The sequence below is a fragment of the Mytilus trossulus genome, chromosome 1 (genome assembly GCF_036588685.1).
Source record: "Mytilus trossulus isolate FHL-02 chromosome 1, PNRI_Mtr1.1.1.hap1, whole genome shotgun sequence".
Taxonomy (NCBI): Eukaryota; Metazoa; Mollusca; class Bivalvia; order Mytilida; family Mytilidae; genus Mytilus; species Mytilus trossulus.
The window spans coordinates 4,152,710-4,291,436 of NC_086373.1; the positions used below are offsets into that span (position 1 = coordinate 4,152,710).

The 138,727-nt window shown below is 32.9% G+C and overlaps 3 protein-coding genes across 4 annotated transcripts; 2 read left to right on the forward strand and 1 right to left on the reverse strand.

The window, feature by feature from the left end:
• Positions 1-254: 254 nt before the first annotated feature.
• LOC134712652 (uncharacterized) lies at positions 255-6,878 on the forward strand. Its single transcript, XM_063574401.1, has 3 exons — positions 255-378; positions 2,481-4,495; positions 5,272-6,878. Exons 1-3 carry the CDS (start codon positions 368-370, stop codon positions 5,406-5,408), a joined length of 2,163 nt encoding a protein of 720 aa, XP_063430471.1. The 5' UTR covers positions 255-367; the 3' UTR covers positions 5,409-6,878.
• Positions 6,879-13,447: 6,569 nt separating this feature from the next.
• Positions 13,448-37,863, reverse strand: LOC134706297 (uncharacterized). The gene is made up of 2 exons (XM_063565103.1): positions 37,821-37,863; positions 13,448-16,162 (listed from the first exon to the last, which is right to left on the reverse strand). The coding sequence occupies exon 2, from the start codon at positions 16,153-16,155 to the stop codon at positions 14,188-14,190; it is 1,968 nt and encodes a 655-aa protein (XP_063421173.1). The 5' UTR covers positions 16,156-16,162; positions 37,821-37,863; the 3' UTR covers positions 13,448-14,187.
• Positions 37,864-48,567: 10,704 nt separating this feature from the next.
• Positions 48,568-72,615, forward strand: LOC134712661 (baculoviral IAP repeat-containing protein 3-like). Of its 2 annotated transcripts, XM_063574413.1 has the most exons (8): positions 48,568-48,671; positions 51,839-51,943; positions 54,419-54,589; positions 61,956-62,009; positions 65,413-65,468; positions 68,337-68,708; positions 69,632-69,895; positions 70,769-72,615. In XM_063574413.1, the coding sequence occupies exons 6-8, from the start codon at positions 68,535-68,537 to the stop codon at positions 70,946-70,948; spliced, it is 618 nt and encodes a 205-aa protein (XP_063430483.1). In that variant the 5' UTR covers positions 48,568-48,671; positions 51,839-51,943; positions 54,419-54,589; positions 61,956-62,009; positions 65,413-65,468; positions 68,337-68,534; the 3' UTR covers positions 70,949-72,615. The 2 variants fall into 2 exon arrangements, with proteins under 2 accessions (XP_063430483.1, XP_063430493.1); XM_063574423.1 differs by lacking the exons at positions 48,568-48,671; positions 51,839-51,943; positions 54,419-54,589 and adding an exon at positions 59,135-59,263.
• Positions 72,616-138,727: the final 66,112 nt, after the last annotated feature.

Sequence of the window (138,727 nt, forward strand, 5' to 3'; positions counted from 1 at the left end):
CGTTCTTTATAGAAATACTCAGGTGTACATAATTGGCCAAAGTCAACTACTCCCTAACACGATTGGTTCTGGTTCCATTTTTTACTTGTTTACGACCTACCCAAGGTACGTTATTTAATTGTCAGTAGGTCATTTGAGTACGTCTAAACTCCAGTCATTGTGTAAGCAACATTCTTTAATCATGGGACTACCTTCCAGGCAACTTAAAAATTCAAGCTTTAAAATTAAATTCAAGGTTTCTTATAACTGTTCAAAACGGAGGTCATCAGATAAGGACTCTGCGCATTACGAAAGAAATTAAATTATATATAATAAACAAGATGTTGTTTGTAGGCCAGTAATACATAAGGAGCTTGGTGGTACGAGAATGCGGAAAAAGTAAGACCATTTTTAAACAAACGTTTGTGTATAAAGTAATTTCGTTAACGTTAGCTTGATTTAATAGCACAATTTCACGAGTATCGGCAATTAAAATTTGGTACTTGGTATCTGTTTTTTGTCGTTAGTTTCACGCACAAAAGTATCCTATGTATGGAGAATGATCGTTTTATTTCATTAAAACAGAAAGATGTAAATGAATAGGTTTGTGATATTTTTATTAATTTGACGTCCAAAACTAGGCGGACAAAAAAGAAAGAAAAATAATGCAACTCTTAGTAAGAGAAGGTTAGTCAATTTAATTTATTTACATCTGTTTTCATTTCTTTGAAAGTTCCATGGATGTGCTTAATTTAGGATTGTAAGCATCTTATGTATGTGTTTTACTTAAATTATTGAGTTGAGCTTCGATTGTGAACTTTTCAATTAATTAAAAACAAATTTTCAACAAATAGTCGATTGTTGTAAGTACTTAAACAGAAATTCTGCCGAAAAAAACAAAAACAGGTAATAGAATTATCTTCATAAAGCATTAATTTGAAGCTCTGCCCCCAGTGACAGTTTTGTGGGATTTTTTTTTTTATTTTTGGAGGGGAGGGATACCCACAATATGCAATCATTTCTTCGAAAAGAGAAAGTAGATTACACCTTTCTAGTTCAGGCGTGTTTCAGATGACTATTCTGTCTTAAAACATATTAAAGAAAAAATCTTTGATTCATCACCTGGCTTCAGGTTCTATTTTTTTATATATATTTAGGCTGTAGGTTGATACTAACACATAATAAAATTTACATACCTTAGGATGAAATAAGGGGACAGGGTGAAGTGAACGTCATAACTGCTGAGAGTATGCATTTTTCCGAATAACAATGTATTTACTTATATTTGTCTTTGTGGAAATTCCTTTCACTGTTCAGTCTGTTTTTGATGATATCCATTTGGCATGGCTCTTCGATATTTCAGTGTATTCTTGTCTTCATATTTTCTTATGTGCTTTGTCTATATGCCTATTTGTGTTTCATTGATACATATGTCGTGGCTCTGTACATTTACATCCCGTTATTGCGTTATTGTGCTATTGTAAATTTTGTTTTTTTGTCTTTCATATTGCTTATGTGCTTTGTCTATTGGTCTTTTTGTGCTTCTTTGTTACATATTTATTTGTTTTAATTTTGATTAATATTGTTACACAATGTTGACTGCTGCACACCTATTTGTGACATTTTAACCCATTTTTTTAATCACACATCGTTGTCAATATAATGGAACTTGATGCGACTTTCATAAAAGAGAGATATTTTTCTAGCTATAAAGCCAGGTTAAAACCACCATTTTCTTCATAAGAAAATGCCCGTACAAAGTCAGGAATATGACAGTTGTCATCCATTCGTTTGATGTGTTTTGGACTTTTGATTTTGACATTTGATTAGGGACTTTCCGTTTTGAATTTTCCTCGAAGTTCAGTATTTTTGTGATTTTCAATTTAATAAAAATACTTGACAACAAACTTTTTGGGTGGATTTTATAAATAAAGTCACTGTTAGTAATGATATAAGTTATGTGGATTACACTATTTTTTAACTAAATAAAAATACTTTATTCCGAAAGCAATACAGCTTATAGGATACATATACACAATTTTACACCAATATAAGAATTTCACAAGAGATAAATAATATATATAAATATAAGGTGTGCATGAAAGAACATATAATACATAATACATAATACAACTAAGAGATAGTGACTTCAGTCCTTGTCTTTATTGTAGCATCTTGATAAACTTACGTTGGATGGACATCATAAATTTGATAAAAACAAAACTGTGCCCAAAACATTAAGTATAACGCAAGAAATATGTTCATTCTAATTTAGTACAGTCTTCCTAGGAATATTAATTAAAGAATGATAGAACCCCTGTCATTTCCTAAAATTTCAACCCCATTCTAAATTCAAATATGTTTTATACTCCCAATCTATAAGTAATATATGTATAATCAATTCAAGAAGAGATTATTCAGTATCCTTTAGATTATTGGCAGATCGTCCATCTGTAATTTCCCATTCATAATTTATATCATTCGTAATTTTTATTTTTCAGACTCGACATTATGAAGCTATTGTTATTTCTCCTCTTTGTTACACCAACTACTGCATTTGAATGTGATCCTCGTGCAAAGATATGTGAAACATCCCTTGACATACATTATGAACTAGCAATGATGTCAGAAGACGGTCCAGTCTATGCGCACAACGGCAAACTGTTTCTGTATAATGTCACCGACACATCAAACGCCTCTCCTTACGATATGGATGAAATAATGACAGCGGATGGATGGGAGGGATCCTCTGGTAGACTGATAGTTTCTGCCAACAAAAGCCTCCCTGGTCCACCAATAATAGTATATGAAGGACAAACAGTCATCATCAATGTACATAACAACCAGTTGACTGAAGCGACGTCGATTCATTGGCACGGTGTAGACATGAAGGATACTCCTTGGATGGATGGTCCACCTTATATTACACAATGCCCGATAGGACCAGGACAAACCTTTAGATACAAATTCACAGCTAATCCACCAGGAACATTCTGGTACCATTCACACATGGGCCATCAAAGATTGAATGGTTTATTTGGTGCATTTATAATAAGGCCAAAACTATCAAATAAAATTCAGCTTGAAGAACATATAATGCAAGTTTTTGAATGGAACCACGAATATGGTTCAGATGCTGATGATTTGTTCGAAGAAGCAGGAGGTACGTACATCAACCGAACGAAATTACTTCCATCAATGCAACTGGGCATGTCTAGATATACACCCTATAGAACTCATGCTGGGCTTATCAATGGGCGTGGACGATTCTGGAGTGGTACGTCTAATAACGGTGCGCCACTTGAAACATTTAAAGTTACAAAAGGCAAACAATACTTATTTAGGGTTATCGGACCTGGTGCTCTCTATCCATGGAGAGTATCAGTTGATCATCATAATTTAACAATTGTTGGGGCTGATGGTTTTGAAACTGTACCTGTCGTAGCAGAGTCATTTGTCATAGCTCCTGGTGAAAGATTCAATTTTATCTTGAACGCGGATCAGCCAATCGGAACGTATATGGTACGCGCTGAAACTTTAGATAGGCGATATACGACCAAGGCTGAGGCTATATTACAGTATGAGGGAGCCATGTTATCAGAACCTACTTCCTCAAAGTCCAAATGTACGTCTGCAAACAAATGTATTGTTGTAAACTGTCCGTTTCCATTTTACCCTGAAAATGAAAATGTAAACTGTACTCGATTGACTGAGCTCCGTACTGTGCTTAATATTCCAACTCCCCTCCCGGTTCAAGGAAAATTTAAAGAGTATTTTCTCAATTTTGCCTTTCCTGGCTATAACGGAAAAGAAGGACCAGCTTCCGTAAATGGACGACAGTTCAAGCTACCAGATGTTTCTGCACTCACACAACCCGACGAACTACCACATCAATGTACAGACCAGGAATGTGGGGAAGGAAAACTATGCCAATGCATGAACTCTTTGACAATAAATTCGGGCGACACAATTCAGATGACATTCCTGAATATGGGTCAAGGACGAGTTGATGACCATCCGGTACATATGCACGGACATGCTTTTATGGTAATTAAGGTTGGATATGGAGTATTTAATAAAAGTACAGGCGCATTAATTGAAGATAATAATGATGTTGACTGTAGGGGAAATACCAAACCAGGCATGAGTATGTGTAACAGCGCCACTTGGAGCAATTCATCATGGTTGAATGGAAATGTCCCAGATATTGTACAACAAGGAGCAGTACTAAAAGACACAGTAATTGTACCCAGTGGAGGATACGTTGTTGTCAGGTTTCCAGCTACAATTCCTGGAATCTGGTTTCTACATTGCCACATTGATATGCATTCTAACGATGGGATGGCGATTGTCTTGAACGAGTCCTTCGCAAGTATCCCTAAACCACCACCTGGTTTACCAAAGTGTGGAAGTTACCTTGGTAACGACGTTGTATCGGACGTGAGTGATACAAACGACCCTGTAGAAGACTTCGATGATCATGTTGCCAAAGATAAACACAGTTTATCTGATAAAGGTAAATATGTATGTTTACGAAGTCTAACATGATTTTTTATTGTTCAATTATTTAAAACGATGTGAAATATTAGCCACTGGCACTTGTTTGGGAGGTCGATAATCCATACATCACAATGAACCAGTGATAAAGTTAAGCCTGGACTATATTTACTGATTCGTACATGCGCTTATAACAATAAAATGTCATTTCTTTCTGAATTCACACTACAAAACTATTTATTTCATTTCATAAATTTAATAAAAGCTACATTGCAATATACTTAATTGGGGTTTGAATCAAAATATTACACATTACAGGAAGTAAAATATCTAACGGTTACTGGTATAACATGCTTATATTATTGGGGCATTTCATTTAAATTAATGTAACCATTTATAAGGATCTATAAAGAGCATCTATTACTAGTATATCGTTTTTCTGGTTTTCTTGCATCAGCGCTACCAACGACCCACTCGTCCTAAATCAACGTAAAAATAACATGAAAAAAATTCACACAAAAACAAACTTATGACATATGTATTGTAATCGTTTATAAATATGAAACAAACATTGTTTTGGCTTATAGTCATTACTTTATACGAATTAAGTCCTGTTTGTTTATGGTTGTTGCAGATGACATCATTCAATTGTCTTGTTTCTCATTATGTTTATAAATACGAGAAGACGGCCGAACAACAACAAGTTTAATCATGTAACAAGCATGTAGATTTGGTGATGAATTACTGTACAATTTGAATTTTTAGAAAATATTTCTTTTTATTTTTTTTTTCTAGATGAAAATACAACGTTGCTGTTTGGTGGTATGTTCTCAGTTCTGTTCCTCCTGAATATTGTCCAGTTTATCGTATTACTGGTTACCTGTCGACGCCAAAACCAGGACAAACAACACGATAAAGCATTTGCATCTTGAGAGTTGGTTTATACATACTAAATCAAAGACAGTTCCAGTAGGGGCATAAAGAGATGCAATATTGTAATTTGTAACTAATTTTAAAAACGGGTGATAGCGTTTTCTCAAGTTTGAATAAATCCATGACCCCGAATTAGTTTATCTCAAAGTAATAAATTAAGAACTTATAAGTTATTTAAATATGATTATTGTACTGATCCTTACTTAAAATATGAATTGCCACTTAAATTTAGAAGTTATTTTGCTAAGTTTAGATATGGATTTGCTCCCCTTAGAATAGAAACGGGTAGATATGAAAGAAAAGAAATACACGAAAGAACATGTTTTTATTGTAATAATAGTATTGAAGATGAACAGGTTTTATTGAAATGTCCACTATTTGACGATCTTAAACATAATATTGTTTAATGAAGTAAAATGTGCATTTAAACATTTTATCAGATAATGAAAAGTTGTTTTTTTTTTATTCCATAATGATAAAGTTTTTGAAAGTGTCGCCTGAACCTGCTTTAGCATTTTAACCAGAAGGAATGTTTTTTTATATAATTGATTATGCTGTATTTTAATGATATTCATAAGCAAATATTATGATATGTACCATATCTTATTGTTTTTAGTAGTATTGATTATACAGTCTCTCATAAATCTTTTAAGATTGGCACATACAATGTGAATTTAAAGTTTGTTGTTATACATGTATGTTTTATGTACCTGTATGAATATTTTATTGTGTAGATATATGTAATTGTATTCGGTGAGACTTAAATAAAATATTGAATCTTGAATCTATGATAATAAATTTAATCCGTGGACACAAATTAGAATACTCTTTTAGAATGACGAACTTATTCCGTAATCACAATTTTCATTCCATTTGAAAAATACAAAATTATACTGTCATTCATAGATTTTGATACGAAATTGCATTTTTTTTGTTTTTAAGCTTTTCTTTTACCAATAGTAGTCGCTTAACAAAAAAATATTTAAGATACGTATCCTTCTGTTGATGGAATCGATAAAATGTTGCTCACAAGTGACAAATTCAGTGCATTTGTATATATAGTTTGCGTTTTTCTATGAAAAAAAATCATATCCTATTACAGCATTCGAAAAAACCAAGCACTTAAAATTATGGTTATATCTTTTGTTGAATAAAACATTTGTAGGCTAATATTATATTTTTTTTAATGTGCGTTATGAAAGTGATTTTTTTAATATTGTTTTATGTTGGGTTTTTTTTGTAATTGAAGAGATTCGAGCAATCATTTGATTTTTGAAGAATTTTGATGTTGATGTATATATGTATCTATTGTTTTATACAAATACTGACAAAAGTAAAGCACGCCTAAACTTAGATTTATTTAGAATACTGGTAACCAAATGGCCACCCTATTGATAGTGCATAATCACGGTATGTGTGGGTGTTCTTGGAATTGTGTTGAAACTAAGAATGTGGGAATGAACTGTTGTAACACTTATTGGATCAGTTAGACTGGACGATCGACCATACTATTCTATGTAAGAGCAAACCATAAGAACATACAGTGAAACCAGTTGAAAATGCTTGACATCGACAAATTAACAAAGTACCGATCTAGTAATCTGAAAGCTATTTGAAAGCTAATGACAAATATTTTCTCATGCTAAAATAACAATCAGTACACATCCAATTGTTTTTAAATCGTCATTTACAGATTTAGAAAAACATGACGTTATGCATTGCCAAAACCACTTTCTCATGTGAAATTTTGGTCTCCATTTCTATTGATGCAATATTGAAGTCCTCTTTTTTAATATTTATTTTAAAGGAGAGAAAAAAAGATGTTCGAATTTACTACGAAGTGAGTGATATATATGTGTTTCAATTCTATTTCACTCAGAAATGACTAGTGCGTCTTCTGTTTCCAGAGTGGTCTATTAGGTAACAGTCTTATTACAAAAAAGACCTTTTTTTGCCACTTAGACAACTTATCAATTGAGTTCAAAATGACGTTCGAGATCCAGAGGGTGTCTTGATTTACTTTCGTTTAAGAAATACAGGCCTGCTTTGAGAAAATGATATGTGGGAGCTATACAACTTATTTTTTTTTAACTTTTTTTGTTCTAAGTGGTATTGCTAAAATTGTGTTTTTCGTTCATTTTTTGTACTTAAGTTAGGCCCATAGTTTTCTCGTTTGAACTGTTAACATTTGCCATTTCGAGGCCTTTTATAGCTGACTATGCTGTGTGGGGTTTGTTCATTGTTGAAGGCCGTAACGTGACCTATAGTTGTTATTTCTGTGTCATTAGGTCTCATGTGGAGAGTTGTCTCATTGGCATTTATACTACATCTTTTTTTTTATTTGTTTTGGATAATCAACATCACATTTTTTTTCTGGCAAAATATACTGATTTCCTGTTGCTCAAATAAAAACAAATGGTTCAATGATATAGGATATTCTTTTCTTAAGTTTTCATGCTTGTTTTGTTTCTCTAATGTCTAGGTCACTTTAGTTTTCTTCTTGATAATGTTTCGCTGACATTTTATTGTCACAGCATTTGTGCCTACGGTAACTTTCATCGTTTGTCGATATTATTACCAACTAATTAGTTGATTTTTTATCTCTTTTTTTTTTTGCTTATAAAAATAATGATGGTTGTCCAAGTCCTGTGATGATTGGTATCCTACTTTTTGTAGTAGTCTACCCTCTTTTTGGCTGAAGGCTTCACCAAAGATATTGTAACAATAAAAATACTTCAAGTGTATTTGTTTGTGTCATCTTGAGATTATAATACCTTATGCTTTACAGTTTTTATACGATTTATTATAGATATACGAAGGTGTGATATGAGTGCCAATAATACAACTTTCCATCCAAGTAACAATTTGTAAAAGAAAACCATTATTGGTCAAAGTACGGTCTTCAGCACGGAGCCTTGGCACACACAGAAAGCAAGCTATCAAGGATCCCAAAAATGACCAGAGTTAACCCATTCAATCAAGAAAACCAACGGTCTAATCTATATAAAAAAACGAGAATCGAGAAACAGATGAGACTGTAAACAGTCGCTGTTGGATAACCACTAAAAAAACCAAATGTGACCAACCATCTTTCCATTGTTTAACAGTGTATTTGTTGAAATAAACTAAGGGGACATTTATTCTTTTTTTCCGTGTGTGGTAATATGTGAACCAGAATATATGTTACCCAAGTTAATGTCAATTTGTGGCATTGTCTTCTACGGCAATTTGGATCTCTAATGGAGAATTGTCTCATTGGCAATCATATCTTTTTTTATACGGTAACTTCCTAATAAATACATTGTTTTTTGTTTGTCTTTTGCACGTTGTTAGGGTTGTTGTCTCTTTGGCACATTCCCCCGTTTCCATTCTCAATTTTATTGATAAAAGTATCAGACAATAAAAGGTAAAGGAATACAAAAAAATAAGGAAAAAATACGTCGAATAATTTAATAAATATTTATCTCTATCTCTACACATATACAACACATAAAATTTATAACAAGCACAGACAATAAATTATTTATGATTTGAAAATATACATTCAGCACACTAGGTTTCATGAAAATATTTACATTCTTTTACCATTTCTTTATATCAAAAGGATAACAACTGAAAGGTTATAATTTACCTCACCGAAAAAAAATCACCTACTAGTTAGTCGATTTGCATGTGTATATTTTAAATCTGTTAATATCCACTTTATAAAAAAAAATAATTTATCAATTAAACACTTTGAATAGTTAACAATTGCTAATTTGCACCAAATGGTATTCTATAATCTTATTCTTCAATTAATCACAGAATCCATTTTTAGGCAAAAACATAACAAACAAATAACTATTGTGGAAATAACGGCCACAGTTCACTTAGAATGACGAGGTCTGACATGATTACAGAATGCCGACATGCTAGTTTTAACTGACAAATCTGTGCACCATTGGTAGCAATGGATGCTCAAGTTCCTCCAGGTTAAATTCTAAAGAGAACGAGGGTTATGATTCCCAAATACGTCGGGTCTTATTCGCATCACCCCCTGGTTTCAGGGGAGTAAAGATTAACATTTTTTATATTATAAAACACTGAATACATAGGCCATACTATGTATCATTAACAGTCAAGCTCGAACTGGTACCAATTCAGAACCGGCCACTCAGGGTAGACATGAGATGGTCTCAACAGAACTTCCTGCGGTACCGCAGGAAAGTAAAAACCTAATATGATCCGACGTACAATTACGGGAAACGATCATAACCCCTTAATCTTGCCAGATCCCGACATCCTTTTTGACTGTGACGAATGATTTTATTACAAAACAATGAACAATTAGAATCGAGTAATTAAAATAAATGCTGCATGATTTTTATCCAAATAAAGTCAAAAGTTAAATGCATCTAGGCGAAGAACTAATACCAGGTATTGGTAATTCCATTTTCGCACTGAATGTGTCTAAATGTTTAGATAAAGGTGGTAGCCATTCATGAAAATTAGCATTGACATAATAATTATAGTTCTCGAGCGTATGATTCAGCTAGCAAATCCATCGGCTTGATTGTCTCCTCTTTTTTGTCCAAAAAGTTATGGATCCGGCATGTTCTGGTCATTCTGAAAAGATAAATAAAACAGCAGCAGACACAAGAATTGTTATAAGATGGCAGATTGCAAGGGGAGGTGGGTGGGTTTTTGAAACTTTTACATATCTACAAGATTGGCTAGTGCAATGTAATGCTGACGAGTCATGTGACGTTGATTGGCGGGAAACAAGAACCGGATCCGAATGAGGCAATAATCATTTCTCTTTAATTAAATTGGTTTATCTTATAAAAGCGATAAACCGTATTAATCACAGAATCCATTTTTAGGCAAAAACATAACAAACAAATAACTATTGTGGAAATAACGGCCACAGTTCACTTAGAATGACGAGGTCTGACATGATTACAGAATGCCGACATGCTAGTTTTAACTGACAAATCTGTGCACCATTGGTAGCAATGGATGCTCAAGTTCCTCCAGGTTAAATTCTAAAGAGAACGAGGGTTATGATTCCCAAATACGTCGGGTCTTATTCGCATCACCCCCTGGTTTCAGGGGAGTAAAGATTAACATTTTTTATATTATAAAACACTGAATACATAGGCCATACTATGTATCATTAACAGTCAAGCTCGAACTGGTACCAATTCAGAACCGGCCACTCAGGGTAGACATGAGATGGTCTCAACAGAACTTCCTGCGGTACCGCAGGAAAGTAAAAACCTAATATGATCCGACGTACAATTACGGGAAACGATCATAACCCCTTAATCTTGCCACTTGAGTGTGTCTATACACACTCACAAGAACCCCCCCCCCCTTTTCCTACAACCTAAAGGTCCATTTAGGTGAACTAGCTAAGAAGGCATTATTCTTTGTTAATATGTTTGAATCTTAGACAATCATATTTTTCCTTTTGTAATAGCTTTGTTATAAAGGTGCTGTTTTTGAAGATATCACTTCTTTCGTTGTATTATCCATGTTATATATATATATATATATATATTTATCATCATAAAACGCATTAATTTATTTTATCAGTAATACATCCACTGATAAACCGATCATGAATAACAAATGGGTTTACTAAAAGAGTTATCTCGCCTTAACCGGCTTAGTTGAACAAAATGTATTCTGAAGCACATATATGTTTGGAACTTGTAAAATATTTCTAAGAGATATAATGCGATAAATCAGGAAGTTTCTTCATAAAAATAAACAGTATAATCAATAAAACTGAACATCTGTGTTAGTGTGTACACATTCGGAGATTTGGGTAATAACTAGACTGATTGGTCACTGCAAAAGTACAATGCAAGATGGTGGTATGCCATGAATCTACTCAATTGCTTTGTTAATCTGTAATATGCACTAATAATTTAGTTTTCCATTTTCAATTTTATTGTCCTCTACAAAGTTTACGAAAATACATTACCTGTATATATAATAAGTGCTATATCCTAGGCACTCCTTCAAAGTCGTGTACATTTGTATAGGCTAATCTATATATTAATTTAAACAAGTAACGTGACCAATATTTTAGAAACCAAGGGAGTAGAACGTACAAAAAAAAAAAAAAAAAAAAATCATATCAATCAATACATAGAAAGTACCACATATCATGTACTAACATGACTAAATTGGCAATCACATGCATTCCTAGTAGTACTTAAAATTCGGATACAACTAAGCAGTATGTGCCGCTTTTTTGGAAAGTTCAAACTTGAATAGTTTTACGTCGAATATATTTTGTGACCTAAAAGAACTAGGCGTTTCCTATACTAAATTGGCTACCCTATGCATTCCTAGTAGTACTTAAAAATTCGAATACATGTTTTCGGAAAGTTCTATCTTGAATAGTTTTGCGTCGAATATTTTTTGTGACCTAAAAGAACGAGGTGTTAAAGTAAAATTCCATGGTATTACTTTAAGTAATGGATAGTTGATTTATTCCGACTAGAATTAAAAAGATTGTGTCCATCAGCTTCTAGATAAGAATGCTAACTGTTCCTTTTGATAGAAGGGAATAGATCAAGAGTATTTGAAATAAATTTAAAACTTCATCGAGTTTCCCATCTGGATAATATGCGTGTTCGTTTGTAAAAGTCCTTAACAGTAACTTATATACCGCATATTTGTTTTGTTTCTAAAAATAGATGTGGGGAAGCCCATAGTTCGTGCCGGCATGTAAAATAAATATGATAGTAAAATACAAACGTATTAAAACATCAATGTTCACATATCTGAGTTAGATAAGACAATCAAAAATAATCTAAACAATACATGTACATGTATCATGTGGTATATATACAATAACATTATCGCACTTCAAAGTATAGAGGATGTTGTGTACCATGCTCTGTCTACTGCTTCGTGAGTTATAAAGTAATTTGATAATTGTGTGAATAGTGCACATAATTCTCTTATTTGCTCTAAGTTGACTTGTTGGTAAACTAATTGTCCTGTCCATGAGCATAAGTAAGCTATTTGAAACCTGTACAGACTATTGCTTGTATAACTATATTTGCTTGTATCACTATATGAATTATATTTACGCAAGTCAGAAAATTTAGGGTCGGGCTTGGTATGTAGGATTCAACAACGTAAACATGAGCTCTGCAAATCTCTCACAAGTTCAACTGACGTGATATTTCAAATCAAAATCATATATCAAATTTAATATAAGCATATTTACAACAGGAACACATGCATAAGGAAAATAGCTAGGCAAACATGCAAAAATTAAAACAAGCAAGCTAACAAGAAAATAACGCAAATTGAAAAGTATAAATATATACATAACAAGCTCACTCGTGTAAATAGAAGTGGTATGATTCAATTAGACAACTCTTCACAGTAGAACAAACGGCAAATAAAATAATAACAAAAAGTCATTTTACTGCCTTCAACACTGAGCAGAGCCCATGCCACATTAACTATAATTATTAGTAGTCACTTTTCTGCCTTCATTTTTTAGCAGAGCCCATGCCACATTAAATATAATTAGTCACTTATCTGCCTTCATTTATGAACAGGGCCCATACTGCATTAATATCAATAAGTCAGTGTACTGCCGTCAACAATGAGCAGAGCCCAAGTCGCATTAATAACATTTAGTCACTTTTCTGCCTACAACAATGAGCAGTGTCCATACTGCATTAAACGAAGTCATTGTCCTGCATTCAACAATGAGCAGAGCCCATGATACTGCATTAAAGAGTAATTAAAAACCAAAAAGAAAGAATGTTAAACAAGTCAAACGAGAAAACAGTAGGCATAATGTATGTACATTTTTTTTTTTTATATAGTAATGCCGATTTAAGTGTATCAAACAGTTTAGGAAATATTTAACTTAAGACTGTACATGTTCAAAGGATTTCCACTTGTAAATATTTTAATCTCTTTGGCACATTCCCCCGTTTCCATTCTCAATTTTATTGATAAAAGTATCAGACAATAAAAGGTAAAGGAATACAAAAAAATAAGGAAAAAATACGTCGAATAATTTAATAAATATTTATCTCTATCTCTACACATATACAACACATAAAATTTATAACAAGCACAGACAATAAATTATTTATGATTTGAAAATATACATTCAGCACACTAGGTTTCATGAAAATATTTACATTCTTTTACCATTTCTTTATATCAAAAGGATAACAACTGAAAGGTTATAATTTACCTCACCGAAAAAAAATCACCTACTAGTTAGTCGATTTGCATGTGTATATTTTAAATCTGTTAATATCCACTTTATAAAAAAAAATAATTTATCAATTAAACACTTTGAATAGTTAACAATTGCTAATTTGCACCAAATGGTATTCTATAATCTTATTCTTCAATTAAAGCTACATTCAACGTATATCACAGCAAGCAAGAAATACCTTAATGTGTTGACAAGTAAAAAAACATAACTTTTTAACAAGTATAAAAACATACAACATAATTTGTTTTCACTCAAGAAAAGCATTTATCACATAATACAGCTCATGGTTTACAAAAGTTCTTTTGTAACTTAAATGACGACGTCATGACAAAAATAATAAGCACTCGATACAATGTTATAATAAGATTATCAAAATAAGACATTCAAATGTTCTTCCGAAGGTATTTCTACAAAAATACTAAGTACTTGGTACAATGTTTTGACTTTTTTAAATGGACGTTCAAACGCACTGCCGAACGATTAAACCTTTCGGCAGCTGTTGTTCTGACGGTGTTGTCCTGACTAAGTTAGGCGTCAGGAAGATTCCCGCGTAAAAACATCTGAAACACTTTAGAACGAAGTTTGTTCTTGAAGAAGTAGTTGTTGGAATTGTTAATGAAATCAATGCAAGAAGTATCCCAGAAATCGCCGGTTATATTGAACTTATCAATTGTAGCTCTTTTAACAGCTGACATTACTTCTCTGAAACTATATTGTCTATGGTGAAGCTGGTAAACATCTCTTAAAGTAAGAACACGCCAAACTAAATCACGTGCGAAAAATGTAGGTGAGCTGTTATTTTGTGAAACTTCTGACAAAACTTCTTGCCAAACCTTTTTTGAAGTAACATCGTATGCTGGTTTCTCTGTGCCGCAGTAGAGGGAATACATATGCAACGTGTACAGGTTCAGTCTTCTCTTTAGATAAAATGGTTTGATGTTCCACAGGTTTACCATATTCTGACGACTTTTGTTACTTGGCCAATCGTCTGTCACCTTGAACGAGCTGTGTCCTACTATCATACCAGCTAGTAAGGACGGGTAATCAGTAAGACTGTGAACTGGTTCTTCGGTTGATGACTGTGTACGCTTTGTAACCTTGATTTGTTCTATATCGTCACTATCGACTTCTTTAAATAGACGTTTTCTGCTGATAACTGGTGACATTGATGCTGCAGCAAGTTGAAATTGTGTAGAATCTTGTAGGATGCTGTAGGCGTTGGAAATTTCATTTTTTGGGATGCGATCCATGTGCTCTTCAAGAGTAGACTTGAGTGACTTAGAGTAGTTACAAGTTGGTGGTGTGGCATCTCGAAGATCACTAGACTTTGTAAAAACTTGTGGAGTGAGCACTGGAGGTGATCCTGAGATAGATACAGGAGTATCTGGAGTAAACAGAATAGGTAGCTGTGGAGATAGAACTGGAGGTGACAGTGAGGTTGATGCTGGAGTATCTATAGTAATCTGAACAGGAAGTTGTAGTGACAGTTTTGGCGGCTTATCTGGTGTGTATCTATTTGAAGGTATTATTGTGGTCTTTTCTCTACTGAATGCCGGTTGAGCGTTTGTGCAATTCCTTTGTATTGGTAATTTGTTGGACGAATCCCTTGTTTTCGTCAAGTCATGGTGTGGGTTAATGGATGAAGTAAATGAAGGCAAATTGAATGCAGGTATCAATGGTGTCGACGTCCTATTGGTTGGTGGCGGTTGGGTATGTTGTTGAGTGGAATGAACGGAAGAGCAAGCATAAATACCATCTAACCCGGATGTCATCAGTTGAGAAACCTGTCTTTCGATACTGATCTGGTTGTCACATTGGTAACCTAGATGTTGAATCAGTTTGCTCTTCTGTACAATAGATGTATTCAGCATGTTAAGTATTGTAGTACAAATCTCATTCAGTTTGGCAAGTTTGTTGTTAATTAACATATTGGTTAATTTAAGAGCATCTATACAGTCTTGACAGCAGGAACAACTTGTGGTAACGTCTGATGAATAGGGACAATTGATAGGCCCTGACATCACAGGTGTACTAGAGGAAACATAAATTCCGGTCACGTGAGAGGTGCTCGAGGGCGTAGCAGATTGTGAAATAGTTGTTGGTACGGTAAATGATGAGCTGCTGGTTGATATACAGTGAGATAAAGATGTTGCTATTGTCAGCTGGCTTTGGATAGTTGAAACTGACCAGTTCTGCATGCGGACCTTCCACCCAATGTTCTGGAGTGAAGTTACAAGTGAGGGAATACATGTTTCATGATTATGTCGACCAAGTTTAAGCAGAGAGGCAGCTACTTGTTGTTGTAATGGTTCCTTTAGATCAAATCCAAATGGATTAGACATTATGGTTTCAGCTGATGGCTTTGCTGAAGGGAAATAGGCTTTCACTTGGTTTTGTAGGTATAGGACTTGCTCAGATGTGTTGTTGACAGTTCGTTGTAAGGTATTGAGTATGTTGCCATGGAGGTGACAATTGACTTGGTCTGGTGGATCCATCTTTTATCTGCAAGAAAATATGAATAAAATATTAAAACTGTTTATATCAAAACTTGTTTTAAGTTCCGTTAAGTTAAGTTAATTTGTAGAGGCGCAAATTTGTCACATGCGGTGTAATTACAATACTAGTATACTTAATTTAAAGATTTTAACGTTCAACTTACTAGTTTAATATTTACCAATGAATATATAGCAACAACCAATCAAGATCTTTTAACATTCACACAAAGTGCACAATACTACCATGATGGTAAAAGTAAAAGTTTGCACTGTACAAAGTCGTCCTGACCTTCACATGAAATACTTTTCACTGAACATTGCACAAAAATCTCAATCAATCAATGATATTGGAATATTTTGAAACCCTACGACTTAATTTCTCAGTCTTACTTCCAGGATTACAACAATTTTACACCTTAATAAATTACTCAAGAGTTATATTATGAAACCTTTCTTCTAATTCTTATATTATCAAAGTGTGAATTTAAATAGTGTTTTTTTCAATCTTTTTTTTAATTTTAATTATAAAACTTGGTGCAAATTTTATGGTAAAAGTGGAATTGACTTATTTACTGGATGGTATACGTTTGAAGGTTAGAAGATATGTTGTTAGCTCACCTGGCTTAAAAGGCCATGTGAGCTTTTCTCATCACTTGGCGTCCGTCGTCGTCGTCGTCGTCGTCGTCTGTCGTCGTTAACAATTTTTCAAACATCTTCTCCTCTGAAACTACTGAATGGATTTGAATGAAACTTAGCATGATTGTTCCTTAGTATATCCTGCACAAAGTGTGTGCTTCGATTTTTGATCCGTAAAAAAACATGGCCGCCGTTACTTAAAATAGAACATAGGGGTCAAATGCAGTTTTTGGCTTTTATCTCAAAAACGAAAGCATTTAGAGCAAATCTGACATGGGGTAAAAATGTTCATTAGGTCAAGATCTATCAGCCCTGAAATTTGCAGATGAATCAAACGAACCATTGTTGGGTTGCTGCCACTTAATTGGTAATTTTAAGGAAATTTTGCAGTTTTTGGTCATTATCTTGAATATTATTATAGATAAAGATAAACTGTAAACAGCAAAAATGATCAGCAAAGTAAGATCTACAAATAAGTAAATTTGACCAAAATTGTACATTGACCCCTTAAGGGGTTATTGTCCTTTAATGACATTTTTTCACAATTTATTCATCATATTTGCCAACTTTAAAAAATCTTCTCCTCTGAAACTACTGAATGGATTTGGATGAAACTTAGCATGATTGTTCCTTAGATTATCCTGCACAAAGTGTGTGCTTGGATTTTTGATCCGTCAAAAAACATGGCCGCCGTTACTTAAAATAGAACATTGGGGTCAAATGCAGTTTTTGGCTTATATCTTAAAAATGAAAGCATTTAGAGCAAATCTGACATGGGTTAAAAATGTTCATTAGGTCAATATCTATCTGCCCTGAAATTTTCAGATGAATCAAACAACCCATTGTTGGGTTGCTGCCACTTAATTGGTAATTTTTAGGAAATTTTGCAGTTTTTGGTCATTATCTTGAATATTATTATAGATAAAGATAAACTGTAAACAGCAAAAATTATCAGCAAAGTAAGATCTACAAAAAAGTCAACATGACCAAAATTGTCAATTGACCCCTTAAGGGGTTATTGTCCTTCAATGACAATTTTTCACAATTTATTCATCATATTTGCTAACTTTAAAAAATCTTCTCCTCTAAAACTACTCAACCAAATTCAACCAAACTTCAACTGAATGATCAGTAGGGTGTATAAAATAAAATGTGTGCTTTATTTTATTTCGTCAAAAAACATGGCCGTCATGGCTAAAAAAGAACATAGGAGAAATTGATTTTGTTTTTGCTTTGAAGAAAATAGGACGATTCAAAGAACGTTTAAATAAATTGAAAAGCCAAAATAATCATTGATGAGAGATTTAACCAAAAAAATTCAGGTGAGCGATTCAGGCTCTTGAGAGCCTCTTGTTTTCTACTCTGTACATTACACTACTTCATAATATTGTTTTTATATATATGTTCCGGACCATATGAGTATCTGGACCATACGCGTATGATCATGACCATATGCACAGTGTAGATACTATTCTGTACGCTATCCGGAAGTCGCGATTTTCGAAGCGAGAACTTTTTGGATAGTATGTGAAATTTGATGGATATACTGAATTAAACGGTAAGTGGATCATCTGTACATTGCTGAATGATTAATTCAGCTGACATCGATATTCTCAAATGGTTTAGAATTAAATTTAGCACATTCATTATTCGTATCTCTGTCTTAATCAATAGATTTTCAAGTGCATCACTAAGGACAATCAGTCTGTGAACCTAAAAACAATCTGTTTACCCTCTTAGTGTACAAATTAACGTAAATTCCAGACTTAATTAACTAAATGAAATATATTTCAAGTGGTGGTAAAAGTTTCAACCAGATCTTTGAAGCCAGAAATAAGAAAATAACACTTGTTTGAATTTCTCACTGTACGATCAGTCTCGCTTGTATATTTTGAAACTGTATGATCAGTCGTTATTTCACTGTATTCTAGTAGTGATTTCAAAGTTATTTACGATACATTTAGAAGGTGTCATTTTTCTAAATAACACAAATATATTTCAATAAATTCACATCCTGAAAACTTATATGAAACATGTTTAGCTTAATAGGGTGTACTCGACTTACTACATTCAGTATAAGGATGTTAAATGTTGTTAAAATCTTTATTTCACTGTATTCTAGTAGTGATTTCAAAGTTATTTACGATACATTTAGAAGGTGTCATTTTTCGAAATAACACAAATATATTTCAATAAATTAACATCCTGAAAAAACTTATATGAAACATGTTTAGCTTAATAGGGTGTACTTGACTTACTACATTCAGTATAAAGATGTTTAAATGTTGTTAAAACAAGAGGAAGGTTTGTTGTATGTATAAGTTTCAGAATTGTCCTCCGTTATACTTAAAAATGTACAAACGCACAGATTTAATTGTAATACAAAAATGCATGTATTTACACACATTCGAGGCCGTACTGTAGCCTATAATTGATCACAGTTACTTCACTTTGTTTTGGGAGTAGAGCTATTTCTGTGACACCCAATTGTACAACACTGCGGGGGTTTATAATGATAATGAAGTCCGTCTTTTCGTTCGTTCGTTGGACAGTTATACTATGTTTGACCGGTTTTGTAAGTGCATCTCCTCATTTACCACTTAATATACAATGGGGTTTCCAGCCATTTTTAAATGGAGAGAGGGTCCAATCCAGGAGAAAAGGGGATTCCAAATATATGTTCCCATACAAATGAATTGATAGTTAAAAAGGGTTTCAATCCGCCGGATCGCCTTTTTTTATCCGTCACTGATATGACTTAGTTAATCTTTCCCGGATTCCTTATCATAAATTATGATGACTGTATTGTGCACCGTCTATTTTCGAATTTAAGTAAACATCTTTTATGGGGGTTCTTTGTATAAGATACGGACTATGCATTATATGGGGCACCTATCAGGTTTTTCCAACACCACCTCCTAAACCAATTATTAAAGTTCTGAAATTGCTCCATTTTTAATCAATTAATGCAAATATGCACCTTCTATTTCTATTTTTTGGTGAAAATATTTTTCATGTTTTTATATCTCAAATACGGACTTTGCCATAGCTTTATATTGGGCGTATCTATTTTATATCCACAAATCCCTTCAGACACTTAACTTAATGAATCTTTTTAAGATTCTTTATCATTTAATTCAATTCTGCACCTCTTATTTTCATTTTTTAGAAAACTCACTGTTTTCTCCTTCCGTGATAAGGGCTTTTCCACTACCTTATTGGGTGGTACCCATTCACTATACGCAACTTTCCTAAACTTACCGTATATTAATAAAACTTTCTCAGATTCTTCATCAAATGATGCCACTCTGCACCTATATTTTATTTTTATTTATTTTAATTTTTTTTTTGGGGGGGGGGGTATTTTTTCCAAAACATGGACTTCAGAAGAAGCGGGAGAATACTTTCGGTAATTCTTTTCTCAATACCTCAAGTTTTTGAACAAATCACTGCATGTTGTATTGAGTTGTAAATACTTAAATTTACATATGTTACTTCAAAAAGAAGATGAAATATGATTGCCAATTGATTGCCAATTTAATTATACAACTTTCCCTCCGCGTCTCAAATGTTCCCTGAATAAAATAATTCACATGAGACAAACCAACGACCATAAATTATATACAGCGAGGTTATACGTATTTGTTAGATCTAACCCCCACACACACACACCAACACAAACACCGATACACACCAACAACCCTTTTAACCCTGTACAATTGAAATATGAAAAAAAAACTAAACTTTTAAATCCCTTTTAAATAAGCTGTACTCGCCAGACCGATAAAATGCCAAACTTAAAGCAAACAACATCGAACAAATATGAGGACAAAATCACAAATATTCAAAACGACAACGCAGTGAAGCAGTGATATAACGTAGGAAGCAACCATTTGATTTTTAGGGGGGGGGGGGGGGGGGGGGGGCTAGGATGAAAAATTGCGTCCTGCTTTTTTTTTATATTTGTAATCTCTATCCAGCCTTTTTATTTTTCAGTCTATTCAGTCCTGCCTTTTTTTCTTAGCTTATCCTGACTTTTTTACAACAGATGGCATCCTGCCTTTTTTTGCCAAGTTACTCATCCTGCCTTTTTTTTGACGACCATTGATTGATGACCTAAATTATCCCATTGACTGGGACAGATTAGGTGAACGTTTGTGGGTAACAATCACTGCTCACTATGTACTTGTTAAAGACACTGAATCTGTGGGGTCACATAAGGTTCTCAACACCTAAATAAAGTAATTCGAAAAACTAATCCGGAATAATACGATGTGTTGATTTATATCAATAATATAAATCAAAACATAAAGGTTATTCCTGAATAATTTTTCGAATTATTTTATTATTAAAGGCGTTAAGAACCTATGGTGACCCCACAGTTTAAATTCTATAATAAGTAAGAAGTGAGCAATGGTCGTTACCGACAAACGTTTACTTGATCTGTCCCAGTCAATGGGATAATTTAGGTCGTCAATCAATGGCCAGGACCACACTGTTTTGAATATGATTCTATATTGACTTGAATTTAACATGTTCATTTCATTAACAATTTTCAAATAACAAAGTCAGTAGATATTAACAATGTGCCTCCTTTTCACCCCATCCCAAAGTTTTTCTCAGGGTCGACTAATATCAACTTTTAACCTGAATGTTTCGGCGGACGGTGTAAATAGTCTTTTAAAATGTTATAGCTAAAAAGATAACTGCAACTATACACTATTACAGAGTCCACAAGCAAATCAAGTATTGCTTTTTAGGCGTTTGATTTTAAACAAGACTGACGGAACAAAAATACAATTATTTTGCAGTCTACAAAAATCATCATATCTCTATATTTATATTGTCTGATGAACGATATTACACTTTAAAGTTCCCTGGACAGTTCATAATATCATATAAATACGTAGATACCTTCAAATTTCCTTTGTTTTTTCTTCAAAATCACGACTGGTCATACAGTAAAAAATTTTGAAATCGCTACTAGAATACAGTCAGTTATGGACTGATCGTACAGTAATTTATTTTGGGATCCTCAAGGAAAACATATTTTTTATGGGAAATACGAATGTTCTACTTAAATACGAAACGAATATTGAAACAGTATATATTGAACTTTAAACTGATGCAAATATTTGCAATAAAAGGTTATTTGTTTTGTACTACGAGAGCAAAATTGTCCATCGATTTCACTTTTTTCTATGAAGTTGGTATGATGCACACGTATATTTTATATTCTACTGCATGTTTTTGTTAAAGTTACACATATTTATGATGCTTTACATACCTTGAAGATGTTCAAAGCACTTTATAGATATAGGTGTAAACAAATGATGAAAAAAGTCACCGTAGGCAAAACCGTCCTGTTAGCCAGTTGGTAGTCATCGCTTCGAAAATCGCGACTTCCGGATAGCGTACAGAATAGTATCTACACTGTGATATGGGTATATAATCATATGGTCCGACCATACGCGTATGGTCGGACCGTAGGCGTATGGTCGGGGTAATCAACACGTATACTTTTAAACTCTTTATTTGGTGTGACCCTTCTGGTTGTTACGTCACTAAAATCTTATTTTATTATATATTAAAACAACTTATTAAAAAAAAACAGTTTCACACAGTTAATAATACTTACTATTTGTAAGTACAATTATAAGAAGATGTCAATATTAAATGAACATGTTGTTAAAGGAATTTTATTGTTTAAAGTAGGTTACATCACCGGCAAGGATCATGATATTTATTTAAAGATCATGATATTTTTTAAGACATTTTTGATAAGTAAAATATTAAAAGTGTCTGTTTCTTTATTTTTCTATTCTTTATTTCTATATTTCTATTCTAATCTTAATTATAAGACCGGTAAAATAGCATTTAAGAGCTATGAAATAGCCACTGCCTTTATTTGATTTGATCTATAATATTCATTTTACGAAATTGGAGATTTAGAGTTGGACATTTTCGATATAAAACAAGCAATCGCAGAAAAGCTACATGTATGGTACCATGTGAAGGTAATTCGAAATATACAAACGTATACACGAATACAATTAGTCATGAAAACTAAGATCAACTGACTGTGGCATCAATATTTAATGTTTATGTAGCTTTTGATTTTTTTTGTAAACACATTTGTTTTTAAGATAAAATTATTGTTTTATTTCTATTGTACTTTTGAAAAAAATACGTATATGGTCCAAATACTCATATGGTCCGGCCCGTTAATAACCAAACGGGTATAATACTCAAATGGTCCGACCAAACGCGTACGGTCGGACCATATGAGTATACGCATATGGTCATGACCATACGCGTATGGTCCAAATACTCATATGGTCCGGAACATATATATCAGATTAAATATGTTTATTCCATAATTAGATATAAGAAATTGTTGTTTGTGTGCCAATGAGACCACTCTCCATCCAAGTCACAAAAAGTAAACCATATAGGTCAAAATTCGACCTTCTACCAGGAGTCTCGTCTCACACCGAAGAGTAATCCATAAAAAGCCCCAATAATTAATAGTGTAATTCAAACAATTCAAACAGGAAATAAAGAATCATCTTAAAAAAACAAGACAAGAAACACAGATAAACCACATCAACAAACGACAACAACTGAACAACAGGTTTAAGACTAAGGACAGGTACAAACGAATCGGTGGGTTTAAACGTATTACCAAGCGCCAACCTGCATCCTAACTGTTCATATTATTCAATATTTATTGAAGCTGAAACTGTATAAATTAAAAGAAGAAAGTAAATGAATGTCACATCACAACATAGAAAGACCTGTATCAATTGAAATTACTTAACTCAATTAAAAGAGGGACGAAAGATACCAAAGGGACAATCAAACTCGTAAATCTAAAACAAACTGACAACGCCATGGCTAAAAATGAAAAAGACAAACTGAAAAACAATAGTACACATGACACAACATAGAAAACTAAAGAATAAACAACACGAACCCACCAAAAACTAGGGGTGATCTCAGGTGCTCCGGAAGGGTAAGCAGATCCTGCTCCACATGCGGCACCCGTCGTGTTGCTTATGTGATTACAAATCCGGTAAATAGTCTAATTCGGTAGGTCAAATTCATGAAAGGGGAGGGGATTGTAGTTACGACGTAAGGAACATATCCGATATCATTTGTGAAACGGTTATTTCATAACGATCAACCAACTCGTTAAAAGTCATATTAACATAAACAATTAAATTTACACTGAATGCAAATTTGATCCATGACACAATGTAAAACAGTATCAGAAGACAACAGTCACAAATATGAGTTATTAACCTTGGACAAAATGGCGCTTTATAAAAACGTTCACAATATAAAAAAAGAAGATGTGGTATGATTGCCAATGAGAGAACTATCCACAAAAGACCAAAATGACACAGAAATTATCAACTAAAGGTCACCGTACGGCCTTCAACAATGAGAAAAGCCCATGCAAGTATAGATATGATAAGTTGTAGTAATGAGGAGTACATAGAGTACGGACACATTTTTTACAAAATAAGTAAATGTTTTATTCATCATTAGGAGAACAGAAGTGAAAATTCGTCATACTTAATATAAAACGGATGATATCTTTCGAAAATAGTAAAAAGAGTTAGTATAACACAAAACTAGCAACACATGGAGTAATAAGAATGTATTACAAACTGTATCAACGGGTCAATTTAACACGAAAACTCGATTTGAGAGTACTACCAGTTACTTAAAGCAAGTTTAAAATAAAAAACAGTTAATACTACTTAAATAAGGCATGCATCAAATAAAATCAACTAAAACACATCCCAGGAATTTGGTATTTTGAAATATTGTCATGAAACAGTCAAAGAAGACTCGCCTTGTGCAATGCCAAAAGTATCGACAGAAGTAGGGTCGTTCCCTTTGTACAATTTATAAACTAGATACCATAAGGAAAATCCCGTTACATGTTTGAGTGTTTGACGAAGAAGTTTCAGAGAAGAAGATCATACTAAAAATGAGCAGAATAATATAAGAAGATGTGGTATGAGTGCCAATAAGAAAACTCTCCATCCAAGTCACTATTCGAAAAGTAAACCATCATAGGCCGAAGTACGGTCTTCAACACGGAGCATTGGCTCACACTGAACAACAAACTATAAAGGTCCCTAAAAATGTATCCATGTTACTACTAGTATATATATTACAAAAATAATTGAGAAAATTGAGGTTAATTATAACTAACTATACTTCCAAATAAAATTGAGAATGGAAATGGGGAATGTGTCAAAGAGACAACAACCCGACCAAAATAAAAAACAACAGCAGAAGGTCACCAACAGGTCTTCAATGTAGCGAGAAATTCCCGCACCCGGAGGCGTCCTTCAGCTGGCCCCTAAACAAATATATACTAGTTCAATGATAATGAACGCCATACTAATTTCCAAATTGTACACAAGAAACTAATATAAAAATAATACAAGACTAACAAAGGCCAGAGGCTCCTGACTTGGGACAGGCGCAAAAATGCGGCGGGGTTAAACATGTTTGTGAGATCTCAACCCTCCCCCTATACCTCTAACCAATGTAGAAAAATAAACGCATAACAATACGCACATTAAAATTCAGTTCAAGAGAAGTCCGAGTCTGATGTCAGAAGATGTAACCAAAGAAAATAAACAAAAAGACAATAATACATAAATAACAACAGACTACTAGCAGTTAACTGACATGCCAGCTCCAGACTTCAATTAAACTGACTGAAAGATTATGATTTCATCATATGAACCTCAGGCACAATTCTTCCCGTTAGGGGTTTAGTATTATACCATCATAACATATATGAGAAGAACATATCCCGTGTCATGCCAACAACTGTTTTAGAATAAATGTCTTTAGTTCCGACGCAAAGACCTTATCAGTGACTCAATATTAACGCCAAAATATGCAATCTTTAATGACTTGACAACAGTATCGTAATTATATCCCTTCGTAATCAGTCTATTTAAAGGTTTTGTAAGTTTCTGAGGTGAATACTGACACCTTTGTGCTTTATAAAGAATATTTCCATAAAAAATTGGATGTGAAATACCTGAACGTATAAAAAGTCTGCATGTTGAGCTATATTTACGAATGATGTCTTTATACCGATGATAAAATTTAGTAAAAGTTTTGACTAGTTTGTGATATCGAAAACCCTGGTGTAATAATTTTTCAGTAATACATAAATTTCTCTCGTTAAAATCTAAAACATTGTTACAAACACGAGCGAATCGTACAAGTTGAGATATATAAACACCGTAAGATGGTGACAAGGGAACGTCACCATCTAAAAACGGATAATTAACGATAGGAAATGAAAAATCATCCCTTTTATCATAAATTTTAGTATTCAGCTTTCCGTTAGTGATATAGATATCAAGATCGAGGAAAGGGCAGTGGTCATTATTAGTATTAGCTTTATTTAAAGTAAGTTCAGCAGGATAAATTTCATTAATATACATACTGAAGTCGTCATTATTGAGAGCCAAAATATCATCCAAATATCTAAAGGTATTATTAAATTTGTTTATCAAATGTTGTTTTGATGGGTCTTTGCTTATTTTTGTCATAAATTGTAATTCGTAACAATACAAAAAGAGGTCCGCAATAAGTGGTGCACAGTTAGTTCCCATTGGAATACCGATAATCTGACGATATACGGAATCCCCAAAGCGAACAAAAATGTTATCTAGTAAAAATTCAAGGGCATATATAGTATCAAAGCATGTCCAATTAACATAGTTTTTTTGTTTATTGCTACTAAAAAATGACCTAAAAGAGTTTGAACATATATATTCACATTCTGATTTTTTGAACGCCCATTTAATTAGGTGTGTGATTTTTTTCTTAATGAGAATGTGAGGCAATGTGGTATACAGGGTAGATTCCACTATTTTCGAAGGCCTTATTTGAACAATTTATTATAAGGTTTTTAATTGTACCAAGTGTGCTGGTAAGAAGAATAGACAATTTAGTAGTTGAACAATGGCTTGAAGACGAAATAAATCTATATTTGTAAGGGGTTTTGTGTAGCTTTGGAAGCCAATACATAGTTGGGACTTTCATTGTATTTGGCTCTGCTTGTAAAGCGGTGGCTAAAAGTTTATGTTTGTTACAGATTTCGTTTTCTGAAAATGGAGTCAGTTGGAATGTTGGTGAATTGGTGATTTCCTTTTTCAGAACCTCAATGTAAAATTTACGTCAAAAAATAATAATATTATTAGCAGCTTTATCGGCCGGGACAAAAACAAATTCCTTGGCTAGTTCTTTTAGTTTATGTTTGATACGAGAAATAGGTTTATTGTGGTTATTGTTAATAGTAAAATGTTCTTTAAAATGTTGAATACGTATATCAACTATCTGCATTACTGAATTAAAAAAAGAGTCCAAAGATTTTTTGTCAGCTTTTTCCCGTTTTATCCATTTCATACAGTAAGTATGGAGTGAGTCGTGGATGATATTACGACACTCATTCCAATTAATAATTGACGGGGGACGATATTTAGGTCCTTTACTGAGGAATGATTTTAACTCTCGGTCTGGAACGATGTTAAGATCTCCTGTTATAACATGGGAAATGGGTCCATAAATATATGCGGAATTACTGCAATTACATGAAGTAGGTGTATTTTCACTGATATTAACATCTTTACACAATTGACTATAATTAAACACAAATTTCCGGGTAGATTTCTTGTAAATATAACAAATAAGAGGTAGCTCAGTATTGTCAAAATAACCAGGAATTTGTTCTTTAACAGAATGGTCTTTAAATATACCGGCAATATTTACAAAATCAAAGCCTTTATTGACATACTTAATTTTAATTAAATGTTTTTTATGATCTTCAGGGCGATCAATTTTGGGAAATAATTTAGAATAACAATATGCCATAATAATTTGAACAATTTCATACTTAGGACTGCTATATGAAATTGTGTTGCAATCCTCCAAAATTTTATTTAACTGATTAATCGGTAACGAACAGAGTTTTGTTAACAGATAATGTCTGCCGTTGTTTTTTGAAATAGAAATTAGGTCCGAAATATTGGTATGATTGGCCCGAAATTTTCTTTGATTGCGATTTGTTCTACGACCGTGAGAACGGTTTTTACGAACAGTTTTAGAAACTATATCCAAAATGTTAACGGAATTGGTTCTAGATATATTACCAATTCCCATGATATTATCATTTAGACCGAGAGGGTAAACTGTCTGTAATTTTTTAATCCAATTTAATTCAATTATTTTCCGTGGTCGTACAAACTTTGAATGCGATTCACCAGGCTGCTTATTTACTACTTCTAAAGGTTGAACTGCTAAATATTTAAACGGATGGTTGTGCTTCTTAAGGTGTTGGTAAATGATACTTTTGAATTTATTTGGTCTTTTAAAACGATACAGATGTACTTGAGTGCGTTTATATAAATATCGTCCAGTTTCTCCTACGTACTGAATACCACAACCCGGTTTGTTTCATGTGAGTAAATAAATAATACTGTTTGTTTTTCAAGTTATATCAGTTTCAAAATTCAAGTAAGCTCTCGTTTGAGAAATGTGTAAAGTAGGTTAGATTCCAACAAGCTACCCTTTGACAATAAATGTATAGAATGAAGATGTTTTGAATAGATCGATTCCCTTTGTACAATTTATAAACTAGATGCCATAAGGAACATACCGTTACATGTTTGAGTATTTGACGAAGTAGTTTCAGAGAAGAAGATTTTTGAAAAAGAAATTGGACTCTAGAAAATAATGTAAAAAGGGGCAATAACTCCTTCATGTTGACTTATTTGTAGATCATACTTTACTGAACAAGTAAGAGAACACGGTGTTATAGCAATTTAGTTCATGGCCAATAACAACTAACAAATAGATCATGTTATCGCATACTAAAGTATCAATCAATACGCATCCAATGGATTTAGTGTAAAGACAGTGACATTCTGAGAAATGCATTACATTGTGCAATGTTACAATATAGTTAAACAGTATTGACTGTACATATAAATAACAAAATATCGAGTTATTTTTCCAAAACAAAATCAATTTAAGTACCAATATCATCTCCCTTACAAAAAGGCTTATGTGCCAATTAACAATTAAACATCAGTAAATACACAATGATACATTGTGATAATCCAATACAGATAAGTTGAAAATAATGGACATATTTAGGAACTTGTACGTGTTCTTTAGTTTTATATATTTCATGTCTAGCTGACCTAAAATGTTTACTTGTATGTTCCATTTGTCAATTTCGTATTTAGCTCTAATGCGTAACTGACCAATAAGTCATCTTAAAACTTAAAAGCCTTTACTCTCTTAATGTGTATTTTTTCATAAATCAATGACCTATAATAAAAGTTTGTTTTTTCCGCTCTTGTGACGAAAGCTGAACCAATTTGAATTATATATTAACTCATTTCTACTTGTAAAAGCAACAACAGTAAAATTACACAATTTTTTTTTAAACTGAGCACCTGAATTAAATTTTGGTTTGAACGGTACTTCAAGAAACAGAAAAACTTAATATTTACCCGCTTAATTGTTAAAATTGTGCTTGTATATGACTGAGAAGACATCTACTACCTTAAAAAAAATATTTTATTTCATGAATGTTCCTTATCAGGTGCTGACCAAGTGTTGTTACTTTGAAGTCGATCCATCATCCAAGATGGCCGCCAGTGGAGAACTTAGTTTAACATAGGCCCCTTTGGGAAATGCATACAAATGACTTCTTTTAGAGAACAACTTATTGGAATCAAACCAAACATGACAAGAATGTTCCTTATGAGGTGCTGACCAAGTGTTGTTACTTTGTAGCCGATCCATCACCCAAGATGGTCGCCAGCGGAGACTTATTTTAACATAGGACCCTATGGGAAATGCGTACAAATGACTTCTTTTAGAAAACCACTGGATGGAATGAAACCAAACATAGCATGAATGTTCCTTATGAGGTGCTGACCAAGTGTTATTATTTTGTAGCCGATCCATCAGCCAAGATGGCCACCAGCGGGGGACTTAGTTTAACATAGAACCCTATGGGAAATGCATACAAATGACTTCTTGTAGATAATAACTGAATGGAATGAACCCAAACATAATATGAATGTTTCTTACGAGATGCTGACCGAGTGCCATTACATTGTCGCCGATCAATCATCAAAGATGGCCGCCAGCGGGGGACTTAGTTTAACATAGGACCCTATGGGAAATGCATTCAAATGACTTCTTTTGGAGAACCACTGAATGAAATGAAACAAAACGTAGCATGAATGTTCCTTATGAGTCGCTGTACTTTGTAGCCGATTCATTATACAAGATGAGCCTCTAGTTATGTATAATTTGTAACCTTTAAAAATCTCAGCATGGAGATTCATACATTTTTCATATATTTAACCGATTTACTTTATTTTCACAGGTTCAGTTGTTGCAGAGTCAAATACTATGGGAATCGAACGCAAATAAAGAGTCAATTGATCATACAATGCATCGTGTGTCTGAAAGTCGCTCTGGGATGATATCACTACTGGTGGACTCATCATCAATTCAATAGTCGGTACTGAAAATGACGGGAAACAGGGAATAAGTGAAAACAAAATCGACCAAAGAGCAGAAAACAGCTGAAGGTTCAGTTGTTTTAGATCACTGAAAACCCGGTCTAATGGTTTGGTTCAGACATTAAACAGCTGTTGAAATATCTCTTTTTTTTCATTATTAAAATCGTTTTATTTGGTATACTAAAGGACAAATGGACACACATTCAATGTAACTATCATATAATTTTTTTTAGACTTTACAGTTTTAACAGTAATAAAGACAAATAATACAATCTATACTTCAAGACCATTGTTTATTAATTGTGAAGTTGATAAGAAAATCAATATTTATCAACAAGGTCTTGGTATCTTTTTTAATTTCTAATTCCGAGGAATATTTTAATGGAACATAATCAGAAACGTTTTTATTAATAATGGAAAAAACATCATCGATATATCTAAATGTAATTTTATTTTCTGGTATATATGTTTCGCCGAACTCTTATCCTTGTCGTATGTTTTGGTTTGTTAGATTATATGAGTGCTGGGAACAGTATACCTAATATATATGTTCCTGATGAGTGTTAATTTTTCCTAATTCTTTAACAAGACAATCGTAGTAGTACGATTTGCACCATACAACGACAAATCACTTGTCTGTGTATGCAAATTGTTCTACTACGGGAAATCACGAAACGTACTAGTAATACTGTTTAATGTACACTTCCCCGATTTCACCCTCCAAACATGATTTTAAGGGCCTTTTTTCAATTAGTGGGTAAATACTTCGTTTAATTACAAGCGTTTTTAACAAACTATCAATATTAAACTGAAACACATACATTTATTTGAATTTAAACCTTGACAAATTTGATCAATACCATGACGAATTTCTAAGACACCTAACCGAACAATGACAACCGCTTAACCAAACCATAGCAATTTCGATAGTTTGTTTATGCAGCGCTTATTTCTTGTAAACAACAAATCCAAAGTAAATCGATTTACTTATAATACAGAAAAACACTTATTTACTTATTTACTTTTTATTTTCTCGTTTGAATAGATGTGAGACAATCGTTTGGTTACTACCAAAGTCGATTGAGTGTTGCAGACTTTGGGTTTTCTGGTAGAATTTGTATAATCGTTTATCTTTTGGAGCGTTTTTTTTTTTAATTGATTAAAAAATCGTTGCTAAATGACAACAAAGTTGTAATAAAATTGAGAAGGATTAGAATACATTAGTATTGTTACATAGATTTTGTATGACTAATTATTTCTACTGTCATCAACCGTTATAATAGCAAGGTTTGAATTGGTCAAAAATCGTATTTAATGACATAACTCTAACAATGAGTTAAATTGATAGTTTCGTTTATATGATTCGTTTAAGATATTTTTTTGGCTGATAATATATGCTGGTAACTTATTACCAATTTTCAAGATATTATGCAAAAAGTATAAGAATGGTTTAATATTTTCTTTGTTGCAATGGTGACTTATTTTTTCTAGTTTTTTTTGTTGAAATATCTTTATTGACTCTGTCTGTACTTAAGAATAGTGCGATGAACGGTAAACAAAAGATCAAATATACTCACTTTACCCAGATTGAAATTTTATATCTACGCCAGACGCACGTTTACAATAGACTCATCAGTGAATCTCGAATAAAAAAATAAATAAAAAGGCCAAATATACGAAGTTGAAGAGCATTGACGACCAAAAATTCCTTAAAGTTTTGAAAAATACAGCTAAGGTAATCTATTCCTGAGGAAGAAAAGCCTTAGTATTTCGAATATTCAAAGTTTTTTTAACAGTTAATTTACTATTATGAACATATCAATGATAACTTAAGTCAACACAGAAGTGCTGGCTATACTGATATGTCAGTGTACCTCCGTGATTTTATTTCTCCGTAAGAAATTCAATTTCTCTGTTTTAGACTATTGAAATATAAACTGCATACCGGGTGCATTACAATATATGTGTAGCAAATTAGCGTCCATGAGACAACAACATAACGAAAAAAATTACCAAAAGACATAAATATATATATAGGAGTCCAGGTCTCAACTGTTCATAGTCAATACAATTTTCGAATTACAGGAGCATACGAGAAATAGAAAAAAACTACTTTGGTTAAATTTTGTCAATATAAGCAAAGAAACACTCTTATGCACTTGAATGTGATTATTTCGATTTCATTAAATCCGTATTCTTGTGTACTTAAATTGAACCGCTTAAGCTTATAATGTGTTACGCATGAACAAGGCGTGATTAGCTAGTAACAGGAAAAGAATGTCAACATTGAAAGTGAAACAAGTTGAACTATTTGATATGCTTAATTCCAATCTACGAAAAAATATTATGTAGGTAACAACGATTATTTACATATTGTTTTGACCTTTAATATGAAATCAAACAGACCTAGAAAAAATCCCATTGCACGAGATCGTTATATTTATATCTATAATACTAAAATTACGAGGTCCAATTTGTCAGCCGTCATCACGTAAAAACGACGAATCAAAGAATTCAACTTTATATATAACTAATATAGTACAAAGGTATAGATTAAAAATTACACCACTCCAGGCCCTTTTGTTTTCCACGTAATTAATATTGCCAATAATTAAGAAGTTCCGGGTCGAGTCCGATACCGATACCAAAAGTATATTCATCTGTTACCTATTACCTTATCTGTACGTTCCGCATTTGGCAGGCGCACCACCAAACGGTGTATTCAAGATATGCTATATACACGGGTCATAATCACAGGCTTAACACTATACTAAATTGTCAAATTGTTACCTATTGTAGTATTTTAATCAGTAAGACTTTATAAGATAACAATACGAATACTAAAAATAAGGCGTATAGGTACAGTTTTTAATTTGTTACCGGGCATGACGTAAAACAGCGAATCAAAGAATTCAACTTTTATATTTATAACTAATATAGGAAAATGCTGTTGATTAAAAAAATACTCCATCCGAGGACCTTTTGTTTTCCAAATAATTAATATTACCAATAATTGATAAGTTCCAGTTAGACGGGTTCAAACAGAAAGATCTGAAAGCAGAGAAAACTGTGATAACTATCTTATAATCGGCATGACTTTATCAGATGACAATACTTATACAAAAATAAGTCTTGCGCATAGTTATATACTTTAATTCAGTCACGGACCCGCGATATCACGGGTGTGTTCTAGTATATATATATGTTTATGTTTACAACATGTTATATATATAACTATTATTCTGAAGGCCACATCGATGGGTAATTAGATTACTAAAATTCACACGAAATCGAACTGATACATAATTTCGAGTTGATGCATCGTTATCTTTTTTATTGTAGACGTTTTATGTTTGGATATACATTTTCAAAGTATCATCGGTTAATGCTTGTAAGCTGAATTTGAAAATTTGATTGAACATGCTAGTGTCACTTTAAGATCTGTCCTCATAACTAAAATAATTGAAACAACAAAACATAAAGAAAGGATAAATGTCAATCACTGATATATTTTTTTTTACTTTAGACAGGCAAGTGAATATCACGGTATCGGGATTTAGATAAGTCGTTTGAAACATCTCTTTTTAATCTCGACCAGTTGGACTTAAAAAAAAACAACCAGAAAATACAATTAAAATCAATACAGTTAATATAAAAAAGCAGATTGGTATGATTTCCAACTCTCAAAAAGAGAGAATGAGACATTTTAAAACAACTATAGGTCACAGTACGGCCTTCAATAATGAGCAAAGCCCATACCGCATAGTCAGATATAAAAGAATGTAAAACAATTCAAACGAGAAAACCAAATTTCTTTGAGACGGACAAAGCAAACTATGTGCTATATCCTATATATTAATAAGGCAGTGGCTATTCGTCCGGCTAGCCGGACAAATAGTCAAATATGTCTATTCATCCGGCAAGCCGGACGAATAGCATTTTTACGGTTTTTCGCTATTTGTCCGGCCAAAAACATAATGATGAAGATAAAGCTTTGTGTATTGAAGGTTTTAAATAAAGCATGAGTTGTTTTAATTTTTTTTGTCTAACATCGTTTTATGAAAAAGAACTCATTCTGATAAAAAAAAAAAAAAAAAAAAAAAAAACTATACATTTGATTCAAAAAATTTTATTCTAATATTCTGAAAGGAATTTCGGTATGAGGGGGGATGATTCTCTCTTTTGTAGTTCTGCCTATGAATTTCATGTAAGGTAAATAGTCGGGCCAATCATTATTGGCTTTATCTATGATTCCAAAGGATCCTGAATTTATTGTTTCTGTGAAGTTTGGTTAAAGGAATTATACACGATTCTTCTTTTAAATTGTTCGGCGATTTTTAATTCATAGGAAATTAGAGAAAAAAGCAGGCACGTGTAACCTGTCCCCAAAAGTAGGATTTTGTTTTCGATAAGATTGTTTTAGAAAAAAATGTGTATTAGATACAACAGGAAAAAAGGGGGGTACCCCAACCCTGGTGTCTTATTCGCAGTCAAGGCATATCAGTATGTTCATATATCTCCATCAAAATTCGTAGTCTACCACTGGGATGATGGTATAAAAATTACAGTTGGAAGAAGTTATTTTTTTCTAAAATATAAATACTATGAAACATTCTTTTTCTGCTTTTTGCTATTTTGAAATGAAAGGATAGAGGGATATTTTCAATTAAACAGACTCATGCATACTAGTATTTACAGTTAAATCATTATGTTTATCGGAGGACATTTTATGGCATTGATAGGACTATTAAGCGAAAAAAAATCGGACGTTTGAGCGCCAAGGTATAAGTCATTTTTAGCGCAAGAATTTTAACCAATTTTAGCGAAAATCAAAAGTGTCAATGCCTATTTTTGCTTAATATTTGTAAACCATTTTATAATGAATTATAAAAAAGAGTATGTCCATTAAAATACAGCTCTATAAAAGATTAACTCTAATATATAAAATCCATTCTAGCCTGGAACTTATATCCTAGAGAAAGTACGTAATGGACGCTGGATTTACCGATAAAATAAAAAAAAATCACGGACAAAAAGTCACAGACAAAAAGTCACAATTCAATTTTGAGATTGTTTTTCTATGAACAATAAAACACTTAATTTGAAAATGTTTTTTTTGTAATTTTCTTGAAGTTTAATATATGAAGCAAGTTTGTAGTTCAAATTTATTCAATAAATATCAATATTGATCAAATAATTGTCATGATTGTTAATAAAACAAAATGTCAAGTGGCTTAGTTAAATGGCTTCATTTTGCCCATAAATATATCATTTCCATGATTAAAATTTAATACATTTTCTGCCCTTATTACTTATATTCATGTTTAAATTAGGGAAATTGCTGATAAACCTTGTTAAATGGGGCAGAATCAATTTGCGCCAATTGCAGTTTTGAAAAGGTATGAAGTAAAAAAAATATTTTAACCAATTGTCAAAAAATTATTTGTGACTTTATGTCCTGTGACTTTCTGTCCGTTTACCGTCCCAGTTTTATTGCAGACCAAACGTAAAATATAACATTTCCATTACAATAAACAACCAGTTTACATTTGTTGCCATTGAAAACTAGACAAAACAAAGAAGTTACGGAGGCTTGATAAAACATTTAACATTTTTCACAAATTTTATTTTATATTGTGGGTTGAAAACCATGCATCAAGGGATACCTTGGAACCTTCAAATTGGATCCCGAATCCGAATATCAAAGAACCCCAACGATTCAATTTTTGTTAAAATCAAACTGTATTTAATTTTGGACCCTTTGGACCTTAATGTAGACCAATTTGAAAACGGGACCAAAAATTAATAATCTACATACACATTTTGATTCGGCATATCAAAGAACCCCAATTATTCAATTTTTGATGAAATCAAACAAAGTTTATCTTAATGTCTGAATCCACGCTAAGGTCCAAGGGGTATAAGTTGTAGAACTAATCCACAGCTGTTTTTAAGTTCCGAAAAAAAATGGTTTCTGATTTTCCATCAAGGAATTTTGAAAGCATTCTAAAAAAAAACGATCATCAAATGAGTCATGTCAAAATTTAAATGACTTCTTCGAAGACTCTTTGTTGAGATATGTAAAGAATTGAACCAACTGGAGAATTGGCGTCCTCTAAGTTTTGAGAAGTAAAAAAATAATAAAATTATGCACTATGACCAACCTTATGGGGGCGTAGGATTTTTCTAGGGACAATCCCCGGAATTTTTCAATAGTAATTTCTTTAGAGTTGGATTTAATTTGTTCTCTTTTTTTTCTCACAAATGAAATGAACAAATTACTAAAAAAACAAAACTGCCTTTTCGAGAAAGTATACACCGTTACAGTTATACACAACGCATTATTTGAGATGCAGGTACTTTTGCACGGATGCATTTGACTTTTCCTGCTAGAATTACGATTAAAATTTCAAAATACGTATCATTTCAATGTTGTACTTATTCATAAATGTTTTAAATAACATTATCAATTCATGGTAAGTAGCATCATGGACTTTATATACTAGAAATTCCCTGGTAGCAATTATTTGTATTTATCTCAAAAAATCTAGTATCTTTTATACTTGGCAGTTTGGTTAACCAAACGGACAGAAAGAAGGTAACCAAAATTGATAGGAGAAAAGTTACAACTAATCTATACATGGCGGTTTGGTTAATGTTTAACCAAACCGACAGAAAGTCACCAAAACTGAAAGTGAAAAAAGTCACAACTTGAATTAATTTGTTGACAATTGCTTGAAAATTAAAAGAAAAATCCTTTAAAAAAAACTAATACAAATATTCATTTTCAGTTTAGTAAAACATTAATAAGCTTTGAAAAATTAAAAAAATGAATGCTAATCATGCATTTAGGATGTATTTATTGGCACAATGTAGACATTTATATTTTAAGTACCAAGCCACTTTGACATTCTTTTTTTAACAATTGTTTTAAAAAATACAAAATCAGTTGGTTTTTTTTTTCAAAAATATGTTAAAATAATCCCAAACGGAATTGTGACTTTTTGTGCTGTAGCGTTTAGTCCTTAATTCTCGCAATACTGGAATATAACTTGGTTCCAGTAACCGATATTACAACACTAATAAGATATTATACTTGGCTGGACAATACACTAAGAAATCGGTTATACAAAACAATGTATATTAATTTAAAGCTTTTTACACAGAAGTTTTATAATAGTTTCATAGAATAAAAATTGCCTAATACATACATATCATTGAGTAATTTTTCGGCGGGGGACATTTTCTGAAATACTTCAATATGGAGTGAAAGTTACAGATTTTGGGATTTCCTAGCTTTACATAGAGTCAATCAATAGTTGTTTTTAAAAAAGCACTCTATTTTAGTTGGGACTAAAACATCGGTAATAACATTTTCTAGTTTAAATTGAATATATATTTCATGTTAATAATTCGTGACGAAAAAAAATAACTCACCAATTAGCTTTTCCTTCTGAACTTGTGGATTTCAATAATGAATCTGATGAAGAAATTAATTTTGAAGGTTTTAAATACTTATTTTGTTCTTTCAAAATTGTATTATGGCATTACACTTCCTATGTGCATTCGACACCTTTTGTTTTTGTTTATTTCAATAACAATAGGTGTCAATTATGATTGTTTATTGAAACCTTTTACCTACCTCTATCCATGGTACCAGTATAGGACTACAATTAATTAATTGAAGCCATAGATGTGCCGGTGTGTTTCCATTTCGCTTTAGCTGTGAATTACAGGTAAAAAGGGTATAAAATATACTAGGGCCAGATGACAATTGAACTAAGGCGAAATGTGAATTTAGATAAAAATATTAAATAAACAAATTAAACAATTTGAACAACATGAAATTAGTGATTTGTTTATCTTTAATTATTATTTTTTTAATAAAACCAAGGATTTGTATAAAAACTGACCATTTTTATGATTTCAAAAGTTGTTAAATCAGGAAAAATCTACTATAAAAAAAATAAAGATGGGAAGTTGCTTCTCTTGAAATATTGTTTGTTGATATTTAATAAAAGTTGCATTTTTTGTTAATTCATGCAGTAAGTTAGAAAAATCAAAATAAATATCCCTTACATTATGCAACACAAAAAGTTTTACAGAAAAAAAGAAACCAAATCCCACAGGTTTAATAACATAACAATAATTTTATTGTTTACAGACGCTTCCATTTCGCCTTAGTTCATTCTTGTGTACCTGAAAATGTGTACTAAGGCAAACTGGGATTAATTCTATATATAAATTTTCAGGGCAGCTAAGGCGAAATGAGAATAAGCCGATGTGCCCTATCGGTTATGATTTCACTTTGTGTCAAATCAAAATGCAAGTAGCCCGTAAGCCCCAGCCTTGTTTACACACAAATAAATCAGATTTAGTCAGGTTCTAAAAAAAATTATTGAAAAATCTATATGATTCCCTTTCCGAAAATGAATTTTGAATTGTACAATAAGTTTCAAAACTGTTCTTAGATAAAACAGAGACATATATACACATATATATGTCTCTGGATAAAAGAATAAATAAAAATAAAATTTAAAAAAAATGTTCGATGTTTGTTACCACCTAGTTTACCAGAAAAAATTCTCTTTGACTGAAATTGGATTGTCATTATTCAAATGTAGGACAGAAAGTCACAGACAAAAAGTCACGGACCAAAAAAAAAATCACAGGACAAAAAGTCACAATTCAGTTTTTAGATTTTTGACTTTTAATAAGGAAAACACTAATTTTAGAAATATATCATGATTGATAAAGAAACTTTGTAATTAAAATAAATTCAAGAAATATCAATAATGATCAAATAATTGTAATAGACAATAGACAATACTTTATTAATAAACCTCAGACACATAGGTGTACAAGAGGACATCATATATACACGTATACACATGTTTATACTCAATACATTCACACTAAACATAATAATGCTACATACATGAGAGAATATAGCAAATGTCAATTTACAAACTACCATAACTTTCAACTAAAAACCAACATAAATCACAAGTATCGTGTAAGAATTTTTAAAAATATTGCTAAGTTTTTGTAAAGTTCTACATGACAAAATGTTAAAAGCTGTTTCAATTTGTACTCCGTTGGATTTGCAGTATAATATTGTGGAATATATTTATTTCTAAGCAGTTTTATTTCCTGTTTTTGACATTTAAAAAGATAATGAAATTCATCCCCTATTCCATTTCCACAAAGATGACAAATTCGTGCATTTTTTGGATGAACACACAATGTCAAAAGGGGGCGGTACTGAAATGTCTTCATGGTGCCAAGAAATATATTATTAGAATTAAAAATATATGTATATTTATCATGGCTTATGAACAATTTCAAAAATAAAAAAATAATATATGTATTAAAAAGAATACATTTCTAGATATTTTTCTTATATATTTAAATAATTGTCATCAAATTATTTGTGGCTTTTTGTCCTATCAAATTTGTGACTTTATGCCCTGTGACTTTTTGTCCGCTTACCTCACTACTCAACATATTTACTATACATTTTAGACATAATAGTATTGACAACTGAGGTACTCCCAACACATTCTGTAATGATACACTAATCTTCTTCATTATATGTTTCCTTTACATAAAAATTCCAAATTTTTATATATATATATACACTTATGTTTTTTTACCCATAATGTCTGCCCATACTTTTCTATTAAACCGATTGAAACTCATATTGTTCAAACGGCACCATAGTCGAATTAAGCATGGCCATTGTTTTTTATCAATAGGTATCCACCTCATATTCCCTGCAACTGCAGCATTTGGACATACATTATAAAAAGTATGCATGCTCTATTATGTATAGCATTTATAAAAGCTCAGTACAACTTACTTATATAAAGCTTAGTTCAGCTTACCGATACAAAGCTCAGTACAGATTACCAATATAGCGCTCAGTACAGCTTATTAATATAAAGTCCAGTTAAGCTTACCAATATAAAATCCAGTACAGCTTACCAATATAAAATCCAGTACAGCTTACCAATATAAAGCTCAGAACAGATTACCAATATAAAGCTCAGTACATCTTACCAATATTAAGCTCAGTATATCTTACCAATATTAAGCTCAGTATATCTTACCAGTATAAAGCTCAGTTCAGCTAACCAATATGAAGCTAAGTACAGCTTTCCAATATGAAGCTTAGTACAGCTTTCCAATATGAAGCTTAGTACAGCTTTCCAATATGAAGCTTAGTACAGCTTTCCAATATGAATACATATATGAAGATGTGGTGTGAGTGCCAATGGGACATTTCTCCATTCAAATTTCAAATAACAATCTAAAAAAGTAAACCATTATAGGTCACTGTACGGCCTTGAACACGGAGCCTTGGTTCATACCGAACAACAAGCTATAAAGGGACATAAACAAACGACAACTACTGTATGTCAGATTCCTGACTAAGGACATGTGCAAACATTTGCAGCGGTATTAAACATTTTCATGGTACCAAACCTTCTCCCTTTTTCTGAAACAATAGCATATAATCACAACATAGAAAAACACACGATAAATATCAATTGGCAGGCTTAACCCAATCAAAGACCGTTTATTAAAATAACCTATGAACGAATAAAGAGGTAGGGTCAATTTGCCATGGATTTTTTTTCACAGAAGGGTCGATTTCAAAAAGTGCCGACAGAGTTAAATTTACTATAAAGACAACAAATAAAAATGCTTTTTGATCAATTCCTCGATTTACATATATTATGATATGTCTGATCAATAGTTAATTTAACCCTAAAAAAGGATGCAAGTCCACTATGCGGATTTTCGGGTGTTTTTAGGTGCGAACAGGGAATCCCCCCAGAAGGACATTTCAAACCAAAAAAAAGTAATACTTTTTATAACTGTTGTTATTCATACTACTTTTTCCTTCAAAATTGAAATTGGTTTAGTGTGTGCTTATTACATAAAAAACAACTTTTTAAAGAAAACATTGTAACATCGATAAATTGTACCAATATAGCTTCTTAATACGAGGGTTGTGTATAAGCATCGCCGTAGCTTCATCAGTAGAGCACACAACTACTAATAAATGATGGTTTTGAAGAAAGGGTTCGAATCTCGTTCAGATTACTTGCATTTTTTGTGTTGTTATATTAAATTTTAATGTTTCTATCATATTTTTTCGGATGTTAGCTTAATTCATAGAGTCATTCTGGTTCATTTTGACTATTTAGTTTACTACATGTAGTATATCATTTTACATGTATCAAGGAAAAAAATGATTTATTGTGTGCATTCCTATGACTGTCCATTCTCTTTACTTACTTTCTATGCATGTGTTTACATTTATTGCATTTATTCAAGAAACTATTGCCGTCAAACTGATGAAGGTGCCTGTACATAACCAATAAAACGAGAAATAACTCTTTAGCAATGAAGCCTACATGTCGCGCGTGTAATATACACATAAATTTAAAAAAAAAGCCATAGTATACAAGTTTCAAAACAACACAATCAATTTTTCGTAACCTTTTTTGAACATAATATTATATGTAACAAAAGCAGTCAACAGCAATTTTGTCGTAAATTCATAAACTGTATAGGTACTAGTACTGAAATTGTTACCACCATCCCTACACTGGTACCCAAGTCATCAGAAAATAAAACAGCACAGCAGAACAAATCAATTACACTACAAATCGTGATTGTAGGTAAAACATCAAGAAGCTGTTGCATCTGTAACACTACGAAGGGCCGATTTGTTAAAATGACCAAAAAAAAAAGGCAATACAACATGTGTTAGTAAGACAGGGTGATCTATGACTAACTGATGTAAAATGTTATCCGGTTAAAATATATACATGTATTATCTTGTCTTATCTTATTGACGATAAAACCATAAAAGACCAGGACAAATACAGATATACATATATTCAGAATTAGAAAATCACGATTTGAATTTGTTTCATATTATTTGGCTCCTTGACAAGTTACGTGGTATGGCACCTTGCGTGAAGAATGTTAATACTAAAATAAAATCAATATTAAAAAATTAATAGTCTTGGCCTTGTTTTTGTAGGAATGCCTGTTCAAGGTATGAAAATAGATGATGTAACGTATGTTCATGTACTATAATTAGCATCTAGCGTGCTATTTAACACATGATTTACCTATTTTATCGAATGAAACAAATCTCCGACAAATCGGCTCTACCTCTTTGATCTGCGATATCTGAATGCAAATGCACAGTTAATAAAAATATTAGGGACAAACATTCAAGGCCAAAAAGCAAACAAACAAGTCCAAACATAGTCATGACAAGACACTATACTGCGAAATATTTAACCTTTCGAAAATAATCACTTTTGAAAATAATCCGGCTTGAATAGTTCAGGTAAATCTTGAGGTTTATACAAATGTAGTAAGAAGAAGTGAAGTGAAAATTAGAAGATATTCCAAATAATCAAAGCTGGTATATAGACAATATTAATATGAAATAAAACAAAAAGCAGCATTATAAACAGTACATTCAGCAGGTCGAATTAACAAGATAATACGATATGAGAGTATTAAGCTCAGTTCAGCTAAACGGCTTACCAATATGAAGCTCAGTACAGCTTACCAATATGAAGCTCAGTACAGCTTACCAATATGGAGCTCAGTATAACTTACCAATATGAAGCTCAGTACAACTTACCAATATGAAGCTCAGTACAGTTTACCAATATGAAGCTCAGTACACTAACTGATATAAAGCGCAGTATAGCTAACGATATGAAACTCAAATTAACATAATGGAGCTCAGTACAGCTTGGGATCGCATCTATCCCATCGAATTGGAGATAAAGGATACTACAGATACAGTTAAGTCGGCTTCATATCTTGACTTACATCTAGAAATTGACAATGAGGGTCGGTTGAAGACAAAACTTTACGACAAAAGAGATGATTTCAGCTTTCCAATTGTGAACTTTCCATTTCTAAGTAGCAACATTCCAGCAGCACCTGCATACGGGGTATACATCTCCCAATTGGTACGATATTCCCGTGCTTGCATTTCCTATCATGATTTTCTTGATAGAGGGTTACTGCTCACAAGGAAGCTATTAAACCAAGAGTTCCAAATGGTGAAGTTGAAATCATCCCTTCGTAAATTTTACGGACGCCATCACGAGTTGGTTGACCGTTATGGAATAACCGTTTCACAAATGATATCGGATATGTTCCTAACGTCGTAATTACAATCCCCGTCCCCTTCATGAATTTGACCTACCGAATTAGACTATTTACCGGATTTGTAATCACATAAGCAACACGACGGGTGCCGCATGTGGAGCAGGATCTGCTTACCCTTCCGGAGCACCTGAGATCACCCCTAGTTTTTGGTGGGGTTCGTGTTGTTTATTCTTTAGTTTTCTATGTTGTATCATGTGTACTATTGTTTTTCTGTTTGTCTTTTCCATTTTAGCCATGGCGTTGTCAGTTTGTTTTAGATTTATGAGTTTGACTGTCCCTTTGGTATCTTTCGTCCCTCTTTTACTAATATGTAGCTCAGTACAGCTTACCAATATAAAATCCAGTACAGCTTATTAATATGAAGCTCAGTATAGATTACCAATATAAAGTTCATTACAAATTCCCAATATAAAGCTCAGTACCGATTATCAATATAAATTCAATACCGATTACCAATATAAAGCACAGTGCCGTTAACCAGGCGAGGTTCACTCACTGGTCATTTTGGACAGATGTTATAAAATGTGGTATCCATCCATTTTGCATGGAGAATTTTATCTCTCTCATTGACGTATATAAATTTCCATTTAAACTCCTATTTATAAAAGTTATTGGTATATAGCCGTCTCATTGCATATTACCCATCATTTCCATGTATATATAGTCATAATGGTTGAAGATTTTTTGGTGAGTTACTTTCTTGTAACATGTTGTTTAGTTTAAAGAGTTGATCGCGTATCATATTTTGTCCGATATTTGAAATCCTCCTGTTTAACCCTTGTAATGAAATTAAAATAAATGACTGAAAATAAATAAAAGAAAGACCTTTCTTTAATATTTTTATAAAATTTTTCTTCCGTACATTTAGAAAATCAGTTTGACAAATTATACAAATTCATATTAACAATATACACATAAGTTTACACATTACATTGTCCTGTACATGCTTATTTCACCAAAGGAGTAGGTCCGGTAAGGACTCAATTTGGCCTCAAATTTCAGTTTTATCTGATGAAATATTTTGACCACTTTTTGAACACTTAAGTACCTATTTCACTTGATTCAATAAGTTTATGTGAAAGATTTTAACTGATTTTGTCATTAAAAACGATCCGTTTCAAGCTCAAATATGAAAAATCTCTCAAATATGCCAAAAAACGTCACTTTTCAGATGGTTTTTGTCAAAAATGAAAGTGGCCGCATCCGTGTTCATCCACAACCTTTATATATGTTATGTATTATCATAAAATACAACTTACATTTCAATATTAAGGATGAACACGAATGCGGCCACTTTCGTTTTACACGGAAACCGTCTTAAATTTAACTAAAATGATATACTTTAGAAGATTTCAGTAATTTAGCATGACTTAATGGTGCTACAATCAGATATATGTGCATTGTATTGTCAAAAAACAGCCCATATTTATGTAGCAGAATCATTCAACTGTCAAAAAAATAGCTAAAAGTTTACATTTTAACAATTTTGTAAAACTGTTATATTTTGGGGTCAAACAGAGCTCTTACCGGACCTACTCCTTTACAGTAGGTGTTCACTTCATACAATTAATGATCTTTTATTGGCTGAAAACAATTTTATTACGCCCCTTATATATAATTTGTACGAAGGCAACTCAGTTGTTTGTACTTTGCAATCATGACTATATTTTCTAGCATTTGTTGTTGTCATTTGTGCAAAATTAAAAAAAATAAAAGCTATTTAAGGATGTTCTCTCATCAAGAAGTGTTTTCTAATTTTTTCCAAATTTTCGGAATCATATGTTAAATTGAAGGTATACCAATAACAAAAATTGTCTACTAACCCTTATTTTTTTATAACTTTATTACATCTAGTTTAAAATATAAAAAAAAGAAGATGTGGTATGATTGCCAATGAGACAACTATCCACAAAAGACCAAAATGACATAAACATTAACCACTATAGGTCACCGTACGGCCTTCAACAATGAGCAAAGCATATACCGTATAGTCAGCTATAGATGGCCACGATAAGACAATGTATTTAACAATTCAAACGAGAAAACTAACGGCCTTATTTAAGTAAAAAAATGAAAGAAAAAGCCATATTTGAAAATCCTGAAAAAAAAAATTTGTGATTTTTTTCATAATTTTTTAAAGTGAAATGATTTGATGTAAATGTATGAATAGTCTAGAGAGAATGATTTCCCATCAATTTCAATGGCTTATATCTCGAAAACAAGCCCACGGACTCTTTCCTTTTTTTCTGCGCTTTTTCTTCCTTTATTCATATCAATTTATAACAGGCTAGATATCATGAAATAGAGTAGCAAAAAATGTCATCAATTGATAGATATATGTTATATAGATACAATGAGTAAGTATGGCAAGCCGTTTTTACTATCTATTCGAATTTCAAGATATCTCCTATTATATATAAGATATCTTATATAATATATAAGATATCTCCTTTAGTATATAAGATATCTTATATAATTTGTTTTTATAAGATATCTTATATAGTTTATGAGATATCTTATACAGACAATTATATAAGATATCAGATAAACTATATAAGATATCTTATAAACTTTAGGAGATATCTTATAGACTAAATAAGATATCTCCTATAATATATAAGATATCTTATATGATTTCATTTTTATAAGATATCTTATATATGATATAAGATATCTTCTAAAGTTTATAAGATATCTTATAAAGTATATGAGATATCTTATAAACAATTTTTATATAAGATATCTTATATAGTTTATACGATATCTTATATAGTTTATAAGATATCTTATATAGTTTATTAGATATCTTATATAGTTTATAAGATATCTTATATAGTTTATGAGATATCTTATAAAGACAATTATATAAGATATCTACGGAAGCCTGGAGCTGCCTTGTATTATTGTTTATAACTAAACCATATATGATAATTATCGCGATAATATTTTGTATATTGCAATACGACGCCTTATTTATCGCAATATTTCGCTATATTTAACAACAAGGCACTTTATTTAGCACAATGATTTTTTATATTTAACAGTAAGAAGAGTTAATTATCGCAAGAATTTGCTTTATGTAATAAGACGACTTATTTATCGCAATAGTTTCGCTATATCTAACAACAAGGCACCATATTTAGAGCAATGTATTGCTATAATTAAAACGAAGAAGCCTTATTTGTCGTTATTATTTGCTATAAATAACAAGACGCCTTATTTATCGCAATATTTCGCTATATCTAACAACAAGACGTCTTAGTTATCGCAATGATTTGCTCTAGACGCCTTAGTTATCGCAAGATTTTGATTTTAATATATATTCCCACACTTCAGACTGAAAGATGGCAGACGTAAGTTTTAAACACAGGCACTTCAGAGTCGATGATGAGACAACGCCAAATCCCCAAGACAGCTACAATGTATCAGTGGCCAAGTACAGCTTGTCCAAGGACATAATATGTAGCCAATATAAAAACAATATATATGCGCACCCTTTTATTAACAATGCAGCTGTTTATAATGAAGATTTAAGAGTGAGACTGTACTTAAAAAAATATTGCAGACAATTTGATTGACGGGAGCAAAAATCAACAGAATTAAAAACTTTCTTTTTGTGATTTTATTCAGCAACAAATTAAACTATTTATTTTTTGATAACTAAGAAGATATATGTTTTTTAAACGGAATGTCATATTTCATTCCCCTCTTATTTTCAAGGGAAATCAACAATTTGTTTACTTCCCCTCCCCTTTCCCCTAATGCTTTCCCCCTGTCCAGGAAAAATGAATTGACATTTCCTATTAAATAATCATTTTGTTTATATAGATTAGACCGTTGGTTTTCCCGTTTGAATGGTTTTACACTAGTAATTTGGGGCCCTTTATAGCTTGTTGTTCGGTGTGAGCCAAGGCTCCGTGTTGAAGGCCGTACTTTAACCTATAATGGTTTAATTTTTAAATTGTTGTCTCATTGGCACTCACACCACATCTTCCTATATCTATTAATAAAATGCTATTTGATTTTCGTTAAAATTTAGTTTGTAACAGAATCTAGGACTTATACATTTCTCTAAAAGACGAAGCATGCGGTTATATTTGTTTTTATTGTTCTTTTTTCAATTACCGCGTACACGTATGAGGCTATAAGGTCACCATTCATGAAGATATGAAGGTGTTTTGCAGATATTAGAATAATGTGAAAAAAGTGAGTCTTGAAGCGAGGCCAAAAAATATAGTTGAAATAATATAGTGGTGATGAAATATAAAGAAAATATTGTTTTATTGTTGCATGGTTGTTAAACGTCCAGTGGCAAATAGTTGATGCATGTTTAGGTCGAATATAATAAAGATCAATAGGCAGTAAAGTGAAAAAGTAAAAAACGTAAAACATATCGAAATATAGAAACGATGATATCTGAACCCCCCCCCCCCCCCCCCCCCCAACAAAAAAAAAACAAACAAAAAAAACAAAAAAACACCCAAACAAACAAAACAAACCTAGCACCCACTCACACTCGCATATATATATATACATATACATAAAAAAAAAAATGGTTCATGGTGCCCCCCCCCCCCCCCCCCGACATCTAGGTCCTGGATCCGCCCCTGAAGTTCGTGTCATGACGTCGCTGATATACAAAATCTTTTAGGGTTATGGATTTTATTCACCTTCTATGGGCCCCCTTTCTAGGGTCGCCTCGATAGTTAACCGTATTTATAACCAGGGCCTTCCCAGTTTCTATACTAACTTAGAATAGAAGGTCCCTGCATGGTATATCGAATAATTTATCGCACGCAGGACTTTTCTGTGGCGTTTTGTTGAAAATGGACCGATCATCATTAACAGTAGACGTGACGCCATGATCCGTCATGGACCCTCGCACCCCCCCATGAAATCCACCTGATCCATAGGAGCTAGGTTACCACGTGATGGCTTTGACCCAATCAAATCGTATTTACTTTTCGATCCATTTCGGTGATTTCTACACGTTCTTCTCTCTATTGACGTCATCCCCTAGAATTATTTCTGTTGATCGATCATCAGATCATGTCTAATTTGTTCGGGCAGGTAAGTACAGGCAAACCGGCGCTAATTCAGGGGAATACGACCCTAAGGGACCAGCCATTTAGCCTAAATTAAATAAAGGGGGTATAATTGACTTTTTTTCGTGCATAGCGCGGGAAAATATAATATTTATTTTTCAACGCGGCATTCCGGTAATACTTTTTTTAAACGCACCAGCTCTTTCTCGAAAAGATTTTTTACAGTATAGTGTACTGCCAGTGAGACAAATAATATAAAATTATAAAAACTTCTACCAGGTCTAACTCAAAATATTGACAATTACGTGTTAAGGTGCCTGTGTTAAGGGGGTTTAAAATTCAGTTTGACAGCTTCAGACATGATAAATTTTGACCTTTTAGAACTGGACCAATTCACTACTTCACATAAAGATTCATTTAAAATCAAGAAATAAATTGGGAAAGTGTATTAAATAAAACATGCAAGTTATACACTGTCTACACTAGGGAATATTATATATTCGTAACCAAAGGACGATAACTGTGTCCTTGGCCCTATAAATAGGACAGAAAGACTTGACCAATCTTTATAGATTTATAAAGCTTTTCATAACCTAAGCTTAGGCAATAATGAGATAGTTTGACAAGTTTCATGGCCATTTGTCATACAAGAGAAACTGGTGTCATTTTAGTATTGACATTTGGGTGTTTATTTTTGACCTATAATTATTTAAATAAATTCTTCAATTGTCAAGATTTTGGCCTAAAAATTTTAAATTTAGCAAAAAATTCCTGTTTAAATGCTCTTGAATATTATATATATATTAAGTATAAATAACATCTGCACACTCATTTTATTTATCAGAATAGATGTACTGTAATTATACCAAAGTCAAATTTATATAAGCATATATTTGAAAATAGAGATTTTCCAATTCAGGGAAGCCTTATATAAATATGCATTTTTCTCAGCCAATTTGAAGTTTTTAAAGCCTAAATTATTCTTTCATATATATTAAATGTACTTTAAATGTAAAGAAAAGTTACAAAAAGTATACCACATTGGTATAAATGGTCTTGGGCCATGTAGTACTGATAATTATTTAGAGTTGTACTGCAGAAAAGGGTGTCCCCTGGTCCCCTATCTAATTCTGTAAAGCAAAATTATATCCGGGTGAAATTTGATCCGGAGGAAAAAATGTCACAGTAGTTGTTGTTATTTTTTTATCTGGAGGAAAACATTTCCCTGAGATATTTTTTCCTTTGCCGTGAAATTCTATCTGGGAAGTTAACTTATTGAATAGTTATTAGAAAAAACTTATACTTTACAAATACTATGAAATAAAAATTGTGTATTTGAATTAAGCCTGTTTTTTTTTAAATGTATTGTAATGGGAATTATTTCACAAATTATCATTGAAAAAAGTTCCTGAAATAAATCAAGTAAATATCATTCTTTTAAAAAGAAAATTATCATTAAACATAAGAAAGAAAACCAGAAATAATATCATGATTAAATAAGGTAAGTGAAATACATGTAAAAGTGAGTTGTTTTCAGATCTTAGTACAAATATAATTAAAATGTAAAGGTAAAAATATAGTTGCATTACTACTGTTAACAGTAATGGAAGAATTTGATTATGATAATATTTTTAACTATATAAATAGTCTGGGGACAAAGATGTTGTTGTTGATTATATGAAAATCAGATCATAAATTATAGCATAGCAATATATTGGAACAAAAGCAACTTTAACAGCTGGATAGTATTTACCTGTGAAATGTTATCTGTCTTATTAAAAATTCATGTTGTAAGTCATCTTGTTATATAAACTATAATATATAAAAAATAAGATTCAAGGAAATATTTCACTATGAAATAGATTCAGGAATATATTATATTAATATCTTTAAAATATAAATTGCTCATAATTACCTCCCTTTGATAAATTATACAAATTTGTTCTACCTTTGTGAAACCTTTTATAATTAAAGTCAGGTATATATTGATTGCGGGTAACTTAATTACTAGTTAATGGGACTATATTTCACAAGGTTCTGTGAAATATGATACGGCAAATATATACCGGTACATTCTACCCGCATAACACAGATAGATTTTCACTCCTATGGAAAAATTCTACCTGTGAAATACCATGCCTGGAAAAAAATTACCGTGACAAATCATCCTCAGGATAAAACATCACAGAGGAAGAAATAAACCGTTACAATTCCACCTCTGCCCCGCTTCAGTTTTAAATTTTTTGTCATGGTAATTTTTGATCAAGTTGAATTTCAATCGACTTGAAACTTAGTCATGTTAGTAGACAAGTTCCCTAAGGTATTATTTTTCTAGTTTTAATTCCAAATTATTAGCTTTTACCCCATTTTCACGGTTCCCTGAACATGGAAAATGATAGTGCGATTGAGTGGGGCATCCACTTTCTATATGCATGGACACTTTCTTTTCTTTTCACTTAAAATTGACATTCTTTTTTTCTGGAAAATGTCCTCTTTCAAACTTTTTGTTCTCTAATTCCTTGCTTTATTGCTTGGCAGATTATTTTTTTCATACAAATGCGATTCAAATCGCTTATTTTTGACAAACATGACAAATTATGTTTTTCTAATCTAACAGGTTGAGCTCAATTAAGTCATGAAAAGTTGGGTACTAACTGTCATAAGGGAACCCCCAGATTTGCTTGTGTTCAACCCCAGGAAACAGGGACTTACATGTACTTTTTCTTTTTCACTTGGTCAAGTTTTGGTGGCATGAAATCGACAAAAGGCAGGCCAGGCACCTTTTAAATGTATCACTATCAGAAGTACAGGTTAAATATACAAGGTTTACTGTGGATATATTATGCTCACAAGATTTAATTACATAAAGATCATAAAATATGATATGTCTGATGAGCTTGGTAAAAAAACGTGTTACCTCTATCATTAAAGTAAATAGTTTGTAATTATCACTCCAAATTTTTCCAACCCCACTTAATATGCATAAATTTTTCTGCAGCCTTGTGTATAACTACATGTATATATCTGTAAAAGATAAACAGGGAGAAACCTTTAATATTTATTATCCCTCTTTCTAATTCTAATTGTAAATGACTTATTATGTCAAAAGGTATTTTTAACAAATTTTGTGTAGTCATTTTGTTGGTTTTGTGTCAAGTTGTAGTACTTAGTGGAGTTTGTTATTTATTTTAGGATGGTAGACTTAAAAGAGTCAGATTCCACTGAAAGTTTATTCTTCTAATAGAAGAACTCGAAAGCTATTAGGAGCAGATTCATACAACCAACTTATCATCAAATGTAAGTATATATATTTATACCGTGGTCTATTAAGTGTTTTTCAATTGTCAACTTTTTCCTATCTAAATTAAGAAAACAAAAAAAAGAGATATTATAACATATTTGTAGATGCATACATACAGCATATCAATGGTAGCCCTTGAAGATCCTTGAAATTCAATACACATTGTAAGAACCATTATTTACTCTCTAACTTTTGTTCAAAAAAGTTACTAGGAAAAGATGAAAATGACCTTGTGACCTTTCAAAAGGTCAACACATCCTGATAGAGTTGAATTGTGGTAGTCCAATGTATCTGTGACTTCCATTTCTCAAGCATGTCAAATTGAGAATTGCATTTTATTTTCAAATATATCCATTGGCATTGTGCACATAATTGCCTGATTCTATGTTGGTGAATTGAAAACAAAACATCTTACAATTTACAGATAGCTGTTACCATTTTGGAGATATTTAGTTTTGATAAATTGAGAGTAATAAAGGCATCTTACAGTATACATATACATTCTTTAAAAACTGTCAGGTTTAGTAGTTAGAGTCATGTTAGATGTTAACTTATCATGGTATTTTGTCTGATCAATATTGTTTTAACTTTGACAAGGCAAATTTTACACAATAAATATTACAAGAATTAGTGTTTGATGGTTTAAAAGCAACTTTTCAAATGAACCTAAATATCAGGACACTATATTTTTGCGCATTTTACTTGTGGTTAATTTGATTTGTGTGTAATTATTTTTGAATACAAATTTCAAATCTGTGTAGTTTTTTTTTAAGACCGCAAAACAAATTTTCGTTCATAAAATGGTATGATGTTGTTGTCTGCGTTGTTGTTACTGGAGACTTATTTTGTTTCCAGACAATAACTTTAGTTAAAGTGAATGGATCTCTATGAAATTGTATAAAAAGGTCCAATACCCTAAATGGAAGGTTGGGATTGAAATTTGGGCTGATGGTCCTTACTGTTTTGAAATTGCAGGCTCTAAAGGGGCAAAAAACAAGCATTTTTTTACTTTCAGGATATCAACTTATGTATAAGCATTTCAATTGCTCTGAAATTGTACCACAATGTTTAATTCCACAGGTAGAAGGTTAAATTGATTATGGGGGTTATGGTCTCAAATGTGTAGGAATTTAGGGCAAAAAAAGGGCCAAAATAAGCATTTTTTTGTCTCGCCTTGACGATGTCACAAATCGAGACATATATGGTATGCTGTTTCCAGCGTCAGCGGTGTCGATGGCGGTGATGGCGTCAACAATCAATGTGTTAGCTTGTGATTAAGTCTAGTTTATGGTGAACCACAAGTGGTAGGTCTATCATATTTGGTATGCAGTTGAATAAGTATTGGCACATCTCATTTTCGTGGAGATTTGTTGGGACAGCCTCTTCAATTATGGTCTATTGACTTTAAAACTTTTGCTTTTTAGCTCACCTGGCCCAAAGGGCCAATGAGCTTTTTTCACCACTTGGCATCCTTCGTCCATCGTTTTTACATTTTAAACTTCTTCTAAAGAACCACTGAATGGAATGACACCAAACATGGCATGAATGTTCCTTATGTCAGAGGTGCTGACCAAGTGTTGTTACTTTGTAGCCCATCCAACATCCAAGATGGCTGCCAGCATTGGGGACTTAGTTTAACATAGGACCCTATGGGAAATGCATTCAAATGACTTCTTTTAGAGAACCATTGAATGGAAAAAGACAAAACATAGCATGAACATTCCTCATGAGGTGCTGACCAAGTGCTGTTAATTTGTAGCAAATCCATCATCCAAGATGGCTGCCAGTGGGGGACTTTTGAATGATATCAAACATAGCCTGAATGTTCCAATCCTTATGAGGTTGTGTTGTTACTTTTAGCCATATACAGTGTATATATTTTTTTATATATATATGCTATCAAAAACCTAAGTAGAATCAGGTGAGTGATACAGGCTCTTGAGAGCCTCTAGTTTTATATGAATTGAAAAACCCAGGTTGTTTCAGGTGAGCGATACAGGCTCTTGAGAGCCTCTAGTTTTACATGTATTAGTTGTAGGTCAATGATATTTGGTATGTAGTTTTATATGAGCATTGGCACATCTCATTTCCATGGAGATTATTTGGCTTTGGTCCTTCAGTCATGGTCTATTGGCTTCTTAACTTTTGTTTATTTTTCATGTATTAGTTCAACAGCATAGTTTATAGCTCAGTAGCAAAAAAATAAATAATTTAAGATCATTAGAACACACATGCATTCATTCTGTGTCAGGAACCTATGACGTGTCAACTACTTAATCACAATCCAAATTCAGAGATGTATCAAACATTCAAGCTTAAATGTTGTGTTCATACTTGGCCCAACTGTTTAGGGTTCGACCACTGTGGTTGTATAAAGCTGTGTCCTGTGGAGCATCTGTGTTTTTCTTGAATTGAAATCTCATTTACATAATATATGCTCTTCTGTAATACAATTTTCTGATTTCTAACAGGCAGGGAAAAGTTCAACCTTCATGACTATGAAGAAGATAATATAAAGGTCGTTCTATATGATGATGGTATGGAAGTGGATTCAGATAGCTTTCTTTTCTTAGATCCAAATACCAGCATCATGATATTACAAGGAAATGAGATATGGTCACCACCACTACCTCCATTAAATGGTAAGTTTACATATATATCGTCCACATGTTTTATTTGGCTACACATATTTGTTGAAGTAAATTGGTATAGCACTTGTCAGCTTCTGTCAACAATTACCATCATGATCCATATATTATACTGACCCCATATGTATGGTATTAAGTCACCAGCACACCATATAACAAATTTATCTAACTGACTATCTTCATGAGTAGTATTTAGACTAGCATGTCTTCAAAACTTAGTATCATCATCCTACTTTCATTAATGCCTATACAAAATCAAATGCCAAGATGAACACTTTGTTAGATTTAAATGTGTTTTATTAAATTATTTCTAACGTTCAACAATAATTTGTAAATAAAATGGCTGTGTAGGAACATGCATATAATGGGTATCTATACGTGCAAATAAATATGCATCAAAAACTATTGTGTGAACTGTTACATAATGTAAGTCTCATGTTACTGAGGAATGACAAATCAGAAATATTCAAAATCAATTGATACTGTTACAGATGACCATATTTATATAAGCGATGTAAACATAAATTATATATCAATATACTAAATAAATAAATGATTGGGAATATGTTAAAGTAATAAAAAGTCAAGAGAATTTCAGAACGCAATTTGGTTCCGAACAATATCTTTCACGCTTTGTGCATGCAGACTCCACGCGGCCTTCACGTGATTTTACTATTTTTAGAATAATTGCATAGTAACCAAATGCACTTGATTCAACCTTTACTAATTATGCAACATTTTTGACCTGGTCGTGATTAATGTCCTATAATAAGAACCCATGCAGCTTTCACCTGATTCTCTATTTATAGAAAAATGTCCGAGTAACCTGTCCATATGAACTTGATTGATTCTTATCATGTTATTTATATGGAGCGCCTAAATAAATATCTTATTAACAGAATTTATAGTGTCAGAAATTATATTAATTTATTTATGGCATCTTAAACTGTAAATGCATACTATACGCTTTTATACCCCAATATAAAAAATAAAGGCTAATAGGGTGGTAAAGTATAAAGAAATTTTAACAAAATAATTAAACAAAAATAAAGAATACAGACCAATGACATCATAATGGGAAGAATACAGAAATTCGCGACTTTCATTGAAACACTCTTTAGGCAACAGTTGCTATTAGCTCATTGGTGAAGGTCGAAAATGCTTCATGTTACATATTTTTTAAAGCAACTTCTAAATATAATGCATTTGGTTTCGCTCATTGTTGAAGCCCGTAAATGCTTCACTTTTCATATTTTTTCAACAGATTCTAACTAAATATAATGCATTTGATTTTCTCATTGTTGAAGGCCGTAAATGGTTCACTTTTCAAATTTTGCTGTGTCCATATCAACGGCAGCCATTTTGACCTTTTTCAAAAGAGATGTCAAAAACATTTCACTTAAGTCTAATATTCTGTCAGAACATGCTACTTTTACGTTGTTCCCCCAAAGGTTTCACTTTTTTTGCTGCATGCAAACTCCAAGCAGCCTTCACTTGATTTTCAGAATTTAGAGATTGAAAAATCACGATGTATCCGAGTATTTAAGAACAATCCCGAAACAACAGAATGAACTTTCGTCAGGCTTTATTATATATCAATATACTAAATAAATAAATGATTGGGAATATGTTAAAGTAATAAAAAGTCAAGAGAATTTCAGAACGCAATTTGGTTCCGAACAATATCTATCACGCTTTGTGCATGCAGACTCCACGCGGCCTTCACGTGATTTTACTATTTTTAGAATAATTGCATAGTAACCAAATGCACTTGATTCAACCTTTACTAATTATGCAACTTTTTCGAATAATTCACTAGAAAATATTTCAATAGATTCTAAAATTTATATTGTAAATAGACACACTGCAGTTATTAATAGATAAATAAAAAAAAATAACTTGTACCCTTTAATACATCCAATCACAGCGTTCTTAAGTTGACTTCCTTCGCCCTGTCTTGGGTACACAAAAGGCCAACCTAATGCTGGGAAAATGTAATACTTCCGTTTTCCCTATACATCAAGCATCTTGAAATTGAATATTATGTCCAGAACTATACGAATGAAAATTATAATAGATCCAAATCTTATTCAGATTGTACTATAAAGAAACCGAAGTTTTTTTTCGATTTATTTACATAAACTTATTAAATCAGCTGCAGCATTACTATTATATGTAAACCTTCATTGCATAAAACAATGGAAATAACATTGTATATTGATATAAACGATCAAACTTGTAACAATATGAATAAATTAAACCAACACGTGCAATTGGATTTTTATAGGTCTGTTTGATTTTATCTTATAGATTAAAAATTTATGTTTATCATTGTTGTTAATCGTATAAGAATGATTTTATATAGATCGAATCAGTAATCAAACGATTTACCGTAGTTTCACTTTCATTGTTGACAATGATTCTTTTTCTTTAAATAACCTGTACATGTATAATGCATGCGTTGTCAATCTCTAGCTAGGTGTTAAATTGAATTTCACATGAATACGGATTTTCTGAGGTCGGCTAATTCACTTGCAAGTGAATGAGTAATTAAGTCTCCCAAACAAAGTTTGGAGACTTATTGTTTTTGCTCAGTTATTATTGTTATTATTATTTTTCTTCTTCTTCTTCTTCTTCTTCTTCTTCTTCTGCCACTTTAAAAAATGAACTTGTCGGCAGCGTTTCTCCAAAACCGCTTGTCAGATTGACTTTGGATTTCATAAAATGGTAGACTAATTTGTCTAGGTGAGCCATCAATCTTTCGTTTGTGCATTGGGGTCTCTTAAGGGGTATTTTGGGGGGTTGAAAGGAGGGAGGGGTTGACTATAGAACCCTATGGGATTTTATTTTCAAAAAATTTCAAATGAATATAACTTAAAAACTGTAAGTGATAGATACATGCAGTCTTCAGAAATGATTATAGGATAATAAAACAAAACACATGAAATATAGGGGGAGTCCCTGGGGGGTTATTTCCACCCCCTTCAATTTGAGAATATGCTTTTATCTTGTAAAGGGTCCAGATCCCCACCCCTAAACCATATATATTTTAAAATGGGACCATAAAACAAATCAAATGAATTCAAGGGAGGTCCCCGGGGGTCATCCCCACCCTGTTCAATTTGAGAATGTGCCATTATCTTCTAAACAGTCCAGATCCCCACCCCTAAACCATATATATTCTTGTAGGGGACAATAAAACAAATCAAATGAAATAAAAGGGAAGTCCCTAGAGGGTCACCCCACCCCCTCTTGTTTGAAAACTTGTAAACGGTCCAGATCCCCACCCCTAAACCATATATATTCTTGCATGTGACAATAAAACAAATCACATGAAATTTGATGGAAGTTTCTGGGGGTCATCCCCACCCCGTTCAATTTGATAATGTGCTATTATCTTGTAAACGGTCCAGATCCCCACCCCTAAACCATATATATTCTTGCATGTGACAATAAAACAAATCACATGAAATTTGATGGAAGTTTCTGGGGGTCATTCCCTCTCCGTTCAATTTGAGAATGTACTATTATCTTGTAAACGGTCCAGATCCCCACCTCCAAACCATATATTTTCTTGTAGGGGACAATAAAACAAATCAAATGAAATGTAGGTTAAGTCCCTGGGGTCACCACCACCCCCTCCTGTTTGAAAACTTGTAAATGGTGGAGATCCCTACTCGTGAGCCATATATTGTCTTGTATGGGACAAAATCAAATCAAATGAACATGGGACAGCTATGAATTGGGAGTTATGGGAGCTTTGTTTGGGAGACTTCGTAACAGCATCCCGTTACAATTACTTCTTGTTATCAATGTTTCTTCACTTAATTTGACAAAATTGAACCATTTTGGCTGCTAAAAGCGAATTATTATTTCACTTTTTCACCTTCATTATTGATTGAACAAAAAATATTACTGAAGATTTTAGTGAGATTTTTTTATATATCTCGTAGCTAGTGCCCCTCTAAAACCTGTTATAAATTTTATCATCTTTCCTATAAACCATTTGCAAACCAAATGAATAGAGATTTGTTATCAAGTTTTGAAATATTAGTATTTCTAACAAATATTTTGATAAGAAGGAGATTTCTAAAATTGACCAGAAGAGTCCAGACTCGATTATTTTCACATTGTATGTGTTATTAACCGAAGCTTTGTAGATTAAAAGAATTCAAAGTTTTGTAAACAGGAAATTTATAAAAATGACCACATGATTGATATTCATGTCAACGCCGAAATGTTTACTACTGAGCTGGTGATACCCTCAGGGACGAAACGTCCACCGGCACTGGCATCGACCCAGTAGTTTAAATACTATTTTATCAAAAGTATTAGGATTATCATTTAGTACGCCAGACGTATTTCAATAAAAAGTGATTAAAGTATGATGACTGTTTAAAAATTCTTATGGTATGTTGGTATCTCCTCCGAAAACCGATATATTTATTACAAAAAATAACCAAGGGTTAAAATTCTGTTGTTCAACATGATTTTAACCCTGGTGATTTGAAAGCATATATATTATTACTGTGGTCTCCCTTCCACACTTGATACACGCAGATGTCCGTTGTTGTGTTGCGATTCGTATTCTACAGAAGAAATAGCTTACTTTGACCTAAAATTATATACTGGCTTCTTTAAATCTATATATCAAATTTATTTATATGTGTAATTGTTCATTTTGTATGTGTTTTTATTTAGTTCCAGTATAACGCGCCAAATGTAACATTACATGTTCTTGTTTATGAATAACTTGTGTATTACGTCACACGTAGTATAAAATATGGAACACATTGTTCTTACGTTGAGCTTCTCTCCAACAACCTCCATGCAGCTAGCAGTCTCTTTTAAATGCAGTTCACCAAGTAGATTTGTATTGGTGATAGTTTTTAGATGCAGTGCACCAAGTAGATTTGCTTTGGTGATAGTTTTTAGATGCCGTGCACCAAGTAGATTTGCTTTGGTGATAGTTTTTAGATGCCATGCACCAAGTAGATTTGCTTTGGTGATAGTTTTTAGATGCCGTGCACCAAGTAGATTTGCTTTGGTGATAGTTTTTAGATGCCGTGCACCAAGTAGATTTGCTTTGGTGATAGTTATTGATGCCATGCACCAAGTAGATTTGCTTTGGTGATAGTTTTTAGATTCTGTGCACCAAGTAGATTTGCATGCACCCAGTACGCTGAGAATTCAAGTTGAATGCAGTGCACTAAGTAGATTTGCTGCACCCAGTACGCTGAGTATTTGAATGCCGTGCACCAAGTTGATCTTCTTGCACCGAGCAATTGTTTTATTAAACTTTGTGCAAGTAATGCACCTTGCCGTATTGCTAATTATATTATTAAAGTATTTTGCATCATGAACCTGACTGTATTAATTTGATGTATTGTTTAAATAGAAATAATACAATAAAAGAACTTTCATTATGATTTTTATTATAACTTCCTTCACCAGAGGCCCACAAAAGTACTTACGGGTGTATATCCTGACAAGAAAACCCCAGAACATTACAATACCATAGATTACCTTAGCTGTATTTGGCATAACTTTTAGTATGATGAGTTTATTTGGTATCTCTAAATGACGCCACCATATAATTTGAAAATCAGAAGGAAATTTTCTTCTATCAATCCTATTGTTTTGTTAAGATGTTGAGGCAATTTTGAGTTTTTAACCGGATTTTTTTGACAAAAATGTCGGTTATTGATATGGGGATGCTCCACGGGTGGATGGGCGGACGGCAATCAAATGTTGTCTGTGCATTAACTCATGAACCGTTCAACCAAAGCTTTAAAATTTTAATATGTTGTTACTGACAACTAAATGAAGGTCAAGTTCAATAATGGCGATTTTGACTTTTACCGTTCAGGAGTTGTGGTTCTTGAAAGATTGAAAAATGGCGTTTCCAGTCGTGTCCGTGCATTTACGCATGAACTGTTCTACCAAAGCTTCTTAAATTTTAATATGTTGTTACTGGTGTCAAAATGGAGGTCAAGTTCAATAATGACAATTTTGACTGTTACCGTTCAGGAGTTATGATTCTTGAAAGATTGAAAAATGGTGTTTCCAGTTGTGTCCGTGCATTTTCTCATGAACCATTCAACCAAAGCATTTCGAATTTTAATATGTTGTTATTGATGACAAAATAGATGTTAAGTTCAATAATGACGATTTTGACTTTTACTGTTCAGGAGTTATGGTTCTTGAAAGATTGTAAAATGGTGTTTCCATACACGTTGTTGCATTTACTCAGGAACCATTCAATCTAAGCTTTTCAAATTTTAATATGTTGATACTAATGACAAAATAGAGGTCAAATTTGTATTTGACGATTTTCACTTTCATCAATCTCAGTAATGGTTCTTGTGATATTGCCAGGACACAAATAAATGCTAATAAATCCGGTTTGCTGTCGTTGTGACAGCCTCTTGTTGTAGGATGTGTTCATGGACAAACTTTAGTATACCATGATACATTTGTGTAATATGTCCCATTTAAGACAGGCTTATAATACTAGTGTTACGCTTATGACATGTATGAGTTAATGCAGCAAGACAAATAGTCCCCTTCTCATAAACATCAACATAAATTACATATTACTTAAAAGAAAAGTATGAAACAATGAAGCGCTCCAACCCTTTTGGAAAGCTAAAAATTGTAAGTAATTTAAACTTGAAAACTTCGGACATTTGTTTGTGAGTGAAGTGGTCGCGTTTATACACCAATAAATTCCTTAAAGGAGGCTTGCTGGTACAAATGTATAAGATTTTCAGAAAAAAAATTGAAACATTTATTTTTCATTACAAATTTTATTGATTACCTTAAGAAGCTGTTACTTTATCATGTGGTACAAACATCATTCCAAAAAATCAATTCGTGTTGGCCCAGGTGAATTTTAAAATGTAGATTTCATTGTAAAAGCTCCAAATTATCTCCCTTTGGTGCAAAAAATGCCATTTTTTGGCATTAAAATTGAAATATCTTTATAACTCATAGGTGACCTATATTTTTTTAATGTTGTTTTCGAATAAGCTGTGCATAAACTAAATAATTGTGAAAGTTTCTGTAATTTTTTTTTTTTCCCCTATTAGTTCAACAGAAAAAAGGACATTAACAAAAACGTATGCTTCTTTCGAAGGCAGATTGTGAGCGTAAATGAACGGTGACCCCTTTTTTTTCACATAATTTTTCTACTAAGTATATGATAAAGTTCATTTATAGAAAAATATATGGCAAAATCCTATATTAAATAAAAAATTTGATTTAGACTTGTGAGCGCCCTTAAAAAGGTGTTTAATCCTATAGTAATTCCAATTTCAAATAAAAGTCTGTTTTATGTTGATGTTTCATGATTTTGCAGATGTTGCTAATTCATCAAACCAAGTTACAGCTAGTACAAGTAGTGAAAATCCAAGTGAGTATGAAGCTATTTACACATACAAATATTGCTCATGTAAAACAATTCATTAAAATGTGCGATTCATCTCAAATAAGCTTACTGGAGGAGTAAATATGGTCCCGTTGAGGAATTTGCCCGTTATACGTTTTCCCCTAGGGAATCAAGTCAATGTCTGTACTTTACTAGGAATATTAAAGGCCAAGGACAAGTTTACCAGGAAAGTAAGTCCACGGCTGGTGAAATAGATCTGGCCTTTATTATCCTGGGAGAATTGTCCAAAGACTTGTTTTTCTATTACTTTTTAGCTCACCTGGTCCGAAAGGCCAAGTGAGCTTTTCTCACCACTTGGCGTCTGTCCTCGTCTTCGTTAACTTTTTACATTTTGAACTTCTTCTAGAGAACCACTGAACAGAATGAAACCAAACATGGCATGAATGTTCCTTATGAGGAGCTGACCAAGTATTGTTACTTTGTAGCCGATCCATCATCGAAGACAACAACAAATGGAAGTTTTTAACTACCTTGACTGGCTATACAGCCCGTGCACGGTCGGATCATCGAAGATGGCCGCCAGCGGGGGACTTAGTTTAACATAGGACCCTATGGAAAATACATACAAATGACTTCTTTTAGAGAACCACTGAACAGAATGAAACTAAACATAGCATGAATGTTCCTTATGAGCTGCTGACCAAGTGTTGTTACTTTGTAGCCGATCCATCATCCAAGATGGCCACCAGCGGGGACTTAGTTTAACATTGGACCCTATGGGAAATACATACAAATGACTTCGTTTAGAGAACCACTGAATGGAATGAAGCCATACATGGCATGAATGTTCCTTATGATGTGCTGACCAAGTGTTGTTACTTTGTAGCAGATCCATCATCCAAGTTGGCCGCCAGCGGGGGACTTAGTTTAATATAGGACCCTATGGGAAATGCATACAAATGACTTCTTTTTAAGAAACACCAAACAGAATGAAACCAAACATGGCATGAATGTTCCTTATGAGGTGCTGACCAAGTATTGTTACTTTGTAGCCAATCCATCATCCAAGATGGCCGCCAGCGGGGCACTAAGTTTAACATAGGACCCTATGGGAAATACATACAAATGTCTGCTTTTAGAGAACCACTGAATTGAATGAAACCAAACATAGCATGAATGTTTCGTAATTTTCGTAAATCTTAGTAATCTTTTGCAAAAATCTTGGTTTCCATAACTACAGGGCCAAATTTAACTAGACTTGGCCACAATCATCATTGGGGTATCAAGTTTAAAAAGTGTGCCTGATGACCCGGCCAACCAACCAAGATGGCCACCATGCTAAGGGGTTTATTGACCATTTTCTCATGTTGACTTATTTTTAGGTCTTACTTTGCTGTAAATTATTGCTGTTTACAGTTTATCTCTATCTATAATAATATTCAAGATAATAACAAAAAACTGGAAAATCTTCCTAAATAACTAATTAATGGGGCAGCAACCTAACAATGGGTTGTCCGATTCATCTGAAAATTTCAGGGCAAGTAGATCTTGACATGATAAACATTTTTTCCTCAGTCAGATTTGCTCTAAATGCTTTGCTTTTTGAGATATAAGCCAAAAACTGCATTTTCCCCCTATGTTCTATTTTTAGCCATGGGCCCCATAAGAAGTCTTGCTCTTTATAGTAATTATTTAACAATTTTCATAAAATTTGTATATTTTTCCTAACATTTTCCACTGTAACTACTGGGCCAAGTTTATTATAGATAGAGATAATTGTAAGCTGCAAGATTGTTCAGTAAAGTAAGATCTACAAACACATCACCATCACCAAAACACAATTTCGTCATGAATCCATCTGTATCCTTTGTTTAATACTCATAGACCAAGGTGAGTGACACAGCCCTTACCAAAAAGTGCTAAAATGTTGCACATAAGTTCCACATTAGATGTTCACGTTAGAAACTTAAACATGATTGCACAATATATGAGGTTTTTAACATGCCAATTAGGTGAGCATTTGGTGAGCAAAGAATTGCACATATGAAACTAACATAATTTGCATGATAAAAACCTCATGTGCGACTGCTCATATGAGCTTTGCTTCACATGTGCATTTTATTAGATTGCTGATATGAGTACTGGGTAGTTGCTCACATGTTGCACACATGAATGTTATAGTTGACCAAAACAAAATGGCTGCTTCAAAATGGGAATATCTTTCAAATTTAAATGAAAAACTTAAATAATTCAGTTGAAAATAAAATAACTGATACATCATGTTAAAAGAGTTATTCTTTAATTATTGTCAGTTAATTATGATTCTCATATCATTTGGTCTTTTTTTTATTTAAACAATAGTCAGGGTAATGACTAAAACATAACATTACATAATAAAACTAATAGAGGGACTTGCAAGTTTAGTACAAAATGATTAATAAGTACTGTATTAAAAACTTTCAAAAGGAAAAATCTATATGCATGTAGTACTTATTTTGAAGCATTGTTACCTGCATATATATTTCCATAAAGGACTTAAAATTGTAATATATTTCAAAATCTGACACAAAAATGAACATAATGAAATAGAAATGATAACTTACAAATAAATAACAACAGCCACACTGGTTTTATCAGATTTCAACAATGCCATTTTCTTCAAATATATAGCACATAGGGCTTAACATTTTTCATATCCATCTCCCTCCAATTAATGCATGTATTGCATGCTTTGAATTTGAATTTACAGGAAGTACATGACTGGGCATGTCATTTTGAAAAAGCTCATATGAGCAATGATGTAGGTTATAGTTTTGAATGGTTAGAAGAATGGAAAAACTTTTCAAAGTATAAAACTTAAACCTAAAACTAACATGGAGGATAAAAGCTCACCTGAGGTTTGAATTGCACATGTGAGCATTATGTTAGATTTTTGTGGGCACATATGAACTACCAAACTGCACATATGAGCAACCTGATTTGCATACAATTCCTACTTGCATCTCATGTGCTTCACATGTGAAACTTATGTGCTTTTGTTAGCAATTTCTGTACTGGAGGCTCTTTCTAAGAGCCTCTAGTTAATTTATTCTTGACCTGATAATGCATGATATATTTTACCAGTGTTTGCATCTGCGTTAACATATACATATTTTCTTTTATTAAAAAAATATCCTGTAAAAAATTGTGACCAAGAGTGCTATTCTAAAATTTTCATTTAATGAGCTGTCAAGGGGGAAACCCCCCACAAGTTGTGACGGTCAGCAGGTATACTTCATTTTTTTTTCTTCTAAAAATTAATGTGATTTTTTTTATATGATGACTCAATGAATCCATTTCCTAATAATGTCAGTTATGTCAGATGCTTATACATAATGTTAGTTTTCACAAAATGATGAATTTAAAAACATGTATTTCTTTATTTTAGATCCACAACAGTTACTCAGTTTTATAGAAAACTTAAAAGTTGCAAAAAGAAAAGCTGTAAGTTATTGATAATACTAGTAAGGCTTGATTTTTTATGCCCCACCTACGATAGTAGAGGGGCATTATGTTTTCTGGTCTGTCCGTCCGTTCGTCCGTCCATTTATCTGTCCGTCTGTTCATTCGTCCGTCTGTCCTGCTTCAGGTTAAAGTTTTTGGTCAAGGTAGTTTTTGATGAAGTTGAAGTTCAATCAACTTGAAACTTAGTATACATGTTCCCTTTGATAAGATCTTTTTAATTTTAATGCCAAAGTAGATAATTTATTCGAATTTCAGTCCACTAAACATGGAAAATGATGCGAGTGGGGCATCTGTGTACTGTGGACACATTCTTGTTCCTGGTATTCTCTTATTGTTACTTCAAAAATTTATGATACATTGCAGACAAATTGATAGTGAAAGTGATTAATAATAAATGTTTAAAAATAGAGGCAGTGACCAAATGCAAGGATCTGGAAAATTGTTCACCTAATTTTGGTCATTTATTTGAGATAAATTAAAAGTTGGTGGCTTTTTAGCTCATATTTACAACTCCTCGTCAAATCAAATTGCTTGAATTTGCCTTGTAATTTTCAAAGTACATACTTTTTTCATGTACTAAGTAACTACGCATGAATGACCACACGGATAAGATTTCAGTGTATGGTATAATACTACTGCATGCTGTTTGGAGAAATATGTTGTGTGTTCCAAATTAAACTAATTACTTTGCAATTAGTTTTCAAATTAATTTTTAAACATCCTTCTATTAATTTTAAAGTCATAAGAAACGAGAGAGTGGTGAAAAATAATGTTTATCCAATTCTTGAACCAATGCATGTACAGTATATATCATAAACTTATTCCTCTGTTTTTCTCTTTTTTTACGCAAATATATCGTATAATCGTTATTTTTTTTTCTCTCTGTCTGTTATGATTTAGCAAATATGGCTGCTCATTAAATGCAGGTTTTTTAAGCCGAAGTTTACTGATTGTCACCTTATAGTAAACAAAAAACAAAAAGCATGGGTATTGAGCACATGTTTAATATGTACAATCAGACAATTGTTTATTTTAATGACAGATCCATGCGTATTGCAATCACTGGATTTTTACGAGGAGGGTAAAGCTCAGGTCACTATGCATACAGAAAATATGTCGGTGAATTGCCTTCCAGGAAGCAATTGAAAATAAGTAAACTTCTTCTAAATGTGGACAAATTAAAGAATTACTCAGAATAAAGTATATATATACATAACTTGTATAATGAAAACTATTCATTGAGTTATAAAAACAAATACTTTGTACACAAAATGAGAGTATACCATGGTCTTTGTGAATGGAAATTAAAGAAATTTGATCTATTTTGTCATCAATGGATTGATTATTGGCTGCTTAATGTCCAGTGACAGATATTTCATTCATGTAAACTATCCACTAGACACTGTACCTATGGGTACATACAAAGGGCAGATCCATCCATTTATAAAAGGGGTTCCAACCCATGATAAAGAGGGAGGGGTCCAACTGTATGTCCTCGTTCAAAATTATTGATCATCCCAAAAAGGACGTTTTCCACCACACCCTTTTTGATCTACCACCATGATTACTGCAAACTATCTATATGTTTTAAAATTTTTCATAGTTTTAGTTTTTATATAAAATTGAAAAATGTTAGCAAGAATGAAAAGCTTTCACTGCAATTTAATAATTGCCTACTTTAAGTCCGTTTATTTTGTCATCTTACCACCCTCGCTCTTAGTTTCATAGTATATACCTGTCTATACACTAACCAACACTCATTTCAAGAGATTATTAATCACTATCCAATATTTCCCTGAGGCATTAATATAGTTATTAGAAGTGCAGATAGATATCAGATGAGCTATCATATTCTGCTAGGAGCCTCTAGTTCCTGTGCATGATCATTATAGTAAATGATCATATTTGCAATAAGATAGAAACACCAGTTGATACGGTACATAGAGAAAGATTATTAAGTGCCAGTCTTTGTAAGAATCGGGCAATTTAGGTAAAAATTAAAACATGATTAGAAAAAACCCACTGAGCTAATCATGCTATTTAATACTAACCATCATCCTGAGTTAAAAAAGTATAAGTCTTTCGTTTGTGTGTGTTTGGTAATATCAAATAACTTGGTAAGAAAATTGGTTAGAATGATAACTAATTACAGAGTTATCTCCCCTTATTTAATAATTCCTAGTGTATTTCAACCAAATTGTATCTTCTATTACCAGAACAGAAAATGAAAATGAATGGGGTTTTTTTTTGTGCATAACTACATATTATGAACTGATATCAATGTCAAATTGGGTGGGGTTTTTTGGTCATGTTTTCACCACTGCCTGATTCTTAGGCAGTCTGGCACTATCCAATATTTCCCTGAGGCATTAATGTAGCTATTAGAAGTGCAGATAGATATCAGATGAGCTATTATATTCAGTCTGCTAGGAGCCTCTAGTTCCTGTGCATGATCATTATAGTAAATTATCATATTTGCAATAAGATAGAAACACCAATTGATACGATACATACAGAGTGAAATTTAAGTGTAGATAGCTTCTAATTTAAATAAAAATAAATAAATTTTGGATATTTACTGTCTTCTGATTGGTTAAAATTATTAGTTTTATTTTCAATGTTGTCAATTTTTATGGCGACACGCCCACTCTGACGTTGTGTATTCATATGCCAACATGTGTGCACGTTGTTATTGTCAAAATATTAATATTAAACGTTTCACATTTTACGTAATCCGCTTAGCGGATTATTCAATGTGAAGAGTCAACAATTAGTTTTATGGTTCAATAAATTCAAATTAAATAATAGCCATTCATTAAATATATGTGATGTCTTGTATCTTTACAGGTAACATCTGTTTCTGAATCAAGGAATAGTTCAAAAAAGTCTAAAATGCCCCAATTTGTAAGTGTATCTACAGGATGGATGCATTACGATTAAGCTGACAGAAAATTCAAACAAGTAAGAAGTAGTACAACTCAACAATTACCCAGATCGGACTTAACTATTCCATCAAGCTCGAATTATGGTGAAACACTGAAAATAATGGAAAATCTTTACTTCCACAATGGAAAAAACTTCAGGGGAAGAGTGTCATCCATGGTAACTCAGCTGGGTAACAGCCATGGGGAGGAAATACCAAACTTTACTAATATCTTTGAGTATGGAGTACGATGTTCCACCCAGAAGTCAAGGATTTATCTTTTAACCAGGAAGAAGGTAGGTCTGTAAGAAACAAGAATGATTATTTGTCTAAACCTACATCATCTTCACATGTATTTTCAGTTTATCAAAAGTTAATTAATTTATCCCAAGTAAAGTGGAAAGAAGTTGCTTGGAAGTTTCTTAGCCTTCCCATCTCACATATGTAGTAGTTTCAGTTGCCTAGCAGTTCTTAACCATTCAAAATTAACCAGTTACTTCATATACAAAAATTAGCAGTTTTTCTAATCCTTCACAGTTATTCTGGCAGTCTATTGGCAGTTATTTTTGCAAAATATTTGAATTAGGTACTAAAAACTGCTAAGGAAAATGTAAATATGGTCATGATATTGTGCATTATGCATACTAGTAGCTGTTTAAAAACTAACAATAACATAGAATAATTAACTAACAATAACATAGAATAATTATCAAAAACAAAAATATATGTTCTATGTCATCCAAGTTCATGGTTAATATGTTAAGCTTTTATGTATTACAATTAAATATAATGATGTCAGAGGTGCAACATGTTATCTAGTATCAATTTAGTCATCTGATATGTATTTAAGAAGGAAATGGAAATCATGATTCATGCAATTTTTTTATTATATACAAGGACATATATACTTAGAATTAATGACAAATGTACTTGTTATATTACCTGATTAGTAATCAAAATAGACAAAATATATTCTAGATGCAAATTTTTGCCAACAACATGTTGGTAAAGTCTGTGGTTGAAGTTTTTAAAAACAACATTGACTTCATTAAACCTTTCCTTTGTGGAAATTTAATGAAGCATTTAAGAAATGTTTTAAATTTTGAACAGGTGATTTAGAAGCAGATGTTTTAGAGAGCAGGACATCCGTTTTTGCACACATTGTCCAGTTTAAAGATACATGTACCATAATTCCAAAATTTGCATAATTTTATTGCAGATTGCTGATGTATTTTGTGTGACAGATTCTTCATCTGCAGATGAAGGAAATGATCCAGGTCTTGTAGCATCAACAAGTTCTAGTCCTTATACAGTTAATGCTGGTAGATGTTCACCAACAGCTATGACTCCACAAAATCAAATGCAGACTTCCTGGACAAACTTTAATAATTCTCCTCAATCCCAAATGGATACAAGAACTCCTCAGACACAAACAGCAACTTGGACAGACTCCATTATGCATGTGCCTGCTGGCACACCTACTGTAAGTATTTGTTTAGACATCTGCAACTCAACACATGATACATATCACTTATAATTCATTATAACAGAGCTCTTGTCTGTTCAATGGATGTCAAATACTAGTAGCAACAAACCTAAAAATCGCAAATGACAAAAAAGTAAATAGCTGAGACCTTACAAGCTTTAGTGAAAAATAGGAGTGTGAGGCTTGCTGAGAATTTTTTACCTGTTATGGGACAGTAAAAATGAATTAAAAATTTTCTGACAATATAGAGACACTATTGCTATGGAATGTAGGGTACAACTGTCAAGAAGATACTTCACTGCTAGTAGCAGAAATATGCAAAGCTATATAAATTAGCATGTATTTATTATGTCCCCCATCATAGTTGTGAGATTTATAGATATTTCTCATGAATGACTGGAGTCGGTTGACAATTTTTTTCTACTGTTTCTTTTGCATTATGTTGCACCCGACAAAGTGGGAACAACCTATTATTTATGTTTGTTTCTGTGATATTATTTTTATCAACGGTTTTCTAGACAACAACTTGGAAATGCTAATCTTTCTGAAACTTGCCACAGAAATAGGTGTGCAATCAACTTTTGTAATTATCAAAATTGCTACTATTGAATAATTTGAAAACCTCGAAACAAAATATTAGTTTCTGCATTCAATATTTCACAGTCTTAGGTGGAAACAGAGTAGACTGAGGTGGACAGCCCAACATGGACTGTGGAAATGACAAAATACATCAGAGCTGTAGTATGTTTGTTTCATGATACATGTTTATTTCTAAAGTTAAAACCATTTATATTTATGTACCAGTCATTGTTGCAAATCTAGAGGATTCAGAATATAAATACGAGTAATTTGACAATAATTATATTTCAGGTTTTGGTGCCTGTTGATAGAAGGTGTTCCATTTGCTGTGATAGAGAAAGGAATGCTGTGATTGTTCCTTGTATTCACACTTTTTGTTTAGAGTGTGCCCTGCAAATAGAGGGCATGGGCCAGGATTGCCCGCAGTGCAGGGGAACAATAGAGGATGTCAAAGAAATGTTTCTGGATTAAAACACTGCTATTTAAGATATGTTGCAACTAATATTTATTTTTAAAATCAGCATGGAACAGTGCAGTTCTCAAATATTTTTGTTATGAACCTATTTTTATCTACTAAAGTGTAACATTTTTTTCATTGTGAATGATTGTCAGAATGTAGTTAAAAGGACAGAACTACCAAAATGATGGTTTAAATCATGTTTTACTTGTTAGTTTTTGTTATGATATATATAGCAAAGTTGGATACAATATTCTAGTAGATTAACATAATGAAAATATTTTTATTTTGCTTATTAACTAAGTTTATAATTTTACCCAACTCTTTAAGAGTGGAGACTGTGCTGCATCTATTCCTTGTTTTATACTTTCAACTTTCTATACTACTGTGTAGAATGATATCACATTTAGTAATGTTACATTGACATGATGATTTATACCTTGTTTTATATTGCCTGACCCCTGCTTTTTTGTTAGCAGAAGGTCATAAGATTTGTAATGTGTGGTTTTTTTTATTCTATTTGTGAGCACTGAAGATTTGTGCAGCATATTATGATTTCTGAATGACCTTTAAAAGTTTGTTCTTTTTTATATATTTTGATTCTGTTTTATTTTTTACTGGAATCTATACATTGAATTTTTTTTTTAAAAATGATGATGTTTTATGTAGATTTTTTCTAAGATGCTAGTACCTAAAACATACTGCGAATATAACATATTATTAACCAATTTATCTCATCAATTTTAAACAAAAAAGTTATGTTTTGTCTACATTTATAAATTGAACTATTTTGAAATCCACCAATAACATTTGTTTTAATCAGTTGACTCATTTTAGAGTAATTGCTTCTGAATAATTTTTCCATTTTTGTAATTTTTTTGGCTACTATTTAGAACTAAATCAGAGATTGACCATGATATTTATGACAAAAATATCAAGCTTGACAAGGTTAATGTCCTTGTAAAACTAGAACAAAAAATAGTCAAATTTTATGAGGAATATTACCCTTGAAATGGCAAATTGCTGTTTCAGTAACTATTGTATTGAAACCTTTATTTGATTAGGACGATCAAAGTAAGTTGCCACATCTTATTAGGAAGACAGTGTTTACAACCATGCAGAATATAGATGGGAAAGGACAAATTATATAGTTTGCCCCTGAAATGATGATTTTAAGACATTATTGGGAGTACAAAAGATATATGATTAATAACTGTCAAACAGCAAAGATACTAAGCAATACAATATCTACTTGTACCTGAAAGCAACTTCAACTGCAGCTCTGACAAATTATCCTTGAATTTCAATTTTGCTGTTTTTGGTTAATATACTGAAAGATGTAGCATCTGCCATTTTTTTTTCTCACTCATCTGGGAACCTCGAATTGTGTTAACAGCATAATAGTATTTTTATACATATATTAATAAACTGCAGTCCATGGTTAAGAAAATAGTTTTTCATATTTGTAAAGTACATATTTGAAGCATTTATGTTTTGATACCAGTATATTATAAAAAAAATATTAGACTAATAAAATGTACATAGTATGCCATTACTGCATGTTTTGATTGATACTTGTCTTTTCCATGTTTTATATAGCCATAACAATACTTATCTAGTCTTTATGTTTTGTTTGTTTATAGCTGAAACAAATGATTTCATATAAAAGAAATTGTACAAATATTTATCTTTTTTATACCTGCATTATGCTTGTAACCTGGATAGCACCTTTGTTTTTTGACGGATTTCCTTTAAACTTGGATGAAATAGTATGACTGAACAGTTCAATGCATCATCGATGATCAAGTGTTAACATTCGCAAGGCTTTTGGACAGTTTGCTTTAGCAACAATTTCTTAAGGCGTCTGCCTAAAATCAGAAGTGGTAAACTATCTCAAATGTTCTGCTCCAAGATAATATAGCACTAGTGTTTGAATACTGAATCTAGGAAGATGCATTTGAAATTTTGAGTTACTACTCTTTTTAGGTGTCAGACCACCAATTACTCCCTCCAATTTAGAACGTATGTAAAAGTAGTCCTACTTTGACACAAAATAGTGCTTTTGATGTCATTGTTTACTTAAACTAACCAACAAATTTGCAAAAATGAAACTTTTGGTGAAAGGGAAATATATTTATACCATTTTGAGCCAAAATTCACTTGCCTATGAGTTTGCATTAAAAATTCAGGATTAATGCGCTACATAGTACACTAAATTCAGATTTCCAGAAAACCGGGAGTTATTTTGGTAGTACCTGTCTTGTCTGTCTACCTTGTTACAAGACTTTAAACATTAGTTGAAAATTGGCATGTAGAAAGGTGATACATGTACAATTCAGGATATACCTGGTTTCCTTGAAGTTAAACTTAAGGTAAAATATTTAGAAAGCTGTGAAAATTGCAAAATTTGGTTGAACAGATAAGGATTTTTAATTGGTGGTCTGACACCTTTTAACAAGGGTTCAGCTCCAATAAAAAAGAGAATGAATGTGCACCAACAATTCAGATGAATTTAACTTCATTTTGAAAATTAGTATCACAAACACTACTTTGAGGATCTGCCATGGGCTGAAGAGAAAAAAATTAAAAAAATCATGTCATCGCAAAAAAATAAAACTATCTCTTCAATACAACTATAGGTCAAATATTTAAGAGTCTGATAACAGTGCAAACAATAGTGGCGATTTCATAAAACGTAACAGCTGGTAACAGGACGTTAAGAAAATCAAGGTTTAAGTTACTCAAAGGATCAGAGACCATGTACACATACATAGTACTTGTATGATAGAGGATCATTACATACTAATAGGGTTGTATGTGTATAAGCAAGGACGTACAGCTAACAATATACGTCCTTGATATAAGTTTTTTTCAGTAATGTTAGGTGGAATGTGAACATGACATTTCAAGAATCAGCTAATTGTAGTTTTTGCAAACTGGCTTGAAGTGCAGGGTAACTTTCAATGAAGTGGCCATCTACCAAGACTGCCGCTGTTATTATGGATATAAAAAAGGAATCGTTCTAGAAGGTGTCTAGTGGATAAGGGGTAAATGAGTGCCAATTAAATTATGTTCATTGTGGATAGTGGTCTTGTCGTATGTCGTGGAATAGGGTCGCTTTTTATTGGCCTTTTATCATGCACATCTCCATAATGTCTTCTGGTGAAGAGTCCAAACAAATAAATCTGCACCTCTTCTGGAGATATTTTACAGAAGATCAGTTAACAGCTGGTTAAGGTGGGACCTAACACTACAGGGAGATAACTCTGTAAAGTCAGCTAAACGTTTTAATTACCTTGTGTTTTAAAGGGAATTATAAGCTTCTCAAAGATCAAAATTGGTGTTTGTCAAACTGATATATAACCAGTGTAATTTTTCTTACAAAACAGTTGGTTCAAAAATTTTTGAAATTTTTATATTTTAACAAAGGGTCAAAGTAAATACTTTGACAAAATTTTATTAAAATTAAACGACCCAAATTAATATTAGTGAAAGTGTTGGGTACCACCTTAAACAAACAATCAATTTGCCATCTGAAATGGCAGATTTGTGTTTTTAGGTGACGTATTAAAATGAAAATACGTCCGGTAGGCATGCCTGAAAGTGCGGTTTAAGACATTTTCTGTGTGCTTTCCCGTCACTCAATTTTGTTAAACAAATCAGACTACTTGATGTGTTAATAACTATAATCTAAAACTGCCCGAGAATTCGTCAAAGTTTTTTTCTTGACTAGGAAAAAAAGAGGACATCTTGTCTATCCAAATGTAATGGGGTCAAAGGTATATAAAGTAACTAAATTGGATTATCGATATTTTGTGGATTTTTCCTTTGGTCTTTTTTTGTGATAATTTTTCATATCGTGCTCCTCGCTGGAGATGGAAAATTATCGCTCGAAACTAAGGAGTCACGTGGTGTTGCCAAAGAAATTGACATGAAATTGACAACGTCATAGGTAAAATAGCGGTAAACAGATTATCATTGTCCATCTCAACGAAAATCTACAATTATATTTGTATACAGCAAAAATGTCGGAAATTTCTCCGATTCATTTTTCTCTAGTGGTCTCTGAAGATCATCTTTTCGTCCCAACTATTATTTCTATTACGAACTTTTCTCAAAAATAAACATATCTCTGTACATTAACCTCAATTTCAGGTATAGAGATATGGTCTGCAATGACATGTGCTTTTGACCATCCACAAGAATTTGCGATCATCTGAAGTTCAGTACTTCAATACTTTGATTAAAATCTTTCATTGTATATTATGGATCTATTTGCAAGTTTACAACGTATACGAGACGTTTCATGTATTGACTTTTTGTCTCGCTCTCTCTTTTTTTTTTTTATATAAATCCCTTGTATCTTGAATCTGTATGTATTGGCAAAAGCCAGGAACCTGTAGTTTAGTGGTTGTCGGTGGTTCATGTCTCGACCCACAGTTAATATTTTGTAAATGTTTTTTATGTTTAATTTGGCCAGTTTTTTGTGTGTCAATTGTTTCCCACTTTTCATGTCAAGCCTTTTATAGACGACTTTACTGTATCGGGTTTTACCATTGTGAAAGTTTCCTTTTATTGTTTGAATCCACTCTATATCTTAATTAGCAATATATCACAGCTATTTGTTTTTGAATTATAAATCTGACTTTTAAAGTCTTGTTTTCCAGAACAAGCATGACATATTTTTCACTAGGGGTTAAATTTTGCAACGAACAGTCAATCAAATTACACTTTTGTTAATAAAGAGGAAACCATTTTAAATTTATTCATTTGTTAGGTTGGGAGATAGGAGATTTCATATATGGTTGCCTTGTAAGAGCTGAAAAATAGACATAATTGGCGACATATTCGAATGAACAATAATGCCCTAGCTCTTCCCTTTCCCATGCTCCGAATTCATCTATAAATTTAAACCGACTATCACGAAATAGCACAATAGTGTTGAAAGTAGAGTTTAACACCATCAGTCATAATCTCTTCCATAAAATACCTCAACTGGTTGTGTACGTGTAGTTCTTATATTTATCCATCTTAACGTCGTACAGGGATGTCCTACTAAGGCTTTCATACCATAAAAAATATTTAAAAACACTGCTCACATTCTGGTATATCTGCATTCATAGATTTATTAATGTAATTTAGACTAAACGACACCATGTTTGTTATGAGCATCTGCCATCCAAACTAAATATAAACTAGAGGCTCCCAAGAGCCTGTGTCGCTCACCTTGGTCTTTTTGCATATTAAACAATGGACACAGATAAATGCATGACAAAATGTTGGTTTGGTGATGGTGATGTGTTTGTAGATCTTACTTAACTGAACATTTGTGTTGCTACAATTATCTCTATCTATAATGAACTAGGCCCAGTAATTACAGTGGAAGATATTTTGTAAAAATTTATAAAAAAAATATGAAAATTGATAAAAATTGACTATAAAGAGCAGAAAGATCTTTACCTGATAGACAATTCAACTCTGGTTTCAGAGATATAAGCCAAAATATACATTTTACCCCTATGTTCTATTTTTATCCATGGCGGCCATCTTGGTTGTTTGGCCGGGTCATCGGACACATTTTTTAAACAAGATACCCTAATGATGATTGTGACCTAGTTTGGTTAAATTTGGCCTAGTAGTTTCAGAGGAGAAGATTTTTGTAAACGTTTTCCGACGACAGACGACGCCAAATGATAAGAAAAGCTCACTTGGCCCTTTGGGCCAGGTGAGCTAAAAAGGAAGAGGCGGAAGACATTTGTCTCCCCAGAACTGCTTGCAGCGAAGAGAACTAAAGAACAAAAAAAACATCAAGAATTCAAGAATAAAAGTATGTGGTTCCGAATGAATGCACACGGGTTTTAAGGGGATTATGAGAGGTGACCTTTGGTGACACCCTTCGCTCACAATCAAGATAAAAGTCTATTGGGGACGCTAGAAGTACATGTTTGCTTATACCATCCGGATATTCTACTAACACATTTATGCAGTCTGTATGTATGGTGTCTCTGACTGTTAAATACAGTCTGTATATATGGTGTCTGTGGTTACAAGATGTTGTCTGTGGTTGTTAGATGTAGTCTATATATATGCGTGTTATTTGTGGTTGTAAGATGTAGTCTTCATATACATATATAATGCTATCTGTGATATTTAGTTAAAGTCTGTATATATATATATATGACATCTGTGGTTGTTAGATTAAGTCTTTACATATCTGTTGTTGTTAGATGTAGGGTATATATGGTGTCTGTGATTGTTAGATTGAGGTTTACTATGGGGTCTGTGGTATTTAGATAAAGTCTGTATAGATATGGTGTCTGTGGTTAGATTTAATTTTTATATGGTGTCTGTGGTAGAATCATATTCAAAACAGTGTGGTCCTGGCCATTGATTGACGACCTAAATTGTCCCATTGACTGTCACAGATTAGGTGAACGTTTGTCTGTAACGACAATTGCTCACTTCTTACTTATTATTGAATTTAAACTGTGGGGTCACCAAACTTAAGGTTCTTAACGCCTTTAATAATAAAATAATTCGAAAAATTATTCAGGAATAACCTTTATGTTTTAATTTATATTATTGATATAAATCAACACATCGTATTATTCCGGATTAGTTTTTCGAATTGCTTTATTTAGGTATTGAGAACCTTTGGTGACCCCACATATTCAGTGTCTTTAAAAAGTACATAGTGAGCAGTGATTGTTACCGACAAACGTTCACCTAATCTGTCCCAGTCAATGGGATAATTTAGGTCGCCAATCAATGGCCAGGACCACACTGTTTTGAATATGATTCTATGTAGATAAAGTCTGTATATACTAATATATGGTGTATGTGGTTGTTAAATGTAGTCTTTATATGTATCTGTTGTTGTTAGATGTATTCTATATATTGTATCTGTGGAAGTTAGATACAGTCTGTATATATATATATATATACAACTCGTCTAAACATCAACCCAACAATGTTAGATCTGTAAATTTGCTTTCGCAAATTTTTGGTTCTTCCCTCACCGGGATTCGAACCCATGCTATTGTGATATCGTGACACCAAATCGCCTGCACTGCAGCCGTCCCGCTAGACCACACGACCACCTGGGCTCTCAAAAAAAGAGCTTTCGGTGGCCATATGTTACCTTTCCACGTCAGTTTTAATCTAGCGGCGTACTACAGTACATGATATATAAGGCATGAAGATGTTATTGTTACAGATCAGCTAAATTATCTATAGTAAAGGATCCTACAAATTAATGTAAGATACAGTCACAGAAAATAATTATATTCATAAGTACGTCTGAGTCAGTGACAACCCTACAACAGATGTATCCATCGGATCGCCATCAATGATGGTGATACATGGCTGTGTACATAATGTATATACAACTCGTCTAAACATCAACCCAACAATGTTAGATCTGTAAATTTGCTTTCGCAAATTTTTGGTTCTTCCCTCACCGGGATTCGAACCCATGCTATTGTGATATCGTGACACCAAATCGCCTGCACTGCAGCCGTCCCGCTAGACCACACGACCACCTGGGCTCTCAAAAAAAGAGCTTTCGGTGGCCATATGTTACCTTTCCACGTCAGTTTTAATCTAGCGGCGTACTACAGTACATGATATATAAGGCATGAAGATGTTATTGTTACAGATCAGCTAAATTATCTATAGTAAAGGATCCTACAAATTAATGTAAGATACAGTCAGTTATATATATATTGTATCTGTGGTATGTAGATAAAGTTTTTATATGGTAAATGTGGTAGTTAGAAGTCTGTGTATATTTGGTGTCTGTGGTTGTTAAATGTAGTCTTTATATGGTATCTGTGGTAGGTAGATGTAGTCTTTATATGGTGTCTGTGGGATGTAGATAAAGTTTTTATTTGGTATCTGTGGTAGTTAGAAGTCTGTGTATATTTGATGTCTGTGGTTGTTAAATGTAGTCTTTATATGGTATCATCTGTGGTAGGTAGATGTAGTTTTTATATGGTATCTGTGGTAGGTAGATGTAGTTTTCATATGGTATCTGTGGTAGGTAGATGTAGTCTTTATATGGTGTCTTTGGTTATTATACGTAGTCTTTATATGGTATCTGTGGTAGGTAGATGTTGTCTTTATATGGTGTCTGTGGTAGGTAGATGTAGTCTTTATATGGTATCTGTGGTAGGTAGATGTAGTCTTTATATGGTGTCTTTGGTGATTATACGTAGTCTTTATATGGTATCTGTGGTAGGTAGATGTTGTCTTTATATGGTATATGTGGTAGGTAGATGTAGTCTTTATATGGTATCTGTGGTAGGTAGATGTAGTCTTTATATGGTGTCTTTGGTTATTATACGTAGTCTTTATATGGTATCTGTGGTAGGTAGATGTTGTCTTTATATGGTATCTGTGGTAGGTAGATGTAGTCTTTATATGGTATCTGTGGTAGGTAGATGTAGTCTTTATATGGTGTCTTTGGTTATTATACGTAGTCTTTATATGGTATCTGTGGTAGGTAGATGTTGTCTTTATATGGTATCTGTGGTAGCTAGATGTAGTCTTTATATGGTATCTGTGGTAGGTAGATGTAGTCTTTATATGGTGTCTTTGGTTATTATACGTAGTCTTTATATGGTATCTGTGGTAGGTAGATGTAGTCTTTATATGGTGTCTGTGGTAGGTAGATGTTGTCTTTATATGGTTTCTGTGGTAGGTAGATGTAGTCTTTATATGGTGTCTTTGGTTATTATATGCAGTCTTTATATGTTGTCTGTGGTAGGTGAGATACTGTCAACGTATAACAAAATAGAAGTTGTTTTATATGGTGTCTGTTTTTGTTAGATACAGTCTGTATATGGTGTCTTTGGTTATTAGATGAAGTCTGTATATGGTGAATGTGGTGTTAAATACGGTCTGTATAGGGTGTATATGGTTTTTAGGCACAGTCTCACTCTGTATTTGGTTTCTTGGGTTGCAAGATGCATTCCGTATATGATGTATGTGGTTATTTGATAATGTCTACATATAACAAAATAAAAGTAGAACATGTGGTGTGATTGCCAATGACACAAACTCTCAAAGGGGACCAAAACAACGAAGTGTTACAACTTTGAAATCGTATAAGGGTAAACGAGGAGGGTAAACGTAATAGTAAATGTATGTTTTCAATTATTTAGTGACAAGGATTGACTTTTAAAGGTATGCAAAGGAAAGTTATTGCTTTTCATATGTTTATCATTTGCTATCAAGTCTATACGATATGGCAGCGATCATGATCATGATGTGCTGTGATTTAAACCCACTAAAATTAAGCAACACTGATCTTTATTTTTAACTTGATACTCCGAAAGGTTTTCTTGCAGAAGGACCGTGGCACAGGTCAACATAACAAGTCCCATTAACTAGTACGGTTGGGCTGGCCAGTATTTTTCCTATTGAACAATTACTTGCTGTGAATCGAATGTTTATCCATAGTACGAACATATAATATGATAATTGCATGTCTTTTGCTGGACTTCTGATGCACGTAGTTTTACATTTATGTCAAGGTAGCGCTGTACAGTTAGAAAAACATTAATTAAAATTGAACCACAAAATGTTTCATCATCCTCTATTCCTATTTTTCAAATACATTAACCTAACTGTTTGTGTTATACACGTTCAAATGTATCTTTCATAGATTTTATTTTCGAAAGTTAAAAGAGTGAAATATAATTCCTGTTTTGTGTATCCATGGGAACATTTTGCATTAATTTACGTATTAAATTGCAAAAAGAAGGGTGAAAATATCACATATTCCCCCAAAATTTGAATCAAACTAGAAGTTTAATGCCTCTGAGTGATACCTTTTCAGAAACTATTTGACAATAATCTACCCAATGATCAAATAAAAAATGGGTGTCTCTCGCCCCATTTTTGTCGCAAAATTAATCACAAAGTTCGTGCAACAAAAAGTTGTAAAAAGATAACAATAATTGACAAACCATTGCCTGGTTTTGATATGCAAAGACAGACTTTCATACAGAAAACAGCCATATTTCATACATTAAATACTCTTGATGCTCACTATGAAGGCCTTTTTAATCATCTTATCATCAGCTATCCATAAAAGAATCTTATTGAACACTACCTCTTATATTTGAAAAAGTTACCAAAATGCGAATCTACACACCGAACGGTGGAGTGCTACCTAAATCATAGTTGTGGTTTAAATAGGAAGAACTAATGTACATGAATGTCGTGTATTTTCAGTACTTAGTATATCACTGTATTGATCATGAGTTCTTTCTGTAAATGTATTAGTAAAGTGCGTTGCTTTAAGCTTAGTCCATTACTATGTAAATGTATTTTTTTTTAGAACAAAATTTGACAAACTCAGTGGCAGATCCAGAATTTTTCATGAATGGGAGCCAATTGAATGCCTAAGTGGGGGCCCGCTCCGGTCATAATTCATTCATTTCCTGTATAAGCAAATAAAATTTCTCCTACGTGACAGTCTTTAACAGTATAACTTAGAAACAAAAACACACTAATACATTTTAGTGTTTGGTACAGGTAAAATTGAGAAAGGAATGGGGAATGTGTCAAAGCGTTAACAACCCGACCATAGAGCAGACACCAGCCGAAGGCCATCAATTGGTCTTCAATGTAGCGAGAAACTCCCACACCTGTAGGCGTCCTTCAGCTGTCCCCTTAAAAAATATGTATACAAGTAGTGATAATGGACGTCATACTAAACTCCAAATTATACACAAGAAACTAAATTAAAAATCATACAAAGGCCAAATGTAGAGTGTCGCTTTGCTACAGTTGAACATAGAACAGTTTAATGCTGAATAAAGGAGAGAACTCTTTTTCTCAGAAAACATAGGTAAACATTCAAACAATCTATCCACTCTGAACTGTGTCCACACTTGTTTCCCTAGTAAAACATGACATGTTTTCTTTGATAAGTCTATGGATGGCTGCTTGAAGACGTAATATGCAGGTTGAAAAAACATAAATAGTTAAAACGGCTTAAACAGACAAATCTATTTAACAATAAAGCAACATTAGGTAATATGACTCTAGGCATTTCATTTGCCAGGTTATTTCAATACCAGCTTATATCTACTGTGTATTAAACTACAATAACATGCCCTAGATACCTTGGAATCGAAAGTGGATAATGGCAAAATCTAAAGATTTGTTAGACTACATACAACCAAAGTATGTTTTATTGTGCAGTAATATAAAAGAATTGACACGAATATTCACCATTCCGATGATAAGGAAACATTTGAATAATTGGTCTTGCACTGATCTACCAACAGACATAAAACAACATAGATTCAAAGACGTTGAATTAAGGAGGGATAAATCGTACTTTAGAAAAATGAAAACCCACTCAAATCACAAATGAACATTATATATCTTAAATTGATGCTATGAAGGTTTCTTAATTTTTGTTACGTTCGAAAGATGTGTTTTTCAATACTGCAGTAACCAATCGGCATTGTAATAAGAAACAAACGTGTTTCTCTTCTTCTCGACTTGTTCATGCATTTACCTGTTTACATAAGCTTCTAAAGACGAATGAAAAGCAGCTATAAAGATATTTGTATCTCACTTAATAAGTCAAAGTTTGGTGACTATGTTACGTTGAACGCATTGATCCCATCGATCAGGAAATAAATGGACAAAACATATATACAATTAAGTCTGTCTTATATCCTAACTTACATCTTTAATTTACAATGAGGGTCGGTTAAAAACAAATCTGTTGATTTTTACTAGTTTTGTATATGTTCAGCAATGTTAAATGACGTGTATTGTATCAAATCATATAAATACCCCGAAAAATACCAAGGTTTTAGACTCAAATAAAACAAGTAAGATTTCCACAGTATTTTTGTTGAATACTAGTAGGTGCAATTTTGGTACTCGGTGCAATTTGGGTACTGTGACGTTATATACCTTCCAAATATCGTGGTTTATGTGAAACCATGCCCTCTTTTATACTCAGTGACGTTAGCGACAGACATACTATATCATACATTGTGTTTCTCTTTAATTTAGCTACACTCTGTCCAGTTCATTACGAATGAAACGGATTGGTTGAGTTGACAGCAATTGCCAAATAAGATTTGATTGTACTTAATATTTTGTTAATGTATGACACGTTAAACTCGATGGTCATTTTTATGGAAAAGTGTTTGGTTTTTGTAACAGATATGAAAAATGACTGAATGATACTCAGCTACATCATGACGGAATAGACCAATATGGCATATATTTAAATGTGTCGAACTGTTATCAATTTAATGATGACTCGGGGATAGGAAAGACTTGTTAACAGTCTAGGCATTTATTCTTTTTATATAATACTAAATACAACAGAACATTTTCATTCAATATTTACATCGATTCTGACAAAAAAAGAAGCACAATCAACGAAAAACAAGAAAATTAGTATGTACACATTATGCACTCTAATGTTCTTTGCATCAACAGATCAAACATCTTATGCGCGTATATATTCGGGTCCACATATTCGACAACATGGTGACATAACAGATAATTATCATGAATAATAAATGTTAAATCTGTAAATGTCTATCGATTTAACAAATGTTGTGATATTACGCCTGATAATAAGTTGAACAATTCTTTGGCCTGTGTTGGAGTTTCAATGACATCGAATTCTCCGATATCTAAAAACGTGAGAGTATTTATTAATTGTCTAAATTCTTCTTTAGTGCCTCTAGGTAGAACAGCATCCGTGTATATATCAGTTAAGTAATCCAATACAACTATGTCGCACGGCAGTTCATAAGAGCAGTCATATTTATCGTAAATAAAAGGTTGGTAGAACATAACGTCAGGTATACCATGTGGACATTCAACATTTCTTTGAGATCTTATTCTGTGTGAATTCCATGATTGTAGAAACATGTCTAAATGTCTTTGAATAAGTGGTAGGAAACAAAACCGTATGCATTCAAGATGCACAGGGTCGGCATTGTTAAGTATACCTTCATCTACCATATCTTTAAACAAATTCCTCCAAAATGTTGTGAAATTTCGCATCAGAAAATTCCATAGCATTTCGATCTTTTGGTTGGCCGTTGATCTTCCTATTGAAACACTTCTATGTCCTGCCATGCTATCAGTATGAAATGATCTCAAAGCTATTTGAATACGTTCAACTATAACATTTTCAGTTCCTGCATCCATGCGTACTACCCTTGGAACCCTCTTGCTTGTCTTCAAATACTCAAGAAAATGTCCTGCAACTATACGGGGATTTTTATTTGAACTTGTAGCTTTCAGCCAAAGTATCTTTCTTGAAAAACCGTCGATTCCACCATGGACAGATATTCCAAACGGCTTTAACTTATCATATCCATCGACGTGGATGCAAAAGCTCGGTCCGTTACTTAAGTATCGTCTTCTTGTAAGCCTATGTCTTTGTCTCATTAAAACGCCGTCTCCGTCAATAGCTTTCAAAACTAGTCTAACCGTGAGTTGTGAAGCTCTTACGCCTAGGCAGCGAAGTACATTCCATAAAGATCGATAACCTATATTGGTATATCCTGCATTTCTTAACTGTAGAATTTTTGTAACAATATCAGCAATAGCACTTTCAACTCCTCTTTTTTGCAATCTCAAACGTTTTTTAATTCTATAAAATGATCTTTCGCTCAGCATTATATGATGTATGTTTAGTAAAAACCCGAGTACTTCTTTTGTTGTAAATGAAAAACTTGTATAGTATACAACTAGTTCATCTAATGATGCATCTATGTCTGGATATGGAATAGCACTGGCCTTGCAGAACAGGAGAAGAGCAAGTACCATCTGAAACATAAAAGTGTACAACTTAGAATATTAGACTGTTATTTTATTGCATTTGATCCACTGAAATGGTCTTATCCGATGTATGATAAACTTGGGGAAGATGTTCAGATAGCTTTAAAGATTGGATCAAAATGAATGTATGCAAAGATATTTATCAGTAGATAACTGTATTATATTTAAAGCTGCGACGGCAGCAATTCGCGATTGGATGATCGCAAATTATCTTTACTGGCAACGCGTTGACAGAGCCAGTAAACGGGTATTTGCGATCTTCAAATCACCAATTGATGCCGTGGAGCTTAAAATAAATATTGTTATCTTCATTCTTATGAAACTGAGAGAAAACTCAAATCATAAATTTAAAATCTGCCATGCATCGTATGCACTTGTGTGTACATTATCATAACATCAATTGTCAATTGATGCCATAAAAATTGATGACGTTATCCTATCAAATGGAACTAAAATACTGAACTCCGATGAAAATTCAAGACGGAAAGTCCCTTATCAAATGGCAAAGTCAAATGACAAAACACATCAAACGGATGGACAACGACTGCCATATTCCTGACTTGGTACAGGCATTTTCAAATGAAGAAAATGTATGATTGAACCTGGTTTTATAGAGCTAAACCTCTCACTTGTATGACAGTCGTATCAAATTCCATTATATATAAAACGATGTACATGTATGAACAAAACAGACATAATAGGTCAAATAGTCACAATATTGGTATAGCAGTCATACTTGTGTCACAATCTCAAAACAAACAAATATTTAACAAAAAGTCACCTATCAAATTAAAAACCCGCAAAGGGTTGCTAGCGAACTCGTACGAGCTTTCTATAAACTTTTTTTTCTTCAATGCCAATTTTATAGGTCTTATTTTGAGGTTAATGTTGGATTATGTGTATGAATGTTGAAAAATTTAAATGACTTAAGGTCAATTTTGTTCTACCAAACAGATCATATTGAAATTCTATCACGATGTTAATGTTGATTAAAGAAAGGTTTGTGTGGAAAATTGGGATTGTACTTTCAACCGTTTCTTAATCACAGTTACCTTGTTGACCAGACTTATAATCCTGGTACTTTTGATAACTAATAACATCCGCCCCTTTTTGTTTTTGCTTATTTCTAACTTCCTCTGTGGTAGGTTTTTTGACATAAAAGTAATAATTTAAAACATTTTAAATTAAACAACGGAAAGTCATGAGCAATACAAATCTATTTCAAATAATTCATGCTCTTAGTAGTTCAAATGTAAAGAAACTGTATTTTTGCTCATTTTGATATGCATGCAAGGTGTAAAAACTAAAGTTGATTATTTTCCTTTCTTCCTTTCAGGCTGAATCGGAACCAAACAATTTATTTAATCTATTTCCCTTTGGATCAGAAAGCACTACTCAAAAAAAAAATTGATGACACATGTAAAATTGTATATGATTTGATATGGTTAACCATATATGCCTGTTATATACAGGTCGGGAACTCTAGATTTTCTGACGTGAAAATATTTTGCATAGTAAAATGTAGTAACTTCCAAAAACAGAAGGCTGATATGGCCTTAGAATACTGACCAATCGACTCAATGAACTACAATGCATTGTAGGCTACATCGAGTTTACTATGACTCAGAAACACGTGAAATAAGTAGGAAAACTGTCCACTATTATAGTTTCTCGGACTCTCATAATAGATGGCGTTGTTCTATGAATATGTCTAATGTAAAATACATAACATAATATTTAATGTGCATGTTCAGATTAAAATAAAAATTGTTTACTGCATGGCTTCACGATTCTATTTTCCTTTTCGCCTTGTAAAAGTAGTTGAACTGTTTTTTATACGCCTGTCAAAATTTTGACGGACCTATTATGGTATATAATTGTCGTCTGTCCGTCCGTTTGGTTCAGTGGTTTAGGTTGATCTTGCAGTTGCGAATAAGAAATGAATACCCGTTGATAAGGGATGGCAAAGTCCCTGTTTTGCTATGGCAAACCCCAAAAAATATAAATTTCAATCAATATATGAAATAAAAGGTGCACAGAGGCATTATATTATAAAGAATTTGTGAAAGTTTTATTAAGTTTTGTTCAATGGACAAGGATGATCTCGGAGTTGCAGATAAAAGATTGGTACCTCCTGCATGACTACCATAACGGACGAAAAGACGGACGGGGGTAACGATTACTATATCATGACCCCCACGTTTCAAGTGGGTGGTATAAAAAGAACAAACAGTAGCTATTATGTTGATACCATGAAATATTTACTTACCAAAAGCATTGTTCAGAATGAGGGGTAGCTTCCTTTGAATGTAGGTCCACTTAGTCTTCTCTAGTCAAATGAAGAAATTATTAAACAAATGATTCATACGGGAGAAAATGGTCTAGTTGATCGGGTGTTGATCATAACGAAAATGGCCGTTGAATGGCTGCTCACGCTACATATGTAAATCGAAATGTGCTATCGCCATAATTATGATGACTTAGCTTTAACTTCCGAAATTTAAAGCGAAAAAAATTGTAAATCGCGTTAAATAAGTGGTACTGTTTTTACACAATAAAATCATCGCAATAACAAAGACGTCTTGTTGTTAGATATAACGAAATATTGCCATAAATAAGGCGACTTGTGGTATATATATAGCAAATATTGCGATAATTAAGTCTTCTTAGTGTTAAATTTAACAAATCATTGCGCTAAATAAAGTGCCTTGTTGTTAGATACAGTGAATTATTGCGATAAATAAGTCGTCATTTTGCAATATACAAAACATTATCGCAATAATTATCAAATATGGTTTAGTTATAAACAATAACACAAGGCAGCTCCAGGCTTCCGTAGATATCTGATAAATTATATGAGATATGTTATAAACTATATAAGATATCTTATAAACTATATGAGATATCTTATAAACTATTTAAGATATCTTATAAACTATATGAGATATATTATAAACAATTTTTATATAAGATATCTTATATAGTTTATACGATATCTTATATAGTTTATAAGATATCTTATATAGTTTATTAGATATCTTATATAGTTTATAAGATATCTTATATAGTTTATAAGATATCTTATAAAGACAATTATATAAGATATCTGATAAATTATATGAGATATGTTATAAACTATATAAGATATGTTATACACTATATGAGATATCTTATAAACTATTTAAGATATCTTATAAACTATATAAGATATCTTATAAACTATATAAGATATCTAATAAACTATATCAGATATCTTATAAAGTTTATGAGATATCTTGAAGTAAGAATAAATAGCAAAACGGCTTGCCATAATAAGCGTTGATTCGCGAAAAAGGAACATGAGTCCGGAGAGCGAATTGTTTGTTTTTCAAATATCAACTTTTATTCAATTATCAATTTATCACAAAAGAAAGTTAATAGTTTAATATACAGTTAAAAATTCTTTACAAAAATTCGAATAAAAACTAACCTCACAAAACAAGTTTTATACTTTTAAAATTGTGTTATGCCACCCTTCTGAACTAGAATATTACTTAGGGGATAAATGAAATCAGCAAAACAGATGAATTGACAACGAAACAATATATATATATATATATAATTTCATAGGATGTGATGTCCCAATCTAAATTATATTCTATTCATATTTACACTGGTTGTGATCATGCTTTACTTATACATTGTACTTTGATGTACACGATACTAAAATCTGTTTTTGTTCTTTTCTTCTAAAAATATACAAGGTTGATTATTTTCCTATGGTCCCTCTATAATCTTAATAAAATTAAAATATGCCGGTTCCCAGTTACTGACCAGTGCGTAAATCGTAAGACAAGGATAAAGTTGTCGTTAAATTAAGGCAGTTGCTATTTGTCCGGCTAGCCGGACGAATAGTGCCAGGACTATGTGTCCGGCCAGTACAATGCGCATGTCACTATTTGTGTTTGCGTGTAATATTATCTTCAGCAGCCCCAGGGGGTAGCACATGTTTGTAATCTTTATTGTTAGTGCCTAATCTTGTTACTAGTAATTGAAATTGTTGTTTTCTTAATATCAGAATATAGTCCAATGTGGATAACGAACAATTATAAAAAATCATATATATTCCATATTTTTTTTAAAAAGGAGAGAGAATAAATTACTAGTTAAACAAACTTAAGTATTGTTTGACTCAGTAGTGCATTTCAAGTTGACGTAAAGGATTTTGTGTAGCTAAAAAAGGTACAAAATTATTATGTCTGAAGCTGTAAAATAAGACCCCTTGACATAAAGTTATCCATATTTTGAGTGAGAGATGGGAGATTCTTCTATAATGCCACTCTCCCTCCCTCCCAAAGAAAAAAGAGAAAAAAGTGAACAACACTGTTAAAAACTTGTTCAGAAGGTTGGATTTTATTTTATTTACGTGAGGGATCGGGGTGACACGGTGTGCTCCTTTTCCCAAATTACTCTTTTCTTTTTTTCTCCTAATCCCATCTTTGTTGTCCTGTGTATTTCATTACCGCACTTTTTATAATCCTATATCCAACATCCCCGCTTCAAGTTTGTAATCTCCCCCCACCCTACTCCCTTTTGAAGTTTCTTTAGTTCCTTTTCATAAGATTATATCATTTTCTGAAGTTCGTACTATATCGTTTTTCATTGCGAAATCCGAAAACTGCAAGATTTATCACAACTATTGATATCGCCGTTTTCAGCCATGATCTTAAAATTGAAAATCAGTGATCGGATTACACGCGCCCTCTCAGTGCTACTGGGAATAATATTACACACACTTCCGAAAGCACATTATATGACATGCGCATTGTAATGGCCGGACAAATAGCCCTGGCACTATTCGTCCGGCTAGCCGGACAAATAGCCACTCCGTTAAATTAAACTACTAGTACGTGATATCTTAATTTGCATGTCAGTGTGGTCAGTGTCAGATGACATTTGATAATCTCGATACTGCACCACTTAAATTTTAACGATCATGCTGAGCAATACAATGAAACATTTGTCTGGCTAAGTATGGTTTTCCCATTAATTGGTAAGCTATGCCACAAAATATTGGGAAACACATTAAGTCATATGATTCAAGTGTAATGCTTCTAGTTATTGATTCAAGCTGTTCTAAAGAATTTCTACATGATGATATGTCGTGCAGATGGTAGTTACATAAAAAGTTAAGGAAATGTCCAAATGCTAAAGGATAATATATGTGCATGACGTGTGCATCTTTCATTTGTAATTCTAGTGGAATTAAATACGAGGTCGGGTGAAAATTAACAGGATTAATAGATAAAGCTTTTAATATTGTGTACAGTTTTTCTTTTTTCATCAGATTCAGCTCATGTTTTTGAATACAAGTAAGTGTGACTTCAGATGTGAATGAACCAGTATAAATTTTATCATCTGCAAATTTTTGCAATGCATAATGTATTACACTTAATGAGGCAAAGTAATTTTTGTGAACATAGAAAAAAGAAGCCAGCTTCAGCCATCCTGATACTGCGTCAGAGTATAAACCAATCAATAAATGACTGAGATCATATTTGTACTTGGGGTATTGTTGTTTGTTTTTACAGGTACATAGATGTTCCGAATCATCTGGAGCAAACCGACATATCTTTGATAAATATGAAGCAAACAGGGCCTTAGATAAACCAGTTTTGGAACGATGTAGATGAGTATGTAGACGATGACAAAGAAGATATATATCTGTACCGTAGGGCATAAAAGGAGGCGATTGTTGTAGTACTAAATTGACATTCACGTTTAAAGATTCAGTGATTTTGTATGATTGTTTTTTACAATACTGCAGAGTGTCAGAAAATATGAAACAAGCAATCCCTTGCTCATATAAGTTTTGGAGTATGGTGGTTAATTTTTCTTTGTTCTTAACATTGAACCTAAATTTGAACAAGTTGTTATCAGGAATAAAATAATGTGATAAGATTGAATATCTCACACAGTACAACAGTCTTTGTAAACATGCCTTGAAACAAGATATAATATTGTCTGGTTGCCATAGATTTTGCTCTGTTTCTTCTGAAACCCAAAACATCAGAGATTTTATGAAGTATGAACATAATAGTCCTCTTAAATCTTCATGTTTGTCTACTGTTTCCTTCATTAAGATTTTTAAAAGAGCATAACATAATAATTGTGTATGGCTAAAGGAATAAACAAGAAACCTCTCTGGTACAGAAAATGAAATTCTCCATTCTAGATTTTCATTTCTCGATCCTTTGCAGCCAATTGGAACAATTAGCACCCCACAAGAAATTATTTTGGAAATGATCAAACATATTTTTTTCATCAGATAAACATGGACCATGAATATGCATGGTCTCTGCTGGAAGTATACCTTGAGGAGCAAGCGATAAAACGTTCAATTTATACTGTTCACTCGAAAACATATATCCGAGATGAGTTTTTATCCACATTTTTGCCTTTACTCTTTGATGATTTAGAATACATAATTGTGTATAACATGGTGGAGACTCCTCAGTATTCAAAATTAAGTGAGTTGTTCGAATATCATCAACAACTTCCCTATGTGATTGACTCACCTTGAAAAAAGAATCAATAAACATTATATCTAAATCACTGCTTTTGAAATTAAACCCTTCGCCTTTACTTCCGCTTGTTATCCACCTGCCATCTCCAATGTCCCCAATAGTTGATGCCAATCTTCTAATTTTCACGACTTCCTAAGATCCTATCTTATGGCATAGATAATTGTAAAAATTTAGCGATTCACTTTTCTCTCTTGAAATCCTCGCCATTTCTGGTATGCCAGGCTACAACAAATATTATCGTTAATCCTAGATAAAAGTAACAACAACTCAAACTTATTAAATTTGCAATATCAGTAAAACATAATAAAGAGCATTTTTTTTAAAAGTAGTACATATTTACTTACTGCTCAACACTAAGAAGAATTGAAAAATGTTATAAATATTTTATACGCAAACTGTGTCTGTGTAATTAATATGAATGTATAACATAATTGTTTTATGTATGCAAAACAATCAAAATAGATTTTTTTATAATAAAGTCCACCGTTTATCCCTGGACGATGGATCTGTTACAGGACGGGGGTGTCCGATAAATGAAAGTATTTATGCAAGGTTATAAAAAGTAAAATCACAAAAATACTGAACTCAGAGGAAAATCAATTTGGAAAGTCCATAATCACATGGCAAAATCAAAAAACAAAACGCATCAAAAACGAATGGACAAGAACTGTCATATTTCTGACTTGGTACAGGCATTTTCAAATGTAGAAAATGGTGGATTAAACCTGGTTCTATAGCGCTAACCCTCTCTCTTTAATAACAGTCTCATCAAATTCCGCTACATTTACATGATGCGTTAAATAAACAATCACAATTAATAAAATAGTCAAAATATGGGTACATCAGTCATCATCGTATAACAATTTTAAAAGGAACAATTTAACAGGACACAAAAACATCTACTATCTACGAACACATGGATTGATTTGAGTGTCTGACTTCAGAAAAATTATATAAGTCACATAAATTTGTCGTTCAATGTGCATACAAACAATTTCAAAATTTACATAGGCAATGTACGCATACAGGGTTAAAAAATCAAAAGTATGTAAGAATAAATTACAGAAATAGACCGAGATTCAAACTAGTCCAAAAGTTATACATAGAATATATGAGAATCCAAAACTTTTAAAAGGAACAATTTAACAGGACACAAAAACATCTACTATCTACGACCACATGGATTGATTGAGTGTCTATCATTGTTGGGCTGATGTTAGACAATATCCTAATTTTTTTTCGATCCCTGACATCAAAGAAAAGATATTTATCATCGAAATCCGGATAAGAAGTAAACAATTCAACTTGTAATCAAATAAATATAGAGATCCTTTTTGTTACACCTTGTGATCAATTTATTTAGCAATCGTCAATGGCAGTCAGCAGGGTTTAAGAGCATCAGTTGTTTGACCTGTTAGTCAAATGCGTTTTGTTAAAGTATATTTTTCCACTATTTTGGTCTTTTTCCAGTCATATCTGGACCGCACGCGTACGGTTCGGGCCGTGTCTATGTATTCACATTAGACTTATAATAATTCCTTGCAATAAATAGAATTGACCTGCTGCCTATAGTATCTAAAGATCACAAATTTAATCAGGAAAACTAATATTGAACAATGAACCATGAATATGAGGTCACGGTCATATAAAAGAGGGACGAAAGATACCAAAGGGACAGTCAAACTCGTAAATCTAAAACAAACTGACAACGTCATGGCCAAAAATGAAAAAGACAAACAGAAAAACAATAATAGTACATATGACACAACATAGAAAACCTGCAATACAGATATTTACACCTTACAACTATTCCATACACCACATATAATTGACCTATTACTTATGGTACCTGAGAGTTGCCAAACTACGGTAACTTAGCATCGACCAGTGAATCATGAAAGTTATGATAAGGACATAGATGATGACAGACGAAAACCCACAAAAAAACCAAGACAGACTAATGAACCCTAAATAATTCCATACATGCTTATAGTATTGCGAAACGGACCTTTTCATCCTTATCACCAACTCCATAAAATGAGGTTGAGGTTGAGGACATGTAGACCATGTAAGAAATTAGTATGACGGATATTATCACTGAACTAGTATATATTTGTTTAGGGGTGAAGGACGACTCCGGGTGCGAGATTTTCTCTCTACATTGAAGACCTGTTGGTGACTTTCTGTTGTTGTTTTTTTCTATGGTCGGGTTGTTGTCTCTTTGACACATTCCCCTTTTTCATTCTCAATTTTATTTTAGAAATATGGTAGATGTATGCAAGGTATAAAGCAACCAGGTATTCTACCCTCTGAATACAGCTTCATAGATAGTCTACGCTGATGCCTTTGAATTGTAATCTACAAGTTTCGCATTCTGCCAGGGCAATACAGTACAATAGTGAAAATACAGTCATGAAATTTTTTCAGAATTCTATTTTTCGAAAATCTATTCTATAAATCTAAATTTGATCGATAACTTAAGGATTTTGTGCAGGCAACCTCCAATATGGTGCTTAGGGGAAATAACCTTTCCATTTTTTTAGAAAGGAAATTTGTCTAAAGAACCCGTATGGCACATGTCACTGAATAGGTATATGTGAGTACCGGTAGATAGGTTGAGCAGGACATGGTGTCCTATTGACAAACTGCTAATATATGTCATGATATTGGAATGCATTAAACATTCTAATATCAAATATCTTTTGAAAGGTTCAACATAAGATTAGTTTTAAGTTCAAGATAAGATTAGTCCAAGTTCAACATAAGTTTAGTTTTAAGTTCAAGATAAGATTAGTCCAAGTTCAACATAAGTTTAGTTTTAAGTTCAAGATAAGATTAGTCCAAGTTCAACATAAGTTTAGTTTTAAGTTCTTAGCTTCTTACCTTTAAGTTTTTCTTTTCCATAATCTGAAATATTATTGTATTCTTTAATCTATATTTCCAGGCTCTACATTGCCATTGAAGGTTAAGTTAGTTTTTGTATTGTTTTCTCTGACCGTATTTTATTCCTTGTTTTAATTTTTTTAAGTAAGTGATTATTCTTCTTGTGTTTCCCTTTTTTAAAATTATGTACATGTAATATGAACAGATGAGTGTATTCTGTATGTAGATGAAGAATATATAAGTGCAGGTGTTTGAAACAAGAATTTGTTACAACAATAGTATGTGTCAGAACAGGAACTAAAACAAACCATTCAGAATTTTATTTTATTTTGTCTAGCAGTCAGAACAGGAACTAAAACAAACCATTCAGAATTTTATTTTATTTTGTCTAGCAGTCAGAACAGGAACTAAAACAAACCATTCAGAATTTTATTTTATTTTGTCTAGCAGTCAGAACAGGAACTAAAACAAACCATTCAGAATTTTATTCTATTTTGTCTAGCAGTCTAAGAGAAAGAGGAAAGTTGCAAACCTTTTCGTGGAAATAATTAATTGTTTTTATATTTAGTTTCTAATGGGTATTTCAATTTCCTTGAAATGTTATTGCTAATTTTATACTGTATTTTCAATAATCTTTGTTTGAAATCTTCATTATCAATTTACCAGTTAAGTGGGCCCTAAGTACATTACAATTTGAACTCTTAAAATAAGTTTTCAGTTTCAGTTTAATCATCTTCAAATGTTTTGGGTTAGGAATAACATACTAAAGGAGAAAAAAATATCCATGATACTTTTCTTTAAATACAGTTGTATAAGTTTTAAATATTTAACAGGAAAAATGTTCCAATTTTAAGGCGCAGTGAAATAAAAGAAAGAAATAGTTTGTCTAGCAATCAATAAATTTTGCTAGAGCCACCTAACATAACATACACTTGGGTTACTTTAAAAGTCATGAATGTACTTTTGATACCCAATATAATTCATCAGATTGATTAAAAAAAAGTGCAAAAAGAAATGATAGGGTCCAGCTAATTAGGGTAAACTGGCTTTTCTTTGTGCAAGTCATCACATAGAATGTAACGTTCTCAAAATTCGTCCAACCAAGCCACTGTATAATAAATACCGCAAATATTTTTTTTTTTTATGTTATATGTTGCTACTGTCAGCCAACACAATTATTATCTTTCATATAGAAAATATAGAGCATAGACAAGAAAGGTACCTATTTTTGATTATTTTTCTGCAATTAATGAGAAAAAAATACTGCAAAAACTGAATATGTCTTTTTTTCACTCTACCTCAAGATGACTGATTGACATAGTTTTATTCTAAATGATATTATTCTCAGGGATTTGTTTAGTGTTTTAGGCATTATGGTTCATTGACCACATTTTGTGATAAAATTACAGCTTTTGAAAAAAATGATTTACCTTGACCAATATAAGCTTCATTGTAAATCCCCTAAAAGTGTCATATAATCCAATATAACTCTGTCACCCACTCTTTTAAATATTTTTTTGTCAGCTGAATTATTATGTGTAGATATAATGCAATGAAATGAAAAAGGGAATATGTTTTAAGTTCTAACCTGCATTTTGTTTGTGTAAGACTGTCATATAATTAAGAGGTTCAATTGGTTACAAAATCATTCTAATCCGACATTTTCTTCATTAGAAAAGACCAAGTCAGGAATATTGTATTTCTCTGGTTTGAATTATCCTAGGAGTTCGACATTTTTTGTTATTTTACTTTCCACTATTGTGGAAACGATTTTCATACAGTAAATCAATCTAATTAAATGCAATGAAAATGACTAAACTCAGGGTTTAAATTTCTGGTTAAGAACATTCATAGTTTCTGTAAGAAAATCAAACAGGATAAAAAAAAATCGTCTTTTAAGAGCAGTAATTTCTATCAATTAATCTTTAAGGCCGTAATGAGGTACTAGTAAGACTTATATTGGATAACTATTTTGCTATTTACAATTTCTCTTTAAAATTCATTATATTTGGCTGTGGCAAAGTAAAGTTAAAGAATTAATTTAAAGATGTGGAAATAATTCTAGAATTGAGAATGTTTTTTAGTCACATTCCATTGCCCCTTATAAATTATGAAGGTTGTCTTTCTTACCATTTAAATGTCTGAAAATGCTGGAGCTTCTGGCATTTGTTAGTGTTGTCATTTTTTAAATTAAGTTTATTTATATGTTTTGGAGTTAAGTACGACATCCATTTTCACCGAACTAGTATATATAAAAAAGAAGATGGGGTATGATTGCCAATGAGACAACTATCCATAAAAGACCCAAATAACACAAACATTCACAAATATAGGTCACCGTACGGACTTCAACAATGAGCAAAGCCCATATCGTATCGTCAGCTTTAAAAGGCCCCGATAAGACAATGTAAAACAATTCAAACGAGAAAACTAACGGCCTTACTTAAAAAATTAACGAAAAACAAATATGTAACACATAAACATGACTTAGGACAGGCATATACATAAATAATGTGGCCGGGTTAAACATGTTAGCGGGATCCCAACCCTCCCCTAACCTGAGACAGTGGTATAACAGTACAGCACAAGAACGAACTATAAAAATCAGTTGAAAAGGCTTAACTCATCAAATAGACAAAAAATACACGTGGACGTGGTCGGGTACTTATACATCCCGACACAAAAAACACAATGGACAGATCTGAGAGTACTTGCAGTTATATGACAGCTAGTTTAAAGCCACTAACAACTAATGAAAATATCATGCCTCTAAGACTGAACAACCAATCCGTACACATCCAACATACATTGGATTTAGTGTAAAGACGTCATAAACACCCAGAGAAAAACATGACCTTGTGCAATGCCAAGTTACAGGTATCGACAGATCGTAGATCCATGAAAATGTATATGTATATAACATACTAGTAATATTTAGTTAGCTTTTAATCTACTAGTAACATACTTGAAAATCAATATTTATACAAATAAAAACAATATTCAATTATCTTATTACAGTGTTGAATAGGTCACCTTTTAGAATAAGTTTATTTAAAGGAGCAATAAGTTCACATGGATCATTTCTAAATTTCCGGGCACGGTTAATAACATTTTTGTAAAAATGAGGATGTGCTATCCCGTTTGAAATAAGTTCCCTGCAGATACAACCAAACTGCAAAACCAAATCTTTATATCTATGGAAAAAATTGGTAAAGGTTTTAAGTAATTTATGGAAACGATATCCCTGGTTTAATATATACCAGTAATACATAGGTTGTGTTCGTTAAAATCAAAAACGTCACAACAGACAGGGGCATGGTGAACAAGTTGTGAAATATAAACACCGTAAGATGGTGCAAAAGGAACATCATCATCTAAAAATGGAAAATTAACAAATTGGAACGAAAAATCGTCTCTTTTGTTGTAAATTTTAGTGTGTAGTTTTCCGTTTAAAACTGAAATATCTAAATCCAGAAAACGACAGTTATTACTGAATACATTTGATTTATTTAAAGTAAGTTCCTTGGGGTAGATTTCAGCAGTATATTGAGAAAATTCTTGATTATTTAACGAAAAAAGATCATCAAGATAACGGTAAGTGTTGTTGATTTATAAATTAAATGCAATTCCGACGGGTCTTTACTGAGTTTAGTCATAAACTGTGATTCGTAATAGTACAAAAACAAGTCTGCTATTAAAGGGGTACACTTAGTGCCCATGGGGATACCTTCAACCTGTCGATAAACTTTGTTGCCGAAACGTATTTGAATATTATCAAGGAGAAAATTAACAGCTTCAATCATCTCATCACACCTCAAGTAAGAAAATCTAGCATATTTACCTTTCTACACGTTTTTTTTAGAAGACAGCTAAAGCCTGTATTTCAGGTGCGGAATTTTCTCGTTCTGTTTGGGTTGGGATATAGTTTCTTTGACATATTCCACATTTCCATTCTCAATTTTAAAGTAGGCAAAGAAAGTTTAAAACATGATGTTCCTTATTTTTTTATTAGTTGGTTAATAGACAATATATACAGGGTACTTGTCACTGTATGACATGGTTGGGTGATTATATTTACTACAACTGAAATATTCTGGGATTTATGTGCTTTTAAACTATACCTTCAGATAAAACAAGAGTGCACACACTGAAATGTCTCGCCTTCTTTACTAATCCTTGATACTATCTTGATAGACCTAAATATAAAGCTTTATTACAACTGTCACATAAACTCAACATTAATCAAGAAAAGGAAACATTGATCAATCAAGCATGAAAATGAGGTCAAGGTCAGATGAACCATGCCAGGCAAACATGTACAGCTAACAATTCTTCAATACAACAAATATAGTTGACTTATTGCTTATAAATAAAGAAAAACAGACCAAAAAACACAAACACTTAAAACTTAACAATGCCCCGTGAAAATGAGGTCAAAGTCAAATAAAACCAGCGAAACCGACATAAAGATCATAAAATATGTCCATACACCAAATATAGTTGACCTAATGCATAAAGTTCTAGAAAAATAGACCAAAACTAAAAAACTTAACTTTGACCACTGAACCATTAAAAATGAGGTCAAGGTCAGATGACACCTGTCAGTTAGACATGTACACCTTACAATCATTCCATACACCAATTATAGTAGACCTATTGCATATAGTATAAAAAACCCAGACCAAAACACAAAAACTTAACTATAACCACTGAACCATGAAAATTAGGTCAAGGTCAGATGACACCTGTCAGCTAGACATGTACACCTTTCAATCATTCCATACACCAATTATAGTAGACCTATTGCATATAGTATAAGAAAAACAGACCAAAACACAAAAACTTAACTATAACCACTGAACCATGAAAATGAGGTCAAGGTCAGATGACACCTGCCAGTTGGACATGTACCCCTTACAGTCTTTCCATACACTGAATATACTAGACCTATTGCTTATAGTATTTGAGATATGGACTTGACCACGAAAACTTAACCTTGTTCACTGATCCATGAAATGAGGTCGAGGTTAAGTGAAAACTGTCTGACAGGCATAAGGACCTTGCAAGGTACGCACATACCAAATATAGTTATCCAATTACTTATAATAAGAGAGAATTTAACATTACAAAAAATCTTAACTTTTTTTCAAGTAGTCACTGAACCATGAAAATGAGGTCAAGGACATTGGACATGTGACTGACGGAAAGTTCGTAACATGAGGCATCTATATACAAAGTATGAAGCATCCAGGTCTTCTACCTTCTAAAATATAAAGCTTTTAAGAAGTGAGCTAACAACGCCGCCGCCGCCGGATCACTATCCCTATGTCGAGCTTTCTGCAACAAAAGTTGCAAGCTCGACAACAATCAATATATCTATAGTCCAGGTTTTGAACACTGACCGAAACAACATACTATGATAAAAAGATAAGGCAGTGGACATTGTCAGATATTAAACTGACTAAACTGTTTTCTTTTCATTTCTGGCAAATAAAAAGATTTCTTTTTATTTTCATTCTCACCCTTATTGAGTAAAAGTGATCTGTAAAATTAGGCGGAAATTAAAAAAAACCACTATCATCCTAAATAAAGATTAATTTTTCTCAAATATTAAAGGTATCTTCGTCCAGATAAGTGAGTTATTCGATTTTAAAACAGACTATCAACATAAAGCTTAGTACAGCTTAATCAGAGGAGGTTCAGTAGATATCAATTACCAACTGGTCTTTGAACAGGTGTTCTAAAATGTGGTATCCATTAATTTTTTTATGGTGAATTTTATCTCTCTCATTGACGTATAAATTTTCATTCAAATCTTAATTTACTAAGGTTTTGGTATATAGCTGTCTCATTGCCTTATACCCAATATTTCCATACATTCATAGTCATAATGGTTGACAGTTTTGGTGTGTTTCTGTCTTGTGAAATGTAGTTGAATTGGTAAATTGAAGGGATTTTCGCTTATCATGTATGTCCAATATTTGGAAACCTCTTGTTTTACCCTTGTAGTGAAATAAAAAAAATCCTGCTAACCCATTTCTTCATATCTTTTTTGCATAAAGTTTAAATTCTATTTTTGAAAATCTTAAAAAATAAATCCTTGTATATCCCTTATTAAGGTACCATCAATTTATAGCAGTCGTTAAAAAATCCTGATATTTTGAACCTGAACAGCCAACATCCTCAAAGAACATCTTGTTCAGTTAGATTTCCCTTTAATGCTTTCTTTCTGTAGACCCTCCCTAAAACAAATTAAATAGTATAATTCTACATCACTAGTAATATTAATCATTAAGTAATTCCTCTAAGTGTGTCAGTATTGTGAGAGGCATATGATACAATATTATTGTACTATATGTCCCTGGTATTGCATGAAAAAAGTTATTTTGAACACTTGGAACCTTTGCTTTATCTTGATTAACATCAGAAAACATTTCTTTATTTTTTTCTCCCGTACATTTAAAAAAACCTACAGTTTGACAAATTAAAATTTAAATATACAAATTCATATTTACAAAATATACATCAGTTTATGGAATACCCATTTCATCGTCCTGCATAGACTATTTCACCATAGTTACAGAAGGTGTTCAATTCATGCAACTAATGATCTTTTATTGACTGAAAACAATTATATTATCGCCTCTTACATTTTTATAAAGGCAACTCAGTTGCATGTACTATGCAACCATGACTATATTTCTAGCGTTTGTGTGAAATTGAAAAATAAAAACTATTTCAGGATGTTCGCTAATCTTGTTTTCTATTTTTTGTCATATTTCAAGAATCTTGTGCTTTATTAAGAATATACCATTAACAAAATCTGACTACTGAACCTTACTTCTCTTTTCATAATTTTAATAAATATAGTTCTTTAGCCATATTTGAAAATCCTATAAATTTTAATCTTTATTGTATACAAAGATGGTTTATATACTTATGGGCCTTCTGAAATAGGCAGTTTCCCATACAACTTCAGTGACTGTCCAGTGTGAAAATCATAAGTCAAGGGTTAAGTAATCGTTAATTTAACACTTTGTGATATCTTAATAGGCTTGTCATTGAGGTCAGTGTCAGATGACATTTGATAATCTCGAAACTGCACCAGTTATATCAAAACTATCATGCTCAACAAATTGTTAAAACATTAGTCTGGCATGGTCTGGTTTGCCTATTAATAGACCACTTTCGAGTTCATCCGTCACCGGTAAAACCTCGTCAATTATGCACGCCTTTATGACGTCATTTACCAGATAGAGGGGCTCGCCTGTATCCCTGCACTATTTACGTGCATCAAGCGTCTTACTGATCGTCTTTGTGCAGAATAAACTAGAAATGATGGTTGCTCTGTAGGTACTTACTGACAATTCCCTAATGACAGCAATGTTGATTGTCTATTTTCAGGATTCAATTTGCCGAATAATTCGTACAATATAGAATTATAATTTTCCAACCACTCGCTCAACATTGTAGGGAAGTGACGACGCCCCCAAACGCACAGATGACGGTGATAAAGGCGCGTATAATTGACGAGTTTTTTCCGGTGACGGATGAACTCTAAAGTGGTCTATTGGTACGCTATGCCACAAAATATTGGTAACCACATTAAGTCATTTGATGTAATTATAAAGCCTCTAGTTATTGATTCAAGCTGTTGTAAAGAATTTCTACATGATGCCATGTCTTGTAAATTGTAGTAACATACAAAGTTGAGGAAATGTCCAAATGCTAAAGGACAATATTTGTGTATGACGTGTGTAACTTTCATTTGTAATTCTTGTGGAATTATATACGATTTCGTGTAAAAATGAACAGGATTAATTGATAATGAGTTTAATACTGTGTAAAGTTTTTCTTTTTTCATAAGATTCAGCTCTTGTTTTTGGATAAAAGAGGGACGAAAGATACCAAAGGGACAGTCAAACTCGTCAATCTAAAACAAACTGACAACGCCATGGCTAAAAATGAAAAAGACAAACAGAAAAACAATAATTCCCATGACACAACATAGAAAACTAGAGAATAAACAACATGAACCCCACCAAAAACTAGGGGTGATCTCAGGTGCTCCGGAAGGGTAAACAGATCCTGCTCCACATGCGGCACCCGTCGTGTTGCTTATGTGAATTCATATCTGGTTAAAATAGTATTATTGTTCTCATCTGTATATTTTTGCAATGCATAATGTATTACACTTAATGAGGCAAAATAATGTTTGTGAACACAGAAGAAAGAAGCTAGCATCAGCCATCCTGATACTGCATCTGCTTGTAAACCTATCAATAAATGACTGAGATTATATTTGTACTTGAAATATTGTTGTTGTTTGTTTTCTGGGTTATAAAGATGATCTGAATCATCTGGAGCAAACCGACATGTCTTTGATAATTGTGAAGCAAACAGGGCCTTAGACAAACCACTTTTGGAATGATGTAGATAAACTTGCAGAAGATGACAAAGACGATGTATATCTGTATCAACAGGCATTAATTAACAAAGGGAGTGTATGTTGTAGTACTAAATTGACATTCACGTTTAAAGATTCAGTGATTTTGTATGATTGTTTTTTACAATACTGTAGGGTGTCAGAAAATATGAGACAAGCAATTTCTTGCTCATAAAAGTTTTGAAGTATGGTGGTTAATGTTTTTTGGTTTATAACATTGAACCTAAATTGGAACAAGTTGTTATCAGAAATAAAATAATGTAACAAGCTTGAATATCTTACACAGTACAACAGTTTTTATAAACATGCCTTCAAACAAGGTATAGTATTATCTGGTTGCCATAAATTTGGCTCTGTTTCTTCTATAATCCAAAACATCAGAGATTTTAAGAAGTATGAACACAATAGTCCTTTTAAATCTTCATGTTTATCTACTATTTCTTTTGTTAAGATTTTCAAATGAGCATAACATAAAAGTTGCGTATGGCTGAAGGAATAAACAAGATTTTTTTCTGGAATAGAAAATGGAATTCTCCATTCTAGATGTTCATTTCTTGATCCTTTGCAGCCAACTGGAACAATTAACACCCCACAAGATATTATTTTGGAAATAATTTTAGTTGAAGGCCATGCCTTAAGTGGTCTACTAACCCAAGGCTGTGCTTTTGACACCCATTGGTCACATTTAAGGCACCATGTTATATCCATCATATCTGTGTCATCAGATATACATGGACCATGAATTTGCATGTTCAATGGTGAAAATATACCTTGAGGAACAAGCGATAAAAGATGCAGTTTATACTGTTTATTCGAAAACATATACCCGAGATGAGTTTTTATCCACATGTTTTCCGGCACTCCGTGATGATTTAGAATACATGATTGTGTATAACAAGGTGGGGTCTCATCAGTATTCAAAATTTAGAGAAATATCAATTACTGTTGCTCTTAGTGAGACATTAATAAGTAATATGAGGGAAAAAATTGCAAACTAAAAATGTAAGTATGGTTCTTTATGAAAAATAAAAAAAAAGATCTGTCTTTATATTAAATTCATAAAAACAATTGTTATAACAGTTTAATACGTAACAGGTACTTGACAAAAGTTGAAGGCTAAGGCAATCCCTATCTGGTTTTACTAGAAACCTGAAAATGTTGCCTTTTCCCCAATAAAATTTGAGCCATTCCCTTTTCTCTTTATTTCTTACTTATTCTAAAGGTATTTAATATTTGCTTGACAGATTGAACACAGAATCAAAGGTATAATTTGACAGCACATATCAACACGAAGAATATAAATGTTATAACTTATTTCAACAACAATTCTACAAACAAAATTGTGTTCTATAAAGAACTGAAACTTCTTCACTAGACACAGTTTTCAACATAATAAAAACAATTTTTCATCCACATTGCAAACAATATGATTATAAAGAACTGCATATTGATTGAAAATTCAATGGAAATGAAATGTTTACATGCTTTTACATAGTTATTTGCCTTTTCTGCTTTACAATAAAACTAAAGACAACAGTTTGATGGTTGTTTTATGTTATATCACATTTCTTCACTATATCAAGGGAAAATAGGACTGAAAAGGTGATAAAAACAATCATTGAATCAGGAAGAATTTTTATTTAGATTAAATCCAAGGGAGATAATTCATTCCTCTCATAAACTGTTTTGAAAAGAAATATATACATAGAGCTAGTTTTGGTGGATTTTGAGGGTAAAAGTGATCTGTGGAATTAAATGTTTGAAAAATTGCGAAATTCCTGTAGATGTGGTAGCAGAATTTTTGATAAGAACCACTTTCATCTTAAATTAATAAGCATTTTCAAAAATATTAAAGGTGTATACGTCCAGATGAGTGATTTATTCGACTATCAATATAGATCTCAGTACAGCTTACCAATATAAAGTTTAGTACAGCTTACCCGCATAAAGCTCAGTACAACTGACTAGCTTACAAATATGAAGATCAGTTCTGCTTACTAATATGTACGGGGCGCCGAATGGGACTCTTGTGATTTTGTACAAAATTCAAATCTGTCATTACAAAATCATTTTTGTCTTACAAAACTATGTGATACAGACTTGTTTTATGAAAACTTCAATTTTGTTATGACAAAATTCATTTTTGTAAACAAAATTCGATTTTGTCATTACCAAATTCATTTTTCTAGACAAAATTCATTTTTGTCATGACAAAAGTAAATTTTGTCAAAAAGGTATGCAAATTTAAACTTAATTGCAAACAAAAGTTGAGGTTTGTTACCTAATATGGAAATTAAAACACAAAAGTCAATTGTTAGAGACAAAATTTAGTTTTTTTGATTCAAAATTTAGTTTTGTGACAACAAAATTTAGTTTTGTGACAACAAAATTTAGTTTTGTGACAACAAAATTCACTTTTGTGAGATAAAATTGACAAAATTGAATTTTGTCTTAATTTTGTGACACTTTTGTCTTACAAAATTCAATTTTGTGAGAACAAAATTCAATTTTGAAAGAACAAAATTCATTTTTGTGACGACAAAATTAATTGCTGTGACGACAAAATTCAATTGTGTCTCACAAAATTGACTTTTGTGAGACAAAATTGAATTTTGTCTCAATTTTGTGAGATAAAATTCAATTTTGTCAATTTTGTCTCACAAAAGTCAATTTTGTCTCACAAAAGTCAATTTTGTCTCACAAAAGTCAATTTTGTCTCACAAAAGTCAATTTTGTCTCACAAAAGTCAATTTTGTCTGCAAATTAGTTCACAAATTCCAAACTAAACTAATTTGCATACAAAATTGACTTTTGTCCCCTAATTTTCAAACTAGGTAACAAAATTTCAAGTCTGTGTTACAAAAATGAATTTTGTCATGACAACAGTGACGTTTGTCCACTGAAAGATAATTTTGTATGACACAATTTTAAATTTGTAGTACTAGTATGTTACAAATTTTGTCAAACTGAACTCATTTTTGTTGAACAAAAGTCACTTTTTGAGTATGCAGCTATATCGGCGGTGGGTCCGTTAATCGGGTTGGCTAAAGTCTGTCAATCAGGTGTTATCGTGAAAATCAGTGCAAGGTCAGCATGTTTCATGGTATAACTTTTTAATTATATTTATATCATAAAAACTATTCATGTCTGACAAAATGATTTGGAGTACTGAATCCAGTGGTGTAATTATATTTTTTCTAGCTTCAATAAACGATCTATAAAATGAAACGACGAGTTACTCATCAGTAAATTTATACACATTTTACACACACAAAATGTACACAAAAATGACAAGTTGGTTGAGTTTACCTTCATGCAATCTTTTGAACATCGAAAAAAGACTGGAATTATGTTTGTTTACCATATTAACACAATATGTGAAAAATCAAGACGAAAAACTGTATTTTGGTGACATAAATCAATTTTTGATAAAAATATGGTCTGTTAATGGGTCGGATGTATAACACTCGGTCTGTTAATTGGTATTTTAAGAGTTATGAATGACATTACAAGTATGATTTAATTGCTATATGGGGTGTTATCTGAATAAAGAGATAGGCACAAGATTAGTGGCTAGAATAAATGGAAACAACATTTTTCTCAAATGAACTGAAATATGTTTATAATGCAAACAAATATAGACAGACTTTTCAACATCAACCTTCCTCTACACCACCTTGAAGGTCACTCGATAGAAAAACAAGCATGTTTGAGGACTGCGAGTCGGCTAAATGACTTACGATATCATAGGAATACATCATTACTCGAAAAATAGAATTAATATTATGCATTTATTGTGATTTACAGGAATATAAAATTGTCTTGTTGTTACACATTAAATCAGCACCCCATACTAATAAAAAAAAAATAATGTCTATTTCTTGTTTAGAACCACGGTTTAGAACTTTGAACATACATTTCCTTAGGCGGCAGAAAATGAGAATGATGACTCGGTATAAAGGAAAAAAACATACCGGAAATAAACTCCTCATAGATACCAGGATTGAAATTTGATATTTGCGCCTTATATTTACGCCAGACACGTTTCGTCTACGAAAAATTCATCAGTGACGCTCGAAAAAAATGTTTAAAAGGCCAAAAACAAATTTGAAAAGCATTGAGGAAATACAACTAATACCGGCGTCACCCATCAGAGTATAGCTCCGACGTGTTAAAAATCATTTACGCTGCCAATATGCTTTAAGCGTGTATTGGGCGTACTAGAAGCGTACCTAAGGCTAAGCTGCATAAAAATTGTCTCGGGTTGTAGCGTTCATCAAGCGTATTTACCTTTCTTCAGTGGCTAAAGGTATAGGGGGAGGGTTGATATCTCATTAAACATGTTTATCCTCTCCGCAATTTTGCGCCTGTCCCAAATCAGGAGCCTCTGACGTTTGTTAGTCTTATCTGATTTTTAATTTTAGTTTCTTGTGTATAATTCGGAGTTTATTATGACGTCCATTATCACTGTACTAGTACTAGTATGCATATTTTTAAGGGCCAGCTGAAGGACGCCAGCCCTACGGGTGCGGGATTTTCTCTCTACATTGAAGACCCATTCGTGGCCTTTGTCTGTTGACTGTTCTATGGTCGGATTGTTGTCGCTTTGACACATTCCCCATTTACTTTCTCAATTTAAGTTTTGTATTTCGACGTACTTCAAACTTATGCAACGCGCTTTGAACGATTGCTAAGCGTTCCTATGGCTTGCAGCTAACGTATACCGACTTTGTCAGTTTTCTCTGTACGTTTGGTGCACGCTGGTCTATCCGCCAATGTGTGACGCCGGCATAAGGTAATATATTCCTGAGGTAGAAAAGCCTTAGTAATCCAAAGTAAACGCATGAAATTTAACCAGCTGAATTGCAACACGTGACAGATTCATAGATGTTAAAGACTTTGAACAGACAAAAAAATAAGGCTGATTGATAACTTGGCATAAATAATAAATTCATGCGAATTCGAGTGGCCAATCAGTCCATATAACGCTAATTTGAAGTTACACACCCTTTTAATGAAATGCAGAGGGAAAAAAAGTGCCCTTTCTATAAGGATACCGTATTTTAATTTTTTCGTCATAAGTACATTTCAATTTTTTCAATGTGAAAATATAAACTCAATATAGTAAGACTATTGTCGTGGCTAGATAACTCTTAACTGACACGATTTAAAATGTCCAACCCATTAACAGACTGTATTCCTCTATTATTCATTAAAATGTGGTATAACTCAACTTATATAACAATTATGACATATTTATCAATGACAATTCATTTTTTAGAACCAAAGTACTACGTTGTGTCCTTTAAATCATATCTAAAAATGGTTTTTGGCCTTTTATCTAAAATATTGCTATGCGTACAAGCATAAAAACCACATATGTGCGACGCCTTTTCGTTTTACTTAAAATTGCGCAGGCTATGCATTTTGTTTTTAATGGTGGAAAATGTTCTATGATAGATATCATTTTGTCAGACACTTTTCTTTTTTTTATGTGATTCTCATAATGTGCCAAAAATTCTGTATATTTAACAGAGTTTAATATTAAATTGTGAGTTTTACTCTTAACAGACGTATAACCAACCTGATTAACAGACCCACCGCCGATATAGCCGCATACTCAAAATAGATTAACCGACCTATCTCTCAGTAAGCCGAGTGTCGGCCGTGTTGTTATAGTAATCATTTAGGAATTCATCTTAGTGTGTTCGATATTTGCTTTACATTGATCAAAGAAAGACCTTCTTTTAATATTTTTTTAATATTTTCTCTTCCGTACATTTATGAAATCAGTTTGACTAAATACATACAAAATCATATTTACAATATACACATTAGTTTATGCAATACACAATACATTGTCCTGTACAGCTTATTTCACGATATTTACGGTAGTATAGGTGTTAATTCATACAAATAATCTTTTATTGGCTTACCCGTACTTTTCTATTCATAATTTTATTAAATATCATTCTAAAAGCCATATTTGAAAATCCTGTAAAAACTTACTCTTCATTGTACACGACAATAAAATCTTTTTTTTTTCTTCTAAAAATATACAAAGATGGTTTATATACTTATGGGCCTTCTGAAATAGGTAGGTTCCCATACAAATTAAGTGACTGTCCAGTGTGAAAATCATAAGACAAGGGTTAAGTAATCGTTAATCTAACAATCTCGATACTGCACCAGTTAAATTATTATAATCAAGACGAGCAGCTCGTTGAAACATTTGTCTGGCTAAGTCTGGTTTGCCCATTAATTGGTACGCTATGCCACAAAATATTGGTAAACACAGTAAGTCATATGATTCAAGTGTAATGCTTCTAATTTTTGATTCAAGCTGTTGTAAAGAATTTTTGCATGATGTTATATCTTGTAGATGGTAGTAACATAAAAAGTTGAGGAAATGTCCAAATGCTAAAGGATAATAGACATGTATGACATGTGACACTTTCATTTGTAATTCTAGTGGAATTATATACGAGTACGTGAAAAATTGAACAGGATTAATTGTTAATGTTTTTAATACTGTAAACAGTTTTTCCTTTTTCATCAGATTCAGCACATGTTTTTGGAGGGGTGTGATTTCGAAACTGGTTGTTTTACAGATATAATGGTAAATTTTCTCATCTGTAATTTTTGGCAATGCGTAATGTATTACACTTAATGAGGCAAAGTATTTTTTGTGAACATAAAAGAGACAAGCCAGCTTCAGCCATCCTGATACTGCATCTGAGTGTAAACCTATCAATAAATGCATGAGATCATATTTGTACTTGGAATATTGCTGTTTGTTGTTTTCGGAGTTATATGGATAATCTGAATCATCTAGAGCAAATTTCGGACATGTTTTTGATAATTGTGCAGCAAATAAAGCCTTAGATAAACTAGTTTTAGAATGATGTAGATAGGTATATAGAAGATGACAGAGCAAATGTATATTTGTAGTGAAAGGCAGAGGAAAAGATGATTGTTGTAGTACTAAATTGACATTCACGTTTAAAGATTCATTGATTTTGTATGATTGTTTTTGACAATACTGCAGGGTGTCAGAAAATATAAAACAAGCAATTCCTTGTTCATATGAATTCTTGAGTATGATGGTTAACTTGTCTTTGTTCATAACGTCGAACCTTGAGTTGAACAAGTTATTATCAGGAATAAAATAATGTGACAATATTGATTATCTTACACAGTACAACAGTCTTTGTAAACATGCCTTGAAACACGGTATAATATTATCTGGTTGCCATAAATTTGGCTCTGTTTCTTCTGAAATCCAAAACATCAGAGATTTTAAGAAATATGAACACAATAGTCCTTTTAAATCTTCATGTTTGTCTACTATTTCCTTCATTACAATTTTTAAAAGAGCATAACATAATAATTGCGTATGGCTGAAGGAAAAAACAAGAAACTTTTCTGGAATAGAAAATGAAATTCTCCATTCTAGATTTTCATTTCTTGATCCTTTGCAGCCAACTGGAACAATTAGCACCCCACAAGATGTTATTTTGGAAACGATTTCAGTTGAAGGCCATGCATTACGTGGTCTACTAACCCAAGGCTGTGCTTGTGACACCCATTGGTCACATTTAAGGCAATATGCTATATCGAGTCTATCTTGTGTATCAGATATACATGGACCATGAATTTTCAAGAGCTTGGCTGGAACTGTACGAGGAAGCCTCGAGCAACGGTACTGTTTATACTGTTCACTCGAAAGCATATATCCGAGATGAGTTTTGATCACCATTTGTTCTATCACTCTATGATGATTAAGGATACATAATTGTGTATAACATGATGGGGTCTCATCAGTATTCAAAATAAAGTGAGTTGTTCGTTTATCATGAACAACTTCCTCTTGTGATTGATACACTTTTGGGAAAGTCTCAATATACATTAAATCCAAATCACTGCTTTTAAAATTAAGCCCTTCGCCTTTACTTCCACTAGTTATCTTAAATTTTCTGCCATCTCCAATATCCCTTATAGTTGAATTCAATCTTCTCATTTTCACAACTTCCTCAGACCCTATCTTTTGGCAAAGATAATTGTAAAAATTCAGCGATTCATTTTTTTCGAAAGGCATTTTCGCCATTTTTGGTATGTCAGGCTACAAAAAAAATTTGCAATATCAGTAAAAATTAAAAGGGCAGTTTTTTAAGTGGTACATATTTACTTACTGAGGAACTGGACATATAATTCACACAAGCGTGTTGACTGCGAAGACAAACTGAACATAGAATTCCCACAAGAGCGTTGACTGCTTAGAGGAGTTGAACATAGAATTCCCACAAGAGTGTTGACTGCTAAGAGGAACTGAACATATATTTCTCACAGGAGTGTTGACTGTCTAGAGGAACTGAACATAGTATTCCCAAAAGAACGTTGACTGCTAAGAAATATTTAGATTTTTATTTATTACCTGTGGATATTCTGAATATCTCATTTCCAAGAAATCATTTGAAATGGCATTTGGACACCATAGAGAAAGCCTCAAGTTGATAGGGTTTCCATTAAGAGAAGAAGAGCGGTGACTGTTCGATACTTTGATTTGGTAAGATCACCTGGTAAAACATTAACTTTTTTCTTTTTTTTATGATAAAAAAGCGTGAAAATCCTTTTATTTCCGCTGTTTAGATTAAAATGTATCCCAATGACCAACACTTATTGAAACCCATGGCCAGAAGTCTCTTCTCTGTAGGAAGTTTTCCTTTGGTATAGTTTGAGTTGAAGTTGTTTCTCTCGAGCACCTTCCGTCTGAAGTCATGAAAGATAACAAACTGGTAGATTCATTCATGTGACCATGGCGGTAATATTACTTTCATGATTTGGTCATTTGGTATGCCGGTCTGATTTTTCATTTCATTTTTAAAATATCTCATTATGTTTTAAACATATCTGTTGAACTAAATCAGAAAATAAATGAGTTGAGATATTTACAAAAACTGATACGATAATTTATATATAAAGTAAAACTTCTAATATTAAACCGTTTATAAAAATATCTTATTTAGTTTGTAAGATATATTATTTAGTTTGTAAGATATATTATTTTAGTTTATAAGATGTCTTAGCTAAACTATGCAAACATATGCATATTTGTGTTGTAATTTGATTCCAAAGATCTGAAGGGTATCTTATAATCTTATAATTACATTAATTTTTTTACATAAATAAGGCCGAAAGTTTTCTCGTTTGAATTGTTTTACATTGTCTTATCGGGGCCTTTTATAGCTGACTATGCGGTATGGGCTTTGCTAATTGTTGAAGGCCGTACGGTGACCTATACTTGTTAATGTTTGTGTCATTTATGTCTTTTGTGGATAGTTGTCTCATTGGCAATTATACCACATCTTCTTTTTTATAGAACTTACAATTTGTCTTATGCTGAACCTTTCGAAATATATTTCATAGTAGAATATTTTATGCATTCCTTTAAGGCAAATTTTTTCAATAGGACACCATGTCCTGCTCAACCTTTCTACCGGTACTCACATATCCTTGTTCAGTGTCATGTCTAATCTGGGTTCTGTAGACAGATTTTCTTTAAAAAAACATAGAGGAATGGTTATTCCCCCTTACCACAATATTGGAGGATACCTGCTCAAATTTCCCTTTATGATAAAATTATTTTCTTGCTCAAGCTATCACAAATCCGTGTTCAGTGACTATGTATTCCCCCTTACCACCATATTGAAGGATACCTGCTAAAATCCCCCATTACCATATTTACTTTTTGTCTTGCTCAAACTATCACAATTCCGTGATTAGTGACTTTATGTAGTTCCACTCACCACCATATTAGGGTTACCTCCACAAATTCCATAACTTATCAAACAGATTTCATTTTATATAGATTTTAGAAAAAAGGGAAAATCTGAACAATTTTCATTTCTCTAGTTTCAGCATTGTATAGTTCATCAATCATGATGATCTATTACATATATTGTATGCAACCTTCTAGATGCAATTTATGGCATTTGTGATCAGAGTGAATAGGTCAGTTTCTAAATACTATAAGCATGTATGGAATTATTTTAAGGCGTTTATGTTTCATCTTACCATGACCTCATTTTAAGGGTTTATTGGTCTACTGTTTTTGTTTGTGTGTTTTCGCCTATATGTCTTTAACACGATTTTCATGATTCACTGGTCAATGCTAAGTAACCGTAGTTGGGTCACTCTCAGATGCTATAGGTAAAAGGTCAACTATATTTAATGTATGGAATGGTTGAAAGGTGTAAACATCTGTATGGCAGGTTTTATATGACCTTGAAAGTTCAGATGATATCCATATCAGTTTATAAGATGTTTTATATAAAAAAGAAGATGTGGTATGATTGCCAATGAGACAACTATCCACAAAAGACCAAAATGACACAAACATTAACAACTATAGGTCACCGTACGGCCTTCAACAATGAGCAAAGCCCATACCGCATAGTCAGCTATAAAAGGCCCTGATAAGACAATGTAAAACAATTCAAACGAGAAAACTAACGGCCTTATTTTAGTAAAAAAAAATTCTTAAGGGTTCCGCGGAACCCAGTGTCTCGCCTACTTTAGCTGTAACTCCTAGGCTCAACAAAAATTAAGTAAACAATCAATAAAAATATTCCTCTTGATACATGTACTATCTTTTGATAGTAAGAACCTTCTGTCCAAGTTTGGTAAAAATTTCAGGATAGTTTTTGAATCGAATAAATGTTTTCAAAACTTTAACTGCAGACTGTATGTAATGTTAACTGGAAGAAAAACTAAGTCCATTTATAAGTAAAATACAGATACACAGGTACCAAATATTAACAAAATTTCCTTTCTAGATACTAGCATTTGATCATAAACAAGCTTCTGTCCAAGTTAGGTACACATTTAAAATAGTATAAGAAAGTCATTAAATTTTTATAAACAAAAAATAAAGAGTGAATGTGTTGTTTCCTGGCAGAAAACCTAAGTCCATTTGAAAGTATAATACAGAAAAAATGAATTATTTTTTTTACAAAATTTACTTCTGAATACAATCTTATGATCATAAACAAGCTTCTGTCAAAGTTTGGTACATCCCAGGAAACTCAAAGTTTAAAGAAAGTTTTTAAAGTTTTAAAAACTTTAACCAAAGAGTCCATTTATAATTAAAAAACAGAAAAAATGGAATTTTATTTTTGCAAAATTTACTTCTGGATACTATCTTATGATCATAAACAAGCTTCTGTCCAAGTTTGGTAGAAATTCAGTATAGTTTAAGAAAAATATTCAAATTTTTAAAAAACTTAAACCACAGAGTGAATTTAATGTTTCCCTGCAGAAAAACTAAGTCCATTTATAAATAAAATACAGAAAAAATGGAATTTTATTTTTACAAAATTTACTTCTGGATACTATCTGATGATCATAAACAAGCTTCTGTCCAAGTTTTGTAGAAATCCAGTAAAGTTTAAGAAAGATATTCAAATTTTAAAAACTATAACCACAGAGTGAATGTTATGTTTCCCCGCAGAAAAATTAAGTCCATTTATAAATAAAATACAGAAAAAATGGAATTTTATTTTTACAAAATTTACTTCTGGATACTATCTAATGATCCTAAACAAGCTTCTGTCCAAGTTTGGTAGAAATCTAGTATAGTTTAAGAAAGTTATTAAATTTTCAAAAACTTTAACCACAGAGTGAATATTTGTTGACGCCGCCGACGACGACGACGACGGAATGTAGGATCGCTTAGTCTCGCTTTTTCGACTAAAGTCGAAGGCTCGACAAAAATGAACGAAAAACAAATATGTAACACATAAACAAACGACAACCACTGAATTACAGGCTGCTTACCTGTTATTTTTTTCTTTTTTGTATTCTTTCATTTTTATTTCCAGGCTCGACAGTATCATTGAATGTTAAGTCAGATTGTGTATTGTTTTCTCTGACTGTATTGTATTCATTGTTTCAATGTTTAAAAGTAAATGATTAATCTAACTTGTGTGAGACTTTATATAATTATGAAAATGCTAGATGCAGAGATAAGGCCAAAAAGGTAATATGTGTGTGTTTCCTATTACATCTGAAAAAATATAGTTATTAGTTAGGTATGGAAATTAAAAATTTTACCACTTTTTTTTTACATTGAGTCTATGGGAGGAACCTTCTGACTTAAACAGTGCTTAATCGAAAAGGACCTTTTATTTTATGTGTAAGCTATTTTTTAGCTTAACAAATAGTGAAAAAGGAAACACCAAATATTTTTTTATATTTTATATTCCCTCTAACGATGAAGGAGATACGTGTAAGTGCTTGAAACAAGAATTGTTTATGACAATGGAAAATTTGAAGTAAATGTCAGAACTGAAACTGAAACAAACAATTCAGGATTTTTAAAAAAATATATCCTGCAATCTTAAGAAAAGAGGAAAGACGAAAACCTTATTGAGGAAATAATTTTCTTTTCTTATGTTTGGTTTCTGATGGGTAAAATAAGTTTTCCGTTTCAGTTTAATCATCTTCAAGTGTTCTGGGTAAAGAATAAAATAAATAGAATAAAATTACCCATGATACTTTTTTTAAATACAGCTACATGTATATATTTTTAATTATTTTATCATAATTGGAAAAACTCTTCCAATCAAAAAAATCTGACAATCAAATAAAAGAAAAAAATAGGTTGTCCTGTCAGCAATGAATGTTTTGAGAGCAATTTAACATAGCACACATATAGGTTACTTAATGATACCCAGTATAACTCATTAGATTAAGTAAAAAGAAGTGATAGGGTTCATGTGATTAGGGTTAACTGGCTTGTTTGGTGCAAGGCTTGAAGGGTACAGCTGATTAGGGTAAACTTGCTTTTCTTTGTGCAAGGGTCCAGCTGATAAGGGTTAACTGGCTTTTGTTTTTGCAAGGGTCCAGCTGATTAGGGTTAACTGGCTTTTCTTTGTGTAAGGGTCCAGATGATTAGGGTTAACTGGCTTTTCTTTGTGTAAGGGTCCAGATGATTAGGGTTAACTGGCTTTTCTTTGTGTAAGGGTCCAGATGATTAGGGTTAACTGGCTTTTCTTTGTGTAAGGGTCCAGCTGATAAGGGTTAACTGGCCTTTGTTTTTGCAAGGGTCCAGCTGATTAGGGTTAACTGGCTTTTCTTTGTGTAAGGGTCAGGATTATTAGGGTTAACTGGCTTTTCTTTGTATAAGGGTCCAGTTGATTAGGGTTAACTGGCTTTTCTTTGTGTAAGGGTCTAGATGATTAGGGTTAACTGGCTTTTCTTTGTGCAAGTGTTAACCTAATGATAATTAACTGCTTTTCTTATGCAAGGGTCCAGCTAATTAGGGTTAAACTGGCTTTTTTTTGTGTAAGGGTCCAGATGATTAGGGTTAACTGGCTTTTCTTTGTGAAAGGGTTAACCTAATGATAATTAACTGGCTTTTCTTTTTGCAAGGGTCCAGCTGATTAGGGTTAACTGGTTTTTCTTTGTGTAAGGGTCCAGATGATTAGGGTTAACTGGCTTTTCTTTGTGTAAGGGTCCAGATGATTGGGGTTAACTGGCTTTTCTTTGTGCAAGGGTCGAGCTGATTATGATTAACTGGCTTTTCTTTGTGCAAGGGTCCAGCTCATTAGGATTAACTGGCTTTTCTTTGTACAAGGTCCAGCTGAAAAGGGTAAACTGGCTTTTCTATGTACAAGGGTCCAGCAGATAAGAGTTCAATGACATATCTTTGTGCAAAGGTCCAGCTAATTAGGGTTAACTGGCTTTTTTGTGCAATGGTCCCGCTGATTAGGGATAGCTGGCTTTTTCTTTTTGCAGGGGTCCAGCTGATTAAAATTAATTGGCTTTTTGTGCAAGGGTCCAGCTGATTAGGGTTAAATGGCTTTTCTTTGTGCAAGGGTCCAGCTGATTAGGGTTAACTTGCTTTTTTGTGCAAGGGTCCAGCTGTTACTTGGCTTTTCGTTGTGCAAGTCATCAAGTATAATGTGAAATTTAAATATCCTTTCAACCAATCCACTTTATAACAAATACCACAAATGTTTTATATATGCTGCTGCTGTCAGCCAACAAAACTGTTATCTTTCATATAGAGAATATAGAGTATAGACAAGAAAGGCACATACTTTTGATTATTTTTCTGCAATCCAAGAGAGAAAAAAATACTGTGTGTGTTGCTAAGATGAACTGAACTTAATATTCCCACAAGAGTTTTGACTGATAAGAGGAACTGAAAATAGAATCCCCTCAACAGTGTTGACTGCTTCAAGGAACTGAACAAAGATTTCCCACTAGAGCGTTGACTGTTAAAAGGATCTGAACATAGAATTCCCACAAGAGTGTTGACTGCTAAGAGGAACTGAACATAGAATTTCCACAAAAGTGTTGACTGCTAAGTTGAACTGAACTTAGAATTCCCACAAGAGTTTTGACTGATAAGAGGAACTGAAAACAGAATTTCATCAACAGTGTTGACTGATTCAAGGAACTGAACATAGAATTCCCACAAGAGTGTTGACTGCTAAGAGGAACTGAACATAAAATTCCCAAAAGAGTGTTGACTGCTAAGAGGAACTGAACATAAAATTCAAACAAGAGTGTTGACTGCTAAAAGGAAATGAACATTGAATTCCCACATGAGTGTTGATTCCTAAGAAGACTGCTAAGAATTATTTAGAATTTTTATTTGTTACCTGTGGATATTCGAATAATCTCATTTCCAAGAAATCATTTGAAATGGCATTTGTTTAGATTAAAATGTATCCCGGTGACCAACACTAATTGAAACCTATGGCCGTAAGTATCTTCCTTCTCTGAGGGAACTTTTCCTTTGGTGTAGTTTGAGTTGAAGTTGTTTCTCCCGAGAACCTTCCGTCTGAAGCCATGAAAGAGAACAAACTGGTAGATTTATTCATGTAACCATGGCGGTAATATTCCTTCCATGATTTGACCAACCAAGTGTTATTACCTCAAATTGTTTAGATTTTCTCTCTTTTATTAAATCTATCTAAATTGAAATCTGTTTGATAAGTTATGGAATTAGTGGAGGTAACCCTAATATGGTGGTGAGTGGAAATATATAAAGTCACTAATCACGGACTTGTGATAGTTTGAGCAAGACAAAAAGTAAATATGGTAATGGGGGATTTTAGCAGGTATCCTTCAATATGGTGGTAAGGGGGAATACATAGTCACTGAACACAGATTTGTGATAGCTTGAGCAAAACAAAAAGTAAATATGATAAAGGGAAATTTGAGCAGGTATCCTCCAATATGGTGGTGAGGGGAATAACCATTCCTCCATGTTTTTTTACAGAAAATCTGTCTTAAGAACTCAGATTGCACATGACACTGAATAAAGATATGTGAGTAACGGTAGAAAGGTTGAGCAGGACATGGTGTCCTATTGACAAAATTTTGCCATAAAGGAATGCATGAAACATTATACTATGAAGCATATTTCGAAAGGTTCGACATAAGATAAGTTGTAAGTTCTATGCTGCTTACCTGTTAGTTTTTCTTTTCCATTATCTAAGATATTATTGTATTATTTCATTTATATATCCAGGCTCTACAGTATCATTGAATGTTAAGTCAGATTGTGTTTGTTTTCTCTGACTGTATTGTATTCATTGTTTCAATGTTTAAAAGTAAATGATTAATTTTACTTGTGTGAGACGTTATATAATAATGAACATGCTAGATGCAGAGATAAGGCCAAAAAAAGTAATATGTGTGTTTCCTTTTACATCTGAAATAAATATAGTAATTAGGTAGGTAGGGAAAGTTAAAATTTTACCACTTTTTTTATACATTGATTCTATGGGACGTACTTTCCGACTTAAACAGTGATTGATGGAAAAGGACCTTTTATTTTATGTGTAAGCTATATTTAAAAAGTAGGGAGGATAGTGAAGTAGGAAACACACAATATTTTTTTTTATTTTGCCCTATTGTGTACATCTATTCCCTCTGACGATGAAGGAGGTAAGTGTAAGTGCTTGAAACAAGAATTGTTTATTACAATGGAAAATTTGAAGTAAATGTCAGAACTGAAACTGAAACAAACAATTCAGGATTTTCAATTTTTTTTATCTTGCAATCTTAAGAAAAGAGGAAAGTCGCAAACCTTATTGAGGAAATAATTTTATTTTCTTATGTTTAGTTTCTAATGGGTATTTCCTTTTCTTTAAGTGTTATTGCTATTTTTGTACTGGAATTTTTACTAATCTCTCTTTGAAATTGTCATAATCAATTTATTTGTTAATTGGGCCCCAAGTACAATAATATTTGAACTCTTCAAATAAGTTTTCCGTTTCAGTTTAATCATCTTCAAGTGTTCTGGGTAAAGAATAAAATAAAGAGAAAAAAAATACCCATGGTACTTTTTTTTTAATACAGCTACATGTATATATTTTTAAATATTTATTTTAACTGGAAAACTGTTCCAATTTTAAGGATCTGACAACCAAATAAAAGAAAGAAATAGGTTGTCCTGTCAGCAATGAATGTTGTGAGAGCCATCTAACATACCATACATATAGGTTACTTAATGATACCCAGTATAACTCATCAGATTAAGTAAAAAGAAGTGATAGGGTCCAGCTGATTAAGGTTAACTGGCTTTTTTTGTGCAAGGGTCCAGCTGATTAGGGTAAACTGGCTTTTTTTGGTGCAAGGGTCCAGCTGATTAGGGTTAACTGGCTTTTCTTTGTGAAAGGGTCCAGCTGATTAGGGTTAACTGGCTTTTCTTTGTGCAAGGGTCCACCTGATTAGGGTTAACTGGCTTTTCTTTGTGCAAGGGTCCAGCTGATTAGGGTTAACTGGCTTTTCTTTGTGCAAGGGTCCAGCTGATTAGGGTTAACTGGCTTTTCTTTGTGCAAGGGTCCAGCTAATTAGGGTTAACTGGCTTTTCTTTGTGCAAGGGTCCAGCTGATTAGGGTTAACTGGCTTTTCTTTGTGCAAGGGTCCAGCTGATTAGGGTTAACTGGCTTTTCTTTGTGCAAGGGTCCACCTGATTAGGGTTAACTGGCTTTTCTTTGTGCAAGGGTCCAGCTGATTAGGGTTAACTGGCTTTTCTTTGTGCAAGGGTCCACCTGATTAGGGTTAACTGGCTTTTCTTTGTGCAAGGGTCCAGCTGATTAGGGTTAACTGGCTTTTCTTTGTGCAAGGGTCCAGCTGATTAGGGTTAACTGGCTTTTCTTTGTGCAAGGGTCCAGCTGATTAGGGTTAACTGGCTTTTCTTTGTGCAAGGGTCCAGCTGATTAGGGTTAACTGGCTTTTCTTTGTGCAAGGGTCCACCTGATTAGGGTTAACTGGCTTTTCTTTGTGCAAGGGTCCAGCTGATTAGGGTTAACTGGCTTTTCTTTGTGCAAGGGTCCAGCTGATTAGGGTTAACTGGCTTTTCTTTGTGCAAGGGTCCAGCTAATTAGGGTTAACTGGCTTTTCTTTGTGCAAGGGTCCAGGTGATTAGGGTTAAATTGCTTTTCTTTGTGCAATGGTCCAGCTGATAAGGGTAAACTGGCTTTTCTTTGTGCAAGGGTCCAGCTAATTAGGGTTAACTGGCTTTTCTTTGTGCAAGGGTCCAGCTGATTAGGGTTAACTGGCTTTTCTTTGTGCAAGGGTCCAGCTGATTAGGGTTAACTGGCTTTTCTTTGTGCAAGGGTCCAGCTAATTAGGGTTAACTGGCTATTCGTTGTGCAGGGTCCAGCTGATTAGGGTTAACTGACTTTTCTTTGTGCAAGGGTCCACCTGATGAGAATTAACTGGCTTTTCATGGTGAAAGGGTCTAGCTGATTAGGGTTAAATAGCCTTTCTATTTACAAGGGTCCAGCTGATTAGGGTTAAATTGCTTTTCTTTGTGCAATGGTCCAGCTGATTAGATTAACTGGCTATTCTTTGTGCAAGGGTCCAGCTAATTAGGGTTAACTGGCTATTCGTTGTGCAGGGTCCAGCTGATTAGGGTTAAATTGCTTTTCTTTGTGCAATGGTCCAGCTGATTAGATTAACTGGCTTTTCTTTGTGGAAGGGTCCAGATAATTAGGGTTAACTGGCTTTTCGTTGTGCAGGGTCCAGCTGATTAGGGTTAACTGACTTTTCTTTGTGCAAGGGTCCACCTGATGAGAATTAACTGGCTTTTCTTGGTGCAAGGGTCTAGCTGATTAAGTTAAATGGCTTTTCTATGTACAAGGGTCCAGCTGATTAGGGTTAAATTGCTTTTCTTTGTGCAATGGTCCAGCTGATTAGATTAACTGGCTTTTCTTGGTGCAAGGGTCTAGCTGATTAAGTTAAATGGCTTTTCTATGTACAAGGGTCCAGCCGATTAGGGTTAAATGGCTTTTCTATGTACAAGGGTCCAGGTGATTAGGGTTAAATTGCTTTTCTTTGTGCAATGGTCCAGCTGATAAGGGTAAACTGGCTTTTCTTTGTGCAAGGGTCCAGCTAATTAGGGTTAACTGGCTTTTCTTTGTGCAAGGGTCCAGCTGATTAGGGTTAACTGGCTTTTCTTTGTGCAAGGGTCCAGCTAATTAGGGTTAACTGGCTATTCGTTGTGCAGGGTCAGGCTGATTAGGGTTAACTGACTTTTCTTTGTGCAAGGGTCCACCTGATGAGAATTAACTGGCTTTTCATGGTGAAAGGGTCTAGCTGATTAGGGTTAAATAGCTTTTCTATTTACAAGGGTCCAGCTGATTAGGGTTAAATTGCTTTTCTTTGTGCAATGGTCCAGCTGATTAGATTAACTGGCTATTCTTTGTGCAAGGGTCCAGCTAATTAGGGTTAACTGGCTATTCGTTGTGCAGGGTCCAGCTGATTAGGGTTAAATTGCTTTTCTTTGTGCAATGGTCCAGCTGATTAGATTAACTGGCTTTTCTTTGTGGAAGGGTCCAGATAATTAGGGTTAACTGGCTTTTCGTTGTGCAGGGTCCAGCTGATTAGGGTTAACTGACTTTTCTTTGTGCAAGGGTCCACCTGATGAGAATTAACTGGCTTTTCTTGGTGCAAGGGTCTAGCTGATTAAGTTAAATGGCTTTTCTATGTACAAGGGTCCAGCTGATTAGGGTTAAATTGCTTTTCTTTGTGCAATGGTCCAGCTGATTAGATTAACTGGCTGTTCTTTGTGCAAGGGTCCAGCTAATTAGGGTTAACTGGCTGATCTTTGTGCAAGGGTCCAGTTGATTAGGGTTAAATGGCTTTTCTTGATGCAAGGGTCCAGTTGATTAGGGTTAACTGGCTTTTCTTTGTGCAAGGGTCCAGCTAATTACGGTTAACTGACTTTTCTTTGTGCAAGGGTCCAGCTGATTAGGGTTCACTTGCTTTTTCTTTGTGCAAGGGTCCAGCTGATTAAGGTTAACTGGCTTTTCTTTGTGCAAGGGTCCAGCTAATTAGGGTTAACTGGCTATTCGTTGTGCAGGGTCCAGCTGATTAGGGTAAACTGACTTTTCTTTGTGCAAGGGTCCACCTGATGAGAATTAACTGGCTTTTCATGGTGAAAGGGTCTAGCTGATTAGGGTTAAATAGCTTTTCTATTTACAAGGGTCCAGCTGTTTAGGGTTAAATTGCTTTTCTTTGTGCAATGGGCCAGCTGATTAGATTAACTGGCTTTTCTTTGTGCAAGGGTCCAGCTAATTAGGGTTAACTGGCTTTTCGTTGTGCAGGGTCCAGCTGATTAGGGTTAAATTGCTTTTCTATGTGCAATGGTCCAGCTGATTAGGGTTAACTGGCTTTTCTTTGTGCAAGGGTCCAGCTAATTACGGTTAACTGACTTTTCTTTGTGCAAGGGTCCAGTTGATAAGGGTTAAATGGCTTTTCTTGATGCAAGGGTCCAGTTGATTAGGGTTAACTGGCTGTTATTTGTGCAAGGGTCCAGCTGATTAGGGTTAACTGGCTTTTCGTTGTGCAAGGGTCCAGCTGATTAGGGTTAACTGGCTTTTCTTTGTGCAAGGCTCCAGCTAATAAGGGTTAACTGGCTTTTCGTTGTGCAGGGCCCAGCTGATTAGGGTTAATAGGATTTTCGTTGTGCAAGGGTCCAGCTGATTAGGGTTAACTGGCTTTTCTTTGTACAAGGGTCCAGTTGATTAGGGATAACTGGCTTTTCTTTGTGCAAGGGTCCAGTTGATTAGGGTTAACTGGCTTTTCTTTGTACAAGGGTCCAGCTGATTAGGCTTAACTGGCTTTTCGTTGTGCAGGGTCCAGCTGATTAGGGTAAACTGACTTTTCTTTATGGAAGGGTGCACCTGATGAGAATTAACTGGCTTTTTTTGGTGCAAGGGTCTAGCTAATTAGGGTTAACTGGCTTTTCTTTGTGCAAGGGTCCAGTTGATAAGGGTTAAATGGCTTTGCTTTGTGCAAGGGTCCACCTGATGAGAATTAACTGGCTTTTCTTGGTGCAAGGGTCTAGCTGATTAGGGTTAAATGGCTCCTCTATGTGCAAGGGTCCAGCTGATTAGGGTTAATTAGCTTTTCTTTGTACAAGGGTCCAGCTGATTAGAGTTAACTGGCTTTTCGTTGTGCAGGGTCCAGCTGATTAGGGTCAACTGACTTTTCTTTATGGAAGGGTCCACCTGATGAGAATTAACTGGCTTTTCTTGGTGCAAGGGTCTAGCTGATTAGGGTTAAATGGCTTCTCTATGTGCAAGGGTCCAGCTGATTAGGGTTAACTGGCTTTTCTTTGTGCAAGGGTCCAGTTGATTAGGGTTAACTGGCTTTTCTTTGTGCAAGGATCCACCTGATGAGAATTAATTGGCTTTTATTTTTGCAAGGGTCCAGTTGATTAGGGTTAAATGGCTTTTCTTCGTGCAAGGGTGCACCTGATAAGAATTAACTGGCTTTTCTTGGTGCAAGGGTCTACCTGGTTATGGTTAAATGGCTTCTTTTTGTGCAAGGGTCCAGCTGATTAGGGTTAACTGGCTTTTCTTTGTGCAAGGGTCCAGTTGATTAGGGTTAACTGGCTTTTCTTTGTGCAAGGGTCCACCTGATGAGAATTAATTGGCTTTTCTTTGTGCAAGGGTCCAGTTGATTAGGGTTTAATGGTTTTTCTTTGTGCAAGGGTCCACCTGATGAGAATTAACTGGCTTTTCTTTGTGCAATGGTCCAGCTTATCAACTGGCTTTTCTTTGTGCAAGGGTCTGACTGATGAGAATTAACTGGCTTTTCTTTGTGCAAGGGTGCAGCTGATTAGGGTTAACTGGCTTTTATTTGTGCAAGAGTCCAGCTGATTAGGTTAACTGGCTTTTATTTGTGCAAGTCATCAAATAAAATGTGAAATTACAAAATCCTTTCAACAAATCCACTGTATAACAAATACCACAAATGGTTTTTGTTGAGCCTTCGACTTTAGTCGAAAAAGCGAGACTAAGCGATCCTACATTCCGTTGTCGGCGGCGTCAACAAATATTCACTCTGTGGTTAAAGTTTTTGAAATTTTAATACCTTTCTTAAACTATACAGGATTTCTACCAAACTTTGACAGAAGCTCGTTTATGATCATAAGATAGTATCCAGAAGTAAATTTTGTAAAAACAAAATTCCATTTCTACCGTATTTTACTATAAGTGGACTTAGTTTTTTCTGCGGGGAAACAAAACATTCACTCTGTGGTTAAAGTTTTTAGAATTTTAATAACTTTCTTAAACTATCCTGGGTTTGTACCTAACTTGGACAGAAGCTTGTTTATGATCATAAGATAGTATCCAGAAGTAAATTTTGTAAATATTTAAATACATTTGTTCCATATTTTACTTTTAAATGGACTTAGTTTTTCTGCGGGAAACCATAACATTCACTCTGTGGTTAAAGTTTTTAAAATTTTAATAACTTTCTTAAACTATCCTAGGTTTGTACCAAACTTGGACAGAAGCTTATTTATGATCAGAAGATTGTATCCAGAAGTAAAGTTTGTAAAAAGATTATTCCGTTTTTTCTGTAATTTACTTTTAAATGGACTTAGATTTTCTTACAATCATAAAATAGTAACCAGAGGAATATTTTTATTGATTTTTTTCCTCATTGTTGTTGAGCCTGAGATTTACAGCTAAAAAAGGCAAGACAATGGGTTCTGTGGAACCCTTACAAATTTTTGTTATATATATGCTGCTGGTGTCAGCCAACAAAATTATTATAGAATATAGAGTATAGACAAGAAAAGCACATATTTTCAATTATTTTTCTGCAATTCATAAGACAACAAAATACTGCAAAAATTTAATAGCTCTTTTTTTCACTCTTCATCAAGATGACTGAGTGACATAATTTTATTCCGAGTGATAAAATTTTTATTATCAGGGATTTGTAAGTGTTTTTAGACATTATGGTTCATTGACCAAATTTTTGTGACACAATCAAGCTTTTAAAGAAATGACTTACCTTGACCAATAGAAGTCACATTGTGGAACAGCAACCCTCTATTAAAGGTACCCTGAAATCAAATATAACTCTGTCTCCCCCTCTATTTTTACTAGTTGTTTTTGTCATCGGAATTATCGTGTGTAGATATAATGCAGTTAAATGAAACGTTACTTATGTTTTAAGTACTTACATGCATTGTGTATGTGTAAGACTGTCATATAAGTAAGGGGTTCAATTGCCTATTTTGCCATTTGATAGACTTTCCATTCTGAATTTTCCTTGGAGTTTTAGCTATTTTACTTTCCACTATTGTGATAATGTTCCACATACAATAAATCAATTAAAAAAATTTGAAAAAGACAGAAATCAGGGTTTAATTTAAATTCAGGTAAAAAGAGCATTTATTATTCTGCAAGAAAGGAAAATAGAGAAAAAAAAACTTCTTTCAAGAGCAGCAATTTCTATAAAAGTCATTTGATTCATTTGGCCATGATGAGGTACTATTTTAGGGAGAACTGTTTTGATAATTACAATTTCTTTCTATGTTTTATTATATTTGGCTGTGGCAAAGTAAAGTTAGAGATATACCATGGATGTACAGATCGACAAGGATTAAATGTAATGCCTCTTCCACATAAAAAAGAGTAATGAAATAAATCTAGAATTGAGATTTTTATGTCACATCCCCTTGTCCCTTTTAAAATTCTAAAGGTTGTCTTTCTTAACATTTAAATGTCTGAAAATGCAGCAGCCTCTGGCATTTGTTAGTCTTATAATTTTTTAAATTAAGTTTATTTATATGTTTTGGAATTGAGTATGACATCCATTTTAACTGAACTTATATATGTTTTAGGGGACAGCTGAAGCCTGTATTCCAGGTGAGGAATTTTCGGTGTGTTTGGGTTGGAATATTGTTTCTTTGACATATTCCCCATTTCCATTCTTAATTTTAAAGTAGGCAAAGAAAGTTTAAAACATGTTGTTCCTTATTATTTTATTAGTTGGTTAATAGACAATATATACAGGGTACTTGTCACTGTATGACATGGTTGGGTGATTATATTTACTACAACTGGAAGATTCTGGGATTTATGTGCTGTTAAACTATACCTTCAGATAAAACAATCAATATATCTACATATAGTCCAGTTTTTGAACTCTGACCTGGAAAACATACTATGATAAAAGCAAAAGGCAATGGACATTTAAAAGTTTATAACACCATACTGATTTCTTTTCATTTCTGACAAATAAATAATTTCTTTTTATTTTCATTCTCAACCTTACGAATCATAATATCAATCACTGTTGCTAATAGTGAGACATTAAGTAATATAAGGGTAAAAATGGCAAACTAAAAGTATGGTTCTTTGTGAAATTTAAAAAAAAAAAAGTCTTTATATTAAATTCATAAAACAATTGTTATAACAGTTTAATATGTAACAGTAGCTTGACAAAAATTTAAGCCTAACACATCCACTATCTGGTTTTATTAGAAACCTGAAATTGTTGCATTTTCCCCAATAAAATTTCAGCCGTTCCCTTTTCTCTTTATTTCTTACTTATTTTAAAGGTATTTAATATTTGCTTGATAAATTTGAACACAGAATCAAAGGTATAATTTGACAGCACATATCAACATGAAAAATATAAATGTTATAACTTATTTCAACAACAATTCCAGAAACAAAATTGTGTTCTATAAAAAACTGAAACTTCTTCACTAGACACAGTTCTCAACATAATAAAAAGAATTTCTCATCCACATTGCAAACACTATGATGATAAAGAACTGCATATTGATTGAAAATTCAATAGAAATGAAATGTTTACATGCTTTTACATAGTGATTTGCCTTTTCTGCTTTACAATAAAACTAAAGACAACAGTTTGATGGTTGTTTTATATTATATCACATTTCTTCACTATTCCAGAAAAATTGATCAAGGGAGAATGGGACTGAAAAGGTGAGAAAAACAATCATTGAATCAGGAAAAATCCAGTTGACAATAAATTTTTATTTAGATTAAATCCAAGGGAGATAATTCTTTCCTCTCATAAACTGTTTTGAAAAGAAATATATACATAGAGCTAGTTTTGGTGAATTTTTAGGGTAAAAGTGATCTGTGAAATTAAATGTTTGAAAAATTGCGAAATTCCTGTAGATGTGGTAGCAGAATTTTTTTATAAGAACCACTTTCATCTTAAATCAATAAGCAGTTTCAAAAATATTAAAGGTGTATACGTCCAGATGAGGGATTTATTCTACTATCAATATAAATCTCAGTACAGCTTACCAATATAAAGTTTAGTACAGCTTACCCACATAAAGCTCAGTACAACTGACTAGCTTACAAATATGAAGATCAGTTCTGCTTACTAATATGTACGGGGCGCCGAATGGGACTCTTGTGATTTTGTACAAAATTCAATTCTGTCATTACAAAATCATTTTTGTCTTACAAAACTATGTGATACAGACTTGTTTTATGAAAACTTCAATTTTGTTATGACAAAATTCATTTTTGTAAACAAAATTCGATTTTGTCATTACCAAATTCATTTTTCTAGACAAAATTCATTTTTGTCATGACAAAAGTCAATTTTGTCAAAAAGGTATGCAAATTTAAACTTATTTGCATACAAAAGTTGAGTTTTGTTACCTTATATGGAAATTAAAACACAAAAGTCAATTGTTAGAGACAAAATTTAGTTTTTTTGATTCAAAATTTAGTTTTGTGACAACAAAATTTAGTTTTGTGACAACAAAATTTAGTTTTGTGACAACAAAATTAAGTTTGGGACAACAAAATTCACTTTTGTGAGATAAAATTGACAAAATTGAATTTTGTCTTAATTTTGTGAGACTTTTGTCTTACAAAATTCAATTTTGTGAGACTTTTGTCTTACAAAATTCAATTTTGTGAGAACGAAATTCATTTTTGTGACGACAAAATTCATTGTTGTGACGACAAAATTCAATTGTGTCTCACAAAATTGACTTTTGTGAGACAAAATTGACAAAATTGAATTTGACAAAATTGAATTTTGTCTCACAAAAGTCAATTTTGTCTCACAAAAGTCAATTTTGTCTCACAAAAGTCAATTTTGTCTCACAAAAGTCAATTTTGTCTCACAAAAGTCAATTTTGTCTCACAAAGGTCAATTTTGTCTCACAAAAGTCAATTTTGTATGCAAATTAGTTCACAAATTCCAAACTAAACTAATTTGCATACAAAATTGACTTTTGTCCCCTAATTTTCAAATTAGGTAACAAAATTTCAAGTCTGTGTTACAAAAATGTATTTTGTCATGACAAAAGTGACGTTTGTCCACTGAAAGATAATTTTGTATGACACAATTTTAAATTTGTAGTACTAGTATGTTACAAATTTTGTCAAACTGAACTCATTTTTGTTGAACAAAAGTCACTTTTTGAGTATGCGGCTATATCGGCGGTGGGTCCGTTAATCGGGTTGGCTAAAGTCTGTCAATCAGGTGTTATCGTGAAAATTAGTGCAAGGTCAGCATGTTTCATGGTATAACTTTTTAATTATATTTATATCATAAAAACTATTCATGTCTGACAAAATGATTTGGAGTACTGAATCCAGTGGTGTAATTATATTTTTTCTAGCTTCAATAAACGATCTATAAAATGAAACGACGAGTAACTCATCAGTAAATTTATACACATTTCACACACACAAAATGTACACAAAAATGACAAGTTGGTTGAGTTTACTTGCATGCAATCTTTTGAACATCGAAAAAAGACTGGAATTATGTTTGTTTACCATATTAACATCAATATGTGAAAAATCAAGACGAAAAACTGTATTTTGGTGACATAAATCAATTTTTGATAAAAATATGGTCTGTTAATGGGTCGGATGTATAACACTCGATCTGTTAATTGGTATTTTAAGAGTTATGAATGACATTACAAGTATGATTTAATTGCTATATGGGGTGTTATCTGAATAAAGAGATAGGCACAAGATTAGTGGCTAGAATAAATGGAAACAACACATGAACAATGAAACATTTAATAGTTTAGACAATGGAATCTGAAAATTGATAGAAAAGATTTTAAAAAGTGTAAAATCAAAGTAATATTGATTTCATCAAAGAATGGTCGCATATATTATGTGGATTCTGTTACATTGATATGAATGGCACCAATTTGTCATTTACATAGTTGACAAGTACATAAATCGGAGATAAATTTCGGTATGTTTAGATTTTTTTTCTCAAATGAACTGAAATATGTTTATAATGCAAACAAATATAGACAGACTTTTCAACATCAACCTTCCTCTACACCACCTTGAAGGTCACTCGATAGAAAAACAAGCATGTTTGAGGACTGCGAGTCGGCTAAATGACTTACGATATCATAGGAATACATCATTACTCGAAAAATAAAATTAATATTATGCATTTATTGTGATTTACAGGAATATAAAATTGTCTTGTTGTTACACATTAAATCAGCACCCCATACTAATAAAAAAAATAATAATGTCTATTTCTTGTTTAGAACCACGGTTTAGAACTTTGTACATACATTTCCTTAGGCGGCAGAAAATGAGAATGATGACTCGGTACAAAGGAAAAAACATACCGGAAATAAACTCCTCATAAATACCAGGATTGAAATTTGATATTTGCGCCTTATATTTACGCCAGACACGTATCGTCTACGAAAAATTCATCAGTGACGCTCGAAAAAAATGTTTAAAAGGCCAAAAACAAAGTTGAAAAGCATTGAGGAAATACAACTAATACCGGCGTCACCCATCAGAGTATAGCTCCGACGTGTTAAAAATCATTTACGCTGCCAATATGCTTTAAGCGTGTATTGGGCGTACTAGAAGCGTACCTAAGGCTAAGCTGCATAAAAATTTTCTCGGGTTGTAGCGTTCATCAAGCGTATTTACCTTTCTTCAGTGGCTAAAGGTATAGGGGGAGGGTTGATATCTCATTAAACATGTTTATCCTCTCCGCAATTTTGCGCCTGTCCCAAATCAGGAGCCTCTGACGTTTGTTAGTCTTATCTGATTTTTAATTTTAGTTTCTTGTGTATAATTCGGAGTTTATTATGACGTCCATTATCACTGTACTAGTACTAGTATGCATATTTTTAAGGGCCAGCTGAAGGACGCCAGCCCTACGGGTGCGGGATTTTCTCCCTACATTGAAGACCCATTGGTGGCCTTTGTCTGTTGACTGTTCTATGGTCGGATTGTTGTCGCTTTGACACATTTCCCATTTTCTTACTCAATTTTAGTTTTGTATTTCGACGTACTTCAAACTTATGCAACGCGCTTTGAACGATTGCTAAGCGTTCCTATGGCGTGCAGCTAACGTATACCGACTTTGTCAGTTTTCTCTGTACGTTTGGTGCACGCTGGTCTATCCGCCAATGTGTGACGCCGGCATAAGGTAATATATTCCTGAGGTAGAAAAGCCTTAGTAATCCAAAGTAAACGCATGAAATTTAACCAGCTGAATTGCAACACATGACAGATTCATAGATGTTAAAGACTTTGAACAGACAAAAAAATAAGGCTGATTGATAACTTGGCATAAATAATAAATTCATGCGAATTCGAGTGGCCAATCAGTCCATATAACGCTAATTTGAAGTTACACACCCTTTTAATGAAATGCAGAGGGGGAAAAAAAGAAAAAAAGTGCCCTTTCTATAAGGATACCGTATTTTAATTTTTTCGTCATAAGTACATTTCAATTTTTTCAATGTGAAAATATAAACTCAATATAGTAAGACTATTGTCGTGGCTAGATAACTCTTAACTGACACGATTTAAATTGTCCAACCCATTAACAGACTGTATTCCTCTAATATTCATTAAAATGTGGTATAACTCAACTTATATAACAATTATGACATATTTATCAATGACAATTCATTTTTTAGAACCAAAGTACTACGTTGTGTCCTTTAAATCATATCTAAAAATGGTTTTTGGCCTTTTATCTAAAATATTGCTATGCGTACAAGCATAAAAATCACATATGTGCGACGCCTTTTCGTTTTACTTAAAATTGCGCAGGCTATGCATTTTGTTTTTAATGGTGGAAAATGTTCTATGATAGATATCATTTTGTCAGACACTTTTCTTTTTTTTTTATGTGATTCTCATAATGTGCCAAAAATTCTGTATATTTAACAGAGTTTAATATTAAATTGTGAGTTTTACTCTTAACAGACGTATAACCAACCTGATTAACAGACCCACCGCCGATATAGCCGCATACTCAAAATAGATTAACCGACCTATCTCTCGGTAAGCCGAGTGTCGGCCGTGTTGTTATAGTAATCATTTAGGAATTCATCTTAGTGTGTTCGATATTTGCTTTACATTGATCAAAGAAAGACCTTCTTTTAATATTTTTTTAATATTTTCTCTTCCGTACATTTATGAAATCAGTTTGACTAAATACATACAAAATCATATTTACAATATACACATTAGTTTACGCAATACACAATACATTGTCCTGTACAGCTTATTTCACGATATTTACGGTAGTATAGGTGTTAATTCATACAAATAATCTTTTATTGGCTTACCCTTACTTTTCTATTCATAATTTTATTAAATATCATTCTAAAAGCCATATTTGAAAATCCTGTAAAAACTTACTCTTCATTGTACACGACAATAAAATCTTTTTTTTTTCTTCTAAAAATATACAAAGATGGTTTATATACTTATGGGCCTTCTGAAATAGGTAGGTTCCCATACAAATTAAGTGACTGTCCAGTGTGAAAATCATAAGACAAGGGTTAAGTAATCGTTAATCTAACAATCTCGATACTGCACCAGTTAAATTATTATAATCAAGACGAGCAGCTCGTTGAAACATTTGTCTGGCTAAGTCTGGTTTGCCCATTAATTGGTACGCTATGCCACAAAATATTGGTAAACACAGTAAGTCATATGATTCAAGTGTAATGCTTCTAATTTTTGATTCAAGCTGTTGTAAAGAATTTTTGCATGATGTTATATCTTGTAGATGGTAGTAACATAAAAAGTTGAGGAAATGTCCAAATGCTAAAGGATAATAGACATGTATGACATGTGACACTTTCATTTGTAATTCTAGTGGAATTATATACGAGTACGTGAAAAATTGAACAGGATTAATTGTTAATGTTTTTAATACTGTAAACAGTTTTTCCTTTTTCATCAGATTCAGCACATGTTTTTGGAGGGGTGTGAATTCGAAACTGGTTGTTTTACAGATATAATGATAAATTTTCTCATCTGTAATTTTTGGCAAGATGAGTTTTTATCACCATTTTTTCTATCACTCTATGATGATTAAGGATACATAATTGTGTATAACATGATGGGGTCTCATCAGTATTCAAAATAAAGTGAGTTGTTCGTTTATCATGAGCAACTTCCTCTTGTGATTGATACACTTTTGGGAAAGTATCAATTTACATTAAATCCAAATCACTGCTTTTAAAATTAAGCCTTCGCCTTTACTTCCGCTAGTTATCTTAAAGTTTCTGCCATCTCCAATGTCCCTAATAGTTGATTCCAATCTTCTAATTTTCACGACTTCCTCAGATCCTATCTTTTGGCATAGATAATTGTAAAAAATCAGCGATTCACTTTTTTCGATTGACATTCTCGCCATTTTTGGTATGTCCGGCTACAAAAAAAGGTTATCATTAATCCAAGATAAAAGTAACCACAACTTATTAATTTTGCAATATCAGTAAAAATTAATAGAACAGTTTTTCAAGTGGTACATATTTTACTTATTGAGGAACTTCACACAAGAGTGTTGACTGCTAAGAGAAACTGACCATAGAATTCCCACAAGAGCGTTGACTGCTTAGAGGAAGTGAACATAGAATTCCCACAAGAGTGTTGACTGCTAAGAGGACCTGAACATAGAATTCTCACAAGAGTGTTGACTGCTTAGAGGAACTGAACATAGAATTCCCACAAGAGTGTTGACTGCTAAGAGGACCTGAACATAGAATTCCCACAAGAGTGTTGACTGCTAAGAATTATTTAGCATTTTTAATTGTTACCTGTGGATATTCTTTTAATCTCTAGTTGACCTATTACTTGTAGCATCTGAGAGTGACCCAAATACGGTTACTTAGCATTGACCAGCGAATCATGAAAATCGTGTTGGACATATATGGTAATAGGCGAAAACACACTAACAAAAACAAAAGACCAATGAACCCTTAAAACGAGGTCATGGTAAGATGAAACCTACTAAACTGACATAAACACCTTAAAATAATGCCATACATGCTTATAGTATTTAGAAACTGACCTAACCACTCTGATCACAAATTCCATAAATTGCATCTTGAAGGTTGAATACAATATATGTAATAGATCATCATGATTGATGAACTATACAATGCTGAAACTACAGAAATAAAAATTGTTCAGATTCTCCCTTTTTTCTAAAATCTATCTAAATTGAAGTTATGGAATTTGTGAAGGTAACCCTAATATGGTGATGAGTGGAAATATATAAAGTCACTAAACACAGATTTGTGATAGCTTGAGCAAGACAAAAAGGAAATATGATAAAGGGGAATTTGAGCAGGTATCCTCCAATATGGTGGTGAGGGGGAATAACCATTCCTGTATGGTGTTTTTTTTTAAAGAAAATTTGTCTACAGAACCCAGATTGCACATGACACTGAACAAGGATATGTGAGTACCGGTAGAAAGGTTGAGCAGGACATGGTGTCCTTTTGACAAAATTTTGTCATAAGGGAATGCATAAAATATTCTACTATGATATATATATAAGGTTCAACATAAGATAAGTTGTAAGTTCTAGGCTGCTTACCTGTTATTTTTTCTTTTCCATTATCTAAGATATTATTGTATTCTTTCATTTACATTTCCAGGCTCTACATTGCCATTGAAGGTTAAGTTAGTTTTTGTATTGTTTTCTCTGACCGTATTTTATTCAATGTTTAAAAGTAAATGATTAATTTTACTTGTGTGAGACTTTATATAATTATGAAAATGCTAGATGCAGAGATAAGGCCAAAAAAGGTAATATATGTGTTTCCTATTACATCTGAAAAAAATATAGTAATTAGATAGGTAGGGAAATTTTAAATTTTACCACTTTTTTTTTACATTGAGTCTATCGGAGGAACCTTCTTACTTTAACAGTGCTTAATGGAAAAGGACCTTTTATTTTAAGTGAAAGATTTTTTCCAGCTTAACAAATAGGGAGGGTAGTGAAATAGAAAACACACAATATTTTTATTTTATTTTGCCCTATTGTGTACATCTATTCCCTATGACGATGAAGGATATAAGTGTAAGTGCTTGAAACAAGAATTGTTTATGACCATGGACAATTTGAAGTAAATGTCAGAACTGAAACTGAAACAAACAATTCAGGATTTTCAATTTTTTTTATCTTGCAATCTTAAGAAAAGAGGAAAGTCGCAAACCTTATTGAGGAAATAATTTTATTTTCTTATGTTTAGTTTCTAATGAGTATTTCCTTTTCTTTAAATGTTATTGCTATTTTTGTACTGGAATTTTTTTCTAATCTCTCTTTGAAATTGTCATTATCAATTTATTTGTTAATTGGGCCCTAAGTACAATAATATTTGAACTCTTCAAATAAGTTTTCCGTTTCAGTTTAATCATCTTCAAGTGTTCTGGGTAAAGAATAAAATAAAGAGAAAAAAAATACCCATGGTACTTTTTTTTTTTAATACAGCTACATGTATATATTTTTAAATATTTATTATAACTGGAAAACTGTTCCAATTTTAAGGATCTGACAACCAAATAAAAGAAAGAAATAGGTTGCCCTGTCAGCAATGAATGTTGTGAGAGCGATCTAACATACCATACATATAGGTTACTTAATGATACCCAGTATAACTCATTAGATTAAGTAAAAAGGAGTGATAGGGTCCAGCTGATTAAGGTTAACTGGCTTTTTTGTGCACGGGTCCAGCTGATTAAGGTAAACTTGCTTTTTATAGTGCAAGGGTCCACCTGATTAGGGTTAACTGGCTTTTCTTTGTGAAAGGGTCCACCTGATTAGGGTTAACGGGCTTTCCTTTGTGCAAGGGTCCAGATGATTAAGGTTACTGTCTTTTTTGTGCAAGGGTCCAACTGATTAGGGTTAACTGGCTTTTCGTTGTGCAGGGTCCAGTTGATTATGGTTTACTGACTTTTCTTTGTGCAAGGGTACACCTGATGAGAATAAACTGGCTTTTCTTGGTGCAAGGTTCTAGCTGATTATGGTTAAATGGCTTTTCTATGTACAAGGGTCCAGTTGATGAGGGTTAAATGGCTTTTCTTGATGCAAGGGTCCAGTTGATTAGGGTTAACTGGCTTTTCTTTGTGCAAGGGTCCAGCTGATTGGGGTTACCTGACTTTTCTTTGTGCAAGGGTCCAGCTGATAAGGGTTAACTGGCTTTTCATTGTGCAAGGGTCCAGTTGATTAGGGTTATCTGGCTTTTCTTTGTGCAAGAGTCCAGCTGATTAGAGTTAACTGGCTTTTCTTTGTGCAAGGGTCCGACTGATGAGCATTAACTGGCTTTCCTTTGTGCAAGGGTCCAGCTGATTAGAGTTAACTGGCTTTTCTTTGTGCAAGGGTCCGACTGATGAGAATTAACTGGCTTTCCTTTGTGCAAGGGTCCAGCTGATTAGGGTTAACTGGCTTTTCTTTGTGCAAGGGTCTAGCTGATTAGAGTTAACTGGCTTTTCTTTGTGCAAGGGTCCGACTGATGAGAATTAACTGGCTTTCCTTTGTGCAAGGGTCCAGCTGATTAGGGTTAACTGGCTTTTATTTGTGCAAGGGTCTAGCTGATTAGAGTTAACTGGCTTTTCTTTGTGCAAGGGTCCGACTGATGAGAATTAACTGGCTTTCCTTTGTGCAAGGGTCCAGCTGATTAGGGTTAACTGGCTTTTCTTTGTGCAAGGGTCCGACTGATGAGAATTAACTGGCTTTTCTTTGTGCAAGGGTCCGACTGATAAGGGTTAACTGGCTTTTCTTTGTGCAAGGGTCCAGCTGATTAGGGTTAACTGGCTTTTCTTTGTGCAAGGGTCCAGCTGATAAGGGTTAACTGGCTTTTCTTTGTGCAAGGGTCCAGCTGATTAGAGTTAACTGGCTTTTCTTTGTGCAAGGGTCCGACTGATGAGAATTAACTGGCTTTCCTTTGTGCAAGGGTCCAGCTGATTAGGGTTAACTGGCTTTTCTTTGTGCAAGGGTCCAGCTGATAAGGGTTAACTGGCTTTTCTTTGGGCAAGGGTTCATTTGATTAGGGTTAACTGGCTTTTCTTTGTGCAAGGGTCCAGCTGATTAGGTTAACTGGCTTTTATTTGTGCAAGTCATCAAATAAAATGTGAAATTACAAAATCCTTTCAACCAAGCCACTTTATAACAAATACCAGAATGGTTTTTGTTTTATATATGTTGCTGCTGTCAGCCAACAAAATTATTATTGAATATAAGAGTATAGACAAGGAAAGCACATATTTTTGATTATTTTTCTGCAATTCATAAGAACAAAATACTGCAAAAATTTAATAGCTCTTTTTTTCACTCTACCACAAGATGACTGAGTGACATATTTTTATTCTGAGTGATATCATTTTTATCATCAGGGATTTGTAAGTGTTTTTAGGCATTACAGTTCATTGACCACATTTTTGTGACAAAATTAAGCTTTTAAAGAAATGACTTACCTTGACCAGTAGTAGTCGCATTGTGAAACAGCAACCCTCTATTAAAGGTACCCTGAAATCAAATATAAGTCTGTCTCCCCCTCTTTTTTTAATAATTGTTTTGTCATCGGAATTATCGTGTGTAGATATAATACAGTTAAATAGAAAGTTACTTATGTTTTAAGTACTAACATGAATTGTGTATGTGTAAGACTGTTATATAAGTAAGAGGTTCAACTTCCTATAACATCATGTTTAATCCACCATTTTCAACATAAGAAAATGTCTGTACCATGTCAAAATACAACAGTTGTTTCCTTTGGTTTGATGTGTTTGAGATTTAGATTTTGCCATTTGATAGAATGTCCATTCTGAATTTTCCTTGGAGTTATTTTACTTTCCTCTATTGTGATAATGTTCGACATACAATAAATCAATTTAAATGTTTGAAAAAGATGGAAATCAGGGGTTAGCTTCAGGTTTAAAAAGCATTCATAGTTTCTGCAAGAAAAGTAAAATGGAAAAAATCTTCTTTCAAGAGCAGTTATTTCTATAAAAGTCATTTGATTCATTTGCCCATGGTGAGGTACTATTTTAGGGAGAACTATTTTGCTAATTACAATTTCTCTTTATGTTTCATTATATTTGGCTGTGGCAAAGTAAAGTTAGAGAATACACCATGGATGTACAGACCGACAAGGATTAAATGTAATGCCTCTTCCACATAAAAAAGAGTATTGAAATGAATCTAAAATTGAGATTTTTATGTCACATCCCCTTGTCCCTTTTAAAATTCTAAAGGTTGTCTTTCTTAACATTTAAATGTCTGAAAATGCAGGAGCCTCTGGCATTTGTTAGTCTTGTAATTTTTTAAATTAAGTTTATTTTATGTTTTGGAGTTGAGTATGACATCCATTTTAACTGAACTTGTATACGTTTTTAGGGGACAGCTGAGGCCTGTATTCCAAGTGCGGAATTTTCTCGTTGTGTTTGGGTTTGAATATTGTTTCTTTGACATATTCCCCATTTCCATCCTCAATTTTAAAGTAGGCAAAGAAGGTTTAAAAAATGTTGTTCCTTATTTTTTTATTAGTTGGTTAATAGACAATATATACAGGGTACTTGTCACTGTATGACATGGTTGGGTGATTATATTTACTACAACTGGAAGATTCTGGGATTTATGTGCTGTAAAACTATACCTTCAGATAAAACAATCAATATATCTACATATAGTCCAGTGTTTGAACTCTGACCTAGAAAACATACTATGATAAAAGCAAAAGGCAATGGACATTTAAAAGTTTATAACACCATACTGATTTCTTTTCATTTCTGATAAATAAATAATTTCTTTTTATTTTCATTCTCAACCTTACGAATCATAATATCAATCACTGTTGCTAATAGTGAGACATTAAGTAATATAAGGGAAAAAATGGCAAACTAAAAGTATGGTTCTTTGTGAAATTTAAAAAAAAAAAAGTCTTTATATTAAATTCATAAAACAATTGTTATAACAGTTTAATATGTAACAGTAGCTTGACAAAAATTTAAGCCTAACACATCCACTATCTGGTTTTATTAGAAACCTGAAATTGTTGCATTTTCCCCAATAAAATTTCAGCCGTTCCCTTTTCTCTTTATTTCTTACTTATTTTAAAGGTATTTAATATTTGCTTGATAGATTTGAACACAGAATTAAAGGTATAATTTGACAGCACATATCAACATGAGAAATATAAACGTTATAACTTATTTCAACAACAATTCTACAAACAAAATTGTTTCTATAATGAACTGAAACCTCTTAACAAGACACAGTTCTCAACATAAAAAAAATAATTTCTCATTCACATTACAAACAATATGATGATAAAGAACTGCATATTGATTGAAAATGCAATGGAAATGAAATGTTTACATAGTTTTTACAGTGATATGCCTTTTCTGCTTTACAATAAAACTAAAGACAACAGTTTGATGGGTGTTTTATATTATATCACATTTCTT

Bases quoted from the DNA above. Each gene is read 5' to 3' on its own strand.
- LOC134712652 (XM_063574401.1), top strand. The intron at 4,496-5,271 runs GTAAATATGTAT...TTTTTTTTCTAG, and splicing joins ACACAGTTTATCTGATAAAG to ATGAAAATACAACGTTGCTG.
- LOC134706297 (XM_063565103.1), bottom strand. From the start codon at position 16,155: ATGGATCCACCAGACCAAGTCAATTGTCACCTCCATGGCAACATACTC.
- LOC134712661 (XM_063574413.1), top strand. From the start codon at position 68,535: ATGGAAAATCTTTACTTCCACAATGGAAAAAACTTCAGGGGAAGAGTG. The intron at 68,709-69,631 runs GTAGGTCTGTAA...ATTTTATTGCAG, and splicing joins ATCTTTTAACCAGGAAGAAG to ATTGCTGATGTATTTTGTGT. The intron at 69,896-70,768 runs GTAAGTATTTGT...ATTATATTTCAG, and splicing joins TGCCTGCTGGCACACCTACT to GTTTTGGTGCCTGTTGATAG.